Source organism: Cervus elaphus, chromosome 10 (assembly GCF_910594005.1).
Source record: "Cervus elaphus chromosome 10, mCerEla1.1, whole genome shotgun sequence".
NCBI classification, from domain to species: Eukaryota; Metazoa; Chordata; class Mammalia; order Artiodactyla; family Cervidae; genus Cervus; species Cervus elaphus.
In genome coordinates, this window is record NC_057824.1 from 23,884,207 (window position 1) to 24,027,795 (window position 143,589).

The 143,589-nt window shown below is 49.2% G+C and overlaps 2 protein-coding genes and 1 long non-coding RNA gene across 3 annotated transcripts in view; all 3 read right to left on the reverse strand.

Annotated features, from left to right (window-relative positions):
- Positions 1-1,137: 1,137 nt before the first annotated feature.
- EMP2 (epithelial membrane protein 2) lies at positions 1,138-45,179 on the reverse strand. Its single transcript, XM_043914302.1, has 5 exons — positions 44,912-45,179; positions 13,010-13,141; positions 9,153-9,243; positions 5,716-5,862; positions 1,138-4,656 (listed from the first exon to the last, which is right to left on the reverse strand). Exons 2-5 carry the CDS (start codon positions 13,085-13,087, stop codon positions 4,469-4,471), a joined length of 504 nt encoding a protein of 167 aa, XP_043770237.1. The 5' UTR covers positions 13,088-13,141; positions 44,912-45,179; the 3' UTR covers positions 1,138-4,468.
- Positions 45,180-55,358: 10,179 nt separating this feature from the next.
- On the reverse strand, positions 55,359-62,994 carry LOC122701384. The gene is made up of 3 exons (XR_006343058.1): positions 62,839-62,994; positions 59,247-59,373; positions 55,359-58,423 (listed from the first exon to the last, which is right to left on the reverse strand). It is a non-coding gene; the product is annotated as an uncharacterized LOC122701384 (long non-coding RNA).
- Positions 62,995-96,835: 33,841 nt separating this feature from the next.
- Positions 96,836-143,589, reverse strand: part of TEKT5 (tektin 5) — a 46,937-nt gene continuing 183 nt past the window's right edge. Inside the window, exons 1-7 of the mRNA XM_043914301.1 lie at positions 143,112-143,589; positions 137,426-137,509; positions 136,505-136,575; positions 132,349-132,492; positions 127,840-128,062; positions 100,545-100,699; positions 96,836-97,243 (exon numbers count right to left, since the gene is read on the reverse strand). The exon at positions 143,112-143,589 is cut by the window's right edge and continues 183 nt beyond it. Of these exons, the coding sequence (XP_043770236.1) occupies positions 97,027-97,243; positions 100,545-100,699; positions 127,840-128,062; positions 132,349-132,492; positions 136,505-136,575; positions 137,426-137,509; positions 143,112-143,589 (1,372 nt within the window). The 3' untranslated portion in view covers positions 96,836-97,026. The remainder of the gene's footprint in view (positions 97,244-100,544; positions 100,700-127,839; positions 128,063-132,348; positions 132,493-136,504; positions 136,576-137,425; positions 137,510-143,111) is intronic.

Genomic DNA, 143,589 nt, shown 5'->3' on the forward strand with positions numbered 1-143,589 from the left:
ATGAAGTCCATCTCATTCATTAAGACCATAAAGCAAAACCACCCTACTCTGCTGCTACTGGATCCCTGACTGTCAAAATGTGTGTGATAATAAATGTTTGTTGTTTAAAAAAGTCCACATGAGATCTCTGACTGGCTTAGCCTTCCGTGGTCAGAGGAACTGAGAGCCTTCAACCCCCAGGTACCACTGACACCCTTTGTACCCACAAGAAGGAGGAAAGGGCCTCCTCCCCACGCCCACCTTAGATACGGCCTTGGAGGACTGTGGACTAGAGAGATCGTCACGCTGAGCGGAACCAAACAAATCCTGCATTGACAAACCCCTGGTCTTACTCCCACCATGGAAGGGAGTTCTTGGAACTGGTAACCGGCAGGGAAACCATGCATGGACCACTGGGCACTGATGCTTATCCTGCTCATCCATTTTCCAAACCGGATCATTTATTGTAGACCTCCTGCTCCTTTCTCCCTATTCCACACTGGGTGCCTTTGGGAGCCTACGACGACTCTAAGTCACAGGTTGCTGGGCCGTAAGGAGCCACACTGGGCCTGATGGATATCAACACATCACCAAGTGACCCTGGAGTGGTTGTGACTTCAGGGTGTGTGTCTCCTGGCAAGGGGTATGATTCATTTCATGAATGTATAACTTTTGACTACTTTTGGCATTCCTTAGGGAAAAGTGAAAGCTCTGCTTTAATTTTTCTTTCTTTTTTTTTGGGGGGGGGGAGAGTGTGCTTTTATGATAATCTTCTTTTCATCATCACCCAACCCTTTAAAGCAGAAGTCTTTTAAATGCAAACTGAAGAACAGGACTGGCTACATAACTTGTGGAGACCATCGTAAAAGGAAAACGTGGGGCTGTTTGTCCAGATATCATTAAGAATTTTAAGATGGTGCTAGCCGATCATTAACCAAGCGTGGGCCCTTTGAGGTGTGGGCAGGTTCCTCTGTCACTCATCCAGAAAGCTGGCCCATGAAAGCAGCAGATAGGCTGAGAAACCCTCCTATGACCATCTTTCAGCCCCTCCCAGCTCTCTGCACAAGCCACACGTTAGGACCCTGCCACTCAACATGGCAGCTTCTTCCTCTAGATGTTGGCAGCGTTGGGAACACTGGAGTCTACTGCTCTGGGTAATCTGGTTTTAAACTTTATTTTTCAATGTACAGTTTCAGATTATACAAAACATAGAAAATGGACTACTTTAAAGGCACATTAAGTAGAAAGTATCTAACTACTCTTAAAGTCACATTTGTCCCCAAATCAAAATTCAAACTTAACCTCCACACCTTTCCCTAGCATCTCCCCATCACCACTGCACCCCCCCCCCCCCCAATATACAAAACTGTCCAACTTGCTGTATTGTAAGTAATCTTTCAAATTAGCGAGTTTAGTAATTCCCATCCAGACAGATTTTAAATGAGGCTACAGCATCTACTCAAGCTCCCGCATTTAGTGTGCTTACATACAGGCCTGGGGGGTTAGGTTTCTTCATCACCAGTGAATACAGAGCATCCTAGGGCTTCATCCTGTGGATTAGGGATGCGCAGAGGCACACAACCCATTGCAGAGAACGTGGGGCCGGGTGGGGGGAAAATGTCTCCAATTTTCCTGTATTCAGGTATGAGTATATACATTCACGCAGAGCAACAAATGAAGCATTCTCCAAACTTATTTGAACAGAGACCCAAAGTAATTTTAATGCGAGTAACAAAAATGAGTTAGTCTGTCTTCATTCATAGCCCCTCAATGAATTACAGTACTTTATAAAAATGTCCTAAAATATGCAAACTACAGTTCCCTCAAATGCAGCCATCATCAGTAATACATTTGGTCCTAATATTTGCCTCTTGGATGTCTTAGCTCATTGTCTCTGTTGTTGTCCTTGAGTAACTGATCATGAGCACCAAGGGCCGAACCTACCGGTGGGTAAGAAGGCTGGGTACTGTCTTGCTCATGCCCTCACTGCTTTTCCACCTCCCCAGGGCACATCACGTCGTGGGGGGAAAGGAAGCTCTGTTGCTTCACAAAACCTTGGCATCACAGATGGATGTGGGCGCTGAATGCTATACAGGAATAGTGGAGAGACCGGCCAGGGAAATCCATGGGTCATTTCAGATCCCACTCCTAGAGCCTTTTGGAAAAGGAAATCCATTCATTGCTTGGCGATGAAGCTTTCTGAATTCTGATTCTAAGGGGTTCTGCTTGTTTCCACTGTGGCTGTCAGGGAGTTACAGACAAGCCACCCGAGCAGAAAGCTTGGGGGCACTTACACCTACCTTCCTCCAGAAGATGTGTGTAGCATCCCGCCAAACCCAACGGTGTAGCCTGCACTCCTACCCCAAACACGACTAATGAGCGTTTTCCAGAGGCAGGAAGTGATCATCTGGCCCCATGCCCCACTGTGCCGGTGGCCTCTCTGCAGGGAGGGGAGCCCTGTCTCAGGCAGGATGTCTGGATAGGCCTATGTTTTCAGAGCCTTGCACAGTGCTTGGAACACAGCATTTAGTATTCTGCTGAAACTGAAGGCAGTGAACGGGTAGATGGAGAGAAAACCTGATCCTGCATGAAAGAGGTATCCATGGAGACCCTGGATGACTTAAACCAGACATTTCCCCAGCTCCACAGGAAGTGGGCTGACGCTTCATTTAGCAGGAGGTCATTTACACGGCACCAGTGCTGACATGCGCAGACGGGTCCCAGGCACACCTCCCAGCAGCAGGCTCTCAACACGGGAGGGAACAGGGAGTGAGGGGCAAAGGGCTTCTCCCATAGTCACGTCCTGGGGTCCCCGTGCTGCCCCCCACCTCACGGCGCTGAGGATCCTCCCAGAGCCCTACTCCTCCGTGCAGCCTCGGAGTCCCCGGCTGCACTTACCGGGACCCTGGCAGGCAGCGTCCCACGAGAGGCACGTGCACCCACTGAAGTGTGAGAACCACGGCAATCTGGGGCCCTCCCGGGGCTTCATTCTCTGTCAGGACCCTGGGCCCCTCCAGGGAAGGAAGCGTTCTCCGGGTGCCAGGCGGCCTGCGCGTCTCCATCCGCGCCACCTGCCTCGGCTGAGTGGAGCGATATTCAGGCTGACCTAAATCCTCCCGGAGTTTTTAAACCCAGGCAGGCACAGTGCGGGCCCCCGCCCATTCCATGGACCTCTCTTCTGAATCCTTGGTTGTGTTCTCGGCAACCTTCACCGCTGTTTGTAATTCGTTTCCCTAATCGGTTTTTAATCTGTCTCCTCCGTTAGACAATGAGCCCCACGAGGAGACAGGCTGTCTGAACATGGTTTCCCCTGTGCCTGGCACAAACACTCCATCACTTATGTGGACGGATGAATGAATGGCGAACAGTCCTCTGTGACTCCACAAGTGAGGCGTCGTAGGGGTCAGGCAGCCTTAGAAGGCAGAGCAGGAGGAGAAGGGAGAGGCCTTCTGAGTTAGGGTAGGGAGGAAGCTGTATCCTCCCCGCACCCCACTCCAGGGTGTTTGGCTGTCAGGATGCAAGCCCTGGGACTGGACTTTGGGTGGTCCAGATGTGAGCAGCTGTGGAAGGGGCAGTGAAGAATGAGCCACTGCTGGAGGCCAAGGTTTGGGCTTTCAGTGCAGTCTAGACCCACCTCCCCAACTCCACACGATGAGATCTTTAACATGTATGAGCCGGTTCTGCTCACCTGGCCCTGGGACAGCCACGGTCCTCAATTTTAAGGCACCTGAGCATCACCAAGAAGCTTGTTACAAATGCAGGTTCCCAGGCCCCATCCCCGAAGACTCTGATTCTGTAGGTCTAGGGAGGGACCCGGAGAGCCTGCATTTTACAAGGTGCCCAGGGGATCACGTGTGCGCCTAAATCAGACCCCCAGATTAAAGCTCACCTTCCTGAAGGCAAGCAGGTACACTGTCAGCAAACGTGGGTGGCACTTTCTGAAGCTAGTCCATGACAGGAGGGTTGGGGCTCTGGTCTGGATGTAGACAGAACACCGGGGGGTTTATACCCGTCTCTCATGTGGAACTTGGCTAGGCATCCAAGGAGGTTTTCTCCCGTACACGGACCCCGCTCCCCACCTTCCACCACTAAACACACGGATTCAGTACAGTGAAGCTGAGGTGACGGAGGGGGGCTCAGTGTAGCCCAAACCTAGGGGAAGATGCCCCCAAGACCTGGCTTTCTCGGCCTCTTGTCCATCCCATTACATCCCCGTGGTTAAGAAAGATCCTGCTGAACACTTTTGGATTTGAGCATTGCCAAGATTTTTGGCTTTGTCGTGTTGAGGCTTTCGGATGGGCGGGAGGTCTGAATTCCAGCCTTCATAGTCTAGTCTCTGATCTCAAGAATGTAAAAACTCCTCCTTTGGCTTTTAAAGGAAACAATGTGTTTGCTAGAAAAACCACACACACAAAAAAACTGATTATATACAAAACGGTTATCTGAACGTGGATTCTGAACCGGGCGAAAGCCACCCAGCTCCTGGGCTCTACTTGCGCTTCCTCAGTATCAGATACATGAGGCCGCTGATGAAGGTGAAGGCAAAGGCCACCCAGGCCAGGATGAAGGAGTAGCCGAAGCTGCCGCCCGACGTCTGGGCATACAGCTCTCTGTTGTTCTCGTGAATGTCTTTGCGCCGGTCTGTGTAAATGGAAGCTGCGATCATGACACACAGGCCTGTTGGAAGAAAGCCAGGGCCCAAATAAATCACAGACCACAGCGTGCACCGGGGACCCGAGGGGACTGTGGTCGGAGCTGAAGACAAATTTCAGGCTTTATTATTAGTAGGCATTTATTTTAGTCTCTTGGAAAGATTACAACTAGCATTTTGTGGCAGAATATTGCCCTGTAGCCATTCAGCTGCCCATTCTTGCTGGCTGAATCCAGTATTGTTTAGACAGCCAGCTACCCAACCCAGGGGGTCATAACTGCTCCAGGCCATGGGTCAGCCAGGCAGGAAGTAGTTTGCTTTGCAGGACACATATGGTCTCTATTGCAACTACTCATCCTGTCCTGTTTACTTGATATAGTTTATGGTTTTATATGTTCCAGTTCTGGCCACAGAAAATTCTACAGTAAAAGTTATTACACCCTGAAAAGAGGGAGATGAGAGAGAAGAAAGCATTTTTTGATGCTGTATTTTCCCTTGCTTACTGCTTTAGAAACTCTTAGGTCAGGATGAATGTCAAGAGCTGCAGCAGCCCTTTTGGGGCCATGAGGAAGCCATCACTGACACTCTGAAGGTGATGGCATGGAAGGATGGAAAGAATGGAGGGTTCCTGATGCTGCTGCTGAGCTGCCAAACCAACTCCGGCACCTTCCACCTTCAAGCTATTTGTTATATTAAAAAAGTAAAAGTTTTGTGTCTGAAGTCATTGCTAATTGGATTTCTCTCTTAATCACAGCTGAAAACATCCCTACTGAACCATCAGCGTTCACAGATATTAGTGGTACAATGAGGCTAAGTACCCAGATTTTCCTTGCGGGGAGAGCTATGCCTCTCTCCTCTCTACCAAGACAGCAACTCCTACTTACCCTACAGATCCTAGCTCAGGCTTCACATTTTTAGGACGCCTTTCCTGACCCTCTAACTAAATCCAAACTCTGAAGTGCACAAAAATCCCAGCTGCTGACCCCTCCTTTCCAATTCCTCACCTGCCACGCTCCTCCCACCAGAATACTCATGGTTGGCTGGGAAGGGAGTGTTTATTCTGGGAAGCCCGTCATTTCACTTACAAGCCATGAGCTGGATGATGGAGGTTAAAACAAACCTCTCGCCCTGCTTAAGGCGGAAGAGTTGGAGCACGAAGATCAGAAAGGCGATGCAGCAAAGGATGGTGGACAGGATCATGGTGGCCTGGACCGCCTGCACCGTGGAGAAGTCTGTGGGGGAAGGGGCAAGAGTACGCGACTGAGGACCACAGACCACCTGGGCCCCTGGGGAGCACAGCGACAGCTCCAGAGCAGGGATGGTGGGAGCCAGGAGGTCACGAGGCTTCCACTGGCACAGAATGAGCACACGTGCAGCCAGTGGTCATCCCGACACCCACTCTGTCCACTTCACCAGATGAGCCCCAATGTCCTTATCTGGAAAAGGGTGTGAGGACCACCCACTCTGCAGTCCTCCTGGTCTGGGTATTGCCCCCGGATGCCTGGCTCAATGTCGGTTTTTTTTAAGTACAAACTCTCAGATCCTGAAAGATTCTGGATCAAGAGGTTGGAATGGGATGGGTTGGGTGGGGATTGGGGGTCCTGCACCTTATAAAGACCTCCAAAGAGATTCTTAGACATATGGGGCTCATGGGGCTGAGGGACCTTCTGAAAGTGCCCTGTCGATACAAAATACCCTCTAAATATGAGTGTGAGCCTTGTGATTGTTATTCAGGAACAGGAAAAGTGAGGGTCTTTTCAGATTAGCCTTAGTGAGCAGGGCATGAAAGTTTGGGGCTTGGCACTGGGAAGTTTTAGGGGACAAAGGAGCTGGTCTCGGGTGGAGGGCACTGCATGTAGGAAAGACACAGCTGAGGCTGTGAAGAGGTCACGTGCATGCACTGGAGTCGCCTGTGTGGGTCTCAGTTTCCTCACCTGTAACATGGGGAGAGGAAGAGCTCCACTCCATCAGCAGGGGAAGGTGGAATGCTCGCAGCTATGTGAGGATTCCGGGCAGTGAGTGCATGCTTGTGTGTGTTCTGTCGTGTCTGACTCTTTGTAACCCCATGGACTGTAGCCCTCTGTCCCTGGGATTCTCCAAGCGAGAATACTGGAGTGGACTGCCATTGTTTTTTTCTCCAGGGGATCTTCCTGATCCAGGGATCAAACCCACATCTCCTGCACTGGCAGGTGGGTTCTTTACCACTGAGCCAGCAGGGATGCCAAGGATTCCAGGCAGTGCTGGCAGAAAGGGAGTCCTGTATAAGGGCTGGCTGTTACCACCAGGATGCAGCTGGTGAGGGGCACAGTGCCCAAAGCGGCAAAGGAAAACTTAAGGACAGATCTTTTTTTTTCTTCAGTTTTGCTGGAAACTGACTGAAGGGAAGCATGATTTTTAAGTACTTAATCCACTCTTTGGGCTTCCCAGTGGCTCAGTGGTAAAGAACCTGTCAAGGCAGGAGATGTGGGTTTGATTCCTGCATCGGGAAGATCCCCTGGAGAAAAAAAAATGGCAACCCACTCCAGTATTCTTGCTTGGAGAATCCCATAGACAGAGGAGCCTGGTGGGCTACAGTCCTTGGGGTTGCAAAGAGTCAGACACAACTAAGCATGCATGCACATGTAGAAAAAAATGAACTGTTTTAAAGCAGGTGTCAGGATGCTTTTTCTATAAAGGCTAGACAGTAAATATTTCAGGCTTTGTGGCTATACAGTCCCTTGTTCATTGCCTTGTTTTATTTGGCTTTTTTCTTGTTTTGGTTTTTAACAATGTATTAAAAATATAAAAAACCACTCTTAGCTTATTGAACTGAATCTGGCTGGTGGTTTGACAACCTGTTATTCTAAAGAAAAATAAGGGAATTCCCTGGTGGTCCAGCAGTTAGGACTCTGCATTTCCACTGCAGGTGGCCTGGGTTTGATCCCTGCTTGGGGAACTAAGATCCCACAAGCTATGCTGTGTGGTCAAAAAAAAAAAAATTTCTTAATTAAAAAAATAAAAGGTAATAACTTCACATGGGGAAGTGGTACGCAAATGACAGAAGCTTGGAAACGTTGCTTCAGAGCACCGCCAGTGTTGCCAGCTGACCACACACCCTGGCAACGATGAGGCTCCAACAGGGAAAAGTGGCTGTTTCCAGGGTCATGGCTTAGAATGGCAGAGAAACAGACCCAGAGGGGAGGCAGCGTGGATGGCGTCATGTGGCTTAGAAGGCAGGCTTCCAAGCTGGTCATGTCTAGACTGGAATCCTAACTCCATCACTCACTCCTGACGTTGTGACCTTGGGTTTCTGCTGTGTGCCTCAGTTTCCCCATCTTGAAACAGGGCCAGGAGACCACTTATGTGAAGGACTTAGCCCAGCACCTCCCAGTAAACCTTCAGTAAATGATGCCTCCTTTTGGTAGTTTTGCTTTTATTATGAATATTTCCATTGTTGTTGATGGAATGGTAAGATTTTACACCCCAGTGAGCAAGGTCCCTTTGTCCCTAAATGGGATTCTAGGAAAAAAATAAACATAAAAGCAGGATGCTCGTTAAGTCTGAATATCAGGACAATTTATTTTAGTGTGTGTCCCATGTAATATTTGGTACTAAATTATACTAAATTTTTCATTGTTTATCTGAGATATCAAATTTAACTGGCTGTCCAGTGTTTTATCAGCCAAAGTGACAAAGTGTCTCTTTTGTCAGTTCTGCAACAGAAAACTGAACCATTCACTCCACAGTGAAGGAGAGGGCTTGACATGTTTTTAGATGCGATTTTCTGTATTTACAAAACGCTTTATTTTTCTGAGGCTTCCCTGGTGGCTCAGTTGGTAAAGAATCCGCATGCAAGGCAGGAAACCCAGATTTGATCCCTGGGCTAGGAAGATCCGCTGGAGACGGGAATGGCTACCTGCTTCAGTATCCTTGCCTGGAGAATCCCATGGACAGAGGAGCCTGGTGGGCTGCAGTCCATGGGTTGCAAAGGGCCGGACACGACTGAGCAGCTTTCACTTCACTATCTTTCTACTGTGGCTCATGTTCCGAGGCAGCGCAGCAGAGCTGCTGCTGTCACCTGCATTGACAGCCGACGTTATTGAGAGTCCAGGCAGCACTCAGGTGACCTGCCCCAGGGAAGGTCACACAGCTCTTAAAGGAGCCAGCTCTTGAGTTTCTGCCCATCAGGCTGCAGAGATGTGGAGAAGTGACACAGATGTCTCTGAGCTATTTAGAGGAGTAGGGAGAAGATTCTAGATGAGGGCTGGAGCTGAGAAGGGGTGAGGGAGGGAAGCTCTGCTCGGTCAAGAGAGAAGAGAAGGGTGGGGCCCAGTGTACTGAAGTTGGTGCCCTCCAGCCTCTGGCTTCCCCCCTGCTTCCTGTCCTCAGCTTATGCTGAGCCTGCTCCCCCTGCCCTGGGCAGCAGCCAGGCCCCTCTGCACAGGCTGAGACCGAAGGAGGGGTGAGGGGTCAGACCACAGCGAAGCCCTTCTCCCGAGGGGTCTTTTTTCACTCAATGCTCTCCCATCAGCTTCACACTCACCTTCAACAGCGTCATTGAGTTCCGTACAGTTCGTATTGTTGACACACACTCTCCAGATGTCTGCAAAAAACTCCTCTCCTACCCACCAGGCCTGGAACACGACAGGAAAACACAGGGAAAGGGTGTTTGTTCATTATGAAAACAAAGGTCTCTAGGGCTTCCCTGGTGGCTCAGTGGTAAAGAATCCAGGTAAAGAATGCAGGAAACACAGGTTCGATCCCTGAGTCAGGAAGATCCCCTGAAGAAGGAAATGTCTACTCACTCTAGTATTCTTGCCTGGGACGTCCCATGGACAGAGAGACCTGGCAGGCTACAGTCTGTGGGGTTGCAAAGAGTCAGATACGACTGAAGTGACTGAACATGCATGCACGTGGCCAAAAAAGTAAATGTTAAAAAATTGTTAAAACTAAATTAAATTTAAAAATTAAGAGAAAAAGAGGTTTGGGGTGGGAATGTCTGTTTCTAACAGGCTCCCAGGTGATACCCATGCCGCTGGGGTGCTGACAGGGAAGGTCCAGGCTCTCCCAGGACTTGGGTGAGGAGGCGAGGCTCAGCTGGTGATGATAAGAGCAGATGGTGGTGAACTCCCCCGGAACGGCAGGGGCGAAGCTGGAGGGGAGGACAGAAAGGATAATATCTCGGGGGGAAGCCTGTTCTGATTCTCCTGCCTTCGGCCCGAGTGCTTCTGTGTCTCTCTGTGTTCCTGTTCCTCTTTGCGCCCAGATGACCTTTCTTCTGGGCTTCCCAGGTGGCACTAGTGGTAAAGAATCGACCTGCCAATGCAGGAGACATAAGGGATGTGGGTTTGATCCCTGGGTCAGGAAGATCCCCTGGAGGAGGGCATGGCAAACCACTCTGGTATTCTTGCCTAGAGAATCCCCATGGACAGAGGAGCCTGGCAGGCTACAATCCATGGGGTCGCAGAGTCAGACACGACCAAAGCAACTTAGCACACATGCATGACCTTCCTTCTGCTTTCCATCCACCCGAAGACTGGAATCTCCCCAACCCACCACCAATCACCCAAGCCATGGTCGGCCACTGAGCTCTCACTACGGGCCCCTCTAACACTGCCAAGTGTAATTTCTAACACATAATAAAGATCGAGTGATTCATCGACTGGTAAAAATGCCCACCTGTGTCTTCTCAGTAAGGCCCAAGGTAACAGAGACACCCATAGGAAAAGCTGGTGCTGTGGCTGATGGCTTTTCTGCCCCTAACGTTCATGTATCCCTTTCACTCTGTCTGGGACCTTTTCAGGATCCCAAGGGCTAGATACAAGAAACAGAAAAAGATTCTAAAAGCATGTTCAACTGTTGGTGGGAATGCAAACTAGTACAGCTGCTATGGAGAACAGTGTGGAGATTTCTTAAAAAAACTGGAATTAGAACTGCCATATGACCCAGCAATCCCACTTCTGGGCATACACACCGAGGAAACCAGATCTGAAAGAGACACGTGCACCCCAATGTTCATCACAGTACTGTTTATAATAGCCAGGACATGGAAGCAACCTAGATGCCCATCAGCAGACGAATGGATAAGGAAGCTGTGGTACATATACACCATGGAATATTACTCAGCCATTAAAAAGAATTCATTTGAATCAGTTCTAATGAGATGGATGAAACTGGAGCCCATTATACAGAGTGAAGTAAGCCAGAAAGATAAAGACCAATACAGTATACTAACGCATATATATGGAATTTAGAAAGATGGTAATGATAACCCTGTATGCAAAACAGAAAAGGAGACACAGATGTACAGAACAGACTTTTGGACTCTGTGGGAGAAGGCGAGGGTGGGATGTTTCGAGAGAACAGCATAGAGACACGTATAATATCTAGGGTGAAACAGAGCACCAGCCCAGGCTGGATGCATGAGACAAGTGCTCGGGCTGGTGCACTGGGATGACCCAGAGGAATCGGGTGGAGAGGGAGGTGGGAGGGGGGATCGGGATGGGGAATACATGTAAATCCATGGCTGATTCATGTCATGTATGACAAAAACCACTACAATACTGTAAAGTAATTAGCCTCCAACTAATAAAAATAAATGAAAAAAATAAATAAATAAAAGCATGTTCAAAACCATTTGGTTCACATAGAGTGGGCCTTTTGGATAATGGTAGGTTTCCAAGGCTTCAACAAGGTGGTCCCTGCCCTGGCCACTCATGACAGCTCTTCTAGAACCCCAGGAGCCCCAACCCAAACCCAATCATTCATCTCCCTCAGGGCATCTAGAACCAGAGGCCTCTGGAGTGCTTCAAATCCCAGCTCCGCCACTTCCTGACCTGTAAATTCCAGCAGGCACCTTAACTGCCCTAAGGCCCAGGTCCCTCATCATAAAATAGTGCCGGGAGAGGACAGATCTCGTAGACTTGAGGTGATGATCACATGAGATGATCAAAGGACCGAGCGTAGGAGCTCCAGAGTATGCAGCCTCTAAGTGACAGGTCTTATCCTGGTCCATGTTGCTATTATTATTTTGATGATTAACTGACAGGAGTCAATTATATGATTATATGCAGAATGACCTGGAGGCCACTTGTACAGTGCCCTTTCTGGCTTCCTGAGCAGAGTATCTGACTCTAAATTTGTCCACAGTCTGAAGCTGTCAGGACTGAAGCCAGGCCTTTGGATCAGGATGTGGGCCATAGGGAACATCTGGTTAAAAGCTTCATTTTTCTGCCGGGGGGATGTAAATCTATGCCATTTTTAATCTTTCATGGGTACGTGGTCAGGGTGGGGAGTGTTCCACTCTGCTGGGAAAGGCATGGTCAGGTGGGCTTGCAACAAGAATCCTGTTGGTTAAGGAGATGTCAGAGGCAACAGGAGCAAAGGTTACCTGGGATGGGTCACCTGAGGGATCTAGGGCAATGGTCCTCAAGCAAGGGTGATTTTGCCTCCCAGGGGACATTTGGCAATGTCTGAAGATATTTTGGGGTGTCACAACTAGGAGCAGGAGTGCTTCTGGAGACCAGGGATGCTGCTAAACACCCTATGATGTGCAAAGCACCCACAACAAAGAAAGTTGTTCAGTCACTAAGTCATGTCCAACTCTTTTCAACCCCTTGGACTGCAGCACACCAGGCTCTCCTGCCCTTCGCTGTCTCCCGGAGCATCCTCAAAATCATGTCCATTGGGTTGGTGATGTTGTCTAACCTCCCCCTTCTTCTTTTGCCTTCAATCTTTCCCAGCAACAGGGTCTTTTCCAGTGAGTCGGCTCTTTGCATCAGGTAGACAAAGTGTTGAGGTTTCAGCTTCAGCATCAGCCCTTCCAATGAATATTCAGGGTTGATTTCATTTAGGATTGACTGGTTTGATCTTTTTGGTGTCCCAAAATGACAACAGTACTAAAGTTGAGAAAATGACCTGAGGAGAGCTGAATTTAAGCCACATCTACAAAGGGCTTCCTATGGCTAAGGCATCTGAGGGGGACTCAGGGATGAGTGGACCATCCCATCCCTGCCCATCCAGACTTATATATGGGACGCTTCAAACTCCCACACTTCAGTCAAGAGTCCTAGGTCTGGGGCTGAGGAGATAGGTGTGCCTTGGTAGGGTGTGAAGTGAAAAGTCACTCAGTCGTGGCTGATTTTTATAGTCCATGGAATTCTCCAGGCCAGAATACTGGAGTGGGTAGCCTTTCCCTTCTCCGGGGGATCTTCCCAACCCAGGGACCGAACCCACGTGTCCCATATTGCAGGTGGATTCTTTACCAGCTGAGCCACCAGGGAAACCCTTGGTAGGCAGGATAACCCCAAATTATAATCACCTTGTGGGAGTTCTCAACCCTGCTTCTATTGACTCTAGGATCCAGGGGTTCTGGGAAGGTCAGAAGGAAAGGGAACTTACATTGTCAATGGTGGCGACGAAGAGCAAGGCTGCAGACGTGATGTGGAAGATGATGATGAAGGCCAGAAGCACCAACATTTTCAGGGGGCACCGTGGGGTGCAGAGCAGCGTTTAAAGCCCAGAGGAGATGTGCTAAACAGGGTGAAGGAAATTCAAATTTGTCAGTGATAAAGCACTAGGAAAGTGAAAAATTAAACTTTCATGGGATTTTAGAAAAGCTTAAACAGCGCTTCCCATCTTTCCTTTGCCTGGAGACATCACTGGACAAAGTCTGGCATGAGGAGCTGCTCTCTTTTGCATCCAGAGGCCAGATATTCCTCACGGAGGAGGCAGAGTGAGGATCAATTACAATCGCTAATTCAGAAGAGCACTGCAGTCTTCAAAGCAGCACATCGCGGGCACCAGGGCAGGAAGGAGCCTCTCTGAGTGTGCTCAAATACCGTTTCAGATCCCCTACCCACCAAGCAATGCCGTGGGGACTTCAGAGCACCAGAGTAAGCTCACTGTATGAGTAGCATTATCACAGTCCCTGCTGCCTTGCAGCATAACAAAGCAAAAGTGATCAACTAGGAAAATATTTCCTAAAGACCTATTTATAAAATTAATCCCAAAGGAAGTTGGTGCAGTCACTATGGGAAACAGTATGGAGGTTCCTTAAAAAGCTAGAGTTGCCATGTGATCCAGCAAGCCAGTTCCTGGACACACATCTTTGTATCGAAAAGATCCAAAGAAGAAAGCAAAGAAATTAAGTATTCAAAAGAATGCTTTGAACATCAAAGGACAAAAAGTAACACTTGGGAAAACTGATGAAGTCTTTGAATATTTGTAAAAAAACAGACCATCATGTTGGTCAAACAAAACGAAAATGTCAAGTAAAAATGTCACATCAACTAATCCAGGTGAACGAGTGAATGCTACCAACCCTCCAAATCAATACATGATTCATTCTTCTTTCACTCCAATCATTTGTGACCAGTTACCATTACTAAAATTTTGTAGAACATAAAATTAATTTTTAGTTTCACTTTGAAAAACACAGTCCAAATCAGACCTTGTTTTCACTATTTTATGATATTATAGCACCAGTTTTCAGTGGGTTGATTTTATTTTTTTAACCCTCTCTTTCTCTCCCTCCAAATACCCCATCCCCCCACACATTGTGTTCTGAACCATTTGAGAGTAGGTTGCCTATGCCATCTCTTTGAGAGAGATAAGTTTCATCTAAATTATTTCATCTGATTGATGACTGTCATTTATAAATTTATTGCTACTTCTGTCTTGTGTATTACTTTGGAAAAGATGTACGGCTTCATTACATACTCTGACGTATTGTCTATAGATTATAAGATAAAGTCAAGCATGTATCTGCTGATACTTTTTAAGTGGACCTGTCTTTACACTTAGAAACATCTCTTAATGGCAGGCTTCCCTGGTGGCTCAGATGGTAAAGACTCTGCCTGCAATGCAGGAGACCTGTGACCTGTGTTCAATCCCTACATTGGGAAGATCCCTTGGAGAAAGAAATGCAACCCACTCCAGTATTCTTGTCTGGGAATCCCATGGACAGAAAGGAGCCTGGCGGGCTGCAGTCCACGGGGTCGCAAAGTGTTGGACACGACTGACCGACTCCCACTCACTCACTCCGTCTATGCCATACTTCATGTCTAAATATTTCAGTGCGCCTCTCTGAAAAAACAAGGCCATCGCTGTACATAACACAGCATGATAATCCCCCCAACTTTACATTATATAGTACTTTTATCTCATCTACAGTCCATATTCAAATTTCTCCAATAATCTCAGTAATGGCCTTAGCTATTTTTTTGGTCCAGGGCAAATCCAAGATAATTCATTGCATTTTGTTGTCTTATCTCTTTATGGTTCCTCAGCCTTTCTTGGGAGAAGGCAATGGCAATCCACTCCAGTACTCTTGCCTGGAAAATCCCATGGATGGAGGCGCCTGGTAGGCTATAGTCCATGGGTTGTGAAGAGTTGGACATGACTGAGCAACTTCACTTTCACTTTTCACTTTCATGCACTGGAGAAGGAAATGGCAACCCACTCCAGTGTTCTTGCCTGGAGAATCCCAGGGATGGGGAGCCTGGTGGGCTGCAGTCTATGGGGTCGCACAGAGTCAGACACGACTGAAGTGACTTAGCAGCAGCAGCAGTAGCAGCCTTTCTTGGCCTTCCTAGCACTGATTAATTAGAGTACTGATCATTTATTTTGTAGAAAGTCTCCTTTTTTCTTTTTTTCTAGAGGCATAGAATACATTGAAACTTAAACAAGAATTTAAATATATTTCCTTTTAAAATTGAAATACAGTTGATTCACAATATTATTTGAGTTTCAAGTATGCAACACAGTGATATGATATTTTTAGAGATTATAGTCCATTTAAAGTTATTACAAAATACTGGCTGTATTCCCTGTGCTGTATAATATATCCTTGCAGCATATTTATTTACTATAATTAAATTTATTTATTTACTATAATTAAATTTATTTATTTTTAACTGAAGGATAATTGCTCTAAAATATTGTGCTGGTTTCTGCTAAACATCAACATGAATCAGTCATAGCATTTCATGGCAAATAGATGGGGAATCCATGGAAATAGTGACAGACTTGATTTTCTAGGGCTCCAAAATCACTGCAGATGGTGACTGTAGCCGTGAAATTAAAAGATGCTTGCTCCTTGAAAGAAAAGCTATGACCAAACTAGACAGCATATTAAAAAGCAGAGACATTACTCTGCTGACAAAGGTCCATCTAGTCAAAGCTATGGTTTTTCCAGTAGTCATGTATGGGTGTGAGAGTTGGACTATAAAGAAAGCTGAGCACCAAAGAACTGATGCTTTTGACCTGTGGTGTTGGAGAAGACTCTTGAAAGTCCCTTGGACTGCAAGGAGATCCAACCAATCCATCCTAAAGGAAACTAGTCCTGAATATTCATTGGAAGGACTGATGCTGAAACTGAAACTCCAATACTTCAGCCACCTGATGGGAAGAACTGACATTGGAAAAGACTCTGATACTGGGAAAGATTGAAGGCGGGAGGAGAAGGGGATGACAGAGGATGAGATGATTGGATGGCATCACCAACTCAATGGACGTGAGTTTGAGTAAGCTCCGGGAGTTGGTGATGGACAGGAAATCCTGGCGTGCTGCAGTCCACGGGGTCACAGAGTCAGATACGACTGAGCAACTGAACTGAATGAACTGATACCTATGTCCCCTCCCTCTAGGACCTCCCTCCCACCTCCCTCCCCACCCCACCCCTCTAGGTGGTTACAGAGCCCCGGTTTGAGTTTCCTGAGTCACACAGCCAATTCCTATTGGCTATCTACTTTACATAGGGTAACATACATGTTTCCGTGTTACTTTCTCCATACGCCACCCACTCCTTCCCCTGCACCCACCACCCATGTCCATAAGCCTGTTCTTTACGTCTGTGTCTCCATTACTTCCCTGCAAATAGGTTCATCAGTACATGAAAGTCTCCATTTTTAAATGCTTCCTAATGATTAGATTCAGGGTATGTTCTTTTGGCAAGAATATTACACACTCTTGTGACCTTGGTGTGTTCCACTAGGAGGCGTAGGATGTCAGACTGTCCATTATTGGTGATGCTAGCTTTGATTAAGGGGTTCAGGGTCACCAGATTTCTCCATTGTGCACTTTTCCTTTGTAATTAAAAAGTAACTTCTGGGGAGGTATTTTTTAAACTGTGATAAAATGCACATCATTTTAAAATGTACTACTAATGACATTTAGTACATCCACAAGGTTGTACATCCATCACCACTGTCTAGTTCCAGAACACTTCCTCTCCTTGAAAGGAAACCTTGTACCCATTAAGGAGACACTCCCCATTCCTCCCTCCACTCAGCCCCCAGCAACCATTAATCTGCTTTCTGTCTATGGATTTGCTGATTCTGGATATTTCATAAAAAATGAAATGACACAAGATTTGTCCTTTTGTGTCTGGCTTCTTTCATTTGGTAGTATTTTCTAGGTTCATCCCTGTTGTAGCACGTGTAGGGAGATATTTTGGGTCGACCTTAAGATCCAATCTCTCATTAAAATGTCACCCCAATAGTTTGAGCATCCACTGGTATTTCTGAAGTAGAATCACTTAAAATAGGCTTTTTTGGACAAATACCGAATGCTATCACTTACATGTGGAACCTAAAATACAATGCAAATGAACAGATCTATGAAAAAGAAACAGACTCACGGACATAGAGAACACCTTTGTGGTTGCCACGGGGTGGGGAGGGCAAGATTGGGAGTTCGGGATTGGCAGATGTAAACTATTGTACATAGAATGGATAGCATACATGTAAGTGATAGCATACATGTATCTATGTATGCTATCTATAGCATAGCATGTAAGTGATAGCATACATAGAGAACAGCCTTGTGGTTGCCATGGGGTGGGGACGGCAAGATTGGGAGTTTGGGATTGGCAGATGTAAACTATTGTATATAGAATGGATAAACAACAAGGTCCTACTGTGTAGCACAGTGAACTATATCCAGTATCCTGTAATATACCATGATGGAAAAGAAGATGAAAAAAAGTGTATATATATACACATACATATATATAACTGAATCATTTGCTGGATAGCAGAAATTAACACATTGTAAATCAATTATACTTCAATAACATTTTTTAAAAAGAATGAAACAGCCTTTTTCTGACACTAACTCTCCCACTTAGAGAGCTGCACTGCACAACACCCTCCACCCTTTCTCTGCTCACTCGCAATCATGGGACGCATTGTTCCCTCATGAGACTGACAAAGGCTCGTGAGCTCACACAGGCGCCGCTCTCTGAGACCCAGGACTCATGAGCAATGACCCAGGAGCCGAGTTTCCAGCCGCCATGCTGTGTATGCATCATCACTTGGAAGAACCCAGTGAACCAGCTCACAGATTCTTCCAATTCTTTCAAAAAGGACAAATTCCCCTTTGTTCAGCCCTGCGTCATTCTTAGCTGCCATCCTATGCTGCCTTCAAATAGATGTATTTCTGGCCCTCACAAAAAAATGGGGCATTACCACACTCAATGCCACGTTCCTTCAATATCAGCTGGAAGGCCAAAATGTCAGCATCACAAGCAGTGCCAGTAATTCCAGGGTGATAATAGCTTTACATGTTGTTCAGTTCAGATGGCATAAATACATAAAGACGCATAACTAAACCTTTCTGGAACAGGAAAGAAAGACTTTAACTCTTTCCTAAAGGGTGGAATTCAAATGTTATAGGGCATAACTTTGGATGGTGCACTGACATGGCGTTACATAACAGTGAACCACATAGTAAAAAAGTCCCCATTCTAATCCTTCCAAGTCCATCAAGGAAAAAGACGGTGCTGGCCTGTCCCTGTGGTAGTGGTTCAGTCACTAAGTCAGTCCGACTCTTCTAATCCCATGGACTGCAGCCCACCAGGCTCCTCTGTCCATGGAATTCTCCAGGCAAGAATACTGGAGTGGTTTGCCATTTCCTTCTCAGGGAATCTTCCCAACCCAGGGATCAAACCTGGGTCTCCTGCACTGCAGGCAGATTCTTTACCAACCAAGCTACCAGAGGGAAGCCTATCTCTAACACTTAGCAATTTTCCTTTAAACACAAAGAAAAAGCAGACCTTTGGACTGGCCACAGTGCATAGCTAGCATTTAACAATGTTTTTAGATTTTATTATGCTTATTTTTAACGTTCTTTCTTTTTATAAGAAGTAACAGCATTTATAGTTGTGATAGAAAGTCACCTTTTAAAACAACTTTATTGAAGTTTTAGTGAATCATTTAACAAAAATTATGGGGGAGAATGAATACATGTATATCTATGGCTGAGTCTCTTTGCTGTTCACCTAAAACTATCACAGCATTGTCAATCAGCTATATCCCAACACAAAATTAATAAAAAAATTTTAAAGGAAAATATTATTTAAATAAAAAGGCAGGCAGTCTTCAATGTTAGCAAAAATCCTGGAGATGGTTCTCAAATGCCTAGTGTCTGAGAAGCACTGCTTTAACACCTGGGAGTGATTTCAGTTGTAATCCCAGACATTAGAAATAAGCTCCTACAGAGAAGAGCAAGTTTTTATGAGAGGTTAAGTAAGGTCTTCAGACCAGTGTAAGAGAAAAGTCTAGGGGCATACAAAGGTGGCTACTGATTGGCTTGAACTGTTAAGAGTCCAGGAAAATTAGGGAGAAGAGAAGTAGATGTCACTTACTTAGTTCTCCCCCGTGATGGTGTCTGGAATTCAGATCCCCAGTGAAAAACAAAACGGGGTAAATCAATGACAAAACTTTCAGACCTAAGGCATGGCTTGGTAACCTCACCAGACCCTTTGGAGGCAATTATTCATACCTAGAGAAAACCCATGAACCTTGAAGAGGGACTAAAAAACGACCCTCTGCTCTTGCATCTCTATACCAAAATAAGTCCCCCTTCACCACTAGCCCTGACTCAGTCTTCAAATTCCTTTCCTTTAGGGACACACTTCTCCCAGTTTCCTGTGTATCCTTCCAGAGATATGTGTTAGGTGGGAACACTCATTCCCCACTCCTCTGGTTTCCAGTGTGGAGGGAGCTGCACCAGGCCAACACTCTTGGCCTCAGGTCCCGCCCCCACTCACTCTTTTGATTCTGATTGGAGGGTGCATCAGTGTCCACTTTCTGGATTGGTGGAGCTCAGCTACTGACGGGCTCCCTCACAAGGCTTTTTCTTTGTCCTTCCCCACACCTCCTCCCTAGATAATGAGTGGGTATGTCTGTCCCCCAGAGCCCCAGTTTCCCTTGGCTTGGGGGTCCAGGGCTCAGGGTGGGGGGCAGGGTTGTGGAACTGAGAACCCATCCTCCAACCTAGTTTTTCCTCACTTGATAATATCCCTAGAGATCATTTTTTTCCCCCGCATATGAGTCCACCTCATTCTTGCAATGGTTGCCTGGGGTTCTGTTGGGCGGCAGTGCCAACATCTACTCCACTAGTTCCCCAATGATGGCTATTTGGGGCATTTCCAGACTTTTTGCTACTCCAGACTACACTGCCATGACTATCCTTTAATTATTTCTTGGCATGCTTGCGTTAATGTTTCTGAGGGTCAGATTCTTAGAAGTAGGGGTGTTAAGTCAAAGGAAAATACATTTATTTTACTTTTAATTTTCAACTCAATTCAAATTTAATTTAATTGCAAGCAATACTGCACACGGTGCCAGCCTTGATCTTCAGAGGGTCTTCAAGGAGTATAAAGTACGGGACCAACTGTTCTGTGAGGACCGTGTGGGTGGACAAGCCTTGACATCATGTGTCTTGTTTTGTTTTGTTTTGAGTTAATAGCATCCCTCAATTCCCCTGGAAGTATAATTCTGGCCTATACAGACCAGCCTCTGCCATATCCACGGCTCTCCCCAGCGGTGGTCTCCCCCTCCCATGTTTCATTCCTGCCCTGTGTCTCATGGGCCCTCTCTGGAAATACTGAAGAACAGACAGCTCCATGGGCTAGATGTTGGATGAAGGCTGGCCCACCAAACCTAGGGTGTCACCAAATTTATCTTTGCCATTCACAGGAATTTATTTTCCTTTCCAAAAACATCATATTGAATGCTGATCCCTTATGCCTCCCCTTGTCCCCATGGGCTTCAGCACTCTGCCAGCCGGGCCTGGTCTCAGTTCCTTGGAGCAGGGCTCCCAGGAGCACTGTGTCCCCTCCACCCTCAGCTGGCTCTCTCTCGCAATGTCCAGGTCTCAAGCTAAGCACCCTCTCCCCAGGATCCTGGATCCTGAACACCCAGTAGCCACACCCCTCCAGTATCTATCCCCTGGGTATCCATCCCATCCCCCTGGCTTATTTTCTTTCCTTTTTTTTATTTTTTAAATTATGAAAATATGATAACACATTTACAGGAGACCTGGAAAATACAGAACAAAGTTACATATAGTTCCACTATATATTTGTTTGTTCTAAGTAGATACATTCAGATTTTTAGTTGGAGTTTCAATATCGAATTCTCAGAAATTAACTGAATGAATGTACAGAGAAGTCAAAGAATATCGTGGACCTGAAAAGCATTACGAACCAATTCGACATAATTAAGATTCATACAATTTTCTTCAGAGGATCTTCACTGTCCGAAAGTATCTTATTTGTTCACTCGAGTGTTATCCATTGCCCCTCTGTTCCCTGCTGTGCTCAGCACACAGAAAGCTATCTGCTGTCATTTCTAGAAGTGGTAGAACTATATAATAGCCCTGGGAAAACCCAAAGGCCTGGGTCAAAAGGCAGGAACTGAGGCCAGAAAGGGCTGTAACACACTGAGATCCCATGGCAAGGCAGAGGCAGGAGCAGAACCAGGGAGTGTCCTGGCCCCGACCGCAACTGCCCTTCTGACCTCAGTGGGAGACCCCTCAGAAGGTGCCCAGCAATCTCTCAAGGGATTTTCCCGACCCGGGGATCGAACCTGGGTCTCCCACATTGCAGGCAGACGCTTTACCCTCTGAGCCTGTCTGAACGTAAAGGTAAATGTACAGTTGGGAGATTGTACTAGTTGAGTTTCTCAAGTTCCTGTCTAGAAATCAAAGTCCCATTATTTGCTGAACTTCTCTTTTTAAAATATCACATATGTGATAATTAAGAGGGAGGAAAAAAGATAACAGAACCAAAGGCATATAATGAAAACCACAGTCTCTGCCCCTACCCCAGTCCTGATCCCCGGAACAATCACTTCCAACCTTTTCAGCTGGTTCTTTTCCCAGTAGTTCCATATGTCCAAACAATATTCATACACTTCTCTTTCCTGATTCATCTATTACAGACATTACAGACTTCCTGAGTTTTTTCATCATCATCACCCTCCACCTTCCTATTTCACCATCCCGATACAGTCTTGTGCGAGCGGGCTAAGTCGCTTAGTTGTGTCCAACTCTTTGCTACCCCATGGACTGTAGCCCTCCAGGCTCTTCTGTCCATAGGGATTTTCCAGGCAAGCATACTGGAGTGGGTTGCCATGCCCTCCCAACCTAGGGATCGAACCTGCATTTCTTATGTCTCCTGCATTGGCAGGTGGGTTCTTTACCACTAGCACCACTTGGGAAGCCAGTCTTTTCATACATCAGTAATTCTCGTTTATGCTATGACCATGTAAATGTCATACACTGCAGAGCCAACTAGTGTACCATGCACCTTTTTCTTAAAAACTCTTCTTTTCCCGAGCATTACTAATTGTCTTTTCCCTGCTTTCTCTGTGGCTCCATCTATGTCCCCCATTTCTTCACTTCTTTCTAAACTTCTCATCACTCCAAGACGTCTACTGCAGAACCCCAGATGCAGAGTAATGCAGGGTTTCAGTTATGCGCCTGTGATTCGACTCCTCCTTTGCAGGATACTATCTCCGGCAGTCCCTCTCTCCCAACTCTGTCCTCTGCTCTCTGCCAGATGCAGCCTCAGCAGCTTCCACTGTCACAGGACAGAGACCAGCAAATCTTCTCCTGTGTCGAGGGCACAGGATGCCAGCATCAAGGTGTGTAGGAGATAAAGCCCCCTGGGGAGGGGGTGGTGCCCAGAGGGGCATCCCACACGAAATGAGACTCCTCATGATTAAAGGTCAAGTCGCAGTTTACAATGTGTATCTTGCGTTGGATCTCTGGGTCAACCCTCTGAAGCTGGCAGAGCAAGGTGTCATTACCCCCATTTTACAGATGAAAGACTGAGGCTCACAAAGGCATCACATGATTCGCCAAAGTTCACAGACTCTAACCCCTCTTTTTCCAACTCTGAATCCAGGACATTTTCCCTGCTACCCACTTTGCTGCCTCCCATGCTTAGGGCTTCATGAAAACAAGGCATGGGGCACAGGCAGCACAAGCCATCCGTTTTAAAACATTAATTTATTTGGCTGGGTTGGGTCTTTGTTGTGGCGCATGGGCTTCTCTCTGGCTGTGGCGTGAGGGCTGAGTACTTGCAGTGCACAGGCTTAGTTGCCCCATGGCACGTGGGGTCTTAGTTCCTGGCCAAGAGTTGAACCCACATCCCCGGCGTTGGACAGCAGATCCTTAACCACTAGCACCGGGAAGTCCCCCAGGTCATCTTTGTATCCTTCCCTTCAGCTGGATTTCCCACAAACTCTGTACGAGGCAGGAGGGATTCTGGAAGGCAGGGTCTCTCTGCCCTGGCCATTAGCTAAAGTTGAGATGTGACTTTGCTAATCAAGAGAGGGCTTGATTAAAAACCATGCTTTAGTTGTCATTTGCACTAAAAATAGAGTTTCTTGCACTTTTAATCCTATTACTTCTTCAGCCCAGCTGAAGTGTGTATTGTCTTTATTGATCTACTCCAAGATTGGTTTGGACTTTAGATAGGAGTTTTTCCTTGAAGGGAATTTATTCAGACACAAGAGAATGGGGTCCGTTCTGTTTTCTAAATTTATCACAATGTGCCTCCTTTCCACCCAAAAACTCAGGAGGGATGTCTCACCTGGATCCCCCACCTTGATTTAGGCGCCTTGTATGGTGACGTACGTTCAGACTGAATGCCTAACTACTCCCCATTCTACAAAATAGCCATAAAAATAATCACATGAAATAATAGAGAACACAAGATACTAGAACGTCAGATTTTTTTTAAGGAAAAAGAATCAGTAGCTGGAATAGAAGGAGCAGCAAATGCGTTTCTTTGAGCAGGAGCAAGTGTCCTCTGGGCATCAGTCCTGGAACGAGGGGGGCGGAGGGGAGAGGCACCGGGAGGCGGAGGTGGGGCCCTGGGGGCTCTGCACCAGCATGGAGTGTGCATGGGTCAGTGAATTTCACGTTCTAGAGGCTGATGGTTTACAAAGCAGAAAGGCTGGTGGTTTGGGATAAGGGACGGTACTCCCAGAAACGTCCCTCCAGACCTCAGGTAACAACCAGGATACACCAGGAACTGGCATCTCCTCAACGCTTCCTGAGCAGAGGGGCCCTCCTGCTGCACCCTGGACCCGGCTTTGCTTGAAACGCGTTCGGGTCTGTGTGTCTTCTGTCTGTGTGTGTGTCTGTATCTGTGTCTGTGTGTGTCTGTATGTCTCTGTGTGTGTGTCTTCTGTCGGTGTGTGTGTCTGTATGTCTCTGTGTGTGTGTGTATCTGTGTCTGTGTGTGCGTCTGTGTGTGTCTATGTGTGTGTGTATTTGTGTGTGTGTCTGTGTGTGTCTATGTGTGTGTCTCTGTGTGTGTGTTTCTGTATATGTGTCTGTTTGTGTCTGTACGTGTCTGTGTATTCATGTCTGTGTGTGTCTGTCTGTCTCTCTGTATGTGTGTCTGTGTGTGTTTGTGTGCCTCTGTGTGTCTCCGTGTCTGCGTCTCTGTGTGTCTCTGTCTCTGTGTGTGTGCTGCACGTCCAGCCCTGGGTGTGGAGAAGTCCTGCTGCTGACTCCCTGCCCCCCCACTCCCCCCAGAAGCACCATCTTATTTGTCGTTGATGTGTGATATCACCAGCAGGGTCTTCGAGGTGAAGAGAGGCCAAGGGAGCTTCCCCAGGGCGATGTGAGTGTCCCCTCCCCTTCTCCTTCACAAAAACACAAGCCCCCACCACAAGGAGCACGCACGGCCCTGGCTGCTGCGGCTACAGGAAGCTGCCGAGACCTCGGTCATGACCTGCAGGGGAGCCAGAGGGTGGCGGCTTCCCGCGGGGCGAGAACACTCGTCCACCTGATTCCAACCCCGCCCTCAGAGGTTCTTCCTACCATTTACGCCTCGGCCCATTCTCAGCGGAGCTGCAGCCTCTTCCCAGAATTGCAAGCAAAAGGACAGTCCTGAGTTCCAGAACTTGGCAAAACAGACCGGCGAAGTTTGGTGTCTGAGGTCCCCCAGCCCAGCAGGACTCCGCCCACAGCTCCCGCCCAGCAGGTCGGGGAAGGCCACGTGGCCAGGGGCACCCCCGGGCCCACTCTGAAGCTGGCGGCTCCCCCCCAGACCGGCTGGAGCCCAGCACCCCCACCCCAGCTCCCCTGTCACTCAGAAGGGACGGTGGCTTTGGCCTGTTTTCAGGAAGGCAGAGGTCAGCTCGGCCTCCTGCCCTCGTATCTGGACACCAGCCAGCCTGGGATCGCCAGGCGTCCGAGATGACCTGGGGATGGCGGAAGCCCTTTGGTCCCGGGCGGCCCTGCTCTGTGCTCACTGTGGTCGGGGTTTCTGGGCACAAAGGCAAGCTTGGCTCTGTCCAAATATGGCAACAGGCCGAGGACACTGGGATTTGGCGGGGCTCCAGGGCAGAAGCCGCTGAGGATGGTTCAGTCTGTGCAGGCCTGAACCTTTCAATCCACTGGAATAATGATAACCACGGCGTTGACAATAACGATAGCCAATATTTATTGCCTGGAATGTGACAGGCACTGTTCTAAGCTCATTCTGTGTATCAACCGAGGCATTCTTCACAAAAACAGCTATGATACAGGTGCTATAGTTAGGTAAAGAAAATAAGGCTCAGACAGGTTAAGCACCTTCTAGAAGATTACAAAGCTAGCAGAGGCTGGAGCTGGGATCTGAAGACAGACAACCTGGCAACAGAGAAACTCTAAGTCTTGCCCATCCTAAATCTGAAGTTCTCTTCCCTTTGGGGATCCAGGTATCCTCCAGCCTGATCAAGAGATCCGTCCGAAGTCCTAGGTCCACATGTGGCTTTGGAGGCTGGTCATCATTATCTGCCCTCACTCTGGGACACGCTTTGTGACATATACTGGGGACACGGGAAGCAGGGCACAGAGTCACTCATGAGTCCTCCAGGCTGAAAGCATTCCCCGTCACTGCACATGGGATAAATATCTGTCACTGAAGTGACAGCCCCGTCATAAGGATGGGCAAGGACTAGGATCCACTTTGCAGACGAGAAGTCAAGTTGAGGGCTTCGTCCCCATCATCCAGTTAGCAGGTGGCAGAGTCAAACCCCAGCCTTCAGATCACTAGCCTGTCACCCAGTTTTTGGGGGGCTTGTCTTTTTTTCCGATCAGGGATTGAACCCCAGGTCCCTGGCAGTGAAGCATGGAGTCCTAACCCCTGGACTTGCCAGAGAATTCCCCCATTGTTTTTTTAAAATTTATTTATTTTTATTTGAGGGATAATTGCTTTACAATATTGTGTCGGTTTCTGCTATATATCAACATGAATCAGCCATAGGTGCTCTATTGTTTTTAAAAGGAGCAATTAATCAGGCAACCAGTATTCACAGAGTGTCCACCAATTCCTAGGTCCTGGTGACACAAGGGGAGAAAGGCAGGCTCCACAGCTCCTGGGAGCTGCCCAGAAAATAAAGAACAGGACGTATAAATAAATAAGCACGACGTGATGACATGCGTGCTATGAGAACGCAGAGGAAGGGGTGACTAGCCCCGTGTTAGGGTGGGGGCAGCATCTGAGGCTTCACGGAAGAAGTGACATCTGGGCTGGGTCTCAGAGGCCGGGCGGCTTGCCAGGCAGAGCCGTGGGGACAGGGTGTTGCAGTCAAAGGGAACAGGATGCTCTGAGGCACAGAAGTATCACCAGAGTGAGCCTGAGAAGAGCTGGGCAGGGCCCCGGGGGTGAGCCAGAACTCCACGCCGGGTGAGAAGCTCGGTGGGGCTTGGAAGTTTGTGTGTTACCCTGGAGGCAGTGGGGAGGTGGGGCGGGCTTTGAAGTAGGAAAGGAATAAGACCTGTCTCTAGAAGAAAAACATTTCACGATCAGAAGGAGGAGTGAGGAGGAGGAGAATTGGGGGAAGCTGCTGGAGAAGCCCCGGTGAGAAAAGGACAGGGTCCTTGTACACACTGCTGTATTTAAAATGGATTACCAAAAATAATAATAATAATAATAATAAAATGGATTACCAACAAGGACCTAATGTATGTTGTTGTTTAATCGCTAAGTCGTGTCTGACTCTTTGCGACCCCATCGACTTGTAACCCAACCAGGCTCCTCCATCTGTGGGATTTCCCAGGCAAAAATACTGGAGTGGGTTGCTATTTCCTTCTCCAGGAGATTTTCCCTGCCCAGGGATCGAACTCGGGCCTCCTGCATTGCAGGCAGACTCTTTACCATCTGAGGCACCAGGGAAGTCCTGAAGGGAACTCTGGTCAATGTTACGTGGCCGCCCGGATGGGAGGGGAGTTTGGGGGAGAATGGATTCATGTATATGTATGGCTGAGTTCCTTCGCTGTTCACCTAAATCTATCATAACACTGTACCCCAATACAAAATTAAACTTTTTAAAAAATTAATTTATAAAATTAAAAAGGAAAAGGAGAGGGTCCAGATAAAGATAAAAATGTGATGGGTGGTGGGTCAGCCAAAGGATTCTGGGGGCTCAGAGTAGATGCTGGCTCTGCTAACGTCCTTGGCTCGGAGCAGTTTGAAGGATGAGGGGAACAGGTCATCGGTGTTAGAAATGTCCAGTTACCAGCAGTGGAGATGCTCCCGGGACAGTTGGAAATATGGGTAGCACCATCACCCAGAGGAAAATAGGAGCTGGGAAAAGAAATCCCCATGCTGTGGGCTGAATGGGAGACACAGCCACCAGTAACTGAAATAGCACCAGGGAGGACCGGCAGGGGGAGGGGAGGGGACGGAACCGACAGCAGAGGGTGGGGCCCTGAAGCCAGGAGGGCAGGAAAAAGGCATCAGGGTGGAAAGTCAGCTCACTGGCAAACTTGTAACCATTTCAGTGAAGTGAACTAGAGCCCTGATTTATTTTCCTCCTCTTAGCACCTTCCCAGCCCAACATTACTTGTAGTTGTCATCTGGGGGTTAACTATCTCCCCGCCAGTGTCAGGGACCCAGCAGATTCTCCAGGTCAGCATTCTCAGCACTTAGAACAGTGCCTCGGTTATAGATGGTGCTCAATAAATGTGCTGAAGGAAGGAAGGAAGAAGGAAGGAAAGAAGGGAGGGGCGAAAGGAGGAGCCAGATTTCAAGGGGCTGTGCTAAGAAGTCAAAAAATGTTAACAAACATTGTAAATCAACTACATTTCAACAGAAATAAACATATTGAAAAATAAGTAAATAAAGAAGTTGAGCCAGACTTTTCCTTCCCGTTTGGCCACACAAGAAGAAAGAAGTATTTATCAAGGCTCTGGAGTCCCTTCCCAAAGAGAAAACTCCAGGCCCAGATGGCTTCACTGGTGAATTCTGTCAAACATTTAAGGAGGAATAATACCAACTCTGGACTTACCCGGTGGCTCAGTGGTAAAGAATCTGCCTGCCAATGCAGGAGACATGGGTTTGATCCCTGGGTCGGGAAGATCTCTTGAAGAAGGAAATGGCAACCCACTCCAGTATTCTTGCCTGAGAAATCCCATGGACAGAGGAGCCTGGCGGGCTATAGTCCATGGGACTGCAGAGAGTCAGACACTACTTAGAGACTAAGTGTCAACAACATCAATACCAACTCTAAACACACATTCCAAAAAATCTAAGAGGAGGGAATGGCTCCCAATTCATCCTACGAGGCCTGCAGAGATCACCCTGATCCTCAAACCAGGCAACACATTCCACAACAGGAGAAATACAGACCAAGATTTCTCATGTTCATACATGCAAAAGGTTTTAACAAAATGTTATTAGCAAATCGAATCCTCTTATTAAGAAGTGGAATCTATTTCCCCACCCACTGAACCTGGGTGATTTCTTTTATCAACAGAAAGCAGCTAAGAGGTCAGTTCTGAGCCCAGGACTCAAAAGGCCTCATGTACTGCCTGTCTTGGCTACCACGGGAGCGAGCCTAGCCTGGCCTGATGGATGGTAGGAGACTGCATGGAGCAGAGACGAGCTTTTCTCCAGCAAGGGGCGCCCAAGATCAGCCAGCTCCTAGCTGTCTCCCAGCTGGCCACAGAGATGTGAGAGAGCCCAGCAGAACCTAGCCCATACTGCCCACCTGCAGAATCATGAACTAAATAAATGTTTTCTCTTTTAAGACATTATGGCCTCTGAGATATTATAGGCTCAGTTCCAGACCACCTCAATAGAGCAAATATCACAATAAAGTGAGTCACGTGATTTTTTTTGTTTCCCAGTGCATATAAAAGTTATATGGGACTTCCCTGGTGGTCCACTGGTTAAGAATCTGCCTGCCAAGGCAGGGGACAGAGGTTTGATCCCTGGTCAGTGAACCAACATCCCACATGCTGCAGGGCAACTAAGCCCGTACACCACGACTACTGAGCGTGTACTCAGAAGCCCGTGTTCCACAATAAGAGAAGTCATTGCGATGAGAAGCCCACGCACCACAACTTGAGAGTAGTCCCTGCTTGCCACAGCTAAAGACAGCCTGTGAAGGCCTGTGGGCAGCAACAAAGACACAGCGCAGCCAAAATAAATAAATATTTAAAAAGGAAGTTTTTTTAAAAAGCTATGTTTACACTACACTGTAGTTTATTAAGTGTGCAATAGCATTATGCCTAAAAGAAAAACAATGTAGATGCCTTAATTTTAAAATACTCTACTACAAAAATTGCTGACCGTCATCTGAAGTGAAGTTGCTCAGTCGTGTGTGACTCCTTGCAATCCCATGGACTGTAGGCCACCAGGCTCTTCCGTCCATGGGATTTTCCAGGCAAGAGTACTAGAGTGGGTTGCCATTTCCTTCTCCAGGGGATCTTCCAGACCCAGGGATCGAACCCGGGTCTCCTGCACTACAGACAGACGCTCTACTGCCTGAACCACCAGGGAAGCCCCCATCATCTGAGACTTCAGCAAATCGTGGTCCTAACATCAAAGATCACAGATCACATAACAAATATAGTAACAATGAAAAAGTTTGAAATATGGAGAGAATTATCAAAATGTGACACACACAAAGTGCGCAAACCCTGCTGGGAAAATGGTGTTGATAGACTTGCTTAGCGTGGGGTGGCCACAAACCTTTAATTTGTAAAAAAAAAAACACAAACAAAACAAAACGCAGAATCTGCAAAGTGCAATCAAGTGAAGGGCAATGAATTGGGATGTGCCTGCGCATTTCAGGATGGTTTGTTACACAGCAAGAGCTAACTGATACAAGAGAAACACTATGATCTTAGATTCAGGGCTCCTCAAAGACAGAAACCATGCCTTACTTATCCCCAGTGCCCAGGGTTACTCAGCAAACACTTGGTGAGTGTCTGCTAATTTGCACAGCTTTGGCAGAAGAGCTAATAACCACCATTTTGCCAATGACTGCTGTCTGACCCCATCAATTAAAGGGCTCCCTGCTGGCTGCTGTCATCCAAGGAGCTCCCTATAATTATGCCACCCAAAACACCCTCACCTCAGCCCAGAGCAGGCTGGGGCCTGCAGGCTCACAATATGTCATTTGGATTAAGTGGCTGAGGTGAGGCAGGTGTCAGACTCGGGGTGCTTGTCATCCTCACAGTCCTCAGGTTAAGGATGTTCTTCCCTTCACAGAGCATCTTGTGTTAGTGACTTCCAAGGAACCCCCAGGAGATCAGTGCTGCTCACTTTAACAGCTTTTTCGTCTTTTCTAAACTGTCATTTAAAACTGGGTGAATTCTGCCAGCAAGTTAGGGACTGGGAATCAGTGCCTACAACTTGGCCAGACCCAGGGAGCCCTAGGACCAGGAAGCCAGGCCTCCACCTCCAGGTAAGTTAACACACGGAGGGGACAAAGGGGAGAAGATGAGCAGGAAGTAATACGTGCAAAACACAGAAAAGCACAGACAGAACCAGACTGGAATGAAGTCCAGCAGCCTAACAACCCGGTGCCTCAGTTTTCTCATCTGTACAATGGGCATGACCATGATATGCCCACCTCCTAGGACCACCGGGAGATAATAGAGTGAAAGTGCTTAGAACAGCATCTGGCACCCAACAAGTGCTATGTACATGCACCGATCACAGCCAGCACCATGGTCAAGGAGCTCTTAGAACTGCCACCCCCACACCTTTCCCATCCCCACAGAGTCCACTGCCATTCTCGGGGGGCAGTCACCCAGGGGAAATAAACCACCCAGCTGTCTCCAGCAGGGAAGAAGTACAGACAGACAACAGGCAGCTCAAGCGGTGTGGACAGGTAGGGGATCCTCAGGCACTGTCCTCACGTGCTCGTGTCCATGTCCCTCCAAACCAGTCATTCCTGCACCACATGCAGCATCTCCGGTGTATCTGTGTACCACCTTAGTTACTAGCAGCCTACTCACTTTTTAAACTTACCACTTTACAAAAGGAAACCTTATATCACAACCAAAATGGAAAGGTGGCAGTCCATGGGAAAGAAAGAAATACACAATGAAAACAGAACGTTACTCAGTTCCAGCTAGAAACTGTTGCTGCTCAAAATTCTGAGTCCAAGGCTCGCTTTCTCTTTCTTTGCTGAAGCAACACCACATCCCATGTGTTTGGGAAGTTCTATTAAAAACATAATAGCACAAAACTGAGGTTTTCTCCTTGGAGGCTTGGGAGGGAATTTAAAAAGAAATGATTTAAAAGGGCTTTGGGAGACCTGGGTTCGATCTCTGGGTCGAGAAGATCCCTGGAGTGGCATGGCAACCCACTCCAGTATTCTTGCCTGGAGAATCCCCATGGGCAGAGAAGCCTGGTGGGCTACAGTCCATGAGGTCAAAAAGAGTTGGACATGACTGAGCGCCTAAGCACAACACAGCAATATCTTATTTAATGCTGTGTGTCTAGTCCACCTGAAGCATCTGTGATGGTTAATTTGCTGTGTCAATCTGGCTGGGCCACAGGGTTGCTGTGAGGGTGTTTTTGGATGAGATGAAACATTTAAATCAGTGGGCTTTGAGTAAAGCAGATTGCCCTCCATAATGTGGGTGGGCCTCATCTGATCAGTTGAAGGTTCAAATAGAACAATACGCTTACATCCACCACCACCACCCCCAGCACCCTTTGGAGCGGAACTGCAGCATCAGCTTTCCCCTGGGTGCCCAGCCTGCCAGCCTACCCCACTGATTTTGGACTTGCTAGCCCTCATAACTGCATAAGCCAATTCCTTAAAAATAAACCTCTCTCCATATATAATATGTATATATAATTAATATAATATATATATGGAGAGAGGTGTATACACACACATATACAGTTGTTGTTCAGTCACTAAGTCATGTCCAGCTCTTTGCAACCCCATGGACACCAGGCTTCCCTGCCTTTCACTGTCTCCTGAAGTTTGCTCAAATTCATGTCCACTGAGTCAGTGATGCTATCTAACCATCACATCCTCTGCCACACAAACGTATACACATTCTCTTGGCCCTGTTTCTTGGAGAACCCTGACTAAAACAGCAGCTCTCCTTTGGGATACCCATGCAGCCCACACAGACTCACTAACCTGAGAGCTGGCAGGTCATGTCCTTTAATTAGGGGTTTGGGGGCACCTGGTCAGGGAACTAGATCCCACAAGCCATGTGGTGGCCACACACACACACAACCAGGGTGTGACACAGCCATTAAATGGAATACTACTCAGCAATGAAAAAGGAACAAAAGGAAGGGATGCCCTCTGTTAAACATCCAAGACCAGGACAGATGCTGAGCCAGCTGGGTAGTGATCCTCATTAACTTGGAATCACCCTGTAACATATCCCCACCAGCATGCCCCAGGGTGGGTGGGGGGGAGCTGTGAGATTGCCTGGCTGGAAAGAAAGGCAGCCCCCCAGACCTCTTGCCCATCCAGCTGGGCCACCTCTGATGATGAGCATCTGTGGCTATGACACCATCCAGCCATGGGATTGGGAAGTGGACCCCACACAATGAGAATCGCAGACTCATGCAGTCTCAGCTAAAGGGTGCTGTGTGATCACACAGACTCACCCCCGCCCCAGCCTCTGCCTGGATTATTTCTATAACAACCAGTCTCCATTTGTATGAGCCCCAGGACTGGAGACCTCACCACTTCCTGACACAGCACCTGAGAACTGAGTCCTAAACATTAGAAGAAGGTTTCTCCAAACTTCAGTCATCGGCTTACCTCCTTCCTGAGAACCACTGTCAGATTTTACTTCGTGTTTGTCATTAAATAAATCCACTCTCTAAGAGAAATACATGTATTTCAAGAAGAAATCTTCTGGCTCCCTGGGAATGGAAAATCAGCATGACCTGCCACATCGATCGATTGTGAAAATTAACAGCCACCCTGACTTAAAAAGCCATGGTTCACAAGTTCTGGTTCAATGTTGTTGTCCTCCAAAGGGCTGTGTGGAGACCTGCTCTGTCTGGTTAAAGAAGGAAAACTAGAATTGAAGAAGCATCTTCCCCCTGATGGAATCCCTGATGGAATCCACGCTTTCACTGCAGCAGACCCAGGTTCAGTCCCTGGTCAGGGAACTAGACCCTGCAAGCATGTGTCACGACCACACACACACACACACACAAAGCCAGAGTGTGACATGGCCATAAAATGGAACGCTACTCAGCAATGAAAAAGGAACAAGAGGAACACCTACTACATGCACATCATGGATGATTCACAAAACCTTACGCTGAGTCAAAGAAGCCAGACACAAAGAGTGTATACTGTCTGTGATATTGTGCCTAATAAAAAGAAATACAGCTTTAAAAAAAAAAAGAAGAAGGAAAATTACAGTCAGAGAGGCATCTTCCCCTTGATGGAATCAGAAGAACCGAACAACTGAAAAGAGACCCACTTTATCACCGAGTGACTTCCCTGGTGGCTCAGACGGTGAAGAATCTGTCTGTAATGCAGGAGACTCGGGTTCCATCCCCGGATTGGGAAAATCCCCTGGAGAAGGGAATGGCAACACACTCCAGTATTCAAGCCTGGAGAATTCCTGCCACACAAAGGAGGCTGGCAGGCTACAGTCCATGGGGTCACAAAGAGTCAGACACCACTGAGAGACCAACACACTACCTGATGTGGTACCGGCAGCACCAGGGTCCTGCAAGAAACAGCCCTATGGGGGGCTCTGCCTTCCACGGTGTCCAGTTCTTGCAGGTGGCCCCCATGTGCCCTTCATTCCTCCCCGCCATCCCCCCGCCTACTCAGCTGGGCCCAGCCCAGCCCAGAACCTTGGGTGGGCCCTTGCTTAAACCCGGGAGCCCGGCCTCCTGCAACCTGCTCTAGACCTATAGGAATCCCACCAGTGGAAGTTTCTTAGGAGCCAGAAACTAGGACAGGGCTGGGAACGGAACTAAAACTCACGGAAGCAGAGAAACTTCATCCAGTGCTGTTGGGAGTGTAAAATGCTGCAGCCACGGTGGGAAAGTCTAGCTGGTCCTCAAACAATTAAACACAGAGTTATGTGTGCATGTGCTCAGTCACGTCCGAGTCTTTATGACCCCACAGACTGCAGCCCGCCAGGCTCCTCTGTCCACGGGATTCTCCAGGCAAGGATACTGGAGTGGGTTGTCATTACCTCCTCCAGGGGATCTCCCAGGGGATCGAACCTCCGTCTTTTGCAGCTCCTGCATTAGCAGGTGGATTCTTTACCACTTCACCACATAGTTAGCATCAGTTCAGTTCAGTTCAGTTCAGTTGCTCAGTCGTGTCTGACTCTTTGCGACTCTATGAATCGCAGCATGCTGGGCCTCCCTGTCCATCACCAACTCCTGGAGTCCACTCAAACTCATGTCCATCGAGTTGGTGATGCCATCCAGCCATCTCATCTTCTGTCATCCCCTTCTCCTCCTGCCCCCAATCCCTCCCAGCATCAGGGTCTTTTCCAATGAGTCAACTCATCGCATGAGGTGGCCAAAGTACTGGAGTTTCAGCTTTAGCATCAGTCCTTCCAATGAACACCCAGGACTCATCTTCTCTAGGATGGACCGGTTGGATCTCCTTGCAGTCCAAGGGACTCTCAAGAGTCTTCTCCAACACCACAGTTCAAAAGCATCAATTTTTCGGCACTCATAGGACCCAGCGATTCCACTCCTGGGTAAATACCCCAGGGAAATGAAAACAGTAACACAGAGAATTATATTCACTATTTTGTGATAGTGATACTTGCTTAGTCGTGTCTGACTCTTTGAGACCCCATAGACTGTAGCCCACCAGGCTCCTCTGTCCAGGGAATTTTCCAGGCAAGATACTGGAGTGGGTTGCCATTTCCTCTTCCAGAGGATTTTCCTGACCCAGGGATCAAACCCAAGTCTCTCACATCTCCTGCATCGGCAGGCAGATTCTTTACCACTGAGCCACCAGGGAAGCCCCATCAATGTGTATTATACTGTAAACGGAAAGTCAATATCACTTGCCAAGTGACTGATATTTTAGTAATACATGAAAAAAAAAACAAAAAAAGAGCGTATTACAGTTTGTAACATTGCCTGTATGCTACAGAAATCATCTCCAAATGCCTGTGGGCGTGCAGACCGCACTCTGGGAGGGCCGATGATTAAGCCTCTTTCGGGCTCTGGCCTAGAAGAATGTGACCCCATGTCATGCTGACATGGGGATGCTGACTGTGCCACTTGGGCCTGAACCAACTGCGGCGGGTGGGGAGGGGAGCAGCTGCCCTCAGCCCTTCTCCACGCCACCCGTCTCCACCCCTGCAGCCTCCTGCCCGCTTCTCATCCAGGGCAGGGGTCCTCCCTTCTGCCACTCTTCCCGGGGGTGGGCTGAAGAGCAGGAAAACCCGGGACTCCTGGGGGGACGCCCTCCCTCGGCTATTCACACAACAGAGACTTACTGAGCACCTACTTCACCCCTCCCAGGTAGCTCAGTGGTAAAGAACCCGCCCGCCAGTGCAGGAGACACAAGAGACGTGGGTTCGATCCCTGAGTGGGGAAGATCCCCTGGGGGAGGAAATGGCAACCCACCCCAGTATTCTTGACTGGAGGATCCCACGGACAGAGGACGCTGGCAGGCTACAGCTCAGGGGTTCGCAAAGCATCAGATACAACTCAGCACGCACTGCACACTTAGCTCTGTGCTAAAGAGTGCTGGAGAAAGCCCAGGGAGCTCAAAAGATCTGGTCCCTCAAACGAAGACCGTCGGAAGTAATGGAAGTGATCACCGCTTAGAAAGAGGATTCCTTCTCCATTCCACACACACATCTGAAACACAAGAATCAAGATGGCTTTGCCCAGGGCAGGGGTGGAGGTGAGTTCTGTCCTCTGTGACCAGGCTGTTAAAGGCAGAGGACCCTCCTGTGGTCCAGGACCCTCAGGACTGAGAAAGCTGACTTGAGAGGAAGAACACAGGCCTCTAAGACATCCATCAACACATTAGCAGCAAAGACACTTTCTTGGCCCAAAGGACCAGGGTTTTTTCAAGAGGACTCAGATGTCTGTTAAAAAGAGGGATGTGATGGGACCCAACCAACCATCCAATGGAACAGTGTCTGCAGAGTCCGAGAGTTTGTTGGAGTTTAGTTGTTAAGTCAAGTCCGACTCTTCGTGACCCCTGTAGATTGTAGCCCACCAGGCTTCTCTGTCCATGGGATTTCCCAGGCAAGAATACTGGAGTGGGTTACCATTTCCTTCTCCAGGGGATCTTCTGGACCCAGAGATTGAACCCGCCTCTTCTGCATTGACAGGAGAATTCTTTACCCCTGAGCCACCTGAGAAGCCCCCAGGGCCTACAAGACTGGGATTCAAATCCTAACACAAAATTCTTAAGACTCTGTTTCTTCATCTATAGGGCAGAGATGATGATTCTCTTAACCCCAGAGGGTTGTTATTCATTAAAAATGAGACAGAGGCTGTAAAGCAAGTGGCCCAAACTGCTTTGCACCCTATAAATGCTATGGCAAATTATTGCTGTTAACACTGGCAAAGTGTAAGTCATTTTCTCCTATTCTCAAACACCAACCTACGGCACAGTTCCAGACCCTTTATGTGTCTCTTTGAATTCTCGTCAAAGCCCCAGACTCCCACTCCTAATGGTCTCCTGGACACCTTTCCAGGGATCTCATACGGCCCTGTTGTGTGTGCTCAGTCACGTCCCACTGTTTGCGAACCCATGGACTGTAGCCCACCAGGCTCCTCTGTCCATGGAATTCTCCAGGCAAGAATACTGGAGTGGGTTGCCATTTCCCACTCCAGAGGATCTTCCCAACCCAGGGGTCAAACCTGAGTCTCTTTCATCTCCTGCGTTGCAGGTGGATTCTTAACACACCCTAAATGGACCACATCACCCCCTCCCCAAACTACCACTTGCCTGTTGACTGCATCCAGATGGAAAACCATCACAGCCAGGGGAGGTCCACAAAGGGATGTTTCAAGGGGCCTGCTCCCTGGAGGCTGAACGGCACAGGTCCTGGTTACCCTGCCATTGGATTGCCACACGGCCCCTACTTAGGCTGTCTACCATTGCCCCCCACCTCCTAAAGCTCCCCACTCCAAAGCTGCAAAACTCACACTGCTTCCCGAATTCAGGGAGGACTATTTCATTATTCCTGAACTTCAAGTACACACGTTAGGGCTTCCTAGGTGGCTCAGACAGTAAAGAATCCACCTGCAATTCAGGAGGTGATTCCTGGGTCAAGAAGATCCCCTGGAGAAGGAAATGGCAACCCACTCCAGGACTCTTGCCTGGGAAATCCCATGGACAGAGAAGCCCGGCGGGCTACAGTCCACGGGGTCGAAAAAGAGTCAGACACGACTTAGCAACCGCACCGCCACCACCACTACCACACTTATGTAACTCTTGAATATATTTTCTCGGAAACAAACAAGACTGCAGGCCCAGTCCATTCCTTCCTCTCCCTGTCTGCACGGGCAGCCACACTGATTGATTCTGATATCTCCTTCCAGTCACTTTCCTTGCATACGTGTAACACACATGAGGCCATAGGAACACTGTTCCTTTATGTTTGCTTTTATGTATATATTTATATATATTTTATGTATATTATGTGTATTTCCCCATATATTGCTTTGTTACTTATCGACCTTTCTGTATCGGTACACAGAGATGGACATCCAAGTTTTTTCCTCTGAGATCTAAATTTTTAGATGATTTTGATTGAGAATATAATTGATGTACAATATGTGAGTTTCAGGTGTGCTACATCGTGATTTGACATTTGCACACATTATGAAATAGCCATCATGTTCAGTCTAATAGTTAAATACATTGTATCCCCGCGGCTTATTTACTTAATAACTGACGGTTTGTACCTCTTAATCCCCTCCACCTATTTTATCCCTCCCACCCACCCCCACCTCTTGAATCTTGTCTTTTTTTAATTTTAATTTTTATGCTTTTTGGCCACTCTGCGTGTGGGATCTTAGTTCCCTAACCAGGGACAAAATCCTATATTGGGAGTGCAAGTCTTAACCACTGCACTGCCAAGGGAATTTTGCTTTGACCCTGAATTTTGCTCTTTTTAACTTCTGTAAAGTGTTAGTCGCTCAGTCTTGTCCGACTCTCTGACCCCCATGGACTGTAGCCTGGCAAGCTCCTCTATCCCTGGAATTCTCCAGGCAAGAATACTGGAGTGAGTTGCCATGCCCTCCTCCAGGGGGTCTTTCAGACCCAGGCAGCGAACTCAGGTCTCCTGCATTGGAGGCAGATTCTTTACCCTCTGAGCCACCAGGGAAGCCCTAACTTCTGTAAGATACTCCCTAATGTGACTGACGGATATTTAGTTGCTTCTTTCCCTTTCTCTCTCTTTCTTCCGTCCCAGTGTTGCAGTGTGAACATCATCACTCCTGCTTCCCCAGCCAGGTTCATCGGGATGTGGAGGGAAGCCCCCTTCCCCTTCATCTCAGCTCACCACCCAGCTGAGCCCCCAGCCCTTCCCTCCCCTCCTGCACCACACACTGGAGGCTAACGAGACACGTGCATCTGCTCCAGCAAGACTTCTGCCCCACACCCTCTGCCTTTTCTCTCCCTCCTTTCTGCAAACCCGGAGCCATCACTGCCCAGGAGAATTCTAGGGACTCTTCGAAGCCCATCTGCAGTCCGACAGGCTTAAGGAAACTCTTGCACACCATGACATGGGCTCCCCTGAAACCCCATCTCGTGACTCCGCTCCTGGCACGTACATCCTTGTACCCACCATCTTCTTAGCGGGACAGAAATCTCCTTTGAAGAGAAGGAAATCCCCCTTTGCCTACACGGCTCACTGCCCAGAGTCACGTGATCACAGCCATTGGGATGAAAGTGGGCAAGCCAGACTCTCCCTCAGCTTTCCTTTGGTTCAAGCAAATCATAAACACCTTCAGCCACTTCCACAAACATCAATATTCCAACTCTCCCGATCCCCGGAACAACCGTCCAAGGCATGGCGGGGCATGATGACCCTCATCAAAGATGCAGAGACTCCTTTGGAAGTTGAGTGGGACATCAGGTCTGAAACTGAACGTTGGGGCCTCTTTGCAGAAGAGGAGCTTAGGCGGGGAGCTCACAGATATTTCAGGATTGTTGTCAAAAGGATGAACATCTCTGGAGAAGGAAATGGCAACCCACTCCAATATTCTTGCCTGGAAAATCTCATGGATGGAGGAGCCTGACAGGCTATAGCCCATGGGGCCACAAAGGGTCGGACAGGACCAAGCAACTAACACTTACACTTATGCCATCTCCCCAAAGGCAGTCCCTTTTGCACTAAGATTTTTACCAAACCCAAGGATCATCATTGCTTATTAATGACACCTTTCCATTATTTCAAAAAAATGCTTTAGAGTTTAAAACATCAACTTCAGTGTTTCACCCTATGCAGTAGTGAAACTATGGGTTTGTGTTCTATTTGTGTTTTATTTTCCCCCAAATATCAATGGAGAAAAAGACATGATTACTCTTTTTTTTTTTTTTTTTGGTTTCACACTCAGCTATGAACTTTTAAAAATGATCTTGGTTACCACCAGTGATAACACGCTTTGGGAAACATTCATTAGAATAAGATGAATGAGACTTTGGGTTACATGCATTCATTGCAAAATTGTTAACTAACTTCATTTTAAGGAAAGAAAGCTCTCCAGAGAAGTCTGTGATCAAAAGCATCAGAAAGGGAAACCTTCAAAGGGACTTCTCTATTGGACAAACTTAGTGATCTTAGGCTTACAAGCAGTTTGTACTGAGAGACTTAACCAGTCCCTCTCTGCATCCTGCAGGGTGAGAGATGTTTCACATCCAAATTTCTCAGCTCAATTTTGGCACCAAATATCCAAATATCTAGAGCTTATATCCCTCAGCTCTAGACCCAGGAGTGCTAGGAAGCTTCTAGAAGCTGATGTTATCTAACCTGTCCAAGGAGGGCAGGAAGTTGGAGAATCTCTTCGCCTTCAATCCCTTTCTAGATCAACTGAAGCCTGGCTTCCCAAAAAGGTGAGAGTCCTGGGAATTTAACTATTCAGGTCATCAACTCCTTGTTAAGCCCTGGAGACACCATGTGAACAAACCGTGTCCTCAGACGGGAAGACGGTTTTTCTGCAGCCCCCAGGTCTTCCTACGTCCTGCCCGAGGATGGATGATATTCCCAGAGCCCAGCAGCTGTGGCTGGGAGTGACCCAAGGCCAGTGGGAAGTGACCTACTGCCTGAGCATGGCTCTTGGCCCACCTTTCACTGATCAGTACATGAGCATGGAAACTCAACATCTTGGACGGATGACACATGTCATAAGGGTCCCTGGGACCTGGGGGACCATAAGGGGACCTGGCCTAGGAACCCACTGGCAACTCCCAGTCATCCAGCTCCTTGGCAGTAAGTCCGCAGACCCAGTTCTAGTCCAGGTCCTGCTGCCAACCTGCTGAGTGACCTCAGGTGAGTCACTCCACCTCTCTGAGCATCCCTAGCAGTTACACTGGGGCTTTTAAAGGCCCTTTGTTGTTGTTCAGTTACCAAGTCATGTTCGAGTCTCTGTGACCCCATGGACCGCAGCACACCAGGCTTCCCTGTCCTTCACTATCTCCCGGAGCTTGCTCAAACTCATGTCCATCGAGTCAGTGATGCCATCCAACCATCTCATCCTTTGTTGGCCCTTCTCCTCTTGCCTTCTATCTTTCCCAGCATAAATCGGCTCTTTGCATCAGGTGGCCAAAGAAATGGAGCTTCAACTTTAGCATCAGTCCTTCCAATGAATATCCAGGGTTGATTTCCTTTAGGATTGACTGGTTTGATGTCCTTGCAGTCTAAGGGACTCTCCAGCATGTTCTCCAGCACTACAGCTTGAAAGCATCAGTTCTTTGGCACTCAGCCTTCTTTACAGTCCAACTCTCATATCTGTACTAAGGCCATTATGCCCCTGAAAGACTCTGATCTTAGCCCACGGAGGTCCAGGGCGCTCTCACCCCTCCCAGCCTCTGCCCAGGGCTTACGCGCCTGGAAGAGCCCCAGTGACGAGCTGGGACAGCGAGTGCTTCTGTGGTTGTCCAGTCACAGGCCGGTGCTCTCACTGGGTGGCAGCTCTGCCTTGGGTATTTTTAGACTGCCCCCCTTGGCCTGTCCCTAACAAGAGCCAGACGCATCTGACAATCCCCAGCCACGGACCGGTCCTGCCAAAACTGCACTTTGGGGTCGCTCCTGCAGGGAGCTGGGCTCCATCACTCCTGGGGTGAGAAGGGGCGCCTCTCTTCCAAGCACCCCCACTCCACCCCCCCTCTTCCCTGGATGAGATGACGCCAACATCCAAGGGTCAAGTCCCAGTTCTATCTAAGGTGCCAGCTGCCCTGGTTCCCCATTCCAGCTGCTGCTGCCAATCGCCCAGTAAGAGGTCCCTGGAGCCCACCCCCCTGTCCTGGAGTCCTGCTGTCAGCCTTCAATGGCTTCTCCTGGAAGGACCCTGCTCTCCTCTTTGGGGGGATGGCTGTCACTACCCCGTGACTGAAGAACCCACCTCTGCGCCACTTTAGCCTCCGATGCCAGGGTCAGAGGCCTCATTTGCCCACAAAGCTGGGCAGCAGCCACATATTGCAACACACACACACACACACATACACACACACACCAATCTGCCTTCCCCAGGACAGTCAGCTGGACTCCTGCCTTCCAAACAAATCCCACCAAGCAGCCAGCAATCCACCACCACCCCATCTGGCCTGGAAAGGCATTCCTGTGTTTTTGTCTCGACAGACTTCCCTTCCTGGTCACGTCTGACAGAGTTCAGTGTGACAAAGAGCCAGCCTCCACCGTGCCCCTGTCAACCAGGGAGGCCCCGGACAGCAGGGGAGTAAGTGCAGGCCTGGGATGAGACATGGGCCAGTTGAGCCTTCCTGGGAATCACCCGTGGCTGGAAAATCGAGAGTCTGTGCACACACACACACACACACACACACACGCACGTGCTCTCAGCTCCCGCCCTGAAGATAATATGCACAAGGCAGACAGAGAAAATCTAGGTGAAACATTCACTTCCATTCTATAAACAAAGGGCCTCAGACAAGACTTGTGTGTGCAGGGGAGTGGCAGGGAGGACAGGATGGTTGTGCCCTGGATCCACGACTAGCTGCCACGGACCTCCGTCAGCCCCTTTTGTGTGCTGTGTGTGCTCAGCTGCGTCCAGCTCTGTGGCCCCATGGACTCTGGGAATCCCCCGGGCTCCTCTGGCCATGGGATTGTCCAAGCAAGAATACTGGAGTGGATTGCCATGTCCTCCTCCAGGGGATCCTCCCGACCCAGGGATCAAACCCGCATCTCCTATGTCTCCTGCATTAGTAGGTGAATTCTTAAGCACTGTACCACCTGGGAAGCCCCTCATAAACTGTGCCCTAATCTGGGGCCTGGTAGGCAGAGGAGGCTCGGCCCCGTCCCTCTGGGTGGGGAAGCGCAGTATCAGTGCCCACCGGCCTTGTCCTGCCCTCACCCGCCCTCTGGGCCCCCTCTGTGGCTTCCAACGCAGTCACCTTTGGAGCCAGATTTCAGGTCAATCTCAATTTCCCCACTAGAAGGACAGAGGCAGCTACAGGCTATATGGCCCACTCCCTGCCTCCCACTCCCCAATTCCCAGTGAGGGTGGAGGACGCTGATCCAAAAACCCTAGGTGGGAAAACAGGTTCTGCACCCTCCTGCCACCCCCACGCCCTCCCTCTGCCTCAGGCTTGACATCTGCCAAGGCCCCCGTGGGCATCGGGGCCCTGATTTCCCCAGAACGGTCTTCCCCCTGCCTCTCCAAGTCCCCCCAGGGCATCTCCAGGTGGCACTATGAACAGGGATTAGGGAAAACAGACAGAGATCCAAAGTGTGGCTCTTGGCACCTACTAGCTCAAGGACCTTGAGAAACTGACTTAAGGTCTCTGGCCTGGCTCTTCCCACCTGCAGCCTGGGAGCGCGGAGGGGCTGGTGCAGGGTGGTGGGGTGGTGGGGGGTGGCTTCCAGGAGCGCTGGAGGGTGCCATGCCCTGCAGAGACTCCATCAGCTTCGGTTCCCTTCCTCGTCCCTTCCAGACTCCTGGGGAAACCTGGCTCCGGTCCCTTCCTCACCCTCCTTCCACTTCGTTATACTGAGGCCACATTCTGGGGAGAGGTGGCCGGCAACCGTGACTGGCCTCCCAGGTTTCTAGCTGATTCAGACTGAAGCACAGAGGTGGCTGCAGACCCGGTTTAACTGTGGCAGGATATACAGAACATAACATTAATCATTTTCACTACTTTTAAGTGTAGAATTCAGTGCCATTAAATACATTTACCGTGTCATAGAACCGTCACCACTATCTATACCCCAAATTTCTGCATCCTCCCCAACTCTGTACCCATTAAACAATTCCCCATCCCTCTCCCCTGGCCCAGCTAACCACTACTCTGCTTTCATTCCCTATGAACTCGCCTATTCTAGGTGTCTCCGATCAGTGAAGGCATAAAATACTGGGGCCACTGGCTTCTCAAGACCCTCTCCAAGCCCCTTACCTTACTCCTCACTCTGCTGGCCACCTGTTACCTGGTCCCTGCATTTTAGATACAGCTAAGTTCAAAGATCACCCCCAGCACTTCACATGCACCACTTTGGAGCCTGGGAGGGGGCACTGACCATTTTCCCAAACCTGAAACTGGGCTGTCATTCTTGTTCCAAAGTCAGAGGTGGGTTCGGTGGCCTGGAGGGAGAGGCTTTGCAATGTGGGGTCTCCCGCAGATACAGGTGCCCCCACCTAACCCTCATTCTTGAGGTTCCCGTGTCAGCCCCCAAACAGGGCCTCCCTGGGGTGGATTTGGTGGTGGTGGTTTAGTCGCTAAGTCGTGTCCGACTCTTGCGACCCCCTGGACTGTAGCCCACCAGGCTCCTCTGTCCATGGGATTCTCCAGGCAAGAATACTGGAGGGGGTTGCCATTTCCTTCTTCAGAGAATCTTCCCAACCCAGCAATCACACCCAGGTCTCCTGCATTGCAGGCAGGTTCTTTACCGGTGGGTTTAGGACCCTGGGTTTGGGGAGAGTGTATAGGCTTTCTATTGAGGAACGCTAGCCTCCCCTCGCTCTGGACCGATGGGTGGGGCCCTCCATGCTCCTCCCCGGTCCAACCGCAGGGGAGAGGGGACGGAGGCGTCACCCAAGCCCCTCCACCGCCCCAGACCGAAGTCAGCAGCTTCTCGCCGCTGGGGGGCGCAACGGAGCCGCCGCCGCCGCCGGGGGCCGAGAGGGACCCACCGACCCAGCCTGCGCGCAGCAGGTCCCGCGCGCTCCCACGAGGCGGGGGACCCGCGCCAAGGCGCCGGGGACTCTCACACGACGAGAAAGGGACGGCCCGGGACTCCCAGAGCCCTGGGAGTAGCGTTGACGGGGGCGAAGGGAGTCGCCCTGACTCCTCCCCAAACTTTTCCCGCCCGCCTCGGCGCGAAAGGCGAAGGAAGCAGTCCGGGGGTGGGGAGGTGGAATCCGGGATCCAGGGCGGGCCGGGGGCAGGCGGGAAGTCGGCCCCGGTGCGATTTGGCGGAGGAACAGTGGGTTTTCCGCAGGGAGGGGGCCTCTCCCTGCCCCCCGCCCCCCAATCGCAGGGAATCTCCCTGCGTCGGGTACTTGCAGGGGCTCACGCCCCCCGCTGCCCCGGCTCTAGCTGCCCGGAGCCCCCCGCCCCGACCTGCGCGCAGCTCCCGGGCGCGCTCCCAACTCACCGGACGCGGGTGGCTGGACCGACCGACGGGCAGGGGCGCGAGGCGAGGCCGCCGGGCTGTTTTGAAGCTCTGGGCTGGGACTGCGCGCTCTCCCTCCTCCCTCGCTGGCGCCGAGCCTCCTCCCCCCGTCCCCCTCCTTTCCCGACACCGCCTCCCGGGGCGTGATGTCAGGAGCCCGGAGAGCCGAGGGGGAGGGACCGCGGGAGGCGGGTGGGGGACCCGGGAGGGGAAGGCCGGAGCCCGGGGAGCGCCCCCAGCCCCAGCCCGCCTCCCTGCGCTCCTTTGGGCAACTTTGGGGCAGAGCTGGTAGCCCGGTTGGGGGGAAGGAAGGAGGCAGTGGGCTCTCGAAGACTCTCTGCGCTGCGTTCGCCCGTCTCCCTCCACCCCTGCGCGTCTTCTCCCCGTTCTCTTCCCCTCCCGTGAGGCTTAAGGACCAGCGTTCTGGAATCGACTCCCTGCTTTAGCACCCCTTCCCTGGCCTTTTTCTCAATGCAGTGAGCTTTTCTTTAATCTTTCCTGCCTCAGTTTCCCCTTCTGGAAATGGAAATCACAGTAGAACCGCTTTCCTTAGGTTACTGTAAGCCTGGAAAGGGTCATACCTGAGGGTGCCTGGTACATAGTTAATCTAAGCTCAGTCAATCAAAGCTCAGTTAATCTAAGCTCGATCAGTCTAAGCTTAGTTAATCTAAGCTATAGGCTTCCCTGATGGCTCAGTTGGTAAAGAACCTGCCTGCAATGTAGGAGACCTGGGTTCGTTCCCTGGGTGGGGAAGATCCCCTGTAGAAGGAAATGGCAACCCACTCCAGTAATCTTGCCTGGGAAATCCCATGGACAGAGGAGCCCAGCGGGCTACAGTCCCCAGGGTCGCAAGAGTGGGACACAACTTAGCGACTAAACCACCACCAATCTAAGCTATGGTTGTTTTTATTTTCTGACAGAGTCTCTGACCTTGGTGGGATGTGGCTGGGCAACCAGAGACCCCATCTTAGGACTCCCCCAGAGTCTGCCTCACACAAACCACCACACATGTTTTGAACCCATAGTCCTGGAATTTATTGTCCCGGGAAATGACACCAAAAGACAAACTGTTCTTTCCAGCTTCAGTTTCCCCATTTGGGACTGAGAGGGTTAATCTGCCCTGGAGGCTCTTGTGGGATAAAGGAAAAGGTCAGAGGGGTCTGACTCCCATCTGTGGGGGGTGAGCTGTGGTGGGGAGGGAGGATTTACTGTTGAAAAAGTTGAAGAAATTCCAAAACAGGACCACAATAATATTACAGTACGTTTTTAAGCTTTTAATTGAACAGGTTAATGTTACTGTCACACACCCCAAAATATAAGGCAATGGACTTGTGCCAATAACAAAAGAATTAGAAACTCTTTTAAGAAATGCTAACTTATTGTGTGATAATTGGTCTGGCTGGGAAACCATGCTTAATTAAATCTTCTGAAGTTTTTTTGTTTTGTTTTTTGGCTGCGCTCGGTCTTCACTGCCTCATCCAGACTTTCTCTATGCTCTCTGCATTCTCGGGCTCTATGCTCAATAGTTGCAGAACACAGGCTTAGTTGCCCGGAGGCGTGTGAGATCTTAGTTTCCCCACCAGGGATCCAACTGGTGTACCCTGCATCTGAAGGCAGATTCTTAACCACTGGACCACCGGGGAAGTCCCCTGTTGAGTCTTTCTTCAATCCTGATGGGAAACTGTGCAAGGGGAAAGCCTCCTTGGGTCTAGATTAGAGATCCTTAGGCAATTTGAAGCAGCCTTCAAAGGGCCACTTCAAGCCCCATCTCGAGGTTCCCCAGCAGGACGAGTGTCTGACATCCCACATTTGGTTTCGTTTTGAAATTCTATGACTAATCAAGACTTTCATCTCCCAAGCAAGAGATTCTTTGTGGGGCTGGCAAGGGGCCAGGAAGGTGTCCATGTGAACTGAGGTCCCACATAAAAGGGGAGGAGAGGGTGTCTGGCTGCTGCAGAGGGGGTCTGTGCAGGGCCCACCACCAGCAGGAACAGTGATGCCTGCCTGCCCCGTGGCCATCTGCGAGACAGAAAAACCCAAAGGCTCTCCCAGAATCGACAGTCCAGGTAGAGGCTGGATAGGTGTGTTTCTGCTGTTTGCTGAGCCCTCACGATGTGCTACGAACTCATCATGAACATGACACAACCAGCCCATAAAGAAACTGAGGTTCAGAAGAGCTACCTAAGTAACTCACCCAAAGGCCCTATCCGAGAGATGGAGTGTGAATTTGAACCCACTCTGACTGTTGCAAACCTCACTCTCCTCCTCCCACTATATCGCTACTTACAAAACATGCACCATGATTTCCGCCATATCCACAGACCAGCTGAACCAGTATTCACTTAATATTTTCCTTTCAATCAATTCTGTTTATCTAACTATGTTTATTTTAAAAAAGGAAGCCCTATATCGTATGGTAAACAGGAAACCAATGCCCAGCTACCAAAAATAGAAGGCAAACTTGCAAATATAAACACTACCCAGAGAAAACAGTGTTAGTACCTTCTAACCAGATACTGTTGCCCGAAAGAGTCTATGAGCCTGAGGTTTAGGATCTGTTAAAAAGGGAGATCAGCAAGTGTAAGACAGGCGGCAGAGTCAAGCTAGCTCAGGAGACTTTGTCTTGTCATCAGAACTACCGCAAGATCATTGGCAAAGGGGATACATTCTCACTCCGTGACTCAAAGCTGGACAATGCCTCCTCCTCCTGTCACCAAAAAACACCTCCCGTTTGCCTGCCCGAGGGGCATGCCCATGCAGGGAAGAACCTGGCCAGACACCAAGATGCTTCTCTAGGACCAGAGAAAGGAATGATGGGCTGCATCTCTCACTTGTTTCCAAACCTTCTCCAGAGTCCCATCTGCCTGAGCAATTTACGTGCTGCTTGCACCTTTTAGTTTTTTCTCTTTTTAAATATACACCTGGGGACTTCCCTGGCGGTCCAGTGGTTAAGAATCCACCTTCCAACGCTGGGCATGCCGATTGGATCCCCGGTTGGGGAACTAAGATCCCACATGCCGTGAGGCAACTCAGCCTGCACGCCACAACTAGAGAATAGAGAAGCCTACACTCTGCAACAAAGAGCCCGCAGGCTGCAACGAAGACCCAGCACCCCCAAAATAATATGAAAAAGTAAATATTAAATAAACACACACCTGTCTCTCCAGGAAAAGCGGAGGCCAAAACCTACGTTATACCCACTGTATCCCCATTCCTGGTGTTTCATAGTAAGTTTGAAACTTCAGTATGGTGTGGGGGGGGCGGAGTAAGAGTGTGTTTGATTGGGTTCTGGGTCCCAATTCTTCACCCACTATGGAGCAGTGTATCCACACTGCAGCTGTAACCTCCTGGCTAGTAAAGCATACTAACCCCCTTGGCCTTGAGTTAAGCCACGTGACCGGCCCTGGCCACTGAGATATTAGCAGACCCAACACAGGCAAAGGCTGGGAACGTGTTTGAGCGGTAGGGCTTGCCCTCCTGTGCTTTTGCCATTTGCTTGAGCAGAATAAACCTACAGTAGTCCATTGGCCCCAGAAAAATGTACATGGGAGCAGAGGCTCCCCACGTGACCTGCAGAACTTCCATGTGGGATGCAGAAGTGCTCCAGCCAAGCTGTGGACGTGTGAATGAGAAATGATGTCTGTTCTTGCACGTCACTGGGGCATCACGGTTGTCAGTTTCCCAGCTGTAGCCGGTTGATAAAAAGATCATCTCATGTTGGGAGAGAGAAATGTAAGGAAGGTATCTGAAGGCATGAAAGAACATGGAGAAGGCTGGGGCGTTGGTTCAGGGGTGGAGATAGAAAGTAGTTGAAAACTTAGTGACCTCTTGTGTGTCTTTTCTGGCTCGAGTGTTTTCAGGTTCTGCTACCCATTTTTAAAATATTGATTTATTTATTTTTATTTATTTGGCGGTGCTGGGTCTTAGTTGCAGCATGCAGGATCTTTAGTTGCAGCATGTGGGATCTAGTTCCCTGACCAGGGATCGAACCTGCGTCCCCTGCATTGGGAGCATGGAGTGTTACCCACTGAACCACCAGTGATGTGCAAAGTATTGATATATCTTGGTCATAATATATGTCTGTTCTGGATTGATATTGACCTTGAATCCATATCATCTTTACTTCCAGAGGCAGGCAGATGGAACAGCCTCTGTATGGACCGTTGCTGGCCTCACGGAATTGGGAAGAAAAGATGATGAACCACTCACTGGCTATTAAAAGCTTCTACATGCTCACATTTCATTGGCAAAGCAAGTCATGAAGCCAAACAGCAAAAACATCTCCCACTAACTGTGTTGTCTTGGCAAGTCATTCACCCCTCAGGGTCCAACTCTATCTTTGCATTCGGCTTACAGTGCTAAATGCTTCTCAGTGTAGGAATATAACAAGCACATCCAAAGGCCTAGCAAGCAACATTTTCTCTTGGCTCCTCTTCCAGATATGGAGTAGGATCCTGCAAACCAAATCCTGCCATCAGCACTTCTAGACGGGGCTTGGTTGCCTGCCCTTCTTGCCACAGAGAGACATCTGGGAAAAGCCCTTTCGTGCCTGCTGTCTAGAGATTCAGGAAGTCTGAATTCCCAGAGTATGCAGCTGACAAATACACTCTCTGGAGACCATTTCCTCCCTGTCGCCCACCTCCACAGACAGGGTCGTGGGCAGGATGGAGACAATGGTTTCCAGCAGAGAAACAAACTCTCATGTCCTCCCACTTAAACCTTGGAGCTCTGGGTCCCACCCCTTCTCTTTATCATCAAATTTCCTGCCAGCGCAAGAAGAATTCACAAGACAAATACTGTCCGTTTGACTGATGGCTGATCACCAAAGACAAGAGCCATAGAATCTCCAAGCCCCTGGAAATGTTACCCATGCCATGATGTTGGGCTTCCCAGGTGGCTCAGTGGTAAAGAATCTGCCTGCCAATGCCGGAGGTGCAGGTTTGATCCCTGGGTGGGGAAGATCTCCTGGAGCAGGAAATAGCCTCACACTCCAGTATTCTTGCCTGGAAAATTCCATGGACGGAGGAGCCTGGCGGGCTACAGTCCATTTGGTCTCAAAGGGTCGGATACAACTTAGCGACTGAGCACACCCATGCCGTTTGGGACTTTCACGTCTTTCTTTTTTCCACCATGTAATGAACACAAATGTACTGTAAGCAGAACCTGAGGGTTGAGTCTGAGTTTACCCCATTATAGAAATGTTTGGCACCGAGACCCAAAAACGTCTGGCTGCTTGACCGCACTTCTAAGTTTGCAGAAGGAGTCTTGGCACCACAGGGAGAGCGCTTCAGACTGCTCCCAGGTTTGAATTTGCCTGAAATACAGTCAGAAAGAGTAACAGGAAGTGTGGGAGTTTGCTCCCACCACCCATACCATTACCACCCAAGAATCTGGAGTCCAGGATGGCCCAGGGGATGATGTTCTGGGCAAATTCGAAAGCAAGTCCCCATGTGTCTCCCAACACACAAGGCGCGTAGAGGCCAGTTCTCTTGGCCCATCTTCTGGAAAGGCAGAGTACAGTTGGGCACTGAGAAGGAAAAGGAGAAGAAAAAAGTTCCTGTTGTTAATCATGTCCCAGGGTGTGCTCTTGTTTTCCTGGGATCTTAAGTACAATCATAAATATTATTCCTGCAGTCTATGAGAGCATCCTTTGTACTTTTCTAAATATTTTTAATTTTTTTTTAAAGAAAAAAACATCCTTTCCTTCCTTTCTGCCAAGCAATTGCTCAGGAAAACAATATTTTTCCAATCATTTGCTTAAAGTGTACTGACTGTGACTCTTCGGTGTGGCAGGCACCGGGAAGACAGCAGGGAACGAGCTAGTCAAAAAACCTTTGCTCCCTGGAACTTAACGAACCAGCCCTAGTCAGCTGCACTCACTATCATGCTTGACACTGATAGGAGTTTTGTTTTGCTTTGCTTTCTAAGATTCCTGGGTATGTTTGTGTATGTGGGTTGTCTCTTAGGCTCTAAAACCATGGATGCATTCCCCTCAGCTGAGTGACTGTCAACCCAGCCAGGCAACTCCAGCCTCAGGACTGAAGCTGGGGTTACAAGTCCTTAGGAATCTTCGAGTGTAGAGAAATCGGGATGCCTTCTATTTCCAACGGAAGGTACACCCCCACACGTACATAGGCATACACTTGCACACCACACTCACGGTCCAGCAGTTCAAAATTCAAAGAGTGACAGGACAGGAGGAGACCCAGAAATTCCTGTCCATTCAATGCTTCCGGGCAGGAAGGTATTTAAACCATTCTGGGCACTTCTTGATCGTCAAGTTCTTATACCTGAATAGTCTGGAATTCCCTCCTTACCTGGGATAGGAATCCTTTTGGACACAGCCCATTTCTGTTTGCTCCCCTGCATGACCGCCCCCGAGAGGTTGTAGCCCTGGATAAGGCAGCCTGGTGTCCAGCCTCTGCCTCCTGTAACCAGCACAGAGGAGCTGCTCAGAGACGGGACTTTTCTCCCCTCACGCTGTTTATAATCTGTAATTGTATTTGTTAATTTTTTATTCATGTGCTTTCTCACTCATTGTCTTCACTCCCCGATAGAACACGAGGTCCCCAAGAGCAGAGGCCACCTCTTGTCTTGCCCATGGCTTTTTCATTCATGTCTGACACGCCGCAGATGATCAGTCAGGGTCTCTGCTAGTCTTTACAGCACGTTTATGAAAATCAGAAAAAGTTCCCCTTCCAACCTGATGATTTAGAAAAAAGGCATCCTTTCGGCACATACAGCTTGATATAAAGAGGGCCACAGTGTATATGTTAGTTGCTCAGTCGGTACTGACTTTGCAACCCCATGGATTGTAGCCCACCAGGCTCCTCTGTCCGTGGATTTAAGCAAGAATACTGGAGTGGGTAGCCATTTCCTTCTCTAGGGAATCTTCCTGATCTAGGGATCAAACCCAAATCTCCCGCTTTGCAGGTAGATTCTTTACTGTCTGAGCTACCACAGAAGCCCATAAAGAGGTCACCTTTATACAAAGGGGAAAAAAATGCTCCTGCCTCCAAGGAGACACAACTCCAAGCCAGGCATGTGGCTTAGCGAACAGTCTAGATTTCACCTCTTACCTTTCAGCTAGGAACTCTTGTGCCCGAACTACTGACAAGAGGCAGGAGCACCGGAATCAATAAATATTTGATAAATGAATTAGTGAATGAAATTCAAGTCTTTGGGGATATGTGGGGGTTTTAAGACTTGCCTGCAAATTTTTTTAAATACTCAGTCCATTGAGAGTTCGGCCTCATCTATTCAACCAACAGAACATGGTGGGAGTAATGCTATGTCACTATCAAGGGTAGGTCATCAATAGCCATGCAGGCTCGGCCTGGTTCTCTAGAGTGCAAGGATGAGCAGTGTCCTCATGGAGTTTACAGTCTGGTGGGGTGGGCTGTCATGGGGACAGCCATATAATTGATCATCTGAAGTAAGACACTTTCAAGAGTGAAAAAAAGAGTTAGTTGCTCAGTCATGTCCAACTCTTTGCGACCCCATGGACTGTGGCCAGACAGGCTCCTCTGTCCATGGGAATTCTCCAGGCAAGAATACTGGAGTGGGTTGCCATTTCCTTCTCCAGGGGATCTTCCCAACCCAGGGATTGAACCCAGGTCTCCTGCATTGCAGGCAGATTCTTTACCATTTGAGCCACCAGGGAAGACCCTTAAGAGTGAAAGGGACGCTATTTTTTAATTTTTAATTTTATGTTGGAGTATAGCCGATTAACAATGACTTGTGATAGTTTCAGATGAATAGCAAAGGGGCTCAACCATACATATACATGTATCCATTCTCCCTCGAACTCCCCTCCCATCCAGGTTGCCACATAACATTAAGCAGAGTTCCCTGTGTTATACAATAGGTCCTTGTTGGTGATCCTTCTTAAATATGGTAGTGGGTACATGTCCATCCCAAACTCCCTAACTAGAAAGGGATGCTATTGATAATTCCAGTGGGACAATAGTCATAAAAAAGAACTTTCCTAGGGAAACTGGGGTGCACAAGCACCCTTACTACAGTGAATTAATGAATTAACTAATCACTCAAACAAATGTGATGTGTGCTATGAAGGACAAGGAAGATGGTGCTCTTTGAGCCTGCAGTAATGGGATTTGACCCAGACAGAAATATTAGGGAGGGCTTCCCCAAGGAGGTGGTGTTAAAGGGTAGCTAGGAGTTGGCTGGGCAAAAGGCGAGGGAGTAAGCAGCACAATCAAAGCCCTTTGGGTGGGAATGTAGTAGGTAGGAGAGTCTGAAAGAAGCCAGTGTGGCTGGGAAGGGGGGATGTGAGGATGAGGTTGGAGAAGGCAGTTGGTCTAAGGTAGTTTGAGGACTTCATTCTAGGAGTGATGAGAACAGTTGGAGGTTTTAAGGCCGTAGTGACATGGTATGATTGTTTTTATTTTTTTAAGGTTTGTTTATTTAATTAATTATTTGGCCGTGGTGGGTCTTCATTGCTGCACGCAGGCTTTCTCTAGTTGCAGTGAACAGGGGCTACTCTTTGTTGCAGCACAGGGGCTTCTTATTGTGGTGGCTTCTCTTGCAGAGGCTGTTGGGTGCATAGGCTTCAATAGCTGCATCACATGGACTCAGTAGTTGTGGCTGGTGGGCTCTAAAGCACCGGCTCAGTCGTCACGGCAGACAGAACTTAGCTGCTCTGAAGCATGTGGGATCTTCCTGGGCCAGGGATCAAACTGGTGTCCCTTGCATTGGCAGGCAGATTCTTTACCACTGAACCAGGAAAGCCCTGGTTGACTGTTGTGGGGAGAAGGTTGGGGGTTGCTGAGAGTGGGCTCATGCAGAGAAATTACGAGGTGAGAAATGATAGTAACTTGTAACCCAAGATTCTACTCCTACTTTAGAATGATGCTGGGTCTGGGAGAAGAATAACCCAAACAAGACTCATATGTCCCTTCAGGAAGCTGTAAAAGGTAACCTTACATAGAAGTCTGAGGGGTCTGGGGCTCACTTGTAACGTGTACTTCTCTTGAGCCAGTGTGAAGGGCTTGGCTTGGTCCATTGGCATGTCCAAGAATGCAGATGTTTCCTGAAGAGCTGAAGATGATTCCTAAAGACACAGGGACCAGTTGGCTCAATTCAGGTATAAAGGAAGGCTCATTGGGCAGCTTCAGTGTGAGCTTCGCTTTGATGGTAGATTCACTGGCAAGAAGAGCATCAAAGGGGCAGGGCTGGTTCCCTGGGACACCTGGTCACATTTGAAGCCTTGTGTATTTACTCTACTATCTAACTTCTAAAGGGATTTAAGGCAGCTGACGATCAAAGACATACACACAATAGAACTGACACAAAAGGAAATAAAAACTACACAGACTGAGAAGGAAGCAGATATATGAGCCCATTGAGTTTGAAAGGAGACAGTACAAATGAATCACCTGGGAGAATCTATGAACCATGAAAATTCCACACCCCCAACTCCCCCTTCTAGAAGTGCAGGAACAGTAGGTCAGATGGTGAAACCCCAAAATCTGCATATTTAACAAGGTCTTTTGTCAATCCCCAACTACAAAATGTTTCTGATGCTGGTGATGTGTGGACCACAGTTTGAGAAACTCTGTATTAGTCCTTTAACCAAATGTGGTCATAGTCACTGAGCGTCAAATTGAACTTTGGGTTTCCCAACACCCTAGTCATGTGTGAGTTGACATCCTTTTGAGAAAGGTTTTCTTGGCCAATGGAAGGTCACCTTACCTTCCCACAGAGGTGGGTCCCAGGAGAGCTGCCCATCTCTCTACTGCTAGAGAGCACTGTGTGTGAGTGATTTGGTGGGTGGGGGACAGATTGTCACCAAGGCAATGTGGAACACCCACCACTGAAATATCCAGGTCAGACGTGTCATCCTACTGGGACGTACATGGTGAACTTAGCATTGAGAGTGGAGACAAGCTGGTAAGACAAGGATTAGGCTTTCCAGCCCTGAAACAGCCTAGCTCCTTGCTGGGAGCGATCCTGGGACCATCCTTGTCCATCTCTCCCAGGTCTAGACAATCCAGGTCATGTAAGCTGCCAGCCTGGTGTGCTACGCTCAGCTAAGCTTCTGCACCATCATTAATCCTGAGCTCCTTGGAATTTCTCCTACTTCATTATTAATCCTCCCTGGGTTTCAGTAGCCCCTTTCTTGCTTCTGAGACCTCTCCTCGGGAACTGAGCAATGAGGAAGGGGAAGTGGATGGTGGGCTGGATGGCTGATCAGGACAGACTTTCCCTGGGTCGTTGCTACTTAGGGCATGGTCTACAGACCGGCAGCCTGAGCAGCCTCTGGGAACCTGTGAGAAGTGCAGGCTCTCGGGACTTCCCTGGTGGTCCAGTGGTTAAGAATCTGCCTGCCAATGCAGGGGACAGGGCTCAATCCCTGGTCCGAGAAGATCCCACATGCCTTGGGGCATGTAAGCCCTTGGGCCACAACTACTGAGCCTGTGATCTAGAGCCAGTGCTCTGCAACAAGAGAAGCTGCTGCAATGAGAAGCCCACTCACTGCAACTACAGTAGCCTCCACTCACCACAACTAGCGAAAGCCCTCTTGCATCAACGAAGACGCAGAGCAGTCAAAAAAAAAAAATGCAGACTCTTAGGCCCCATCCAGACTGGTTGAATCAGAATCTGCATTTTAACAAAATCCCCAGATGAATCATATGTATGTTAAAGTTCAGAAGTGATGGTATCCTTATTTCTTCATCCAACAGCTATTTATCTAGGGCCTCTCAAGGGCCAGGCTCCATACAGTGCTGGGAGACGGACGATATGGATGGATGAAAATGACATGGTCCTCAACCCAGTAGAAGGTACAATTTGGTGGAGGAGCCATGAGATAAATAAATAAAGAAACAAACATGTAATTTCAAGGTGTGGCAATTGCTATGAAGGAAGTGAAAAAAAATTAGTGATCACAGTATAAAAAAATTGTAAGACAGTCTAACAACAGACCAGGGGAAGGAGTTGTATCAGACAGAATAGTCATGGGGGTCTAAGAAAGGAAGGCCTCTCTGAAGAGGTGTCTTTTGATCCTGGAAAGTGGGTGATCCTTGAGGAAGGAGTTGGAAGATTCTGGAATGAATGCTCAAATCTTGTCTGGGATCATGCGATGAATTGGAGTGTGGAGTGTCAGAACTCAGAGTGTAAGATTCTCAGAGAAGGAGAAGGCATTGAGCACTCATCAGTATTTGTTCATCCTCTCCCCACACAGCTATAGGGGCCTCCCCAGCTCACCTCAATTCTGCATCACTCGAAGAGCTTAAGCCAAGGCTCCCAGTCTTACTCTTGGCTTCAGGAGTATGAAAATCTACTAGACCCTGCTCCAATGGCTTAGAACCAGCCAACTCCAGGACCTCTTTCATGGCAGATCCCAGATTTGGGGGCCAGAAAACTTGCAAATGAGCCCTTTGGTAGATTAAGTAAGGAAATGTTTTGGTTTTTTCTGAAAATGATTTCTAAACTTTCCCACTCCCAGGAGGAGTAACCTTCTCTCCAACCACTGGCTTCTGGTGCGTGGAGGGGACCCACAGCATCTGTTGAAGTCTTCACATGAGCCCGGATCCTGAGTCACCCTCCCTCCCTGCCAACAGCATCAGCATCACCTGGGAGCTTGTCAGAGATGTGGCATCTCAGGACCCACCCAGACCGAACTGAAGCAGGATCTCCAGAAGATACACGTTAGATGGAGAAGCCTTGCCCCCTCCATGAGGGGCTGGTTCACGTGGTGGGATCCCAGAGAGAGACGGCTTTTGGTGGTCTAGTTCACACAGATCAGTAGAGCTAAGTGCTGGTCTGGAGAATCTGGAGATGCTCAGCTATCCTGCAAAAGCCTGAGAGAGCCGACCACTGGGGAACTGGGGCCTGGGGGTTGTCAGGGACCCAGGCTGGTCCTAACCGGTCCAGTTTATACTTCCCAAAGTGAGATCCATACACCCTGGCAGTCCTGGTGATGGTTTCTTTCATGAGATACATAGGAATGCAATTAGTAACACTAAATCATTCATTAAGAATGTTGTTCTCGGGGACTTTCCTGGTGGTCCAGTGGTTAAGAATCTGCCTCCCAAGGTAGGGTACACGGGTTCAGCTCCTGAACGGGTTCAGTCTCCTGAAGGGAGACTAAGATCCCACATGCTATGGGGCAACCAAGCCCACGTGCCATGGTTAGAGAGCTCCTGTGCCACAATTAGAGAAAGCCTGTACATTGAGATGAAGACCCAGTGCAGCCAAAATAAAATAAATAAAAATTTTTAAAAAGAAGAAGAATGTTCTCTTTCCAAGTCCCATTCAGTCTCTCTTATGACCACAAGGAGAGAGGCTTTGTTGGGAGCTAGGATGCCTCCAGCACCTATGGAGAGAGCTTGGTGGTTACGACAGACACTCCAAGCTGCCTGGATCCACATCCAGGTGCTGCATCTCTGTGTCAGACTGTTTGGACTGAGGAACAAAGGAACACAGATGGGCGGCTCACGCAACAGAAACTGTCTCACAATTCTGGAGGCTGGAAGTCCCAAGATCAAGGTGTCAGCGGGGTGAGTCTCTTCTGAGGCTTTTTCCTTGGATTCTTGAGGGACATCTCCTTGTGTCATGTCACACATACGCAACTGTATGTGTGTCCTAACCTCCTCTTCTTCTAGGAAAACCTAATGAGCTCATTTTTACTTTAATTACTCCTCTTAAGACCCAAAGTCCAACAGTCACATTCTGAGGGGTTAAGACTTCAGTGAAACCTAGATGAATTTGGGGAGAATACAACTTAGCTAGCGGTGGAACGTTCACAATTTTTTCAACCTCTAGTTGTGGAACTTTCCCAAATTTCTCAGCTTCTCTGTACCTCAGTATGCCCATAAAAGGAGACGACAGTATCCACCTCATAGGCTGTAAAGGGAGCCGAACAAATTAGTTCATATGAGATGCTTAAAACAATAGTTGGCACCAAGTAGGTCCCCCAAGGGCAACAGCCACTATCAGGCATGATACTGGGTTGGCCAAAAACGTTTGTTTGGGTTTTTCCATAAGATGTTATGGAACACATAGGAGATATTCAACAAGCATCTGTTGCATGTATGTGTCAGGGAGGAGGAAATTTTTCTCTATCCTTTTAGGTTCTTTTTGCTGGTCTAAGAATTAAACTGACATGAGACAGATTAACAGGAGAAAATCAAACAAAAGTAAAAAGTAAAAAAAAAAAAATGTGTATTTGGGAGAGACCCAGGAAAACTGAGTTATTCCCCCAAATGGCCAAACCCTCACCTTTAATACCATCTTCATGGGTGTGCATGCTTAGTTGCTCAGTCATGTCCAACTCTTTGCGACCCTATGGGCTATAGCCCGCCAGGCTCCTCTGTCCGTGGGATTCTCCAGGCAAGCATACTGGAGTGGGTTGCCATTGCCTCCTCCAAGGGGTCTTCCGTGGGACTGAACCTGCGTCGATGTCCTGGGATCTCCTGCGTCTCCCACATTGACAGAAGATTTCTTTAACACTGGGAAAGAAAGAGCCACCTGGGAAACCCAAGGTGACCAAAAGCCTCACCTAAATTCTTTGTTCAGCTAAAGACAAAAGCGGATGTTGAGGGTGGGAAAGTCATTTCTGGGAGGTAACCAGGAAATGCACAGTAAACAAAGGTAAGTTCGTTATGCAAATTCAAGCCCTTGCTTTCTCCCCAGCTAAGAGCTTCTAGAGGTTTGGTCAGCCTCCTGCTCCAGGTGCAGAGAGAGACACCCTTGCAAATGGAGATTCCCCTTCCTAACGTAAATGTTTCTGACAAAAGGGTAACCCCTACTCGGTTTTCAGAGTTTTCCAGAAAATAACCAGCTTAAAATAATTAATATGTCAAAGAGACATATTTTAGGGTGGCAAATTCTTATTGTTGTTGTTTAGTCGATAAGTTCTGTCTGACTCTTTTGTGATCCCATGGACTGTAGCCCACCAGGCTCCTCTGTCCATGGGATTCTCCAGGCAAGAATACTGGAGTGGGTTGCCATTCCCTTCGCCAGGGGATCTTCCCAACCCAGGGATCAAACTCAAGTCTCCTGCATTGGCAGGTGAGTTCTTTACCAGGGAAACCCAGAAAATTCTACCCCCCTACAAATGGCAGTATCGTCTGGGCCAGCAGCTCCCGGGATCCTGGGAAGATGCCAGGGAATCTCAGGGCTTCTTGAGTTAAGGGTCCTAAACCCAGAGTCAGCGCTGATGGGGCTGGAGACGAGCTGTCTTTCTACAGAGCCTGCCCATCTCTAGGGTGGGGGTGTCGCAGTTCACTGGCTGGCACCCTTGCCAGCCCACGCCCTATCCTCACCCAACCAGTCGGACCACACCACCCACATGCCAGCCGATGCGTTTGGACGGGCACGGGGCAGGACCCAGCCTGTCAGCCGCCTGTCTTCCCATCCTCCCGCTTCCCAGGTGCCTGCAGTCCAGGTGTTCAAAGTTCCTCGGGCCACACGTGTTTCTGGCAAAGAAGAGAAGCAAAGACTCAGTCCTGGAAGCTCAGGGAGAAGAGAAAGAGAGGCTTACAGATGGGGATTCCCTGCCCTTGGGGAGACTCTGCTCACAATTGTGGGAAGTGACCCCAAAGCCCAAGCAAGGCTGTAAAACTGCTCCCCCAGAGAAGGAAGAGCAGGTTGAATGAGTCCTGAGGTGGTCACCTCTTCTCCTGCTGGGCACCAGGTTTCCTGGTCAAAGATAGGACAAAGAATTCCCTCACCCTCTCACTCCTCGAAGTATTACTCCCTATGAGGATTCCCTGGGGTTAGACTTAATGCACTGTCCCATTCATTCAAATGCTATTTATTTGTAAGCTTCTAAAATTTTAATTGGATTTTTGAAATTTATTTTTGATTTTTACAGTAGTGTGTTGGCTTCTGCTATATAACGACGTGAATCAGCCATAGGTATATATACATATGCCCCCTTCGTCTTGAACCACCCCACTACCCCCGACCCTATCCCACCCTTCTAAGTTGTCACGAGACACCGCTTTGGGTTGCCTGTGTTATACGGCAACTTCCCATTAGCTGTTTTACATACGGTAATGTATATGTCTCAATGCTACTCTCTCATTTCATCCCACCCTCTCCTTCCCCTGCAGCATCCAAAGTCTGCTTTCTACGTCTGCATCTCTATTCCTGCCCTGTAAATAGGTTCATCATTTTTCCAGCTTCTGTATATATGCGGTAAAAGTGTTAGTCAGTCAGTTGTGTCCGACTCTGCAACCCCATGGACTGTAGCTCTCCAGGCTCCTCTGGCCATGAGATTCTCCAGGCAAGAACACTGGAATGGGTTGCCATTTCCTTCTCCAGGGGATCTTCCTGACCCAGGGATCGAACCCAGGTCTCCTGCATTGCAGGCAGATTGTTTGCCATCTGAGCCACCAGGAGAGCGTTAATATTTATTTATTGAGCACCAACCAAGTGCCCGGAGCTCTGTCAAGCCCGGGGAGGTGGTGGGAAGTGAGATACTCAGAGAAGGGCTCTCAGGGTGCTGACATCAAGTGAGGGGAATCAGAGAGAAATAAGCCAACAAGTAAATCAGTGAAACAACCTGAGCTGTAATGATGGAAGCATGAAGAAACACAATCAGAGGATGCAGTTGACACTGGCCAGCTGCGTGGGTCGGGGCTCAGCGGGAGATCTTGGCAGGCCTCTCTGAGGACACCTCTGACGGAGGCTGAAATGATGAGAAGAAGCCGGTCGTGCAAAGGAAGGTCTGGAACTGAAGGTTCCAAGTGGAGGGAACAGCAAGCCACAAATGTCCTGGGGCGGGAAGAAGTTTGCCTGGTGTGGGGAATAGAGAGGTGATGGTGTTGCAGGAAAGGGGCAAGTGATGGGGAAGTGGTAAGAAATGAGGTCAGGTGGGGAGGCAAAGATTCCTGAGGACGGTGAGTGTGGCAGGGGGCTCCCCAGCTAGGAGGATGCACATGCTTTGGGCAGAGCCTGGAAAGGGTATGCCTTCCCTCCTGCTCCCCCAAGCTGGGACTCCCCCAGTTTGGAGAGAGGACTCCATTGGCTTCAGTTGGGTCACACGCCCACCAGGCAGCCAGGGAGAGGCAGGGCACCTTGTTGGACAGCCCCTTCCCCCACCCCGCCAGGGTGTGCCTCCCAAAAGAGAATGGGTGCTCCCTGCAGAAGAAGGGGACCCGGACACCAGGCAAGCAGAAACCGCAGGTGTGCACGGCACTCCACCTCTGGGTTCTGACCTAGATCCTCAGGCCTAGCCCTGCTGCCTGCATCCCACTCACTGTCATCTCCACCCCTCTACCACCATCGTCTTTGCACTTTGGAAATGGGGAAGCTGAGTCTGGGGTGGCAGGAAACACAGGGGCTTCTGAGCCGCTGCACCCTAGGAGTCTGCTGCTTCTTTTAGGGGATCCATTATTCCCTTGCCTCCTGCTGTCTGCAGCTTGATTACACCCATGTGGGAGTTTGCTCAGTCGCTAAGTTGTGTCTGACTCTTTGTGACCCCATGGACTGCAGCACACGAGGTTTCCCTGCCCTTCAGTGAGAGTGGCCACATGCCACAAAATGGACTTTTTCTGTCTTGTGCAATCTGTCTAAGCAATTTGCATCACACCTCATGTTTCCCCATAGGTGAGACAGCAGAGAGAGCTGGCTATGCCTGGGTTTGACAGCCATGTGACCTCGGGCATGTCACTTAATCTGTGCCTTCATTGTCTCATCTATAAAATGTGAATAATACTACAACTGCCTACTTTATAGAGTTGTTGAAAGATTGGGTTCACACACCAAAGCATGCAGAACAACATACATCCTTGGCATGTATTCCATTTGGGATGGTGATGCATTCTTTCTAAACCCCTATGCACTGTGAAAATCTGCATTAATTTCTTTCATTCGTTCATTCAGCCAACACTTACTGAGTACTTGCTGGGCCCAGAAACTCAGATCAAACAGGCCAGACAAGGTTCCTGTCCTGGAGGAACTTAACTTTCTGGGGGTAGAGATAGACCATGAAGGAAAAAGCCAAATCAATAAAGAAGACTTATTTTAATAGTGATACATGTTGGAAAGAAATGAAACAGGGTGAGAGACACAGCGGTGCGAGGGCTGTTTTAAGCAGGCTGATCTGGGAAGGCCTCTCTGAAGGGTGACAGGTGGAAGAGAAGAACCACGAGCCACAGGAATAAAGAGCAAGTGAAGAGGCCCTGGGGAGGAAAAGCAGAGGTGTTGGGACCGGAATGAGCAAGGGTGGGGATGGCGGGTGGAGAGATCAGAGAGCTGGGGACCGCAGTGAGCAGCTCTCACGGGTCGTGGTAGGAGTTTACTTGTTAATGGTGGTGATTTAGTCGCTAAGTCATGTCCAACTCTTGGGACCCTATGGACTGTAGCCCGCCAGGCTCCTCTGTCCATGGGATTTCCCAGGCAAGAAAACTGGAGTGGATTTGCCATTTCCTTCTCCAGGGGATCTTCCCAACCCAGGAATCAAACCCAGGTCTCCTGCATTGCAGGCAGATTCTTTACCGACTGAGTTGGGGCAACATGAAACCCATGAAAAGTTTCAGCAGGGGAATGATAGATCCCACCCATGTTTTCTGAAGACCACTGTAGCCGCCTGCCAGGAAAACAAAATGAAGGGGGCTTGGTTGGAAGAGGAGGCTTCCCAGGTGGTGCTAGTGGCAAAGAATCTGCCTGTCAGTGCAGGAGAGGTAAGAGATGCAGGTTCGATCCCTGGGTTGGGAAGATCCTCTGGAGGAAGGCGTGGCAACCCTCTTCAGTATTCTTGCCTAGAGAACCCAGGGACAGAGGAGCCTGGCAGGCTACAGTCCATAGGGTCTCAAAGAGTCAGACAAAATTGAAGGGACTTAGTACGCACACAAGGGTTGGAAGAGGAGAGAGTAGTTGTGGATCTTTTGATGAGGACCCATCCCCAGGTCCCTGCAGAGTGGTTAGATGGTTACCTGGGCAACCGCCATCCCAGAGCACCACTCACCGGCCAGCAGTCTGGTCCTTGTTTGCAAGACTGCGGTATTCCAAGACTGAAAGAGAACTTCCTGCGTCCTGGGTGCCCTGGGCAGACAGCGAGCGCCGCGGCAGCCCTGCCTGCATCTCCAGTCCAGGATCAGCCCAGGTCCGTCAGTCCTGCCAGCACCACATCCTCCGGTCCTTCCCACCTCCGGGGAGTGCCCCGGGCAGAAATCCGGCCCTGCCCACCCTGGACATGCTCTGATAACCTCCCCAAAGGGGAAGCTGTTTGTTTGGAAGGAAATGGTGCAGAAAGAGGCAGTGGCCACCTTGAAAATAGGGCTGGGGCCTGCTTCAGGGCCAAGCTGGAGCATGAGGGCTGAGATTCCAGTGGCTGAGGAATCGGGGGGTCGGGGGGCCTTCCTGGGGCCAAGGAGGTCTGGTGCAGCCAGGCACCTGCTCCTCTTTGCCCCAGTGAGCCCCCGAGAGTTTTCGTTATTTCCATTTTTGGAATAACTGAGTCCAGCAACCAGAGACAAGATGGCTTTTTTAAAAAACTAACTTATTTTTTAATTGGAGGATAATTGCTTTACAATACTGTGTTGGTTTCCTGCCAAATGTCAACATGAATCAGCCACAGGCATACATATATCCCTTCCCTCCCACCTCCCACCGCACCCCACCCCACCCCTCTAGGTTGTCAGAACCCCAGTTTGAGCTCCATGAGTCATATAGCAAATTCCCACTGCCTATCTATTTTACAACTTTTTTGTTGTTATTCAGTAGCTGAAAAGTGTAAAGTGTTAGCTGCTCAGTCACGTCCGACTCTTGGTGATCCAGCGGACAAAGCCCACCAGGCTCCTCTTGCCAGGATTCTCCAGGCAAGAATACCTCGGAGGAGGTTGCCATGCCCTTCTCCAGGGGACCTTTCCCGACTCGGGGATGGAACCCCAGGCTCTTGGGTCTCCTGCACTGGCAGGCAGGTTCTTTACCACTAGCACCACCTGGGAAGGTATTCAGTAGCTAAGTTGTGTACAGGTCTTTGTGACCCCATGAGCTGCAGCACACCAGGCTTCCCTGTCCCACGCTACCTCCCGGAGTGTGCTCAGACTCATGTGTTTTGAGTCAGTCATGCCATCGAACCATCTCATCCTCTGTCATATACGATCGTGTATGTTTCCATGCTACTGTCTCCATTTGTCCCGCTCTCTCCTTCCCTCCCTGTGTCCCCAAGTCTGTTGTCTATGTCTGCGTCTCCATTGATGCCCTGCAAATAGATTCATCGGTACCATCTTTCTAGATTCCATATACATGGTCAATGTATGATATTTGTTTCTCTCTTTCTGACTTACTTCACTCTATAATACACCCTAGGTTCATCCACCTCGTTAGAACTGACTCAGGTCATGACGGCTTTTTAATCCTCGATCCTGTGAAGGGGGTTCAGGAGGAAGGTCACGACCCCAGGGAGGGGAGGGGTCTTCGGGGCTTACCCAGAACTCAGGTTTCCCCCTCCCTCTCCCTGATTCCTCCTTCAATCTGACATTTTCTCGTCTCCATCCCATCTGGTGGAAAGGGGGAAGAAGACAGGAAGTTGGAAATTAAAATCGCCTGCCTGCACTAGGCAACCCCTGGGGTGATTTTAAAAGATGCCACTGCCAGGATCCTGCCTCCAACCAATTCAGCTAAGAGCCCCGCTTAAGGGGTCTTTTAGGGGAAAAAAATCTCCCCAGGGGATTCTAATGTGCTGCCATGGTTGAGAACCTCCATTTTAGTAAGTTTCCGATTCTGTGTTTCTCAGCACTGGCTAATCCTCTCAATCTCCTGGGCAAGTTTTCTAATACACCTGTGTCTGGGTCCCAACCCAGACTCATTAAGTGAAGTTCAAGCAGGACAGGGAGCAGGCACTATATTTTTTTAAAAGCTTCTCCAGGGGACTTGAAAGGGCAGTGAGGGTGGAGAGCCTCTGATAGCCCAGTCTCCCTGGTGTACAGACAGGGGGACCAAGGACCAGAAAAGATGACCGGTCCAAGGTCACACAGTCATGCTCAGTTGCTCAGTCGTGTCAGACTCTTTGTGACCCCATGGACTGTAACCCACCAGACTCCTCTGTCTATGGAATTTTCCAAGCAAGAATACTGGAATGGTCTGCCATGTCCTACTCCAGGGGGTCTTCCCAACCAAAGGATCGAACCCACATCTCTTGCATCTCCTGCACTGGCGGGAGGATTCTTTACCACTAGCACCATCAGGCAAAGGCAGAGCTCAAAATCAAGTCTGTGGTCCCCAGGCTAGCCTGGCATAACCGGGCACGGAAGTCTCAGATGAGTTCTACGTGGTACACCCGCAACTAGATGCTGGTGGAGGTAAGCAGAACTGAAAGAATAGCCCCCAGGGACCCTCGCCCTGGTATAATCCCCCCACTTTAGGTGTGTGGGAACCTGTGAATATCACGGTTCTGTTACCTTGTTTAGTTGCTAAGACATGTCTGACCCTTTTGCAACCCCATGGACTGTATGTAGCCTGCCAGGCTCCTCTGTCCATGGGATTTCCCAGGCAAGAATACTTGAGTGGGTTGCCATTTCCTTCTCCAGGAGATCTTCCCAACCCAGGAACTGAACCCAACTCTCCTGCATCGGCAGGCAGATTCTTTATTGCTGAGTCACCAGAGAAGCCCTCTTGTTGCTAAGTCGCTTCAGTCGTGTCCAACTCTGTGTGACCCCATAGACAGCAGCCTGCCAGGCTCCGCCGTCCCTGGGATTCTCCAGGCAAGAACACTGGAGTGGGTTGTCATTTCCTTCTCCAATGCATGAAAGTGAAAAGTGAAAGTGAAGTCGCTCAGTCATGTCTGACTCTTTGAGACCCCATGGACTGCAGCCTACCAGGCCCCTCCATCCATGGGATTTTCCAGGCAAGAGTACTGGAGTGGGTTGCCATTGCCTTCTCCAAGAAGCCCTCTATTACCTTACAAAAGGAATTTATCAGTGGACCTTGAGTTTCTCAAAAGGTTGATTACCCAGGTGGGATTAATCTCATCACACCAGCCCTTTAAAAGCTGGGAGTTCGGCCAGTGGCAGAAGAGGGAATCAAGATTCCAAAAGGACCCAGTATGCTCTTGCTGGTTTTGAAAATGGGGCCACGTGAGCAGGAATGTGGGGGATGGGGGGGTCTCTAGGAGCAGCATATGAGCCGTCCTGCTGACTGTCGAGCTTTCAGGCAACCATCACGAGGAACTGAATCTTGCCAACAACCAAAACAAGCTGGAGAGCAGTCTGCCCCGGGGCCTCCACTCAAAAGCTGACACCCCGGATTTCGGCCTCGCCAGCACCAGAGCAGGGAACCCAGCCCCGCCACGCCTGGATTTCTGACCCGCAGAACTGGGAGCTAAGACGTGCGTGGTTACTGCTTCAAAGTGTGTGGGAACGTGTCATGCCAAGGGAGAAGCCAATTCACTCGCTCCAGCTGAAGAAGGAGCTGTGGAGTCCTGATGCTCACAACCAGGCTCCCCCAAAGGCCCTGGAAACTCTGAGAAGAGCGTGAGGAGGAGGTGGGAAGTCTGTGTCCCAAAACGCCAGGCAGACAGAGGGGCCAGGGCGACGGCGCCACAGGTGCGCAGGGAGCATGCGCAGTCCTGCCGCTGCCCCGCCCAGGCTCAGCGCATCCCAGAACTCACGGTGGCACGTGCTGGGAGACGACGCTCACGAACGCCTGATCTGCAGGTAGGAGGGGCTGGCATGGGGGTTGGGACAGATCAGTGTTGTTGCATAGATCCCACCCCAGGCCTGCGCAAGACCTGGGGGCCCTGGGAATGTAACCCATTCAGGTAGGACCTCGCCTCCTCTTGCACTTTGAAGGTGGGAGACGGTAGGAGGGGGATGCTCCTTAGCCCTGCCTGTAGTCCTCCGGAGAGTGGAGGCTCGCCCCCCACCCCGGCTGTGCGCAAGCAGAGGCCAGGCTGACCTTGAACGGGGCAGGGCCAAGCCTCCAGCACTCAGCCCCTCCTTCCTCTCCTCCGCTCTGTCCTTCTCTTTTTCCTTGAGGGTTTCTAGGATGACTCCTTGTGCCTGTTTTAAGCTGTCTACAATCCTACTACCTGTGAGTGGCGTATTGGCTCTCATTTAATATACTGCACCCCCAAACTCGCCTCATTCGCTCCCTATCACCTCGTCCTGTTTTATTTCCACCTGAAATGGCCTGGTTCATCTACTGGTTGGTTCATTGTCAGTGGCGCCCACATCTCCTGCAGCTGTGAGGGCTGGAGGCATGTCCGTCTGGTCCCTAACGCAGCACCTGGGGCAGACCTGTGGGACTGGATGATGGTGTTATAGTGAGAGCCCCCGTGAAGCTCCAGAGGGAGGGGAAAGGGGCACTGGTAAAGTGGAGACCCCACAGCTCACTGTCCTCCTGGCTGTCCCCTCTGCATCCCGCCCCTGGCCCCCAGAGCTCAGCCTGAGCCCTGCCTACTCCCCACCCTGCGGGGAAGCTCTGATGGTCCTGATGTTCTCAGGGGGCTGAGCTCAGACACAAAGGGAAGGAGCGCGAGGCTTGTGGTCCTGGGGCTCCCAGGGGAAGGTTTTCCTGCTCTGTTGTTCTGGCAGCCGGGTGTTTATCAAATTTGTGGCGAGGGACCAGTTTGATGGCTTGTTTTTGACTAGGGATTCATCATGGACCAATACTTTTATCTTGTTCAGTTGCTAAGTTGTGTCCAACTCTTTGCGACCCCATGACTGCAGCATGCCAGTCTTCTCTGTCCTCCACTGTCTCCCGGAGTTTGCTCAAATTCATGTGCATTGAGCCGCTGATGCTCTCTAACCATCTTTCTGCCACCCCCTTCTCCTTTTGCCTTCATTCTTTCTTTATCAGCATCAGGGGTTTTTCCAATGAGTCGGCTCTTTGCATCAGGTAGCCAAAGCTTCAGCATTAGTCCTTCCAATGGATGTTCAGGGTTGGTTTCCTTTAGGATGGACTGCTTTGATCTCCTTGCTGTCCAAGGGATTCTCAAGAGTTTTCTCCAGCACCACAGTTCAAATGCATCAATTCTTAGGTGCTTGGCATTCTTTATGGTCCAACTCTCACATCCGTACCTGACTGCTAGAAAAACCACAGCTTTGACTATACTTTCGTAACATGTGACAATAAGCTTCAGATGCCTGCAGGTCACAGCAGTGGCTGTAAAGATGTCTAAACCTTCACTCCCCAAGTTGGGCTCAGCTTTTCAAGGGCAGTGGGACACTTTTTGGACCCCACTCTGAGCTGCGTAGCTCTGGACACACCAAGGATGAGTGGGTAGCTGTTGGTTATTCTAAGGCCCCAGAGACCCACCCAGGGGCCGGGGCTTTGGATGATTAGGGTGCCAGTCAGGTATATACATATGCAATCTGTGTCCCTGGTATATACAGTCTGCGTCCCCGATAGAAGAGATCCTGGTTGGGAACCAGGAGGAAACCTTAGGAACAAGGAAGGGTGGGGGTGAGGAGGACTTCCCCAGGCCAGAATCTAACTCCTGGGCCCTGCCATAATTCAAGGGAAACCTCTTCAGGGTGGGGGAGGGGGATGGGGGAGAAAGCAGTTCTGCCCAGCTCTGCACTTGTCAGCACCTCATCACCTTGGCCTGGAGTCCTTCCACTTCTCTCAAGATGTTTGTTTTATATCTTCTGGCTCGGATTCCAGCCTGGGAGGAATGCACAGGGCTGAGGGACCACTGGCCCCGCTGCCTGGCCTGCAGGGGTGGGGTGGAGGGAGATGTGGTCCAGACCTAGCCTCCTCCGGGATGGCAACTCTGAGGGCCCCGCCCTGCCCCTTCCTGATCTCTCTAGAAGCAGGAGAGGTAGATCGAAACTCCCCACTCCTCCAAGAGGAGGCTGACCCGCACCCAAGGGGCTGGCTGCCACAGTTTCTGGGCGGGGAACTCAGGAATGCGCCCCCCGCCCCCCCCACGTCTCACACACAGTAGGCACTTGGAGTATTTGCGGAGGTCACTGCAGCTGAGCTGGGGTGGAACCCTGCCCGACATCCCCTCCCTGCCCTCAGCCCCGGGTGACACATTGTTACGATTCCGCCAGGTCTGGAATGTCCCTGTTTACCATCAGTGTCAACCTGGCTCCAAGATCAGCCAGCTCCGAGAGGCCTGCCCTCCGGGTGGGGGAGGGATGGGAGACTGTGGGGCTGAGTGATGGGAGCCGGCCACAAGGGGAGCCCCAGGCCCCCTATATGGTCCTCTGTGTTGGAGACCCCAACCCAGGCATGTGGTCACTCTGGACCCTGGAATCAAGTTACCTGAGAGACGTCAGGCAGTGGGAGTTCTGCGGGTCCTCGTTGCTGACATCCTAGGCTGCCAGCCCCTGTCTCGTTGCCCTTTTCATCAGGATGTGAGGAATGATGGGTCTTTTTCCAAGAACCTGCCCCCTCCTCCTGTGCCTTTGATCACCCAAGTCTCTGCATCGGACGTGACCTCTCCCACCTCCCACCTCCTCGTGTCCAAACCCTTTCTGTAGGTATGGGAGCTCAGCTCTGTAGCTGGATGGCTTGGATTTGAATCAGACCTCTACCATTTGTTAGCTGTGCTGCCTTGGGCGAGTCACTCGACCTCTCTGTGCCTCTGTTTTCTCATCTGTAAAGTGGAATATTATGGGTATTTCTCATATTCCTGGCTGCCCATGATCTTCCAGTCGTATTCTGTCTCTGGAGAAGTATCCCTGGTAATGAGCTGCACTCACTGATACACAAACAGAACTCAGTTTTGCAAACCAGACAGACAGAACCTGCCTCAGTCTCATGGCTCTGTGTATCTAGGACCCAAGCCCTGGATCACAAGCCCGACGCAGCCACGTAAGATCTCTGTGCAAATAAGGGATGGTCAACTCAGGCACGGTTTTATTTAGGTTTTCATAGTGGCAAGGACAGCTGGACCCCTGGGGATTCAATGGCAGGGCTCGTGTGTCTGCAGGAATTCTGGCATCAGGGCAGTTGCCTGTTTGTTAAAGTACCTGCCCCCATAGTATGTGTTATCTGTAACCATCTACCGCACAAATCCAGTTTTATTTCCCACCTCGAATACAGAGAGCAACCTAATGTTTCTTTCTTTTGTCAACACTTGGTTGACTTAACCATACAGATTCTGTACATTTTATTGAAGTAAAGTTGATTTACAATGTGTTACTTTTAGGTGTGGGCTTCCCTGCTGGCTCAGTGGTAAAGAATTCGCTTGCAATGCAGGAGATGTGGGTTCAATCCCTGGGTTGGAAAGAGCCCCTGGAGAAGGAAATGGCTACCCACTCCAGTGTTCTTGCCTAGAAAATCCCATGGACAGAGGAGCCTGGTGGGCAGGCTGCAGTCAGCGGGGCCACAGAGAGTCAGACACGACTGAGCACGCACATGTGCACTTGATTGCACATATGCACCTGTACTGTGATGAACAGTGACCTCCCCCCGCCCCGCCCCGCTGCCCCCTTCAGATCTACTTGAAACCTCAGAGTGTAACCTTATTAGGAGATAGGGTCCTTGCAACTGTTACTAGTTAGTATTTAAGATGAGGTCACACCAAAGTAAGATGGGTCCCAGTCCAATGGCTGGTGTCCTTATAGGAAAAGGGAAAGTTTGGACACATGCACGGGGGTAGGAGGGGAGGCCATGTGGTGACGAAAGCAGATTGGAGCTATGCAGCTGCAACTTGAGGAACGGCAAGGATGCTGGCCACCCCCAGGGGCTAGGAACAGAGCCTTGAAGAAACCACCCCTGCCGACACCTCCACTTCTGACTTCCAGAACTCCAGGAGTGTGGGAGAGTAAGTTCCTGTCACTGTAAGTCATCCAGATGGTGGTGACTTGTTACAGCAGCCCAAGAAGGCTAACAGGGTTCCTTTTCCATCTGTATGGTTATAAGCAGGAAGAGGGGACAAGAGAGAGAGTGCTAGGGGCGTTTTTCTGACTTGGGCTCTGTAGGCAGATGAAGAAGAGTCACCCATTTCTTCCTCCCATGGTGATTTGTAATTGAAAGGTGACTAGGATATAGTTAGGGAATTTTGATAAAAGATACAGGGGCCTTCTGAAAGGGAAATGATTGAGACACTGTCCAGTGAAAATAAAATGGGAGTCATATATATATAATTTTATTTTCTAGTAGCTGTATTTTTAAAGGAATGGAGAAACAAATGAATGTAATCTTACCTCATTATTGACTAGGGGATTTTGCAGAAACTAACACCTGTGGCTGGCGATTTCTTAGCTGATATTGATATATCTCTGGTCAATAACATTTGGGTAACAGAAGACATATTAATACATCTCAGGTCAATAATGTGTTAATAAGATTTTCTTTAGCCTAGTATCTCAAATATTACCATTGCAGCACACGCTTGAGATAAAATAGATATCTTACATCCCACCCACCCCCCTTTTACTGTATTTTATCTTCAAACCCTAGCATGTATTTTACACTTAGAGCATCTCAGTTTGCACTGGCCACACTTCAGGTGTTCGGTGGCCACCTCTGGCCTGTGGCCCTGTTATTAGACAGGGCAGCTGCCATCCTATCTTGTTAAATTCAAAGCTGTTCAAACCTGCTGGGACATACTAGCTAGTTTGACCCATGCTGGGTGTCTAGGAAGCAACAGTTAGAACTAGACATGGAACAACAGACCAGTTCCAAATAGGAAAAGGAGTACGTCAAGGCTGTATATTGTCACCGTGCTTGTTTAACATATGCAGAGTACATCATGAGAAACGCTGGGCTGGATGAAGCACAAGCTGGAATCAAGATTGCTGGGTGAAATATCAATAAGCTCAGATATGCAGATGACACCACCCTTATGGCAGAAAGTGAAGAACTAAAGAGCTTCTTGATGAAAGTGAAAGAGGAGAGTGAAAAAGTTGGCTTAAAGCTCAACATTCAGAAAACTAAGATCATGGCATCCGGTCCCATCACTTCATGGCAAATAGATGGAGAAACAGTGGAGACAGTGGCAGACTTTATTTTGGGGGGCTCCAAAATCACTGCAGATGGTGACTGCAGCCATGAAATTAAAAGACTCTTACTCCTTGGAAGAAAAGTTATGACCAACCTAGACAGCATATTAAAAAGCAGAGACATTACTTTGCCAAGAAAGGTCCATCTCATCAAGGCTATGGTATTTCCAGTAGTCATGTATGGATGTGAGAGTTGGACTATAAAGAAAGTTGAGCACCAAAGAATTGATGCTTTTGAACTGTGGTGTTGGAGAAGACTCTTGAGAGTCCCTTGGACAGCAAGGAGATCCAACAGTCCATCCTAAAGAGATCAGTCCTGAATATTCATTGGAAGGACTGATGCTGAAGCTGAAACTCAAATACTTTGGCCACCTGATGCAAAGAGTTAACTCATTTGAAAAGACCCTGATGCTAGGAAAGATTGAAGGCAGGAGGAGAAGGGGACGACAGAGGATGAGATGGTTGGATGGCATCACCAACTCAATGGGCATGAGTTTGAGTAAGCTCTGGGAGTTGGTGATGGACAGGGAGGCCTGGCGTGCTGCAGTGCATGGGGTCACAAAGAGTCGGACAGGACTGAGTGACTGAACTGAACTGGGTGTCCAGGGGGAGAATGAGTCCGAGTCCTTCTGAGACATAAAAGAGTCCTCATTCCTTTTATTAAAAACCCAGCACCACTGCCTGTGGGGCCTCTGATGAGCTCTGAGCCTCTGTTTCCTCATCATTAAATGGGGTAATTGCAGCATCTCAGGATGTTTACACAGGGGTGAGAATTAGGTGAAATGTGGGTCCTGAATGCTAAAGAACAGAACAAATATAGTCTCTTTGTGGTGGGATTTATGCCTGATCACGCAGAGCAGCCAGAACAAGAGAAGTGTTATGGAGAGGTGGTCCTGTGAGGTCTTCATTCTCCCTCGCCACTGGTGGCCAAACCACATGCCGGGGACCGCAGCCCCTCATCCACAGAGGTTTCTCTTGGAGACAAACGATGATCACATGCTGGCACCTTGATGCCGAGGGCTGATGTGGACCTTTGGGGAGCACATTGTGTGTGAGAGCCCTGCCCCACCTCTTGGGGGGCTGGCAACATGGGATCCGTTGGCTCACACGCCCGCTTTGATTCCTTGTTAACGCAGCGTGTTCTGTCCGGGCGGTGGGGTGGGGTGCGGTGAATGGGACCATTCCCTGCCCATTGATTTTCTAGGCAATAACAAATGCCCCAGCTGCCAGGGGAGCGGGCTGCTAAGTGTGACTCCTTATCTGGAAGCCTTTGTCTGTGATCACATACCAGTCCTTTGTGCCATGAGAGTTGCAGAGGGCTGTAGCCAGGCCCTCTCCTCTAAAAACCCATCCCAACTCAAAGCGTGTTTCAACCAAACCTGCACAACAAGCCGGGCAACCGTTTTCCACGCAGACCTGGCACCTTCGGCTGTAGGTGGGAGGTGGGGCAGGTAGAGAGAGTGAAGACGGGGAGCGGCTGAAGAGTTCTTACCGCCCGAAAATGCAGGTGTGTGAGCCTGGACGAGGCGGCCCGGGAGGAGAAGCCCCAGGCACCGCCTTGGTGTGCAGAAGACGTTTTCATTGAGTAAGCTGAAGGCAGATTTGTCCTGGTCGCTCAGGATAAAACCTGAGCCTTTGGACTCCCATTTGGTAGCATGTCATCTGGTATTGCTGAGTGCCCAGGGACTAAAGCAGCATTTCTCTAAATATGGTCCCGGGACCACCAGTGAGGAAATCCCCACTGTGTGTGGTGGTGGTTGTGGTGGGGATGCTTGTGAGAACGTCGATTCCTGGACCTCATCCCTGAGACTTACTGAATTCAGACTTACTGAATCAGAACCTGTGGGGAAGGGGCTGAGGAATCTGCACTGTGACTACTTCCCCAAGTGATATTGACAGATGATGACATCTTACATACGAAAATGTATAGATTCTGTTTTTGTTCGGTCTCTGTTTGTAGATTCTAAGTAATCTTTTTTTAAATTTACTTACATTTGTTTTTAATTGAAGGATAATTGCTTTACAGTGTAGTGCTGGCTTCTACTTCGCAACACCACGAGTCAGCTCTCTGTGTGTGTGTGTGTGTGTGTGTGTGTGTGTGTGTGTGTGTGTGTGTGTGTGTGTGTGTGTGTGTGTGTGTGTGTGTGTGTGTGTGTGTGTGTGTGTGTGTGTGTGTGTGTGTGTGTGTGTGTGTGTGTGTGTGTTCCATCTTGAGCCTCCCTCCCACTCCCCTACCCCTCTATCCCATCCTCTAGGTCATCACAGAGTACCTTTTATGTAACTTTTAAATGGAAGTATAGTTGATTTGCAATATTAATATTAGTTTCAGATGTACAATATAGTAATCCAATGTTTTTATAGAGTATACTGCATACAATGTTATTATAAAACACTGACTTTATTTCCTGTGCTGTACATTACATTGTCACTTACTTTATGCCCAGGAGTTTCTGCCTCTTTTAATTCCCTTCTCCTCCGCCACACCTCTCCCCTCTGGTAACCACTAATGTGTTCTCTTTAGCCCTGAGTCCACAGGGTCGAAAAAGAGTTGCACGCAACGTGCAACTAAACAAGAACAAAAGCCTGAGTCTATTTCTGTTTTGTTACTTTCATTTGTTTTACCTTTTAGATTCCACATCCCTGGTGGCTCAGAGGGTAAAGCGTCTGACTGCAATGCAGGAGACCCGAGTTCAACCCCTGGGTTGGGAGGATCCCCTGGAGAAGGAAATGGCAACCCACTCCAGCACTCTTGCCTGGAAAATCCCATGGACTGAGGAGCCTGGTAGGCTACAGCCCATGGAGTCGCAAAGAGTCGGACACAACTGAGAGACTTCACTTTCACTTTCTTTAGATTCTACATATTAGTAAAAACATAAACAGTATTTTTCTTTCTCTGTCTGAAATCTTTCACTAAGCATATACCCTATGTGGGAATGTGGGCCCAGGGTGCCGGCACTTCCGATTTTCCCAGAGGGAGCCAGGAGCCAGATTTTTCAAGAAACTCCTCCACTGAAATAACTGCATCTCAATTTTAGAGCTTCGGGTAGAAAAAAAACCAGACACTAGTTTGCATCCTCTAATTTTTATGAAGCATTTGGCCCCAAATTGATGGTAGAACTGTTTCCAAGCTGTGGGGAGATTCCTTCATTGACACTCAGCAGGAGGCTCCCTTTCTCTTTTATTTGAGCCATTCACTTTGATTTTGGTCAAGTGATTTAGCCACTTTATGCCTCAGTCTCCTCATTTGTAAAACAGAGATAATAGTTCCTACCTCAAGGGTTGCTGTGAACATTAAATGAATTAATATTGTAAAGTGTGCATGAAGTAAGTGCTTGGGAAATTCTCTATTATTACTACTGTCATTGTTGTCATTAGCAGCTTTGAAGGGGGGGAACTTCTGTGTCACAGGATATAGCCAGTTTCGCCCACCCCAAGTCCCTGGGTTTTCCATCCCCCCTACCCCCGCCCCAGAGGTTCAGCCAGAGGAGACCCTTCTTCTTGACCCACCACCACCAGTTGCATGTGGAGGGAACTCAGAAAGGCACACACATTCCTTGTAAAGACAGAGATGACCACCAGCTTTCAGTGTGGTTGGGAGACAGACTCTGTGCCAAAAACCATGTTTGGAAAGCGATTGCTCAATACTAATGATTGGGAAGCTGAACCATTCAGGGTGGTTCTAGCTGAACAACAGATGAGAAGGGACCCTGGGTTCCCGGAGGAAGGGAAGAGAGGACTGTGAGTGAGTGGGAGGCATGGCAGGGACCAGGGAGCGGGCAGAGATGAGGTGTGGCATGTGGCGGGCTGAGTGACAACTTGGTCTGGAGCCCACTCACCATTGTGATTGTTGTCATTGTTCAGTTGCTAAGTTGTGTGTGACTCTTTGTGACCCCCATGAACTGTAGCATGCCAGGCTTTCCTGTCCTTCACTATCTCCTAGAGTTTGCTCAATTCATGTCCATTGAGGAGAAGGCAATGGCAACCCACTCCAGCACTCTTGCCTGGAAAATCCCATGGACGGAGGAGCCTGGTAGGCTACAGTCCATGGGGTCACGAAGAGTCGGACACAACTGAGCAACTTTACTTTGACTTTTCACTTTCATGGACTGGAGAAGAAAATGGCAGCCCACTCCAGTATTCTTGCCTGGAGAATCCCAGGGACAGGAGCCTGGTGGGCTGCCATCTATGGGGTCGCACAGAGTCAGACACGACTGACGTAACTTAGCAGTAGCCAGCAGCATGTCCTTTGAGTCGATGATGCAATTCAACCATCTCATCCTCTGTCACCTCCTTCTCCTCTTGCCCTCAATATTACCCAGCATCAAGGTCTTTTTCAATGAGTCGGCTCTTCACATCAGGTGGCCAAAGCAGTCGAGCTTCAGCTTCAGCATCAGTCCTTTGAAAGAATGTTCAGGGTTGATTTCCTTTAGGATTGACTGGTTTGATCTCCTTGCTGTCCAAGGGACTCTCAAGAATCTTCTCCAGCATCACAATTCAAAAGAATCAATTATTTGGTGCACAGCCTCCTTTATGATCCAACTCTCATATCCGTACTGGAATGTGGATGGAAACCCCATGAACAGTATGAAAAGGCAAAAAGATATGACACCATTGTGATGAATATAGTAAAATCACCCTCCACTCCCTTGCTTGACATCATTCAATGACTCCTGGAGCGTGAGGTTAAGTCCACATTCCTTAGTGTTCAGGACCTTCCTGGAATTCCCTCTCCTTTTTCCTGCCGCTTCTGTCCCCTGAGTTTGAACTTGATGCTTAGAGCCCCCATCACAAGACACCCCATCTGAGGCACACCAGCTTGCACCTGCCATTTTCTCTGCTTGGAAAGCTCTTCTCCAGCCTCTTTATCTCCTTACTTTGCCTCCTCCAGGAAGTCTTTCTGACCCTCCCAGTGAGGTCAGCACCCTTCTATGATCAGGAGGCAATTTCTGTCCCTTGGCCATTTGAGCCACGAGGCCATCAGCACTCCATGGGGTGCTGTCAGGGTAGACCTTGGGGGCATCCTCTGCTCCCCAATCATCCCCTCTCCCCACCCCCCACCCAACCCTCTACCAAAGGTTATCTGAGGTTCTCTGTTGTGAGCCAGGCCCATGAGGATTACAAGAGAAAGGCTTGTGTCTCGTTGGGGAAGGGTCCACCCAGTACCCCAGAGTGGGCTTGCCTGATGCAAGCCAGGCAACCCAGAACCAGTGTGAATTTTGCTTAATTTATGCCAGTTCTTCTTGCCTTTTTGAGGAATGTTACAAGCTGAATTGTGCCCCCCCTCCAATTCATATGTTGAAATCCTAAGCCCCAGTACCTCAAGGCATGACTGTATTTGGAGGCAGGGGTCTTGGAAGGGGTGATTAAGTTAAAATGAGGTCATATGGGTGGACCCTAATTCCAGTATGACTAGTGTCCTTATGAGAAGAAGAAGTGAGGATACAGACACTACAGAGGGAAGGCCATGTGAAGACATACAGAGAAGGTGGCCACCTGCAAGCCAAGGAGAGAGGCCTCAGAAGAAATCAGCCCTGCCGACACCTCAATCTTGGACTTCCAGTCTCCAGAACTGTAGATAAATTTCTCTGTTTAAGCCAGTCAGTCTGTGATGTTGAATACTTTGTTATGGCAGACTAACACAGGGGGCTCATAGTTCTGTTTCTGCCTTCATAATGGAGATAACAATGGTCCCTAACTCATAATGTTGTTGGGAGGACTGAGTGATTTAAATACATGTAAAGCAGAAATTGACAAATGCTGTGAAAGTGTTAGTTGCTCACTTGTGTCCTTGTGAGCCCATGGACTGTAGCCCACCAAACTCTTCTGTCCATAGGATTCTCCAGGCAAGAATACTGGAGTAGGTAGCCATGCCCTTCTCCAGGAGATCTTCCCAACCTAGGGATCGATCCAGGTCCCCCACATTGCAGGCAGATTCTTTATGTTTTGAATTAGTTGCTATTTACTGTTGCTTATTATCATTGTCATCCAGCTGGGACAGACAGGACTTAGCAGTGAGAAATAAGAGGATGCCACAGCCAGGAGGAATCAAAGGATCCCTGAATTAAAAAAAACTGGAAAGGCCACTTGGTGTCCCCATCCTTGTTTGATGAATAAGGAAATCCAAAGATGGCAAGGGACTTTGGTCTCATGGTAATGGGAGAGCCTCAGGGCTGAAACAGAACCTCCAGGCTATGCCATCCTGCTGGTTGTGGGTTTTAATTATTAAGCAAAATTCATGCAAGTTCTTGGTTGCCTGGCTTGCATCAGGCAACCCCACACTGGGGTACTGGATTGACCCTTCCTTGATGAGATGCAGGCCCTTGAGGAGGAAGCTGTCTGGCCACTGGGGTGAAGGAAGCAGCTGCTCCCAGCTTCACATACACTAAGATACTTACTCCAAGGCCTCTCCAGGCATCCAGGCAGCCAAGCGCTCCCCTCCCATGGGAGCTTTGCCCAGGATCTGGGGCTGAGCTGAGAGCATGAGGGCCCCTCCCCCTAGACAGTGTCTGGGAGCTGGGAGAAAAGGGGACATCATGGGGTGACTTTGAGCTGGTCCAAGCCACAGGGATGCAGAAGGCAGGCGGGGCCCAGTTCTTCCTCCATCCTGTCGCTGCCCTCCTGAGCCAACCCTGTGCCATGCTGGCTTCCTGTTTGGATGAGCGGAGTCCTGAAGTGCAGGAGTGAGGGCTGCTTTCTAAGCCACCTCCAGACAGACATCTACGGCCTGCCAGCCAGGCGCTGAGTGGCAGCCCCAGAAACCCCTCCGTGACTAGGAGACTCAGGCCGAAGGAACCCTCAAGTCCTCAGCTCTGAAGTCATCGTGTACCACCCCTACTTCCCCATGACCCATCCTCAGCTTGAGACACTCTCAGGACGGGGAACTCACTACTCGACCAAGCATTGTATCCCACTGTTGCAGAGTTCTCAACCAGTGCTGTTCCACAGAAATATAACGAGAGAACATTCATGTCATTTTAAAAAGCAATAATAATAATAGTAATGATACATTTCCTTTAACCCAATACATCCAAATGTGATATCAGCATGTAATCAACAGTAAACAATTTAGCGAGATGTTTTATATTCTATTTTTTTGCACTAAGTCCTGGAGATCCAGTGTGTATTTTACATTTCAGCATTTCTTGGTTGGACTAGCTGCCTCCGTGCTCCAAGGCCACCTGAGGCTGGCAGGTGTAGGACTGAACAGTGTTAGCTCTGACCCTGGAGTTTTTTCTTAGGCTGAATTCAAATCCAACACCCTACAGTTTTACATGTTGGTTTTTTGTTTTGTCCACTGTGTTTACAGTCTTATCAGCTATTGGGTAATAAGTAGTGACTTCAAATCAACAACTTTGTTATGCTCTCAACTCTGGGCAGGTGGCACCAGTAAAGAACCCGCCTGCCAATCAATGCAGGAGACATAAGAGATGCATTCGATTCCTGGGTTGGGAAGATCCCTGTGAGCAGGGCATGGCAACCCACTCCAGTCTTCCTGCCTGGAGAATCCCGTGGACAGAGGAGCCTGGTGGGCTTCAGTCCGTGGGGTTGCAAAGAGTTGAACACAACTGAAGCAACTTAGTCTGCGTGCATGCAACCCTGTGCCAGCCAGTGAGCTGAATACCTTACATGGATTCTATTTAAAACCTACACAGCGGGGTCGGATGGAGTGGGAGACTGTATGGCACTGGGAACTCGACTCAGCGCTCTGTGGTGAACTCATGGGAAGGAAATCCAAAAAAAGAAGGGGTTTATGTTTGTAAGTGTGGCTGGATTCGTTTTGCTCTGCAGCAGAAACTAAACACAACATTGTAAAGCATTTATATTCCAATAAAAAATAAGAAAATAAGTATTTTAAAAAAGAAAATAAAGGTGATAGGATTTCATGTTAAATAAAACCCTCACAGGGGAACTGCCTGGTGGTCCAGTGGTTAGGACTCCGAACTCTCACTACTGAGGGCACAGGTTCAATCCCTGCTCAGGAAACTAAGATCCCACAGGCCACAAGGGTGAGGCCAGAAAAAATGAACAAATAAATGACGCCCCACACAGCTCTATAGTGTTATTTTTCAAATGAAGACAGGAAATCAAAAAGGTCACACAGCAAGTGAGAAAACCTGGGGCTTATTCTCTCAGCCTCTAACCCTGTGATTGATGCCAACCATTTGTGACGATTGAGCACATGAAATGTGGCTGTCCTGAATGGAGGTGCACTGTACAAGCAACCCTCAGAGATGTTAGATGGTGCAGGTTCAGTTTCAGACCATCGCAATAAAGCAAATATTGCAGTAAAGCAAATATCCCAGTAAAGCAAGTCACGTGAATTTTTTATTTCCCAGTGCACATAAAAGTCATGCTTACAGTAAACTGTAGTCTGTAGAGTGTGCAATGCCATATGCCTAAATGTACATACCTTAATTTAAAAATACTTTATTGTTTAAAAAATGTCAAGCATCATCTGGAGCCTTCAGTGACCTGTAGGAGTAACATCCCAGGTTACCCATCACAGATCACCATAATAAATATCATTGAAAGGAAAAAGCAATGTGAGACATACCAAAATGTGACCCAGACGCATGAAATAAGCGAACTGTTGGAAAAAATGTCACCAAATTTGCTTACCAGAAGGTTGCCACAAACCGTCACTCTGAAAAGAAACAAAACCAACAACCAAAAAAGCAATAACTGCAAAGCACAATAAAAGGAAGCCCAATAAAACAAGGTATGCCTGTAAGTGTGAAATACACACCAGATTTCCAAGATAAAAGTCGAAACAAAAACCAATAAATAATTTTTATCTTGATCATGTGTTGAAATGATACCTTTGGTTAAGTTACAATACGTGACTGAAGTAATTTCACCTGTTTTTGCTTTTTTAAACTCGGCTGTTGAAAGTTTTAAATGTCATGTGCGGCTGGCATTATGTTTTATTGGACCATGCTGCTCTCGCCCATTTCCTTCTAGGCTAAATAGTCTCCCTGCCTTCAACCATTCACACATGACGTCATTTCTAATCCCTTCCCGGAGGTGCTGCTAGAAGCGAACTTCAGGGCTTCTAGAAGCAAACAATGTCCGGCTGACTGTTCCTCTGTGATTTGCTTGTTCACATCCTTTGGCCAGTTTGAGTTTGAGTGGTTTTTTCCTTTTGTTCCATTGAGGGACCTCTTTGTAACTAGAGGTCATTTGTTACAAATGACCTACTTGTTGCAGAGTTGCAAATATTTTTTCCTGGTCATTATCAGTCTTTCCACCTTTTCTGTGGTATCCTTGACTATACAGGTTGTTTTTATGCAGCCAATCTGCAAATTTCCTTTAGGGGTTTCTGGGTTTTGTGTCACATGAAGGAGGAGCTTGCCCACTGCCAAGTATCTGAAAAAGTATTATCTTGCATTTTCTTCCTCTACATTAATTTCTTTCTCTTTTTTGGCCACAGCATGGCAGGTGGGATCCTAGTGCTCCAATCAGGGACCGAATCCACATTCCCTACATCAGAAGCATGGAATCCCAACCATGGGACCACTAAAGAAGGCCCTACATTCACTTTTTAATCCTTTTTTCTTTCATCTAACTGGAATCTACTTCTGTAAGGGATATGATTTAATTTTCCCCGAATGTGTAGCCAACTGTCCCATTTAGTGAATAATTCATCCTTTCCCCACCACTTTGAAATACCATTAAAAAAAAAAAATCATCTTTAGACTCTGTTTTCGCTCTGTTGGCTGGCAAGTCAGCCACCAGCATGTACAAATTTATATCTTACCAGCTCCAGAAGCTTAGTACACAGAGGTCTCCCCTCTTCCAGCTATCCCAGCGAAACCCCAAGGTGGACTCAGCGGACTGCTTGAACCAGCACGGTGGCAGGAAGTATGCTCACTGGCCAAGGCTGACCCATCTGGCTCCTTCTGGAGCAGAGGGGCGTGGTCACTTGAGAAAGTGGGGAGGTTGGTTCCTCAAAGGGAAATTGGAATGCTGGTCAGAGAAATCGATGTCTCCCATGGTGTGTACCCTCCAAGCCTGTCCCTAGGTCCCCCAAAGCCACAGTCCCTTCAAAAGGCCAGCTAGGTTTATGTCCGCCCCAGGAATTCAGATCTGACTCTAGGTGCCCTTGCAAGGGGATTCCCACTGGCCTGGAAAATTAGCCCAGGGAGGTTAGGGAGGACCGTCCTGCCTACTGCTGCCCCAGGACCCTTGGCCAGATTTCGTCCCCTGCCAAAAGAGGCAGAGCTTTGGGGCTGGGGGGAGAGGAGGAAGGAAGGATGCCCGCAGGGCGTAGCTGCTGTTTACAAACAGAAACTGCTCCTTCCTGCCCGCCCTTGAGGATGGGGCTGTCTGGGCTGGCTGGAGCAATAGAGCTCCTACAGGGAGGGCCCCCAGAATGCCTCTTCTGGCCTCCTTCCAAAGGCCATCAGGGGACAGCCTGGGAATCCAGAGGTCAGGCTCTTCCGTGAAGAGGTTTTGCAACACAATCCAGCACACTGACCTCGGGGAGCTGATGCCCGTATTTCTACAAGAGGTGCCCCAGCCCTCACGCCGCAAGGCGGCACTGCAAGCCCCACCCTCTCACTCTAAGCCTGAGGGGGAGGGAGTGTGATTGGGGTGGAGTCAACAAGTGAAGCAAGGCAGGAGACCCTGGTTCCACTCCCGGGTCTGGAAGATCCGCTGGAGAAGGGACAGGCTACCCACTCCAGTATTCTTGGGCTTCCCTGCTGGTTCAGCAGGTAAAGAATCTGCCTGCAATGCGGGAGACCTGGGTTCAGTCCCTGGGTTGGGAAGATCCCCTGGAGAAGGGAAAAGCTACCCATTCCAGTATTCTGGCCTGGAGAATTCCCCGACTGTATAGTCCATGGGGTTGCAAAGAATCGGACATGACTGACTGTATAGCCCATGGGGTTGCAAAGGCCCGGACACAACTGAGCAACTTTCACTTTCAACAAGTGAGGCTGGAACCCCAGTTCCCTTTCGGTGGCTCCCCATCTCAATCAGCCCTTCCAGTGCGCCCCCCCACCCCACAGCCTCCATAATAATAATATACTAGAACAAGAGTAAATGCAAACACCACAGCAAATAAGAACAAATGTCTCTTTAAAAAACTTGGCTCCATTGACACCGAACAGAACAACTAAGGGAAAGCAGGCTGCTTGCCACACAGAACAAGAAATGGCTGGGTTCAAAGCTCAGTTCTGCCACTCGCTGTGATTTGGGGAACCGTACACATTTTGTGCCTTTGTCAACACCTCTGTAAAATGTGGCTGAGGACAGTCCCCACCACACTTCATAAAATTGTTATGAGGATTCAAGAAACAACGGCAATAAATGCCCAGTAACAGTAGCAACATGTTAGGTGATGGTAGCAAGTGGACCTGGGAAATGAGTGGCAGTCACATTGCAAGTGAGGGGAGGGAGAAATTGGGAAAACTCTCCAAAGTAGCATAGTGCTATTTGAAAGAAGACAGATTAGTTGTGATGGATATTGTAAAAGCTCGGGGGTGACCACTAAAAAATTTTTTTAGTATATTTGATAGGCTAAGAGAGGAGAAAAAAACGCAATCATAAAATATTTAAAAACAGATGGCATAAAAAGAGGGGAAGAGTAAAAAAAAGAATTAAGTGCACTGAATACATTTACAAACATGGTAGATATCAATCCAACTCTGTTATTATATTAAATGTGAATGGTGTAAATATACCAATTAAAAAACAGAGGCTGTCAGAAAGACAAGACTCAACCACATGTATACAAGAAACCGACTTTAAATCTGAAGGAATGTGACTTCTAGCAGAAGGTAAAGGGCTTTGGAGTCTAACTGCCCAGGTTTGATTGATTGCTGCTTCTTTAACTTTGCTGAGACTCAGTTTTCTCTTCTGTAAAATGGGATCATAATAGTTATGATTGTGTAGAGATGTTCTGAGCATTCAATGAGCTAATTCATATAAAGCATTTAGAGCAGTGACTAATGGGGCTTCCCTGGCAGTCCAGTAGTTGAAACTCTGTGCTTCCACTTGGGGAGCATGGGTTTGATCCCTGGTCAGGGAACTAGAATCCCACATGTCACTTGGTATGGTCAAATGTTGAAAAAATAAAAAGGATAGCGACTGGCACACAGTTCTGTTAAGAGCATGGTGGTTTTGCTGCTGCTGCTATTGTATTATTATTATCAAGTGTAGCTTCAGGACAAGTTGCTCAGTTCTTACTTCCAGCCAGCTTTTCACTTCCAAGCTTCCCCTAAATAGAAACTCTACAACCATCATTTTTTCCTTGAGTTTCAGGTCAAGATCACCTGCATAACTTTCAGGGTCTAGTGCAAAATAAAAGTGCAGGACCCCCTACTCAAAATATTTAAGAATCCCACGTTGGTCCTGGCAGGGCATTAAATCCAGTGCAGGGTCCTTTTGAGTGATGGCCCGGGTCTCATGCCTATGAAGCTGGCTCTGCTGAGGATCCACAGACCGAGAGGGCAAGGTCAGAATCCAGGAGGCCAGCCACGCCGCCCCTCCCCGTCCCTGCCCCAACCTGCTCCACCTGACGGGTAAGAAACTCTGGGGACCTCCTGCCTGTGGGCACACCTCACTCCTCCGACCCGATCCGTGGAACCTTGGCCCAGATGTGTGCCTTGCCAAAGAAATGCCTTGCTGCCTGCTTCCTTTTGAAATCCTGAACCCAGGATTCCAAGGGGGACTACTTTCTGTGAACCCACTGGAGCAGAACTGGGGGCCAGATTTGGGAAGGAGAATATACTGGGGGTAGTTAACGTTGATTCAGCTTTGCTCCGGGGTGGGCTGAGCATTCCCGGTTTCAGGGGGACGCCTGCTCCTAGGAGCCCCGGGCAGAAACAAGTCCCAGCCTGTCCATGCGCTCCCCAACTTCCAGTCACCCAGTTGGCCATGTACATGCACCCCCCCATCCCCCGGGGGAGGAGGGAGGCTGGCAGAGACTTCAGGGCTTTTTGCCTCTCAAGGGCTCTGTTTACCAGGCCTGGCAAAGTCCAGGGGCTCCAGCTCTCTCTGGGCCCTCTCTCCCCTGTCCTAAAGGTCACCACTCACAGGCCCGTGCCCTCTGGGGCCCTCGGAGCTGCTCCCAGAGAGGCAGGGGTGCAGGCAGGGCAGGGGAGCAGGGGGCCTGGCCGGCTGGCACAGGCAGTGGCGTAAGTGACAGCTCCAGGGTGCCCAGCCGCCCGGGCGATTCCTGGTAAGCGTGGGCAGCCAGCAAACAAGCCTTCAGTGTCCATGCAGCCCACCCGGCTCTGAAACACGTCCTCTCTGTTTTCTGGGGGGTGGGGCCTGATCGTAACCCCTCAGGGCCCAGTGACTGTGGGATACCAGCCATCTCCACCCCTATTTTATATCCCCATCCATCCTCTCCTTCATCAAGAGGGAGGGACTCCCTGCAGACCTGGGTGCAAGCCAGCTGTTTTTTTTTTTTTTTTTAATCTCAAAGATCTTGTCCATCCCAGCCTGGGCAGGGCCCGGGAAAAGCCTCTGGCTCCATCCGCCCTCTCTTTCCATTCCCTGCCCCCTCAGAAATGAACGTCGCAGGCGTTCTGCCAAGCTCAAAATCCTGAAATGCAAGCCACCGCCTCGTGGGTGCCTGAGAAGAGTCAGGGTGGGGCTGGCTCCCTCGGTAGCACCCAATCCCTCCTCCCCTTACACTCTCCACTCTGGCATCAGACATAGGGCCCCCCCGAGACACACACCTCCACTCTAGGGCGTGCATGTGTGCTAGGTCACTTCAGTTGTGTCCGACTCTTTGCGACCTCATGGACTGTAGCCCACCAGGCTCCTCTGTCCATGGGATTCTCCAGGCAAGAATACTGGAGTGAGTTGCCATGCCTTCCTCCAACGGAGGTGGGGGGGGGGGGGGGGTCTTCCTGATCCAGGGATCAAACCTGTGTCTCTTGCATCTCCTGCCTTGCAAGCAGGTTCTTTACCATTAGCGCCATCTGGGAAGCCAACTCTAGGACAGTGGGGAAGTTTTCAGAACCCCAAATTCAGAGAGTGGTATGAGAGGCAGGTGTGCTTGCATGTAGGGATGGGGTGGGGTGGGGGGACAGACTGTTTGAAATACAGGCCCCCCAGGCGGGGTGGAGGTAAGGATGAAGGATCTCTTTCAATTCAGAGCTTAACACTTGGTGGGAGTTGAGGGGGAGGAAAGGGAGGGGAAGAGGGTGCAGGGCAGGAAATCAAGGTGCTATCTCTGCCCAAACAGCTACCAGATTGCATGAGCTAACTTGTGGAATCTCAGAACAGGGATGCCAAAACTGCGTATCTTAATTGTGTTTATTATTATTGCTCCTGTTCCTGTTGTTACCCTGTCTTCTTTCTGGGGCCTCAGTTCCCCACAGGGGTGCATAGTGTCTCTGTCTCCAGCTGTGTTGGGGAGGGGAAGTTGTCTTCCCAGAGAAAAGAGTGAGTTTAGCTGCCCCAGGATGGTCCCCAGGACACTTCTGTCCTCTGCTCTGAGCTCACAGCCCAGGCAGGGTCCCCAGCTTGGGTTTGTTCCTATCTTGTTCACTCTCTCAGCTCAGGGACACATCAGTCCATTTTGTGATTCTCCTAGTGTTCCGCTCTTGTGTAGGCAGGGTAATAAATACACTTGGAATTGAATTAAAGTTAGTCACTGGAACTAATTCTATTCATTCCATCATCATCCATCCATTTAACAAATATTTCTTGAGGCCTGTCATGTGCCAGAGGCTGTGCTGGAGGTAGGGTTGCAAAAATAAAGAGGATGGTGCCCACCTTTGGGGACTCAGAACTGAGTGGGGGTAGGTACACACCTATCAGCCTCCCACCCACAGTAATGGAAAGGATCCCCCAAGGGGCTCCTTACATAGCACCCAGAACCCTTTGCTGGGCTTTCTGACTCTAAGGCTGAGAAGGGCCCAGGAATCTGCATTTTACAAGGGTGATCCAGTGGCTTAGACTTCACATTCCCAATGCAGGGGGCCCAGGTTCAATCCCTGGTCAGGGAACTAGATCCTACATGCCACAACTAAGAGTTCATATGCCACAACTAAGACCTGGTGTAGCCAAGTAAATAAATAAGAACTTCAGAAGGGAGTTTGGAAAGGCTGGCCTAAGGAATAGTATTTATACTCAGAGCTGAGAAGGAAAGGAAGCTACAAGGACCCATCAGAGAGATCCAGCTAGCCCTTCCTGGGGAACTGACAGAGAGCTGTGAACAAGGCCATTCACTGCGTGGAGAAGGGACTCATGTTCCTGGAGCCAGAACAGCATGTGCAAAGGTCCTGTGGTGGGAAAGTGAAAGACCAGGGTGGATGGAGCACAGGAGGAAGGGGGCCTGGAGAGGCTGCTCAGAGTTAAAGTTGGGGTGGGGGATACCCTAGGAGCCTGGGGAGCCCTGGAAGGGTTTTGTGCAAGAGGGGCTGACATGACTGATGCTTTGAAAAAATTTTCATTTTTCAGATGAACTTATGGTTGCCAGAGGAAGGGATAGTTAGGGAGTTTGGGATGGACAGGTACGCACTGCTACCTTGAAACTGGATAACCAACAAGGACCTACGCTGTAGCACAGGGAACTCTGCTCAATGTTCTGTGCCAGCCTGGATGGGAGGAGAGTCTGGGGGAGAATGGATACATGCATATGTATGGCTGAGTCCCTTCACTGTCCACTTGAAACTATCACAACATTGCTAACTAGCTATACCCCAATCCAAGGTCTTCCCAGGTGGAGCTAGTCATAAAGAACCCGCCTGCCACTGCAGAAGACATAAGAGACATGGGTTCGATCCCCTGGGTCGGGAAGATCCCTTGGAGGAGAACATGGGAACCCACTCCAGTATTCTTTGCTGGAAAATTCCATGGACAGAGAAGCCTGGTGGGTTACAGTCCAGAGGGTTGCAAAGAGCCCCACAGGACTGAAGGGACTTAGCACGCACCCCAATACAATATAAGAAGTTCAAAAAACCCCAAGCTTTTTCGTTCCCCAGATACACACACGGAGCCTTGCAGGTCCATCCAGCTACTGGCAGGATCAGGCTTCTCTCCCAGCTGCCACCTCCGTAGGGCCCTGCAGACGGAGGAGCATGCAGCACACGTGGTCTGCAGGCCCACCTTGCCAGAGTGGAGGCTCCGGACTCGGTGTCTGCTCTCATGGGCTGTGCCCACCTCTGTGTCCCCCGGGGGTGGCTCAGCAGCTCCAGAGGGAGAGGGAAGATGTTTTCCAGTCCCGCTGCCAAGATCCGCCTCTGGTTCCCCTGCCGCGCCCTCAGACAGCAGTGCCAGCACCTATTCTCCCCTCGCTGCCATTCCACCCACCTCCTCTGCCTCTGGAGTCACCTGCCAAAGTGCTAACAGATAGGGGGGCAAGCCAGTGCCGCAGAGCAGACATGCACGCCCTCAGGAGACTCTCCTCCGAACCCTAGACCTGAGCGAGCCCCTTCTCCCACCACCCACACGCCCTGAAGTCTGGCTGGCCGACGGGGAAAGGGGGCGTCCTCAGCCCCTCCTCAGACCCTCAGCGCTTGCTGGGTAGGAGGCTGGAAGGAAGGTGGCCAGTGCCCACAGGGGTTGGGCCGCCAAGCACGATTGGCACGGAGTTGGCGGGATGCCCGGACATCCACTCAGGGGCGTGGGGGGCAGGGCACGGCTCAGGGGGCGGGGCTACACACGGGGCCTTATTTGCATACAACCCTGAGGGGCGGGGCCAGGCCACTGGCGTAATTCTTGACGCCATCCCTCCCACCTCCACTGCGCCCAGGCCCACTGACCCCGTTACCCCCGGAGGAGGCTCTTACCCACTCACATAGTGTCTTTATCTCCTCTTTTGCGTAGATTTAAAGCTCCGGGACCAATTCCTGGAATCCAGGGAGGGTGGACGGGAGGGGAGAAAAGACGTCCATCCTCCAAGCTGATGAAAAAGGCTCCTGAGAAGATTTCCGGGAAAAGTTGAAGCCACTGGGGTTTATGAGGAACCAGGATGGGGAGGGGGGTTCCCAAGTGGCGCTAGTGATAAAGAACTCACCTGCCAATGCAGGAGACGTAAGAGAGGAGAGTTCCATCCCTGGGTTGGGAAGATGCCCTAGAGAAGGGAATGGCAACCCACTCCAGTATTCTTGCCTGGAGCATCCCATGGACAGAGGAGTCTGGCGGGCTATGGTCCATAGGATCACAAACAGTCAGACACGACTGAAACAACTGAACACGCACGCAGGGTGGGGCTGGGGGGTGGGACTGTACAGGCTTTTTCTGCACCGTCCTTTCCACGGGTGATGCACACATCCCAGGGCCTCAAAACCTCTCCTCCTTTTGTTCTGGGTCAGCTTCAGGACCCCAGTCGCCAAGCTCACAACATGATTTGCTAAGTCAGTGTGTGGATCAGCGAGTCCTGGCCTGGCCAGGCCTCTGAAGAGTCCCCCCTGGCCTGCAATTCTCTGTCTGGTGGGCGTCCTTAACAGGTACTGAGAAAGCAGGAGCCCCCCTAACTAACCCCACCAGCAAGGCACCCCTGCTATGCGCCAGTCTCTGTGGCCTGCGTTTCATAGACATTACTCCGGACAACTGACTAAGCCCCAATGAATAGAAATTATTATTGTTACTCCCATTTTACAGATGAGGAAACCGAGGCTCAGGGCAGTTACATGAGTTGTCCATAATTATGCAGAGAGCGAACTGCAGCGCCTGAATATATTTAAAGCTCCTGGACAGCTCTTGGCCTGCTGTGGTTCCCTGTCAGGATGGTCCTGTTTTGGAACAGGAGACTGCACACCCATTGGAAAGGTCAGTTCTCTGACTCACATCCTCCCCTGATGGGTCTCACTCATCTGAGACCACCAACAGCTGGCGTTGAGCTGTGAGTCCTGCAGAGACACCTTCCAACACACACACACACACACACACTCACACTCTGCCAGGCTCAAACCCACTGGGCTTGTTGCAGGGGAGGGGCTGCTCCAGGAGCCCCTTGGCCACCCCCACCAGGCTGTCCTGGGCTCTGCCCACCATGGGTGCCCACACCCTGGCCTGCCCACAGAGGAGCGCCAGGAATCCCAAGCAGCATAGTTGGGTGGGGAGGAGGGAAGGACCAGCCATCCCTGGGACACAGAAAATTCCTCCTGGGAGCCCGTCTGTAGTTACAAGGGACCCAAGAAGGTGCAGCCAGAGGCTCAAAGCCCAGCCCAATATAGAGACCAAGAATTTTCTGTGTGTTTTCAAGAGAGGAATTGAAGGACTCCACACAGTTCCTTAGGAATTTTAATCATGTGCCTTGAAACTGCTTCCTTTCCTGCCCCGCCCTGCTCAGCCTATGTGAGGTGACACTTGCAAAGGGTGCCCCAGGAACCACAGGAGCAAACAGCCAGGACTTTCTGTGATGGTGACGCACTGGCATTTCTGGTCAAGGCAAAAAATGCAGCCGCCTCCCTCCCAGCGCCTAGCAGCCTGACGCTGGCTGGGGAAGGGTGAAGGGTGAAGGGTGGGGAGCCTCCTGGGGGCCAGTGCCAGCTCATCATAACTGTACTGCTGTGGGCACCCCATAACGTGTGTTTGGAAGCCTGGACTCGGCCAGATTGCTGGGTGTGGATCCTGGCTCCACCATCTCTGTAAATTTGGATGACTTCCTAAACTGCCCTGTGCCTCGGTTTCGTTATCTGTAAAATGGGGACAGGCACGACAGTGACTTCAAAGGATGAATGTGGGATTACCTGAGATAAGAGGGTAGCACTTGGCATCTCACAAGCGTTCAAGATGTTATCTCCAATTATTATTATTGCTATTTGTTAGCCGAGAATGGATAAATGCTGTCCCCACCCCCCCAGGTCAGCTGCTTGGTGACTAGGGTTCTGGGGTCCTCTGTCCATTAGAGTACCCTGTGGTGGTCACCAATGGCCTTGCCAGACCCCTCTTGGACTCCAGGTCCACTTTAAACAGTAACTTTTATTTGGGGTCATTGGTTCAGACCCTAAAGTCACATACCTGAACTTATGTCCTGTCTCAGCCATTTATTCACTGTGTGACTCTGGGTGAGATTCTTAACCTCTCTGGGCCTTGATTTCCACTTCCATAAAATGACATGGTAAATAGAACCCACGTTCCAGGGCTTAGTTCCCTGACCAGAGGTTGAACCCACACCCCCTACAGTGGAAGTGCAGAATCTTAACCACTGAACCACCGGGGAGGTTCCTGAAGCTCACTTTTAAAAACCTCATTTGACTCTTCAATGAAACAGAATTGTTTTCCCTGGGTTGTTTGACTGAGGACTGTGGCTTCAAGTTCTGTGAAGGCAGGAGGAGTCCCTGCTAGAGCCACAATGCCCGGCACAGGTGTGGACACATGCCAAGTGTTCAGTGAATATTTCAAATGAAGACGTGAATGAATGAATGAAAGTTTACATGGAGTAACACAGCGTCCAAGGGTAGCCATTCTATGTGTATTACTAATCCATAGCCACCTTTAGTCCCAGACCAGATGGCACAACTCTCGGCCCTTCAAAGTCATCGAGCAAAGACAGGCTCAGCATGCCCTCTCAGCTCTCCTTAACCTGGGGGGAAAAGTGGGTTCTGCAACAGGCCTGGGAGTTCTGAAGAGAACAGAGTACCGGCTCCACCTCTAACTGGCTGTGTGATTATGAGCAAGTCACTGTGCCTCTCTGGGCTTTCTCTTCCGAAAAATGAGGGCTTGAAAGTATCACCTCCTAAGGCCCTCGAGAGCCCCATCTATCCCATCATCCATTCACTCAAGAGACATCTGGTGATTCTAAAGGTTAAAACCAAAACAGAGGGCCTCTGAATCACTCTTGTTAACCAGAAAATGAAAAAACCCCAGGACCTTTGCATTCCTAGAGCATTGCTTTTGAGATTTTACTGTACTTTTCCCGGCCTCGGTTTTGCTGAATTTGTGAAATGAAATTGGGAAAGAGAATACAACAGCATTCAAGTTAGTGAGTATCCTGGCCCCCAACAGCTCTAGCCTTGATATCTCAGACCCTATGTCCCTTCTTTTATTTTTTTTTTATTTAACTTTTGTATTTTGTTTTTTACCCCTTCTCTTGAAGCACCCGCATTGGGAAGTAGATAGATAGCAAGGTCAGAGAGTGACTTCTGGTGTCAAACATGATTATAAATTCTGAACAATTCACCCAGGGAGAAACCTGGGGGCATAGGAAATCAACCAGACAGAAGTCAAGCAACCTGGTCCCCACTGCATATCTGCCTTGTCTGTATCATGCGACCCCACTTGAAGTGTGACCCCCTTCTTCTCTCCAGCCCCTGGGCCTCAATTTTCTGGATCAGAGGATCTTTCAGGAGCCTCAGCAAAGCAAAACACCAAAATCAGCTGCCTAAAGGGTCAGCAAGCGACCTATGTGAGTGAAGCAGGGCTGGTGTGTTACAATAGGGAATGGTGGGGACTGTGGTAAAATGAATGCTGGAAGCTCAGTATATCAGCTTCAGGGAGAGTGTGCAAACAGGGTAACCAGATAATACCATCTTTAATAGAAGCCAAATGTGTGTTTTCATGTGTGTGTGTGTGTGGAAAGTATTATTTAGTCATTGGCAGTTAATTCAACAATTCAATACATTTTTGAAAGCTTCCTGCTAATTGAGACTCAGGTCCATGCCCATCAGCCTTCCATCTTCAACTCTGTCTCTCTTCTTTGGCTTTTCACTTTGTCCCCGAAGCCTGCTGGATCTCTACCTCAGGTCTGGTCTCAGAAATGCTAAAGTGCTGGGTAAGACTGTGGAGACAGGGAGACTACAAGTGTGAGCACACACACGTGCACACACACGTACACACACACATGCACTGCTTAGGGAGTGGTCTGTTCCCTGGAGCCAGCTGGACAGCATCCTCCTGAACCCACTGGAAAGCAAGTCAACTGGAAGATCCTCCAGCTTCTCCCAGTTTGCTCCCGGCCTGGCAGGGAGCCAGCTCTTGGTCGTGTCTCTAGGATTTCCTGCCTGGGCTACGGCAGGGAAGACATCAGTGAGGCTGTGGTCACCACGCCAGCCTCTGAGAGCCACAGTGGGAATAACCTCACGGGTCCCTAAGCTGTAAAAGCAGATAGGAGACTTACCTTCCCACAGGAAAATGCAACTACACCCTTTTTCTTCTAAAACTCAGAAGTCAATCCCTTCTGTCCAAGATAAATGTACATGCATTTGTATGTACTTGTTTGGTTATTTACAATTCACCCAATCAAGTATTGCATGCATGTGTGTGCTCAGTCATGGCCAACTCTGTGCGACCCAGGGATCGCTTGTGTCTCCTGCATTGGTAGCCAGATTTTTCACCACTGTGTAAAAGAATCTGCCTGCCCAGGTGGCGCAGTGGTAAAGAATCTGCCTGCCAATGCAGGAGATGCAAAAGGCATGAGTTCAAACCCTGGATCAGAAAGATCTGCTGGAATAGGAAATGGCTATCCACTCCAGTATTCTTGCCTGGGAAATTCTGTGAACGGAGGAGCCTGGTGGGCTACAGTCCATGTGGTCACAGAGAATCAGACATGACTGAGTATGCAAGTACAATAAAGTATTTATGGAATACCCACTTTTACAGGGACTGGGGTGTGGAGTTGACCGAAAGCTCAGGGCGTCCCCAGTTCTCTCCACTTTGCTTTCTGACCCCATCACTGCCAAAACACCTCTTCTCACAATTCATCCAAAGACTCCTGGGCACTAAACCCAATAATCTTTTTATTTTCTTATTAAGAAAAATTCCTAATGATGACCACATCCAGTATCCTTAGGAAAATGCAAATCAAACAAATCTCACAGATACCACCTCACACCCATTAGGATGGCTAATATAAAAAAAAAAAAACAGAAAATAAGTTTTAACAAGGATAGTCCCACCAGCCCTTGTTAGTGGGACTAGTATGGTGGCTCCTCAAAAAATTAAAAATAGAACTGTGTTATCTAACAATTCCTATTCTGAGTATATACTCAAAATAATTGAAAGTAGGATCTCAAAAGAGATATTTGTATATCTGTGTTCATTGAAGCATTATTCATAATAGCTAAAACTGGAAGCAAACCAAGTGTCCATTGACAAGTAAATGGATAAGCAAAATTAAGTACAAGGGCATATTGTTTAGATTTAAAAATGGAAGAAGTTTTGCAATATACTACAACCTGGGTGAACCTTGAGGACATTATGCTAAGTGAAATAAGCCAGTCACAAAAAGACAAATACTGTATGGTTCCACTTATATATGATGTACTTAGAGTAGTCAAAATCATAGAGACAGAAAGTAGAATGGGTTGGCAAGGGGGAATGGGGGGAATTACTATTCAATGGATATAGACTTTTAGTTTTATAAGATGAAAAGAATTATGGAGATGGCTGGTGGTGATGGCTCAGTTCAGTTCAGTTCAGTCGCTCAGTCGTGTCCGACTCTTTGTGACCCCATGGACTGCAGCACGCCAGGCCTCCCTGTCCATCACCAACTCCTGGACTTTACTCAAACTCATGTCCATTGAGTCAGTGATGCCATCCAATCATCTCATCCTCTGTCATCCCCTTCTCCTCCTGCCTTCAACCTTTCCCAGCATCAGGGTCTTTTCCAATGAGTCAACTCTTCGCATCAGGTGGCCAAAGTATTGGAGTTTCAGCTTCAGCATCAGTCCTTCTAATGAGTATTCAGGACTGGTTTCCTTTAGGATGGACTGGCTGGATCTCCTTGCAGTCTAAGGGACTCTCAAAGAGTCTTCTCCAACACCACAGTTCAAAAGCATCAATTCTTCAGCACTCAGCTTTCTTTATAGTCCAACTCTCACATCCGTACATGACTACTGGAAAAACCATAGTTTTGACTAGATGGACCTTTGTTGGCAAAGTAATGACTCTGCTTTTTAATATGCTGTCTAGGTTGGTCATAACTTTCCTTCCAAGGAGCAAGAGTCTTTTAATTTCATGACTGCAGTCGCCATCTGCGGTGATTTTGAAGCCCAAAAAAATAGTCTGTCACTGTTTCCATTGTTTCCCCATCTATTTGCCATGAAGTGATGGAACCAGATGTCATGATTTTAGTTTTCTAAATGTTGAGTTTTAAGTCAACTTTTTCACTCTCCTCTTTCATCAAGAGGCTCTTTAGTTCTTCTTCACTTTCTGCCATAAGGATGGTGTCATCTGCATATCTGAGGTTACTGATATTTCTCCTGGCAATCTTGATTCCAGCTTGTGCTTCATCCAGTCCAGCATTTCTTATGATGTACTCTGCATGAAAGTTAACTAAGCAGGGTGACAATATACAGCCTTGACGTACTCCTTTCCCTATTTGGAACCAGTCTGTTGTTCCATGTGTAGATCTAACTGTTGCTTCTTGACCTATATACAGATTTCTCAGGAGGCAGGTCAGGTGGTCTGGTATTCCCATCTCTTTAAGAATTTTCCACACAGTATTATGAATGTTATTTGTTACCAATGAATTGTACACCTAAAAATGGCTAAGATAAATTTTACATCACATGGATCTTATCACAGTAAGAAAAATTGAAAAAAAAAATCCTAATAGTAAGCACACTGAGCACCCAGACTTTGGGTCTCTAAATACCATTCTCCCTTAACCACGTGACCAGTTTAAGCTCTATCGGGATGTCACGCAGATGTCATGAATGCCTTCACAGGAAGGAATGAGAAAGACACTGCATCCCTGGTCTTCCCTGTGAAACCTGTAACCCCAGACTAGTCCCGAGACAAGCATCAGACAAAGCCAAGTTCAGGGACATTTAGCAAATACCTTCAAATACCAGCAAATAGAAGAACTCTTCAAAACTGTCAAGATCATAAGATGGAGGAATGGCCATCCACAGAGGGGAGCTGGTAGGGAGGTGCAGTGTGACATACCCGGGATTGGATCTTAGAACAGATAAAGGTAAACAGGAAAAACAAATTCTGGAGTTTAGTTCGTAGTAATGCACTAATGTTACTTCTTAGTTTTAACAAATGAACCATAACAAACAGTTCCAACAGTTATTAGGGGGCGATGGGTGAAGGGTACGTGGAAATTCTCCATGTTGTCTTTGCGACTTTTCTAAGAACCTAAACATATTGCACAATTTAAAAGTCTATTTAAAAAAGCATTTCCTCCTGATTAAAGAGGAACACATGTTCACTGTAGATGATTAATAATATAAACAAATAAGAAACCAGCAGTTACTTACTGCTGACTTTGTTAACATTCAAGTGTATTTCAATGCCATCTTTTTTCCTGTGCAGTTTTGTATTCTGCACTTTTTTTTTTTTTGACTTGAAGTATAGTTAGTAGGCTTAGTGGTAAAGAATCTGCCTGTCAAGCAGGAGACCCAGGTTCGATCCCTGGAGAAGGAAATGACAACCCATTCCAGTAATCTTACCTGGGTAGTCCCATGGACAGGGAAGCCTGGTGGGCTACAGTCCATGGGGTCTCAAAGAGTCAGACACAACTTAGTGACTTTGTGACTCCATGGACTGTAGCCCATCTTCTTCTGTCCAGAGAATTCTCCAGGCAAGAATACTGGAGTGGGTTGCCATTCCCTTCTCCAGGGGATCTTCCTGACCCAGGGCTTGAACCTGGGTCTCCTGCACTGTAGGCAGATTCTTTACCATCTGCGCCACCAGGGAAGCCCCAAACAACAATACTATATTACAATAATGTAATAGATTGTAGATAGTTGTATTGTAACAATACTCTATTACAAAATTAAATAAATAAGTAAAATTGTCTATTAAGGGCAGGATTCAAACCCAGGACTTCTGGCTCCAGTTCCTAATTCTTTCGCACCGCCCCACATGGCTGACAGTCACCTCCACCTTGGACCAACCTTGTCTGATAGAAACAAGCTCAGTCTGGGAACTTGTACAAGGCCCCTCGGCCCCTAAGTCACAGCTGGTCTCGGGACTCCTGGCTCTGATGTCCAGTCTTTGGACATCATGGTCTATGCTATGCTCCTTAACAAACAGGTTTTTAAAAACGCGGCCTCTTCCGTTCCTGGGGAGGCTGACAACCTTGCAACATTCGGTCCCCAAGGGGTCACAGCCTGTCTCCACCCTGGGCTCCATCGTAAGGCCGGTTCCGCAGCAAGGAATGAGCTCCCAGTTCTCTGGTTTGGGCACATTTATTTTGGCTCTTTATATATATGTATATACACATATTATTTTTTTCCATGATAGGAGGAAAGGGAAAAAAATGACACTTTCTTTTATTTTTGTTTTTCTGCCTTTGCGCATTCTGTGCTATGTAAGGCGTGTGCGTGGAGCAGGGGGGGGTGGGGGTGCGGGGAGGGGGCAGGCTCAAGGGCAGATGCCCATGCATGGGGTGCTGGGGAAGGTCTTCCTCATCGCCATGCACTTCTCCTTGTCGATGCATAGGGTGTTGGCCTTGATGGCCAGCTCATGCTCCAGCCGGCACTTGGTCATGACCAGCAGCTGCAGTGTATCCCGGGTCTCCCGCAGCCTCAGCTTGAGGGTCTGCAGGGTGTCGTCGATGGTGAACACCTCGTTCACTAGCCTGGGGACAGAGCAGAGGGGAAGGCAGGTTCGGCCAGCTGGAGGGCACAGGTGCCTCTCCCATGTGCCAGGCGCTGGGAGACTCAGAAAGCCAGGTGGGCAGGGCTCAGCCAGCAGGGAAGACAGGGGCGGGGCAGGCAGGCGGGTGAACACGCCGCAGAGCTGCTGAGGATGGTGAGCACAAAGGGAGACACAGATGGGATGTTCAGAAAACAAGCCGGCAGTTCCTCAGTTAGGCACAGACTCAAGACAGGACCCACAAGAACTAAAAGTGAAGTGAAGTGAAAGCTGCTCAGTCGTGTCTGACTCTGCGACCCCATGGACTATCCAGTCCATGGAGTTCTCCAGGCCAGAATACTGGAGTGGGTAGCCTTTCCCTTCTCCAGGGGGTCTTCCCAACCCAGGGATCGAACCCAGGTCTCCCGCATTGCAGGCGGATTCTTCACCAGCTGAACCACCACGGAAGCCCATGAATACTAGAGTGGGTAGCCTATCCCTTCTCCAGCGGATCTCCCCGACCCAGGAATCGAACCAGGGTCTCCTGAATTGCAGGCAGGTTCTTTACCAGCTAAGCTACCAGGGAAGTATAAACAGACACTCAAATCCTTGCACAAATACTCGTGTGGCACTAATGAAAAGTGAGTGAAAGTGTTAGTTGCTCAGTTGTGTCTGACTCTTGCAACTGCAAGAGACTTCCCTGGTGGCTCAGATGGTAAAGCGTCTGTCTACAATGCGGGAGACCTGGGTTCGATCCCTGGGTCGGGAAGATTCCCTGGAGAAGGAAATGGCAACCCACTCCAGTACTCTTGCCTAGAAAATCCCATGGACAGAGGAGCTTGGTGCAGGCTACTGTCCATGGGGTCGCAAAGAGTCAGGCACAACTGAGCGACTTCACTTGCAACTGCATGGACTATAGCTGGCCAGGTTCCTCTGTCCATGGAATTCTCCAGGCAAGAATACTGGTGTGGGTAGCTATTCGCTTCTTCAGGGGATCTTCCCTACCCAGGGATTGAATCCAGGTCTCCTGCATTGCAGGCAAATCCTTTAATGTCTGAGCCATCAGGGAAGCCCACGGCACTAACAACAAGAGTCAAAAGGTGGAAACAACCCAAAATGTCCATCGACAGATGAATGGATGCACAAAATATGCTTTGTCCCCACATGGGGATATTATTCAGATGTAATGAAAAGAATGCAAAGAACTGACTTATTGGAAAAGACTCTGATGCTGGGAAGATTGAGGGCAGGAGGAGAAGGGGACAACAGAGGACGAGATGGTTGGATGGCATCACTGACTCAACGGACATGAGTCTGAGCAAGCTCCGGGAGTTGGTGATGGACAGGGAAGCCTGATGTGGTGCAGTTCATGGGGTCGCAAAGAGCTGGGCATGATTGAGCGACTGAACCGAACCGAACTGAACTGAATGAAAAGGAATGAAGTGCTGATATGTACTACAACATGGATGGACCTTGAAGACATGATGCTGAGTGAAAGATACCAGACACCACGTCTGAACCCCAGTACCTATGAATGTGATGCTTTTTGGAAGTAGGATATTTGTGGGTGGAATTCAGTTAAGGATCCTGAGATGAAATTATCCTCCATTAAGTGTGCTGTGTTCAGTCGCTCAGTCCTGTCTGCCTCTGTGCGACCCCATGGACTGCACCACACCAGGCTCCTCTGTCCATGGGATGCTCCAGGCCAGAATACTGGAATGGGTTGCCTCGCCCTCCTCCAGGGGATCTTCCTGACCCAGGGATCAAACCCGGATCTCCTGCATTGCAGGCGCATTATTTACTGTCTGAGCCACCAGGGATATGGACCCTAAATCCAATGACTGATCTCCTTATAAGAGAAAGGAGGGGAAGATCTGAGTCACAGAGACACACAGGGAAGAAGACCATGTGAAGATGGAGGCAGATGCAATGATGCAGCTGCAAGCCAAGGGCTGCCAGCCACCACCAGGAGCCAGGAGAGGAGCTGGGAGAAGATGCTCTCTCAGAACCCCCAGAGAGAATCAACCCTGCTGATACTCTGATTTCAGAGGTTTGGCCTTTGCAAGTTTCAGAGGAGAAATTCTGTTGTTTTAAGCTAGCCAGCCTGTTGGTCATTTGTCACAGCAGCCCTGGGTCATGAATACACCTGGTGAGCTGTGATGGTGGGTTGGTTGTGGGGCTGGGACCCACCTGGAGGTGGGGGGAGAGACAGTGCTCAGAACTAGAGGACATGCTGCTAGGAGACCCTGGGCTGATATCAGGGTGAGCTTCCCCGTGACAAGCCTGAGCTAGAGAGAGGTGACATCGGCAGCCTGGAGGCCCTTCTTTCCTTGAGGCTCTCTCAGCCAGCGCTGTCCAGCAGAATTTTCGGCAGCGATGGAGATATTCCGTTCTATGCCTCCAGCCACACATAGCTCCTGACCACTTGATATGCAGTTTGTGCAAATAAGAACCTGAATTTTATTCCCAGGCAGTGACTGAGGCTGTAGAAACCTCAGCTCATGGCACCACTCAGCATTTTCTCTCTGAATATTTTTCTTCCTCCTCTTTACTCCTCCAGCTCTCTTTGCCCCATCATCTCAGCTCAGAAAGAAGACAAGCCACTGAGTTGTGGGGGGAGCCTGTCACGCGGCCACAGAGAGTGAAGACAGTGTCCTGAGCTTGGAGGGAACAGAGCAGTCAAGCGACCAGCCCCAAGTCACACAGCAGGGTCACAGGAAAATACTCCCCAAGTCCAATGGCCATTTCCTTCCTTGCCTGATCATTGTGCCGTCCCAAACCCCCACCCCTAGACTCACAAACCCTGTTTCTGGGCCTGCAGCGAGCCTTGTGCCCCTTTCCCCTCAACAGAAGCAGCTCCTCCTTAGCTAAGTGGGACGGGCAGGATTGGGCTGTTCGGAGGGCTCGCAGGTGAGAATTTCACAGAAAGGGCGCTGGGGGATGGGTGAGGTGTGGGCTGGGCGCCTCTTTCACCGGAGCCTAGAAGGAGGTGGGGGGGCGGGGGTGGAGCGATCAAAGGGCAAGGACCACGCCTCCGGGCTGGGCGGCGCCGTCTCAATGGCTTGGAGAGTTCCCGGAGCAGCACAGACCTACAAAAACATCCTCACTTGGCTGAGAAGGGCAGCGCAGAGGACTGTCCTCCGTGGGTGGGGAGGCTACCAAGGGCGTCCTCAGAGCCCCAGGCCCCCACCCAGTGCCCTGTGGAGTCGTAGACCCGGGTCTCCTGATGGGTGGAGGGCCCATTTCCAGACCCAGCTCTCCCCTGCCCCTCCCCTGCCGGCCCCCGACCCCACCCCGCGGCTCACTTGAACTGGGCGGTGTCCCTGCACAGCTCCACGTTGGGGCGCCGGGTGCGGCACTCCAGCCTCGTCTGCGCCACCTTCAGCGGGCACTCCTTGGCCATGATGGATCTTTCCAGCAGCATGATGGTGTTCTCCGTCTGGAAGATCTCCTGCAGCGTCTGCGGGGAACGTTTGCGGTATCGGAAGGAACCTGAAGTCGCACTCGTGTGCTTAGCCGCTCGGCCGTGTCTGACTCTTTGCCACCCCGCAGACCGCAACCCGCCAGGCTCCTCTGTCCACGCGGATTCTCCAGGCAAGAACACTGGAGGGGGTTGCCATGCCCTCCTCCAGGGGAATCTTCCCAACCCAGGGATCGAACCCAGGTCTCCCGCATTGCAGGCAGATTCTTCACCCTCTGAGCCACCAGGTTGCACTTAACCAACCATAAGCACCCCCAGAACTGAGTGTACTAAAGTTATGACACGTCATTGTGTATAAACTGTCCGATCTCTTCCCTGTCATCTCCGGCAGCTCTAGATCTGTGAGCAGTTCTAGTTTTCATGGTGCCCTTCACCTGCGAGGAGGTTCTTTAGAGGTGGACTGCGCTGACACCCCTCCCAGACTTGGCAGGGCCCAGTGGGGAGGTAGTGACAGCCCACTCCAGTATTCTTGCCTGGGAACTCCCCTGGACAGAGGAGCCTCGCAGGCTACCGTCCCTGGTGTCGCAAAGGAGTTGGACACGACTCAGCGACTCAACAACAACAACAAATAGCGAGGTGACGTGTGCTCTGTTCTGGACAAGCCTGGAATGGTACCCTGCCACGGTGTCCCTCAACATCCTTCCTTCAGTTAATCTAAGGGCTTTTCTGTCTCCCTCACCAGCATGTGAGCTCCAAGAGGTCAGGGGCTTTGCTTTATCCATTGCTACATCCTCCCCACCCGTCGCCAGGAACAGCTCAGTGCAGAGTGAGGGCTGTCAGATAAAATACAGCACGCCCAGTTAAATGTGAATTTCAGATTGATAACAAAGCATTTTTAGTACAGTAAATCCAATTTGTTCCTAAGTCCAACAAGGTTAGCCTAGATACCAATTAACACAATTGGCGATATAGTACTGTACTCTAATAGGTTTTATAATACTTTTCACACAAATAATAGATAAACAAACAAAAAATAAAACATTTTTACTCTTATAGTACAGTACCTTGAAACTACAATACTACAGAACAACACCTGGCATACAGGGGCTGGCATCAAGTGAACAGGCAACAAGAATTACTGACTGGAGGAAGTTGGGGGGTGGGAGACGGCAGAGCTGAAGGATGGTCAGCAATGGGAGATGGAGTGTGTGTGCATAGTCACTTAGTCGTGTCTGATTCTTTTCGACCCTTTGGACTGTAGCCCACCAGGCTTCTCTGTCCGTGGGATTTTTCAGGCAAGAATACTGGAGTGGGTTGCCATTTCCTCCTCCAGGGGATCTTCCCGACCCAGGAGAGCAAGCTGCAATTTCACTCACTCCTGATGTTAATGGAACGCACGTTGACATCTTTGAAAGTTCACAACTTGAAGGTTCATATATAGGTTCATATATATCTCAACTATTGCATAAGACATACTTACACTAGAAAGTTGTTTGCTGTTGCTCTGAAATTCAAGTTTAAGTGGACATCCTGCATTTTTATTTGCTAAATATGGCAACTCTACTCATAGTAGGAGCTCAATAAACATCCATTGAATGAACAAATGAATCACAGTGGGACCTTAAAGTCTAGATTTTTAGTTAGTTTCCCAAGGGTCCTTATGCACACTGAAGTTTTGGACCAGTGTACCCTGAAATTTATGTGGTCCTTTCACAGATTTTAATATGCAGAGAACTGTTACACGTGAGTATACCAGTGCTCCTGAATGGGGTGGGGACTGCATGTCTAAGACCCTGTCTCACTTTTAGGGACTTTATAGTCATACTGTTTTTCTCTTTGACATGAGCACTAAAGAATTAATGCTTTTAAACTGTGGTGTTGGAAAACACTCTTGAGAGTCCCTTGGACTGCAAGGAGATCAAACCAGTCAATCCTAAAGGAAATCAGTCCTGAATATTCATTGGAAGGACTGATGCTGAAGCTGAAACTCCAATCCTTTGGCCACCTGATACAGAGAACTGATTCACTGGAAAAGACCCTGATGCTGGGAAAGACTGAAGGCAGGAGGAGAAGGGGACGACAGGATGAGATGGTTGGATGGCATCACCAACTCTTTGGACATGAATTTGAGCAAGGTCCCGGAGTTGGTGATGGACAGGGAAGCCTGGCATGCTGCAGTTCATGGGCTTGCAAAGAGCTGTACATGACTGAGTGACTGAACTGAACTGATGAAATACTCACAAATCATAACATGACTATTTTAGCTGGATTGATCCCATGTTCTATGGGCAACAAGAAATTGCTTAAAAGAGATTTTTTTCCCCAAAGAAGTAAAGTCTTCGCTTCCCTATTACCTTAACACGTTATTGACTAGAGACATATTAATATATCTTTTGTCACCCAAACATTATTAACTGGAGATGTATCAATATGTTTTTAGACAGTGATACAATTAACACCACTGTGTAAAGTTGTTAGAACTTAAAGTTGATCAAAGATTCATTATCCAACTTCTGACTGTCATTATCATTCATATTTTGCTCCCTTAGGGGTTTTTATTCCAACCTTATGTATATTATAAATGCAAATTTATTACCGAAAATTTTCAAAAGTGATGCATTGCAAAATTTTAAGTAAAGAAGTATTTTTCATTGAATTTTATGCAGATACTTTTTCTGATTATCTGAACAACACATATACCAGTATCTTAGAAGATGACAGTCCTTCAGAGCATAATTCTGATTCAGATGATGTGAATATTAGAATATTAGACAAAAAAAAAGACAAAAAAATCTTAGTGATGGATTCTGAAATGGAAAGTGAAAATGAAACTCTTGGTGCTGGAGAAGACTTTACAGGTGTGGCTTCTCAGGTGGCACAGTGATAAAGAATCCACCTGCCAATGCAGGAGACAGAAAAGACGCAGATTCAACCCTTGGGTCGATAAGATCCCCTTGGGGCTCAGGGCAGCCCACTCCAGTATTCTTGCCTGGGAAATCCCATGGACGGAGGAGCCTGGTGGGCTACATTCCATAGGGTCGTAAAGAGTCGGACACGACTGAAGCGACTTAGCGTACACACACACAGGTGAAACTACTGAATAACCCACAAAGTGTTAGTGAAATAACAGGAATTAATTTTGGCCAGCCAAAATAAAAATCGCTGGCCAGAGGCATTAGTCTCTGGAAAAATCACCCCGCATGCCCTGGTCAATGATGAATTTGCATGTGTGCTTAGTCACTCAGTTGCGTCCAACTCTCTGTCACCCTGTGGGCAGTAGCCCGCCAGGCTGCTCTGTCCATGGGATTCTCCAGGCAAGGATACTCGAGTGGGTTGCCATGCTCTCCTCCAGGGGATTTTTCCCGACCCAGGGATCAAACCCGAGTTTCCTGTCTCCTGTAATGGCAGGTGGGTTCTTTACCATCGAGACAGCTGGGAAGCCCTACCCTAAGGGGAAAAAAAAAAAAACCTACAAAGAGAACACGTCTCTGTTTCAAGAGAACAAAAGGATGCTCTTTTCCTCCTGGGGCTGAGACAGAGGCAGAGTTATCTGAGGGTGGGGTGGGAGGGGGTGCTGAGCTGCCTCTTTCAAATTCCACCAAAGAGGGAGACTGGCCCCTCACCTGGTCCTCACCCAGACCAGAGCAATGCCAACCAGAGGCTGATAAATGCTATCCCATAAGAATGTTCTGTGCCCAGCACATGGGAAGGTAAACGCTCCACTGAGTGGGGAAAACTAGCTCCTTAGCAGCCCAGGGGATTTTTCTCAGAAACTTGCCCTTTGGATAGGAAGGTATGCAAAGCTCAGAGAGTGTGCCCAACACACTGTAGAAGAAAACTGGGCCTTCCAACCCAGGTGGCTCATTGGTAAAGCATCCACCTGCCAAGCAGGAGGATTGGGGGCAGGCAGGTTCTTTACCACTGAGCCACCTGGGAAGCCCCATTATGCTTCATTACAAGACATTGAGCACAGTTCCCTGTGCCATGCAGGAGATCCTTGTTTATTTTATGTATAGAAGTGTGTGGACCCTCAACTCACACCACGCAAGTGAGACTGTTAGTCGCTCCGTGGTGTCCGACTCTTTGCGACCCCATGGACTGTTAGCCCACCAGGCTCCTCTGTCCATGGGATTCTCCAGGCAAGAATACTGGAGTGGGAAGTCATCCCCTCCTCCAGGGGAATCTTCCTGACCCAGAGATCAAACCTGACCTCCTGCATTGCAGGCAGATTTTTTGCCGTCTGAGCCACCAGGGAAGCGTGTGTCTGCTCATCCCAAACTCCTCATGTATCCCCCCACCCCTTTCCCCCTTTGGTAACCATAAATTTGTTTTCTGTGTCTGTGAGTCAGTTTTGCAAATACGTTGATTTGTATCATAGTTTGGATTCCATGTATAAGGGGCATCATATGGCATTTGTCTTTGTCTGTCTGATTTACTTCACTTAGTCTGATAATCTCTAGGCCCACCCATGCTGCTGCAAATGGCATTGTTTCATTGTGTTTTATGAATGAGTAGCATTCCATTACATACCACATGTTCTTTATCCATTCATCTATCCATGGACCTTTAGGTCATTGCCATGTCTTGGCTATTGTGAATAGTGCCACTATGGACACTGGAGTGCATGTATCTTTTTGAATTAGAGTTTTCTCCAGGAATGGGATTGTTGGATCATATGGTAACTCTAGTTTTTGGAAAAACCTCCATACTGTTTTACCACTGTGGCTGCACCAATTTAAGTTCCCACCAACAGTGTAGGAGGGCTCCTTTTTATCCACACCCTCTCCAGCATTTATTTTCTGTAGATTTTCTTTGATGATGAAAAGGCCTATCTCTTGACTCTAGCGAAAGGGCTGACATTCATTCACATGCTCAATCATTTCTTCATTCACTCGCTAATTTATGGATTTTTTGATTCGCTCATTGACTTAACTGTGGATGAGGCACCTATTGGGTGCTAAGCACTGTTGTAGGTAGTGGACACAGCAGTGCCCAGAACAGGTAGAAAACACCATCTGCAAGGAGTTACATTCTAGTATAGAGGTCCCCAACCTTTTTGGCGCCAGAGTTTGACGGGCCACAGTCCATGGGGTTACGAAGAGTTGGACACAATTGAAGTGACTAAGTATATCCGCACATTAAGCACCCATCGGCCCTTACCACAACTATGACCATCTTTGTGCTGTACCATGCTAAATTGCTTCAGTCCTCTCTGACTCTTTGCAACCCTATGGACCGTAGCCCGCCAGGCTCCTCTGTCCATGGGATTCTCCAGGCAAGAATACCAGAGTGGGTTGCCATGCCTTCCTGCAGGGGATCTTCCTGATCCAGAGATCGAACCCATGTCTCTTACGTTTTCTTCATTGGCAGCTGGGTTCTTTACCACTAGTAGCACCACCTGGGAAGTGACCATCTTTACCATCACAGAAGTTCAAGTTCCTTTTTCCCTGTTAACAACACATATTTGAATGCCTTTAGTGGGCAGGATATTGGTGGGAAAATGCCATCACTAGGAGGCATCCAATACATTTCAGTTTTCTGGGAACTCTCATGTGAGCACAGCAGTAGGGCAGGAAGACAGCAGCTCCCAGGGAACTAAAGCTCACTAATTATTTTCCAAACCTGAGGACCACTTCCAGGAGCATAGGGCCAGCCTGTCCTGGCACAGCCTCCCAACACTTGCTCATCTCCCTTGATTGGCACAGAGCAGCTGGGGGATCCAGAGACTTCTGCAGGCACCAGGCTCCAGTTACATGCTAATAGGCCTGCTCTGCTTTCGTTATATGTATCTTTCCACCATGTGCGCGTGTGTTAAGTCGCTTCAGTAATGTAGGGCTCTTTGTGATCGTATGGGCTGTAGCCTGCGAGGCTCTGTCTATGGCATTCTCCAGGCAAGAATACTGGAGTGGGGTGCCATTCCCTCTTCCAGGGGAATCTTCCCGACCAAGGGATCAAAACCCATGTCTCTTATGTCTCCTGCATTGGAAGGCAGGTTCTTCAACACTTGCGCCACCTGGGAAACCCAGCTACTCTACTCCTGGCAAATGCTGTTGATTTTCCATCCATAGAATAATATAATTACATTTTACGACTTGAATGAAACATGTAAAGTGAGTAACAGCCCAGGTGGCGGGGCAGTGGGGTGGGGGGGCAGGTAAAATCAGGAAGGGTGATGGTGAAGGAGGGTGCTGAGGGGCACCTATGAAGCCCCTTGCCCCTCGTCTCCTCCTCGGGGCTGGCTTTTGGTGGCATGGTGGGGCAGCTGGAACCGACTCTTGCTTTTTCTCCATGCCACCGCCCCTTCCCACCCCACCCCACCACCCCCTGGCATTTCTTGAACAGGCCTGCCTGTGAATTTTCCAGAACAGAAGGGGTTTTCCAGAATTGGCTGTTCTAGAACCCGCTGATGACTCACACCCAAGGCAAATCTGCCCAGGCGGGTCTAAACTCTGCCGAGAAATGATCCTCCAAACCTCCTGTCCAGCCTCCGTCACTCACAGCCAGGGTCCTCTTCACTGGAAGCGAGGAAAAATAAACACACACACACACATACACACACTCTGTCTTGGGGGCAGCCCCGGATGCCTGCGCACCTCCAAGAGCCCCCGGGGGCAGTGACTCGGCTTCCAGAAGTTTGAGGAATGTGACCCCCAAGGGGCAGGAGACAGAGACCATGTGGGCTGACCAGAGGCAGGGGCTGGAGACAGAATGGCCTCGGCCTTCAGGCTCAGCAGGAAGCTAGGGTGCCAAGACTGAGCTCTGAGCTCCGGGACAGCCTGGTCCCTAGACCCCAAATTCCATGACGTCCCCCAAGGAGACGAGCTCAGAGTCTGAGAGGGTAATCCACATATCCCAGCATATCCACTCCTGGTCTATACTATATACACTGAAGGAGCCCAAGACCACTCTGGAACATACGTGTCAAGGAGGTTCAGTGAGCAGGCAGCACCCAGCTGCCTGTGACCACAGAGACGGACATGTAAAAAATGGTAAATGAGCAGGTGGAGGATTTGGGCAGCCCAGAGAAGGGGGGGATTAACCTCACATCCATAGGAACGATGCAAGGTGAGGAAACTGGGAAACAGAATGAGCTATTTGATACAATCCCTTTGGAGAAAAGTAAAGATCCATACACATGCAACAGCGATCCACGTTTTGTAAGAACACATTTAAATGGGTGGCAGAGGAGGAGTGGTTAGATTGCATCACTGACTCAATGGACATGAATTTGAGCAAACTTCGGGAGATAGTGAAGGACAGAGGAACCTGGTGTGCTGCAGTCCATGGGGCTGCAAAGTCAAACACGGCTGAGTGACTGAACAACATTTAAATCAATAGGTCAACATTCTTTAAAGAGGTCATATTCATTCATTCATTCAAATAGTCCACGAGGGCAAGGTCATCTATGGGAGAATAGGGATATTCTCCCTAAAGATATTCTCCTGAAGTTTAGGGATAAAGGGGGTAAACAAGGAAATGAGGGGTTTTGTACAAACATATGTGCCAGGAGCCAAGACGTATGATAAACTTACCTCTCTTCCCCGGATCAAAAGAGGAGAAAAAATCCCCACAATCCTATCAGATCTAAGGTTTCCTTTTAAAATAACTTTTTTAAGGGAGAAATTCTATTAAAGACAAAATGCTTTCTAATTGTAATGGGTGTTAATTCTTGCATTTGTTTGCCCATTAGCATTATCTGGACAGTTTTTAAAACTGCAGCTGTCTGCCCCCCTCCACCAGAGATTCAGATTTCATTGGCTCAGGGTACAGTGGGTGTCAGAAGGTTTTAGGAACTCCCTAAAGGTGCAGCCAGAGTCAGGAAACACTGATGCAGGTGATAGAGATGTGCAAACGCTAAAGAGTCCCAAGGGGAAGGAGATGGATTGAGGACTCTGGTTAGGGACTTGGAGGGGCAACTCAAGACTGTTCATCTTGGCAGGAAAACCCCAAGTGGAGTCACGGGAGTAATTTCATCCCTTGAAGGTATTTTTGGAGACGTGCATGTGTGTGATCTGTGCGCCGTGGGCTTGGGTTTCCAGCAAGGGACCTGGGGGAAAAGTGGCTGCCTCATCACAGGGTTTTCAAGTTTCTGGGGGAAATCTGATGTCAGCAATTGGAAATCATGGTGCTCCGACCCCCAGCCCAGAGCTGTGCCCTTGTCCCGCACTGTGGTCACCTAGACAATCCAGACTTCGGCCCAGGCAGGCAGGAAGCTCAGAGCACAGGCAGCCTTGCCGGGTGAGAAGAGCTGGGCAAGTCTGTACATGCTCTGCAGTTCAGAATCGCTCAGACCCAGGGCGCCTGTTATGTGCATGTGTGCATGCACACACACACACACACACACACATGCGGAATGAGTGTCTCAAACACCTTCACCACCCTCTGCAGGGGGAAGAAGATAGAGGTGTTTGAGACATTCATTTACCCACTCACCCACCTACCTGCCCATGGAGCTGGTGTATCTCACAATCCACATCTAACCCAGCATGCTCCCACCACAGGGCCTTTGCACAGACTGTTCCCTCTGCCAGGGATGCTCCTTCCCCAGATCTCCACATGGCTCATTCCCTCATGCCCTTCTGGTTATGGCTAAAATGCCCAGAATATCTTTCTCTGATCATTTCCTTTAAACTTACAACCCGCAAACCAGCTAGCACTCACAATTGTTCAAATTCTGCTTTCTTTTCTCTATCGTCCTTATACCTTCTGACATACTGTGTTTATTCATTAAAGAGCCTCTTGATGAAGGTAAAAGAGGAGAGTGAAAGAGCTGGCTTAAAAGTCAACATTCAAAAAACAAAGATCATGACATCCTGTCCCATCACTTCATGGCAAATAGATGGGGAAACAATGGAAACAGTCTTTATTTTATTAGCCCAAGACTTTATTTTCTTGGGCTCCAAAATCACTGTGGATGGTGACTGCAGCCATGAAATTAAAATATGCTTGCTGCTTGGAAGAAAAGCTATGACCAACCTAGACAGCATATTAAAAAGCAGAGAACACGTTGCTGACAAAGGTCCATATAGTCAAAGCTATGGTTTTCCCAGTAGTCACGTACAGATTTAGACCATGAGTCATGTGAGAGTTGGACCATAAAGAAGGCTGAGAGCTGAAGAATTGATGCTTTTGGACTGTGGTGTTGGAGAAGACTCTTGAGAATCCCTTGGACAGCGAGGAGATCAAACCAGTCAATCCTAAAGGAAATCAACCCTGAATGTTTATTGGAAGGACTGATAATGAAGCTGAAGCTCCAGTTCTTTGGCCACCTGATGCAAAGAGCCAACTCACTGGAAAAGACCCTAATGCTGGGAAAGACTGAAGGTGGGAGGAAAGAGGGCGACAGAGGATGAGATGGTTGGATGGCATCACCGATTCAATGGACATGAGTTTGAGCAAACTCTGGGAGATAGTGAAGGACAGGGAAGCCTGGCATGCTGCAGTCCACGGGGTCGCAAAGAGTTGGACACGATTGAGCTACTGAACAACAAAAACTCATTAATGTTGTCCCTCATCCTCTACCAGGGAGTAAGCTCCATGTGGGGAGGGATTTTTGTTTTGCTCTCTGCTGAATCCCCACTGCCCAAACCAATCAGTGCCCGGGACATAGTAATAATATCATCTAACACTTAAAATAGTGCCGACAGTGTGCCAGGCATTTTGCTAAAAGCTGTACATAGCTACCAATTGCTCAGTCATTCAGTGGTATCCAATTATTTGCGACCCTGTGGGCTGCAGCCTGCCAGGCTCATCTGCCCATGGAATTTTCCAGGTAAGAATACTGGAGTGGGTTGCCATTTCCTACTCCAGGGGATCTCAGGGATAGAACCCAAGTATCCTGCCTCAGGGATAGAACCCGAGTCTCCTGCATTGGTAGGCAGATTCTTTACCATTGCACCACCTGGGAAGCCCACTAATTAGTAGATGCTTAATGAACACTTCCTCCCTAGATGGAGCGAGGCACACCATGAGGTATCTGCTTAAGAAGAAAGCAAAGACATTGGCACCAGACGACCTGACTCTCTCCAAATCCCAGCCCCGGCACATCCAAGCTGGGTGACCTCAGGCAAGTGTCCTAGGCTCTCTGAGACTTTCTAGTAAAATGGGGATCACGGATACTCCATAAAGTGGAGGTGAGGCCACTGTGCCAGGCCTTGGAGAAGGAGCTCTTGGAAAGTGTATAAAGCGTATAGCAAGTGTATAAAGCCCTTCACTGCTGGCACACGAAGCTAGCGACACTCCTTTGTGGTAACTTAAAAAGCATTGGTACCAGGTCTTACTCTTCCCAAAGCAAGCCCGTGCCTGCGTGTGCATGTTCCTCCCACAAACACGCCCTGGAAAAAGCCATCGTGCCCCTCCTTCCATCTTCCCTTGGCCAGCTAGAGAGCTCTCGCCCTCCTTCCCCGTCTACCTTTCTCCCCAGCCCCTGAGCTGGGGAGGCATCCTGGGCAGGGCGAAGGGCTGCCTGCTGTGGGATTGGCCCAGGGGCTCACCCCAAGGGAGGAGTCTCCGCAGCCTTGGCCCAAAGCTGGAACTCAGTTGGGAAGGATAGTCCCCAGGCCCTAGACTGAGAAAGGGGTAGTTCTAAGCCTCCCGTGTGCCAGGCATAGGGGGCAAGGGAGGCAGGTCCCTTCAGCTCACTGAGTCTCTCTGCAGTCACACAGATCTAGGTTCAAATACCAGCTCCGGCTCTTTCCCACTGTGTGCCCTTCAACAAGTCGCTTACCCTCTCTGTGCCGTATATATTCGTCTATTCAATATCCACTGAGCCTCTTCACTAAGTAGCCCCGTCTATGGGGCCAGACATTGTCCGGGGAACTTTTTCTATTTTTGTTGTTGCTTAGTTGCTAAGTCGTGTCCGACCCTTTGCGACCCCATGGACTATAGTGTACTGTAGCCCGCCGGGCTCCTCTGTCCATAGGATTTCCCAGGCAAGAATACGGTGAACGTGAAGCGAAAGTGAAAGTCACTCAGTCGTGTCTGACTCTTTGTGACCCCATGGACTGTACAGTCCATGGAATTCTCCAGGCCAGAAAGCTGGAGTGGGTAGCCAGTCCCCTTCTCCAGGGGATCTTCCCAACCCAGGGATTGAACCCAGGTCTCCCACATTGCAGGTGGATTCTTTACCAATTGAGCCACCAGGGAAGGCCAGAATACTGTATTGGGTTGTCATTTCCTTCTCCAGGGGATCTTCCCAACCCAGGGATAGAACCCCACATCTTCTGCTTGGCAGACAGATTCTTTACCATGGAGTCACCTGGGAAACCCATGCTTTTATTATCATGCTATAAAGTTAGCATAAAAATAATAACAAATAACCCACCAGGTTACCGTGCAGATTAAATGAGATACTGTATATAAAATGCTTAGTCCAGTGCAGGCACGTGCCATGAGGCTGTCCTTCCTGCCCACCCTACGCCCAGCTCCCATCCTGCAGCGTTCAGTCCCTTAAAAGATTTTTCCTTTGGGATAATTGTTGTGTTGTTTAATGTCAGACAATAGGAAACTCAGAGTTTGTCTCTGCAGGCAACTTCAGTTCCCTCAGACCTCCAGTCCAGGGCTCAAATTCCATCAACTCACTTATTAGGGTGTAAGGGACCAAGGCAGGGGTTGCCTGCGCAGTGGAGGAGGAGTGTCCTCTTTCTCAGCTTCTGTAAAGCAGCTCAGGGCGGGTCGGCTCAGAGTAGAAGGTGGGTCAATCCCCCAACCCCCAAACCCCCAGCCCCACCTGAGGAACCAAAGAGCTTTTTGTTAACAACACCCCTCTACCTTCCCAACGCCCCGCTCTCCTCCCCGCCCCCCGCCCCGGCTCCAGACAGATTCCCAGCCACAGGGGCCTCCTTGCAGGGTGTCTTGGAGGTAAGAGTCCTGGGCAGGAAGTCAGGAGACTGGGGTTCCATCCAAGCCCTAACACAAACCAGCTGTGGAACTCACACCTCACTCAGAGCCCTGGGCTGTGGGGGCCCCCATTTCCTTATCCAGCAAATGGGGACTCAAGACCTGTCTCCCTCACTGCTTAGGGCATTCCAAGTGCTCCTGGACCACGTTCAAGCTCTAATCCATCACCCATCACCTCCACGCGCCTGAAGCCACGTCCTCTGAGAGCCAGTCTGAGAGCTGTTGCTAATAGCTGCAGGTGTGGCTGTGTGTGTGCACATGAGTGTATGTGCGGGTGTGAGTCTGTGATTTTGTTTTTAAGTTTTCAGGTCAACCACCCTCAGGTGGCTGGGAGTCCCAGTACATAGCCTTCTGGAGCACCTTGAAGATGCTGTAGACAGGGGACACATTTTTCTCTAAAGCTCTGGGTGGTAGATATTTTAGATTTTAGGAGACACATAGTTTCTGTCACCACAGCTCAACTCAGCCAAAGCAGTGCACAACTAACCCTGGACAATATAGAAATGTATGGGATCTGTGTTCCAATAAAACTTTATTTACAAAAACAGTCATGGGAGGGGCAGATTTGGCCCCAGGGCTGCTAGTTTGATGGGCTTCCCAGGTGGCTCAGTGGGTAAAGAATCCACCTGTCAATGCAGGAGATGCAGGATTGATCCTTGGGTCAGGAAGATCCCCTGGAGAAGCAACCCGCTCCAGTATTCTTGCCTGGAGAAGCAACCCGCTCCAGTATTCTTGCCTGGAGAAGCCCATGAACAAGGAGCCTGGTGGGCTACAGTCCATGGGGTCTCAAAGAGTCAGACATGACTGAGTATGCACGTAGGCTGTAGCTCATCACAGAGGAAGCCCTGATCTCTCTGTGTGTGTCACACACAAGGCTGCTGCTCTTTCAAGGTTTCCCACGTTCAGAGAGTAATTTCTCTAACAGCTTTGCTACTCAAGGGGTGGTCTGTGGACCAGCATGGCTGAACTTGGAGCACTTGTCATAAATGCAGAGTCTCAGACCCCACCCCAGACCTCCCAAGGTGCCACACATTTTAACAAAATGCTGAGGTGATCCCAAGTCATAAGCAGAAGAACATGGTCGGGTTTGTTTGAGGCAAATCTCTCCGGGTGCCGTTAGGAGGGTGGGCAGAGAGGACAAAGCTGGGAAGATGATGGCCAGTGAGGAACTGATGGCCAGTGAGAAGCAGGAGGGTCCACACCGAGTCCAGGTGGAGAGACGCAGAGGGAACAAGGTCACGAGAGGATACGAAGGGCAAGATGTGGCGCGCCGTAATGGTCAGGGTGTGCCGAGGGAGGAAGCACCAGCCCTAAAATCAGAAGGCTGCTGTTCAAAGGCCAGCACCACAGCACCGAGCACATGGCCTTGGCAAATGGCCAAACCTCTCTGGGCCTCAGTTTCCCCATCTGTATAATGGAGACAATAACAATATCTACCTCAGAGGGTGACTGCGAGGATTAATTTAGGTACCCTTTGCCAAGGACAATGGCTGCCACCTAACAAGCACTCTGTAGACCTCAGCACTTTCTATCCATCCACTCATCCATTCATATATCCACCTATGTACCCATCCATCCATCCATATATCCACCTACGTACCCATCTATCCAGCCATCCATGTGTCCATCCATGTCTACCTATCTTCTACCTTTTACCCTTTCTTTTAAAAAATATTTATTTATTTGGCCGTGCCAGGTCTTATTTGTGGCATGCGGCATGTGGGATCTAGTTCCCTCACCAGGGATCAAACCCGGCCCCCTGCACTGGGAGCGCAGAGTCTCAGCCACTGACCACGAGGGAATTTCCTTCCTTTCTTTTTTTTTAAAAGTCAAACCTTAATGCCAGGAGACCAAGGCTTCTCAGTCTTGGCGCTGTTGACCTTTGGGGCAGGGTTATTCTGTTATTCTGTGCTGCTTCCCTCTTCACTGTAGGGTGTTTAACTGCATCCCTGGTCTCCTCCCACTGGGTGCCAATAGCAGCCCCTCCCAAGTCATAACGACCAAAAATGTCTCCAAACATTGTCAGATGTTCCCTGGTATAAAACTGTCCCACTGGAGGGCACTGATCTAGATATTATTACTGTTGTTGTTGTTAGGCTGTGTTGGTGGGAGCAGGGAAGATGCTCACACTGACTTAAAGAATAAACTCTGGAGCAGAACACCTAGATTCAAATCCTGACTCTGCCATTTACTAGCTGCAGTGGGTAAGGGCTGTAGGAAAACATTTGTCCTCAGTTTCCTCATCTGTAAAATGGGGCTAAAAGTAATCCCTTCTTCACAGGGTCGTTGGCAACCCACTCCAGTATTCTTGTCTGGGAAATTTCATGGACAAGGGAGCCGGGTGGGCTCTAGTCCATGGGGTTGCAAAGAGCCAGATATGACTGAGCTTACGCGTGCGCGTGTGCACACACACACACACACGGGGTTGTAAGAGGGAAAATGAGTTAACGTTAGAAAAGCACGTTAGCTGCACGGAGTGAGGTTAATATGCATCTTGTGATGGCGAGTTTTTTCTTTCACCTTCTACTTGCAACAGGATGACAAACTAGATGATGATCATCCACATTCAGACCTTGTGAGGGACCAGCTGATGGCTAGCCCCAGTCCCAGGCTTGGGGAAACGATGAAGTCCTGGCTGGAAATGGTCTCTGGCCCCAAATGGCAAGGTACGTCCTTGCTAGGCGTGCCTAGGATGAAACCAACCTCAGCTCAGTGGAAAAGTGCTCTGATGTTCCTGGCTGGAACAGAAATCCACCCAAGGGCTTTGAAAGGGGGGACGCTTTTGGCAGTGGTGTTGGTCATTTCAAAATATCTGCCTGCATCTTGTGTCAGCAGACAAAGCCTCCAGGGCCGGGAAATTATTTTTGATGTGAAGGGGAAAAAAGGCAGATTGAGCAGTTCCAGCCGGCTTTGGGCTTCTGCATGCTTTGTGCAAACTTGCAAATTTATTGTTTTCCAAATTGCGTGCAGCCAAGGGGTTTCCAAGGAGATGCCTGACTCAGTGCAGTTTCCCCAGCTTCGGAAGGCAGAAAGCAGCTTGGAATCCCGTTTCTGGTCAAATGGTGGAAGATTTTCAACTGCAGCTGAGCCCAGGGGCAAGAGCTAGTGGAGGAGGGCTCCAGAGGGACTTGGCCAGAAATGCAAGTCGTGAAAGAGCCAGAGCGGCAAGTCTCAAATTCGGCCCACTTGATGTTTGGGGCCACAACTTCTTTGTTGGGAGGGTGGACTGTCTTATGCATCAACACGTTTATCAGCATCCCTGGATTCTACCCACTATTTGTGTCTGTTAGTAGCATCCTGCCCCCTTCCCCCTCCACATGGCAAGCTGTAACAACCAAAATGTCTCCAGACGTTGGCAAAGGCCACTGGGGAGTAAATTCAGCCAGGGTGAGAATTACTACTCTGAGGAGAGATGTTGAGTCAACCCTACTCATAGTTGTTTCTGTCCAGAGGCGGCCAGCTGCCTTCAGACAATGCCAGGCCAGTACATGTACCAGCTGCTCAGAGGTCATTTGGGGTCAGGTGTCCTGAAAGTCCTGGAGGGGTGGGGGCTCCTTGCTAGAGAGGACACTTGTACGATTCTGTGAAAATTCGTGGGCATCCAGTATCTCAGGCCCTCGAGCATCTTCTTAATGCTTATCACAATTTTCATTAATGATGTTTTTACTATTTTTAAAAATATTTATTTATTTGGCTTCACTGGGTCTTAGTTGCAGTACTCAAATTCTTAGTTTTGGCTTGTGGGATCTAGTTCCCAGACTGAACCCAGGCCCCCTGCATTGGGAACCCGGAGTCTTAGCCACTGGACCACCATGAAAGTTCCTACTTATTTTTTTAAAAATTGGTCTCTCCCACTGGAACATAAGGCTTCGCTGGTGGTAGAGTGGTAAAGAATCCACTTGCCAATGCAGGAAATGCAGGAGACATGGGTTCGATCCCTAGGTCTGGAAGATCCCCTGGAGAAGGAAATGACAACTTATACCAGTATTCTTGCCTGGGAAATTCCATGGATGGAGGAGCCTGGCAGGCTACAATTTCTGGGGTAGCGAAAGAGTCGGACGCGACTTAGTGATTAAACAACAACAAACTAGAACATAAGTTCCGCCGAAGGCAGGGCCCATTGGACCCCATGCTCCTAACTCAGAGTCTAACACACCAGATGTGCTTTTAGTAAATACTGGGTTAGCCGAAGAGTTTGTTTGGGGTTTTATGCAAGATGCTAATGAACTTTTTGGCTAAACCAGTTCCTCTCAGGGAGAGAGGATTGGATTAGCAAACACTTATTGCACATTTGCACCTGGCAGGCACACTTCGGAGGACTGGTGAAAACTTGGATGTCTGGACCCCAGACAGTCTGAGTCAGAATGTCCAGGATGGGACCCAAGGATGTGCACTTTCTTCTAACAAGTTCCCAGATGATACTGATGCAGTTGGTTCAGGACCACACCTTGAGAACCACTGGTCTGAATGCTGATTCTTTCATTCTCAACCTTGGCTGGGGAGACTAAAAGGTTGGATGCCCAGGCCTCATCCCAACCAATCATGTCACAATCCCTAGAGATGCAGGTGATTCCAATGTGCGAGTGTTGAGAATTGCTCAGCTGTATCTTTTCTTGGGCAAACTCGGGGAGACAGTTAGGGACCGGGAGGCCTGGCGTGCTGCAGTCCATGGGGTCACAAAGAGCTGGACATGACTTAGCAACTGAACAACAACAATCTTTTTTCATCCTCGCAGGATTATTCCTCTCTCAGAGATTAGGCAACTGAGACTCAGAAGAGTTAGTTACTTTACCAGATGCAACCCCGGTCTTTTGATCCCAGAGGCCATATCCTTTCAGTGTGCTTGTCCCTCCCTGATCAGCACAGGTTATAAATCAGTCTACAGGTTTGTTTGCTTTGCCGTTTTTACAGTTAATAGTCATTGAGCACTTATGAAGTGACCAGTGTGGATGCTACTCAGAGCAAACATTTGCCAACCATTATTGCTCCCATTTGACTGAGACACAGAGAGGTAGGGCAACCTGACCTTGGCCACATAGTCAGGAAGTGCTGGAGCCAGAAGTGAACCCAACCATCTTCACAGCACTGTGGGGGCTCACGTGTGGGAGAAGCATGTGGAAATGGAAGGGGAGTCGGGACCAGGAGGAGGCAAGCCCATGTGAAAGCCAGGAGTGGAGGTGAGGCTGGGCAGCGGGTCCCAAGAAGGCAAGGAGCTGAGGACCCAAAGAGGGAGAAGTCACAACTTGGAAGAAACTCAGAGACTGCTGGGACACACCCATACCCAGGAGGTGCCCAGGCAGCCCTCTGCCTCCTCTGGGCTGCATCTTACTGTCTCCTTGTCTCATCAGTAACCAATCCCAGGGATTGCCCTGCCCATGGCTTCCAGTCAAAGCATATGATTGGCTAATACCAACTGCAAAGTGCAGTGGTAGCTTCCCTGAGCATCATTGGTTCACAAAGTGAGCTCAAAGCACCCTCATTAGTACCATCCCCAGCTCCAGCCCTGGCCGTGCTGACCTTGCTCATTTCCCCCCACTCTCCTGTCTGGTCCCTCCAGCTTTCTGCATTGTTGGCTACCTTCCCAGCTCTGGACCTTGGCTCTGTTTTCCTGATTCCAGCAGCATCTCTCTCTTAGTGGCACAGTGTCACCGTGAACAGATAACCAGTGGACATGGCACCCCCTCCATCACCTCACCATTTGGCACAGCCTTCAGAACCACCTATATCTGAGCTCTCATTGACCCCTTCCTGCTGGGTGTCCCCAGGCATACCCCCCACCCCACAAAAAAAACAGTGATGAGACCTGAGCCCACATGACACCAGGGAACCATTGATTCCTGCTGGTACTAAGGCCAGCATCATGCAGAGACCTGCTGCACATGGGGCTTTTCTTGACAGCTGCCTCACCATATCTACATACGCACAAGGGCTCAAAGGCTCGCTAGTATCCAACTCTGTGCCACCCCATGGACTGGAGCCCACCAGGCTCCTCTCTCCAGGGGATTCTCCAGGCAAGAATAATGGAGTGGGTTGCCATTCCCTCCTCCAGGGGATCTTCCCCACCCAGGGATCCAACCTGCATCTCTTGTGTCTCTTGCATTGGCAGGTGAATTTTTTACCACTGCACCACCTGGAAAGCCCCTAATTATTTAATCTATTTCTTCAAATCAATGCCCTTTTCAGCCTTGAACACATGTATTTGAAATGGCATCTTTATAGTATTGCCATATGTAGAAAGGGATTCCTTGGTAACTCAGCTGGTAAAGAATGCTCCTACAATGCAGGAGACCCTAGTTCGATTCCTGGGTCAGGAAGATTCACTGGAGAAGGGATAGGCTACCCACTCCAGTATTCTTGGGCTTCCCTGGTGGCTCAGCTGGTAAAGAATCTGCCTGCAATAAGGGAGACCTAGATTCTATCCCTGGGTTGGGAAGACCCCCTGGAGAAGGGAAAGGCTACCCACTCCAGTATTCTGGCCTGGAGAATTCCATGGACTCTATAGTCCACGGGGTCACAAAGAGTCAGACAGGACTGAGCGATTTTCACATATGTAGAAAATGAGTATCTCCTACCATAGATAGTGGGTCCCATCGTGGTAGAGAAGATGGGAAAAGACCTTAATTTCAAAGGGTCAGTGCAACCTGAGACTTGAGGTTTGCCTGGAAAGGGAGATTCCCAAAAAAAAGAGAGATGGCAAAGACAGATGAGGGTCACATCAAGCCCCATTGCCCGACACTGTTGGAAGGACCGATGGAGGGAACTTGAAACAAGAACGTTCTCAGTAGACGCGATGGTCTTTAAGGCCTGGCCCGTTCACTCCTCACCAGCCTGTCCACCGAGGCACGGGGGCAAGCGGGCCAGCTCCCCAGGACTTGTGCTCGGTCAGTTTTGGAAACGAGCTGTCAGGAGCTTGGCTGCCGGCTCTGGTGCTGGAAGGGATCCGACTGCTTGAGAAGCACAAAAGCGTTTCCCACTCCACCACGGGGTACAAGCCCCGCTTTTTTTTTTTTTTTTTTTTCGGTCCACAAACAGAGGGGCTGGCGGCTGGCACTGGGGCCCTCAGATGGTGACTGCAGGCCCTCACCCCTGTAGACAGCGCACACCCTACTGCCCCCCACCCTCCCGGGGGAGGAGAGGGTCTGCTGGTGTTAATGACCTCTTGGAAGTCAAAACCCCAGAGAAACTTCAGAGTGAAAGCAGAAACCTTTCAAGGTGAAAACTCAGAGCCCCTGTGTTCTCTACAGTCCTTTCCAGGCCTGGCTGCTTTCTTGCATTTCCTCCGATGTACAGAGCAGATGTGGAAAAAGATGGGAAAAATGGAAAGAGTTTCAGATTTTATTTTCTTGGGCTCCAAAATCACTTCAGACAGTGACTGCAGCCATGAAATTAAAAGACACTTGCTACTTGGAAGAAAAGTTATGACAAACCTAGACGGCATATTAAAAAGCAGAGACATCACTTTGCCAACAAAGGTCTGTATAGTCAAAGCTACGGTTTTTCCAGTAGTCATGTGTGGTTGTGAGAATTGGACCATAAGAAAGGCTGAGCACCAAAGAATTAATGCTTTGGAAGTGTGATATTGGAGAAGATTCTTGACAGTCCCTTGGACAGCAAGGAGATCAAACCAATCCATCCTAAAGGAAATCAACCCTGAATATTCATTTGAAAGACTGACGCTGAAGCTGCAGCTCCAGTACTTTGGCCACAAGATGCTAACAGCCTACTCAGTGGAAAAGACCCTGATGCTGGGGAAGACTGAGGGTAAGAGGAGAAGAGAGCTGTTGATGAATATTAGGGTTGTTGTGGTGTATTGATATGATACATACCAGGGGTAATACCTATCAATACAATACAGTATCCATTCAAGACATATAAGATTCAGGAATAAGAAGGAACAAACTAGGGATCTCAACTATGCTGAATGGAAAAACCTAATAAAAAAGAGTGGATAGGATATGGTGCCCTTTATGTAATTATTCTGGAAAAAGCAAACTAGTTTGTAGTGACAGAAAGCAGGTCAGTGGTTGTGTTGGGAATGGGGGGTGAGGGGTCAGGAGGGAGAGATGACAAGGGGCACAAGGAAATCTTTTTGTACGTTCACTACCTTGCTTGAGGTGGCAGCTTAATGACATATATGTATCAAAGCGTTTTAGATGCTACACTTGAAATATATTCAGTTAACTACATGTCAAGTAAAAATAGGCTGTTAAAAGAAAAATGTGAGGGTCCAAATAATATGTGGGTCAAGTTTAACCCCTAGACTACAAGTATTTATCCTCTGATTTCAAATCCCCTCCAGGGACTTCCCTGGTGGTCCAGTGGTTAAGATTTCACTTTCTCGTGCAGGGAGCATGAAGGTTCGATCCTTGGTCAGGGAGCTAAGATTCCACATGCCTCATGGTCAAAAAATCAAAACGTAAAACAGAAGCAATATTGTGACACATTCAGTGAAGACTTTAAAAATGGTCTACATTAAAAAAAAAAAATCTTAAAAAAAAAAAGAAAAACCACTCCATCCGCATTTACTTAGACTTCATCAGGCACCATGTGTTTTGGGAGGCACGGCGGTTGCAAAGATGTGGTGAGAAATTCCCATGATGGTAGTGGTGCAGAGGGGCCTGGCCAAGGTGCAGATGGTGACCCAGGGACACTGGCAGAGACAGCGGGTCACCTGTATTCTTGAGTTAAACTGTCAAGGTTTCCTGAAGAATCTAAAGCAGTTGAACTTTTTCTCTCTGTAAATCTAGTCAGCCTATTGAAGGATCGAATGCCGTCTCAACAAGCTGCCAGCCCATCAGTTGGCAACATCAAAAGCAAGCAGAGCACTTAGGAGGCCACAGCGATGGTCCAGGCAAGAGATGATGGAAGCTCGGGTCAGAGCAGAAGCAGAGGAAGAGGGGGGAGTGATGAGCTTCTGAAATTTGAACCAACAGGATTTACTGATGGAGAGGATGGGGGTGTGGGAGAGAAAGAGAGGCATCCAGGTGGACTCCGAGATTCGGGATTGAGCCCTGGAAGCTTCTAGAAGCATCTGGAAGTGATAGCTACCAACTGAGATGGGGGAAGGGGCTCCAGGTGGAGGAGAGAACAGGAAAGTTCCCAGCTGGAAAGTTCCCAGCTGGAAAGCTGGCCCCTCCTGTTTGCTACAGGAAAGCCTCCATCCAAGGGAGTGGGGGGAGGTGGGTACAGTGAGGGTAGGGGGAAGGGAGGTAGAGGGGGGAGGCTCTTGAGCAGAAGCAGAGAAATCTGATTTATCTCTCTGATAGCCACTCAAGGCTAAGCTTCTGCCTTATCCTGACTCCCCAGCTCCTAATACCATTTGCTCCCACCACATTAATAATCAAGATGGAAAATGATATTTTGATTCAAGGGCATGCATCTCGGAGGGGCGGCAGAAGCCCCAGAGGGACATATACATCTGCAAAAACCCAGGAAGATCTGTGTGGGGCTGAGCCGGCCTGAGCCGGCGGATCCCTCCAGGGAGGAACGGCTGGGCTTGGCTCGGAAGCTTGGAAGTAAAATGCAATTAGAGAAAATCTGATTAGAACAGGATGACTGCGCCTTGCCTCTTGGAAGGATTTGGTTCCCCAATACTTTTGAGTCTGGAAGAGAGAGGGAGGAGGGAGGAGTGAGACAAGAGAAGCAGACAGCTCAGAGTTGTCAAGGTCAACTTGCTCTACAACCTACACTCTTGCCTGCTTCTCACCAGCAGCACTGAGGACCCCGGAGGTTGCTCACAATGCAGATTCTCAGGCTCGACTCCAGGCCTTCTTGGTCAGGATCTGCACTTCGATACAATCCCTAAGTAACATGGGTGATTACAGCACAGAAAATAATAGTTGAGACACAAGTCTATTTTGCTCTCCTCCAAGAGTCAGGGGCTTCACCGGTAGCACTAGTGGTAAAGAACCCGCTTATCAATACAGGAGACATAAGAGACACGGGTTCAATCCTTGGGTTGGGAAGATCCCCTGGAGGAGGGCAACGCAACCCACTCCAGTATTCTTGCCTGGAAAACCCCATGGACAGAGGAGCCTGGTGGGCTACGGTCTACGAGGTTGCAAAGAGTTGGGCATGAACAAAGGGACTTATCACACACACAAGAGTCAGGCTTTCACCCACCATCTTTACCACTATAGGCATATCCCCTCACATCATTTGTAACATGGTTAACAATCTTTTAAAATAAATTGTCTTTGTAAAACAATTTTTTAAATGTATTTGTTTAAAAATAAAACATTACATCACTATTATCGGTGGAAAATCGGCATCATTTGCCGTAACAGAAATGACCATAAAAATGCAAGAACAAGATGAGAGCAAAAGCGTGTAATTTAAACTCTGGGTACAGCTTCCCGCCCAAAGGACTCAGCCTGAGGTCCACTCCCTCTGCTTCAAAGGGAGATCAGTTGGAGTTAAAGAGCTGAGGAAGGCATTCTAGCATCCAATCAAGACTTTCCTCTTGAGAGCGTCACAAGGATTGAAGGGGACTTCCCTGATGGTCCAGTGGTTAGGAATCTGCCTTCCAATGGAGGGGACAGGGGTTCCATCCCTGATCTGGGAACTAAGATCCCACATGCCGAGACAGCAATGAAGCCCGTGCCGCAACTAGAGAAGCCTGTGCACCTCAGTGAAGAGCCCACACGCTGCAGGGGAGACCCAGCACAGACAAAATGTTAAGGAGGAAACCCTTTCTCACTATGTGACTGAGCGATACTAATGCTGTGCCCTTGCAAACACACCCACTGTCATTTCCCCTGCTGGACCATCACACCCACAACTGCAGAACAAGACATCACGCCCACAACTGCGGAACAAGACATCACGCCCACAACTGCAGAACAAGAACTGCAGAACAAGAAGCAGCACTTCTGCGCCCGTGCCTCCCTCTCCCCAGGTCCTTGTATCTTTCCCCCCATGTTGAGTCTCCCTCTAAAGGGCACCTTGGATTGGGTAATCTGGAGACAAGCCCCTCCTATGACCACGCCCCTTCCCTGGCCACGCCCCCCCGAGCCTGGTTCTCAGGAGCCCTCAGTTAGTCCTCAAAAGCAGCAGCAACTCACTCTGTGACCATCAACTGCTTCAGCTCAAAGAGGTCACCCACCGTTCTTTAAGCAGTGGTCAGTATGCCTGGATAACACCCCAAGGCCCCAAAGTGTGAGGACCCAGGACAAGGCCTGGGGTGTGGCCTTGGGGATAGACCCCCATGATCATGGTAGACAGCTAAGGCTGTCTACACAGCCCTGAACCACTGGGACATTCAAAATCTGCTTAGGGAACTGTGTAGGCCTGGTCTTTCAAAGTGAATTCCTATGACCACCTGGTCAATAATCGCTTTGCAGCACAGAAAAAGATAGTGTGTGCTTAGTCGGTCAGTCGTGTCTGAGACTCTTTGCAGCCCCGTGGACTGTAGCCCACCAGGCTCCTCTGTCCATGGGATTCTCCAGGCAAGAATACTGGAGTGGGTTGCCATTCCCTTCTCCAGGGGATCTTCCCGACCCAGGGATTGAACCCTCCTGCAATTGCAAGCGGGTTCTTTACCATCTGAGCCACCAGGGAAGCTCCATAAGGATGGGGGGTAGAATTTTCTGGAAATGCCTCTTGCTAAGGGGATTCAAGCCAAGCTCAACAACTAACAGCTAAAATTTTACAGAGAACATTTCAAATCCTCCATCTAAAGCAAACTGTTGAAATAATAAATATATTTATGTTTATTATTAAATATATATTTATGCAATATATTTATCTTTATTACATCAACTTTTTCCTTTATTATCTTAGAAACACACCATGTGAGATGGTCACTAACCAGAAGACAAGTCAAATGTTGTGTCACTGTTAGGGTCTGGTGTATTTCAAATTAAAATTAAAAAAGTGAAAGTGTTAGTCACCCAGTCGTGTCTGACTCTGTATGACCCCATGGACTGTAGCTGGCCAGGCTCCTCTGTCCATGGGATTTTACAGGCAAGAATGAGTACTGACTTGTTTGCAAAGCAACTGGTGATTAAATAATGATGATTAATAAAAATCCACTTGGTGGCAAAAACTAATCAGCAGTGATGAGGCTGTTAGTAATCATTGAAAACTTCCCTGGAGATATGTGGAAAGGGAAAATGTTTGCTCCCTACCCTCACCCAAAAGATCCCTTTTTCTTTATCAATAATAGTATTGATTTTATTAATTAAATAGATTAATAAACACTTCTATTGAGTGTTTACTGTGTAACAAGCATGTTCTAAGGGCGCCATAAAGATCAACTCACTAATCCTCACACTGTCGGCATCAGACAGGAATCCTTACCCCCAGTTTCACAGATGAGAAACCAGCCGCCATGACCCAACACAATCCCAAGTCAACTCCAGGCCTCAGACTCATGTGGTAAAACGTATTTGATCCACACAGGAAATGCCAAATTAAAGAAATCACTTGCACAATGGCCCAAAAGTAGAAGCCATCGAGCATCCATCAAGGGATGAATGGATACACAGTATATACATCCATGCAATATCATTCAACTTCACGAAGGATATTCTGATGCAATCTACAACACGGGTGAACCTTAAAGACATCGTGCTAAGTGAAATAAGCCAGACACAAAAGGACAAATACTGTATGATTCTACTTATCTGAAGTACATAGTCAATTCATAGAGACAGAAAGTGGAATTGGTGGTCGCCAGGGGAAAGGGAAGGGGATGGGGGGGTCATTGTTTAATGGGCACAGAGTTTAAACACAGGGTTCTTTATACTTTGGGAAGATGACAAATGTTCTAGAGATGGATAGTGGTGATGTTTGCATCATGTGAAGATACGTAACATGACAGAAAGCGTTAGCTGCTCAGTCGTGTCTGGCTGCAACCCTATGGACTGTAGCCCACCAGGCTTCTCTGTCCATGGGGATTCTCCAGGCAAGAATACTGGAGTGGGTTGTCATGCCCTCCTCCAGGGAATCTTCCTGACCCAGGGATTGAACCCGGGTCTCCTGCATGGCAGGCATCTGCCTTTACCATCTGAGCCACCAGGGAAGCCCAACATGACAGAACTATACGCTTAATAGTGGTTGCTCTGAACCGAATGTCTGTGTCCCCCCAGATTCAGATGTTGACACCTAACCCCCATTGTGACAGTATAAGTGGAGTAGTCTGTGGGAAGTGATTAGGGCAGCAGTAGCCTCGTGAATGGGAGTAGGGCCCTTCTGAAAGAGGTCAGGCAGCTCCACACCTCTCTGCCATGTGAGGACACAGGGAGAGGACAGTATCCAAGAACCAAGAAGCGAGTTCCCACCAGACACCACACCTTCCAGGGCCTCGATCCCAGACTTCTCAGTCCTCAGAAGGCTGAGAAATAAATTTCTGTTGTTTATAAGTCACCCAGGCTATGGTATTTTTGTTATAGCAGTGCAAAGGGACTAAGACAATGGCAAATGCTTTGCTGTATATATTTTATCACAATAATAGACTGACTTTTCAAGGAAGGAAGGAAGAAGGAAGAAAGGAAAGGGAAGGAAGAAAGGAAGGAAAGAATGAATCCGCATGACCTCCTGTGTCTTCCCCTCCCTCTAACCTCATCCCACCTGCATCATCTTGGGAACACTTGCCCCCACCCCAGTCCTTCAGTTGCCTAACTCCCTATCTATCTGCTCTTGATGTAACTGCGACAACTGCCTGTCTGATCTACCTGAAGTAAGGACCCCAGGAGATCTCTGGCGAATCCCCTTGCTTCTTCTCTCGTTAACACTTATTACAACCTTGCAATTATTTTAGAGAATCTTCTGTTTTATGGGCTTCCCTGTTGGCTCAAATGGTAAAGAATCTGCCTCCAATGCCAGAGACCTGGGTTCGATCCCTGGGTCGGGAAGATCCCCTCGAGAAGGGAATGGCTACCCACTCCAGTATTCTTGTCTGGAGAATCCCATGGATAGAGGAGCCTGGCAGGCTGCAGTCCATGGGGTCACAAAGAGTCAGACACGACTGAGCGACTAACACTGGGCTTTCCTGGTAGTTCAGCTGGTAAAGACTCTGCCTGTAAGGCAGGAGAGCCTGGTTCGATTCCTGGGTCGGGAAGATCCCCTGGAGAAGGGATAGACTATCCAGTCCAGAATGCTTGGGCTTTCCCTGGTGGCTCAGACAGTAAAGAATCCACTTGCAATTCAGGAGACCTGGATTTGATCCCCTGGAGGAGAGCATGACAACCCACCCCGGTATTCTTGCCTCGAGAGTTCCATGGACGGAGGAGCTTGGCAGGCTACAGTCCAAGGGGTTATAGGGAGTCAGACATGACTTAGTGACTAAGCATAGCACTCCATACCCCACCCAAAGGGTGGCCTATTTGGGTGGGCTTAGAGTGCGCCCATAATATCCATTAAACCCCGCCTGCAGCTCACTAAACCTCACCAAGCATATATACAATAAAAAGGGGTACGGTTTACAAGTTCAGGTTCACGGCTAGTCCCCTGCCTCCCTGCCCCCCCCAACCAGACTGTCATCGCTAAGCCCTTACTGTGTATAAATTTGGCAGCCAGCACTGCTCCCCATTGCAGCTACATAAGCCCCTGAAGATGGGCGCCAGGGGACTGTTTGTGTGGCTCCTCTTCTCATTCCAGTCCCTAGCACAGCATCCGGTACCCAGTAGGTGCTCTAAATTGAGCAGAGAGGATAGAGTCCATGCAGCAGAGCTTCCCCCAGGGCTGGGAAACAGCATGGTGGTTCAGATGCAGGAGAGGGAAGGGGGTATGTCCGTGAGGGAACAGCAGAGGATTGTGGCAGGAATAGGCTATCCTTGTGGCTCCTCCAATTCAAAAAGCACCCCACCCCTCCACAGGGGTGCCCTTGAAGCCTTTGAAGGTCAAGAGGTTACATTTCTTAAGATGTTGATGTGGTTACATTTCTTAAGATGTTGATGTGACATTTCTTAAGATCTTAAGATCGGCTCAGACCCGTTTCCTGGGGGTCCGGCATTGACAACCATTCTCACTGGTCACGCTCAGCCACGTGGCCTCAGATAGACTGAAGGACCCTGGGGGCCATCAACAACCTCTTTGGGTGCTGCTATGACAGCCAGGCCAAGCTCCATCATCTAGGGAGCAAGGAAGATTTACCCACAGGATGCTGGCGTCTCCCCAGGAAGCTCACAGCCTCCGCCCCCTTTTGGGTGAACAGGCTCATAAACCGTGGACCATTGCAGCAGCAACCAGAAGCCGCTGAGACCCAGGAGCGGGGGAGGGGAGGCACGTGGTGAGGTCCTGGCAGCGTGGACGACGATCCTCCCGGGCATCTCGCTTACCTTAGCCAACTGCGTCTGCAGCTTGTTTTTCACCTCTGTCTCCTCGGCGATGCGAGCGTTGAAGGCCAGGTTGGTGTTGATGAACTGCCTCCACAGCTGGTCTGCCAACACATCAAAGAGGTTCTGCGCCTCCTCCCGCAGCCGGATGGAGTTGGCCCGCATGTTCTGTGAGTGCCGGATGTTGTCGTTACTGAATTTGGCCCACGTCTCAGGTACAGAAATCCTAGGAGAGGCAGGAGAGAGAATTTACCAGGTGAGGAGGATGGTGGGGCGGGGGGAGGTCTGCGGCAGGCTTGGAGATCTCTGCATCCGGGGTTTCTCAGCCTTGGCGCTCTGACATTTGGGTCAGGATAATTCTCTGTTGAGGCTTCCCTGGTGGCACTAGTGGTAAAGAACCCACCTGCCCGTGCAGGTAGACGTAAGAGACTCGGGTTCAATCCCTGGGTTGGGAAGATCTCCTGGAGGAGGGCATGGCAACCCACTCCAGTATTCTTGCCTGGAAAACCCCATGGACAGAGGAGCCTGGCGGGCTACAGTCCATAGGGTCATACAGAGTTGGACACAGCGACTTAGCACACACTCACGCAAATCTTTGTTGGGGTGGGGAGGATGGGCTGTCTTCTGCTCTGTAGGGTGTTTAATAGCATCCCTGGCCTCTAACCACTAGGTAGGTGCAGGGAGTAATGCTTCTCTCCTCGTGACAGTCAAAAATGTCTGTAGACGTTACCAAATGTTCCTTGGAGGAGGGGGAACAGTGAGCCCTAGCTGAGCCCCTGAGCTGATCCAAACCCCTCATTTACAGATAAGGTGACTACAGGCTGGCTGGTTTCCCGAAAAGGCACTTGGTGAATTGGAGTGGAGAGATCCCCTGGACGGGCTCTTTTCTTTAACCTTCCCTCTTTCTCCACCAAAAACACAGATTCAGGCCAAGAAGGGGACATCAGGCATGTTGCTGGCTGAAGGGCCCCTCCATTCACGGATGAGCCTGTGGCCACGCTACTTGTACTGACTTACTCACTCAGCAAATGTTCTCTGAACACCTACCACATGCCAAGACTTTTCCTAGTCACTTGGGATAGAGCGGGTGACATCCTCATCCTCATGGTGATGAATTTCCAGGGGAGAGAGATAGACAATAAATTAAGAAGATGTTTACACCTGGTGTTACATTCTGGGAAGGAATTTAGAAGCAGAATGAGGAAGAGAGACAAGTGGAGTGGGTCATTATGTGTCAGTCAAGGTCATAAAAGGAAATAGATGGAATTTATACTCAGAGAACACTGAGAGACTCATAGATTAGTGAGTGCACAAAGTTGTCACCACCCCAGCTGTGAAAGGAGAAGGGAGGGAGCCATGGAGAATAAATCCCCAACATCCTTCTTCTTCATCTCCTGCTGGTGACCCTCTTATTGGCTGAACCCTGCTGGGAACCAGATGGCAAAGACCCAGGAAGGGCAGTTTGTAGAGGGCAAACTCCTCTATCGGACTCACACCAGGGCAGCTAGAGAATGGATCTGGAAGGACGAATAGAGCTCAGGCGACATTAGAAAGGGCAGGCTGGGAAGGCTTCTTGGAGGCGGTGACGTATAAGGGATTCAGTTTAGGGAGGAGAAAGTTCTTCCTGGTTGAGTATGTAAATCCATGCAGTAAGTTTTCTCCTCTGGGAAGCCTTTGAGAAATAGACACACATACACATGTTCCTTTGAGCTGACTTCAGTCCCCGGGTAAACCAGATTAGATACATTTTTGAGGTCTTTTCTAGCCGGGAAGTCTCCAGTTCTTAAAATAAAGCAGATTTTTATTCTCAGACAGCAGGAAAAAAGAGATTCAATCATCTGAAATAGAAGGATCTTTCAGGACATTTTAAAGCACACTTAGACTAGATGGTGACTAGAAATATTTCTAAAAGCATACAACATGTGCTTGTTTTGTCTGGCTTTTGCAGGAGTTAAAATCAAACTTCTGGAGAGGTCTCAGCTTCTAGAGATGCAAGAGGGCACTGAGTCTGATCCAGAGCTTTCATCCAACAAAGACTGGAGGCTCAGAGAGGTGAAGTGTCTTCCCCAAGGTCACAGAGCTACTCACCATCAATCAAGGAAGCACCTGCCGCTGCCCAGTGGGACGCTATCAAAGTCAAGGGCAGCAGCCGCCAAGCCCCGCTCCCCCGGAGCAGACAGCTGAGCTCCGAAGGGAAAATAGCCCACTTACTCACACTCTCCTGGGGGAGTTTGCTGAGGCAGCCTGTCTCCTCACAGGTGGCATGCTTCAGGAGTCGGGGGGGGCATGCTTTCTGGAGCGTGTGTCCTCTGAAAACAGGAGGACACAGCAGGCTTTGCTGGGAAGGCAGGAAGGCGCGGTGGTAAAACAGGGTCCCAGTGTCCCACGTGGACTCAGACTGAGGCTCTGCCACTTGCTGTGTGAGCTTGGACCAGTCACTACCCCTCTCTGAGTCTCAGGCTCCTCATTGTGAAATGGGGATGAAAATGGTGCCTTCCCTGGAGGTTGCTGACTGACTAAACGTGAGCCCCTATCATGGCACCTGACAACAGAAAGCGCTTGATAAATGTTTATTATTCACGAGATGATCTGGAGGGGCTCAGCACAGTGCCCAGCCTATAGCAAACACTGGGGGAAAGGCAACGGCTAGCATCTTCATCACGTCATCCCAGGTGATGAGAAATTCCATGAACAGAGTTACTGCAGTGCAAACTCCAAACGTGCCGCGACCTACCCAGACATGGCCTCGCCTTAAGAAACCCCACAGGGACTTCCCTGGTGGTCCAGTGGTTAAGACTCCGTGCTACCAATGCAAGGGGCCTGGGTTTGATCCCTGGTCGGGGAACTAGGATCCCACATGCAGCCAGATGTGCCCCCCCCAAAAAAAAACCCAGATACAAAGCCTCAGGCTAGCACATCTAGGGAGCAGTTAGTCACCCCAAATGGCAACTCTGGCTTTCCAGGTGGAGTCACTGGAATAGCAGACTCCTTGAAATAGCAGACCCCTTGTGTGCAAGGAAATCGGTCTCCACCAACCAGCCTGGCCGCCCAGCTTCCAGGAAGGCATCTGTTTGGGAAGGGAACCTTCCAGATTCCCTGTCCAGATGGCAGCTGTGGCTTAGGGAACTGCCCCCCCCCCCCCCCCCGCCCCGCCAAGGCCTTGTTCACCTCGCCACCGCCGTGGGGAAGTCAAATTTGTCCAGACAAGGAGAAGGGCCCATGGGAGTTGTCATTGCAGGAAACCCCAAAGCGTTCTTTCAATAGCCGCGTGCTTAATACAGTCCAGAAAATAACCCCAGCATGAGCCAAGGAGACCGTCCCTTCCTTCTCTCCTCTCCCTCCCGCCTCCCTTTCATTTATTTTCTCAGTCCACAGACATTTATTGCACACCTACTATGTGAAAAGCACAATTCTATGTGCTAGAGGGTTTTTTTCTGAAGGGGACCCAAGAGAGACCCCACCCTCTGCATGTACCCAGAGCATCGCTCTCCAGCAGTCATTTCTCCAGACCTTGAACTACCAATGGGGAAAGCTCGCTTTCATTTTCAAGCAATTCCATGATGCTGGGACATGCCCACAGCAATGCCAGGCAGACAGGAGAGGCACCTATTTTATGGTTGTTGTGACGAGAAAATGGGGTCACACAGCAAGCACTCAATAAAGGTTAGCCATCATCATTCCCGACGCGAGGATCTGTGCTCAGCGCCTCAGACGCCCACCTTTCCACCCTCACAGCAACTCTGGGAGGTGGATGTTATTTTTATTCCAGTGGTAGAGGCGGGGAAATGGAGCCCAGAAAGATTAAGTCCTTTGTTCTGAGGGTTCATTGAAGCCTGGATCTGAAACCAGGCAACATGGCTCCCAAATCCACTCCTTTTTTTTAAGCTTTTTATATTATTTTTGGCTACACAGTGAGGCATGTGGGATCTTAGTTCCCCATCCAGGGATTGAACTCACACTCGCTGCATTGAAAGCATGGAGTTTTAGCCCCTGGAAGTCCCAGAACCCACACTTAACCAGAGTGGGCAGGGATCAGTTGACTCTCCCAACCAAGCTTTTGTTCCTCCCCCTCCTGGTTAAAGTCATCTTGTCTTGTAATTTGTTTGGTGTGCCTGCCAATCCAGGTGCCCCAAGAGCAGCGGCTGTGGGACCCTCACAAACCAATCACCTGTGCTCTCTTCCTGGAACTTGGATCTTGGTGAAGTGGGCAAGACAGTGGTACTCCAACATCAAAGCTGATTAGCTCGTTCAGGCTGCCGGAACCTCCCCCTCCAGCCTTCCCCTGGAGCCTCAGTCTCCCCGACAGCCTTCCAGTAAATTCCATCATAGCTTAGCCAGAATCGGATTCTGTGGCATGCAACTGAATTCAACCCACAACCCATCCAATCCACGGCTCCACGCTTTTCTGGGGCCTGATGCCCCTTTCCCGTTCCTTGGCAGGAGTGGACCCCGAACCCCTCTCGAGGCTCCCCTCGGGCACAGCCAGGTGGGGACCGAGAGCCCGGTACTCACGTGCCATCAATTTTCTCCACCCCGTGGAAGAAGCTGATGCAGTCTGACGTGTTCCGTAGGTTAAGGCACTTCTCATCAATGAACTCGGCCGAGTTTTTGTCCTCGAGGTCCCTCTCCAGGGCGTGCTGAGCATCTCGGTTATCACTAGGAGGCAAGGATGTGTCCCAGGATTGTGCTCTCATCCAGGGTCCCTCACCCAGGGTCACAGGGGAGGTCACTGCTGGAAACCGAGTCTCTGGACCCCAGGAGGATGTTCTGTCCACCCCCAGTAGCTTCCAGCCCTCTTCCCACCGTGAGGCCCCCACCACACACCCAGGGTCTCCCCCTACTCCCCCTCCCATCCCCCCGGTCCAAACAGACCTATTGTCACTTAGAACAGGAGAGAGCGAATATTTATTGTAAAGGGTCAAATGCTATATATTTTAGGTTTTGCGGGTCATGTGGTCTCTGTTGCAACTAACTGCTCAACTATGTAGGAAAACAGTCATAAATAATCTGTAAATGAATGGTCATGGCCATGTTCCAATAAAACTTTATTTACAAAAACAGACGGTGGGCCAGTTCCGGCCCTCCGATTGTAGTTTGCTGACCTAATATAAAAGATACAAATTCGCACTTTGGACAAAGCCAGATTTCAATTGATTCACAAATCATTGTGTCTGACCCTATGCCAGGCATAGCGGGGAAAGACATGAGTAAGACCCAGGCATTACCTTCAAGTTGCTCACAGATGTGTGTAAATAAGTACAGAAAAAATAAATAAAGAATAAGGGCAACAGTGCAGGTTTGAAAAGGATACACAGGAACAGAGGAGGAAGCCATTAACCCAGGGTGAGGGCTGGTCAGGGTAAAGGGATCTCACATCTCACCTGGATCCATCTCTTCCCCCTCCTGCATCTTCTCATTTTCTCCCTTTCTCTCCCTTCCTCCCTCTATCTCTGTCTTTCTCATCTTTATATCTTTCTGCCCCATCTTGCTTGGGTGTGTCTCTCTCCACCTCTCCCTGCCTGTCTCTATCTTTCTGCCACGTTCTTTTTCTGCTATAAATACTGAAAGCTGGTGAAAGGCTTCAAAAACAGGTCAGGAGCAAAGAAATTAAATCCTTATGCTGGGACTGCACCCATCAGGAGGCACAGAGGGTCATGTTGGGGCAGGAAGAGCCCTACTGGGGCCCTTGGGGCCATTGGAATTGGCAAAGCCTTGGAGAAATGGGGCCCCACCCTACACTATGAACCAGAAGACAGACCAGAATGAGATACTTCTTTGGTGGTCCAGTGGTTAAAACCCACACTTGCACTGCAGAGGGCATGGGTTTGATCCCCAGTCTGGGAAATAAGATCCTTGTGCACCTTTGTGACCCCATGGACTATAGCACACCAGGCTCCTCTGTCCATGGGATTCTCCAGGCAAGAATACTGGAGTTGGTAGCCATTCCCTTCTCCAGGGGATCTTCCCGACCCAGGGATCGAACCTGGGTCTCCTGCATTGTGGGCAGATTCTTTACCATCTGAGTCTCGAGAGAAGCCTCTTTCACTTTCATGCCACATGGCAAGGCCAAAAAATTAAAAAAACAAAAACAAGAACAGAATGTAGGAGACACACATACCAGAGCATCAGAGGAGGACCTAGGGCCTCAGAATCACGGGTTAGTCGGTCCAGCTCCTGGCCCTGGCTAATGAGGCCCAGGGAAGGAGGGGGCAGCCTGTCCCCCAAGATGGGGATTCTGGCCAGTGCCAAAGCTCACCCTGCTGTTGGCCCACCAGGAAAAGCCTGAACTTGGCTCCTGCCCAGTCAGAAAAGCCTTTTCTGCTTTGCTGGGGCATCTGGCGAGGTGAGGACTCGACCCCACCCAGATGCAGGCCCCAGGCCTCACTTAGAAAACCACGAGTCCACAGCCCAGCACCTGCTCGGGGCCAGGGTGGCCCCCAGGTGGGTCAGCGATCGAGCCTCCCCAAGGGGTCAGGGCGCACTCTGATGAGGCTGTGGCCAATCCTCGGGTAACTGGGCTGCCCTGGCAGCTCAAGCCACCTCCCCAAGAGATGACAGGCATCCTCTGACACGCGGGCCACTGCCCAAGGTCAAAGGGCCTCTCTCTAGGGTGAGTGGACCTCTGATCCTGGCAAAGTCCACCTGCTCTCATCTCCCCCCGACTTGCGCTGCCTTGACGGACGGCTTCCCTCCCAGCCTCTCCTGTTCTCCTTTCCTCTTTCTCCGTGTCTATCTTTTCCACCTCTCTCACTCTGGATTTCTGTATTTGTCTGGCACGTCTATGTCCCTCTCTGGCCCTATGTCTCTATGCTCCTCATCTCTGTCTGTTTACAGCTTCGTGTCTTTCTCTTTCTGTCTCTCTCTCCCTCTGACACCAGCGCTCGCTCTGAGCTTCTCATTCTGTGTCTCCCAGTCGAGGAGACCACCCTGGTCTTTCTAGTTTTCCTGCACAAGCAGCCCTCCGCTCACTCCAGTTTCAAGATTTCTCTTCCAGGGTCCAGTTCCCCAATTTCAAGTCTGGGATTTTGTTCACTCTTTCGACTCAAACTGTCCCATTTCCCAAACTAGAGGCCTCCTGTCACTCCGACACAGAATTTTGTCACAGCCGCAAGACAACCACAAATGGAAAACCATGCTCTTTTGCTTAAAAAAAAAAAAAAAAAGTGATCATAAACATAAGGGCGGGGCTTCCCTGCCTGCCAATGCAAGAGAGTAAGAGACTCCAGTTTGATCACTGGGTCAGGAAGATCCCCTGGAGAAGAAAATGGCAACCCACTCCAGTATTCTTACCTGGGAAATCCCATGGACAGAGGAGCTTGGTGGGCAACAGTCCATGGGTTGGCAAAAGAGTCAGATACAATGTAGTGACTCAACAGCAACAACCATAAAGGTAAGAAAAATGCAATAAAGACATATGCCTGCCCAAAGCATCCTCTCTGTTAAAACTTTCCTGTTCTAAGTACAAGTATTGAAGGCTTTATAAAAAGTTAATTTATAGACAAATATTAGGCAAGTTTAGTCCAAGCAGTAGGTGAACTGCCACAAATCAGGACAGAATATGGAATTCAACTCTCCTTTCCTCCATTCAGCTGCTGCCTCGGTCACTGCTGTATTTGCATCTCATTTTGATGTTTCTCCACCTCTGAGGTCTCCCCGAGTCTTCCCAACTCCTCTGCCCCTGACTGCACCCTTAGATCTGCAGGTAGCTTTTCAACATTGCCCTGGATGACGTTTTATCCTGGATAATTCTCTCCAACCCTGTCCCCCTTTTTTTACAGCCTCAGTGGGGTCAGAGAGCTGCTGTGTGTATCATGTGGGCGTGACTGCTGTTTCTGGGGATACAGCAGACCAGGGCACCGAGCCCCCAGAGCCTAAGTGCAGGCTCCCAGACCCCTTAGCATCCCACGCAGGCTGCCCACTTGCCCTACACAGCAGGAAGGGGCAGCCCTGGCAAGGTTGCCAGCCCATCCAAATGAGGAATGGAGAAGCCAGTAAAACAGCCTGTCCTGCAAGGGCCCAGCTCAAGAGCCAGGCTGCTACCTCCGGGCCATCTGAGTGCCAAGGGCTCAGCTATGAGTCTCCAGTCCTGTAAGACTCAAGCCTCCCCTTCAATTATGGGGGGTGGTGGTGGCGGTGGTTCCTGGCTTGCCATGATACCAGGTACATAATCTCCCAAGAACAAAAAGTTGATTCCTTTGAAGACTCAAAGGAATGATGGCTCAAGGCATCCACCAGCTCCCTTCTGAAGATTCCCAGGCCCCTCACCTTGATGCCCAATGCCACCCACTCTTGGATGTATCCCAGAGTTCGCGACTCACACGGGGAAGCCACAGGGTAAGAGGACCCTCAGGGAGCCTAATTTCTTTTGCCAAGGCACTCACTGCCAACAAGAACCACCAATGATGTGCTGACTCATGAAAATCAATCAGTAGCATCCTATAGGTAGACTGAGATCAGCGGTGGTGGTAGTATTTACATCCCTGAAATTGACAAGCATGACAAATCAGGATTTCTTTCTTTCCCTGGGGAAAGCTAGTTGTTACACTCTTACCAGCACACCACTGATCAAAAGAACCACCTGGAGGTGGGGGCCCCATCCATCTTGCCCCCTAGAAACCTGGGACACCCAAAACAAACTCCAAGAGGAGGAAGAGAAAACAGCTCTTACCGCATCTGGATATCAATCCTTTGAGCTAGTTTTCTCATCTGTTCTTGGCAACATTTTATCATATCTACCTCCTGCAATGAAAGAAGTCAGAAAGAGCTCAGAAACTCAGCATCCTGTCTCCCAGGCCAGCGCCCCACCCCTCACCTCTCACTGCCCACCCTCCATCCCATGAGGTGAAATGTCAGGGTGGGGGTCCATTTCCAGCCTCAACCCGCATGATCCCCTGGTCAGGCAACGGACAGTTGATTGTGGAAGCTGTACATTCTGTATCCCTCCTGTCCTTTCTTTTATATCCTCCAGAGTAAAAGAAAATGCAGCACCTACTATGTGTCACGGGCTCATGCATAGAACTTCTTATCATTGAATTAAATAACGCATAGGAAGTGATATGTGACCGTGTGTGACATGTAATAGGTGCTCCATAAACACTGGCTGTTACTGCCGCTGTTTATTGGTATTACTCTCACGATAGGTGGCACTAGTGGCAAAGAACCCACCTGCCAGTGTAGGAGATGCAAGAGACTCAGGTTTGATCCCTGGGTCGGGAAGATCCCCTGGAGGAGGGCATGGCAACCCTCTCCAGTATTCTTGCCTGGAGAATTCCATGGACAGAGGAGCCTGGCGGGCTACCGGGTCCCAAAGAGTTGGACACGACTGAAGTGACACCACGGCACACACTATTATAATGCCCATTGTGGAGATGAAAAGACTGGGGGTCAAATGACCTCATCTCTCACTATTTCTAAATTGCAACTTAACCCCCGCCACACTTTCTGAGTCCTAACTTTGCATGGCGTGCAGGGTGGGGGGGGCGGGGAGACACATGTGGCTTCTACTCTTGACAGGCAGCTCAGAAACCTCTCTGACCAGTTGATCTTCCACTTCCCTTAGGGGGCTGGCCAGACCCAGGGGGCACCTTACCTGGATAAGATTTTTCTCCACGTTGTCATGGACCAAATCAATCCCGATCCTTTTCTCTCGCTGGTACAGACACTCCAGGGCCACCTGAAGGGAGTGATGAGAAATCGTGTGTTCTCACTGCAGCTGTTTGTAGACCCTGAGCCGAAGTGACTCGCTTATTCCTTTGCCATGATCTGTTTCATTCCTGGGAAGCCTGGGTGTTTTGTGGATCCCCATTACTGTGTGTTTGGCTGGGCTTCTGCCTCCCCTTCTCCATCAGTGGGGGCTGCCAGATGCTGAAGGAGAAGGGGGATGGGGGATACAGAAGGAGGCGGGCTGTGGGATGCTGAGATGGTACACGGATGCAAAATTAGTGCACACCTCAAGTAGGTCATGATCGTTAAGTCAGCTCAACAAGTATAAAGCACTTAAAATACTGTCCATAAGTATCACCTATGAGTATGTATATCTGAAAACCCCTCTTTGGAGATCTCTGAATGGGGGGAGAGCTTTGGAAAGTGGCTGAGGCCAAGTGAGACCCAGGCAGCCCTGCCACATGGCCCTTACGACCGTCATGGGGACATGAGCAGAATGGAATAGAAGTCAGGGAGCAGATGCTCAGCAGATGCTGCTGCAGCAGACTGAGAAAGAATGGTCACGGGCCATGGGCTTGTAACGTCACAAAGAGCACGGGAGGGAGAAGGGGGCAGGGAGCACGGCAGGACATCTGGCACCAGGATGCAAAAGCATCCTTGATTCCAGGATAAGTGACTGCCCCCTCCTCTCTGCGTCACAATCCACCAAGGTACTGGGGACACTGCAGTGAACTAAACAGACAGCCTTTGCTCATGTGGAGTTTGAACAGAAGAGCAAGGACACAAACACACATGAACACAGAAAGGAACTCAGTCGTTTCTGTGATGTGGGCTGGGATGAAAATAAGGGACTGTGAGTGGCTGGGAAAGGACCTGCCGGGTGGTCAGGGAAGACTTCTCTAAGGAGGTGGCAGACCATGACCTGAACCATGAGAAGCAGCAGAAATGAATGGGGATACTGTGCCCGGAAGCAGGAACGGCTAGTGCAAAGGCCCTGGGGTAGGAGGCGCAGCAGACAGGAAGCACTGGGTCTGTGACAAGAAACTCAGATGTTAACCCCTAGGGTGCATTAGGAAACCATCTGAGGGGATTTTAGCAGGCAGGTACAGAAATCTAGTTTAATGTTTAAAACCATCCCTCTGGCTACTGTCTGGAAAATGGGTTGAAGGGAGCAGAAGTCAGGAGGCCAAGAAGGAGGCTGTCATCACTGTCCACTGAGAGGCACCTGGACCAAGGTGGTCAGCTTGGAGTGCAAACAAGTGCATAAAAGTGAGATGTCTCTGGTCCCTGTGCCCCCGTATGGCTATCACAGGGGGCCGTACATGATAAGGCAGGGCTGGGCTTTCCAAACAGGCTCGGCGAGTGAGGTGGGTTGGAGGCAGTGGGCGGAGCACTGGATTTTGGATGCTGCCCTGTATCTCTGAGCAGTGGTCCTTGCTCACTGTCCTTCCAGGTGGGCAACCTGGGGGTATAGGGAAACAGCTGGGACCCCCAACACCCCATAGTGGTCAGAACCTGTTCCATCTCCAAGGGATCTGGAGGCAGGGCCCCCCCTACAGGTGTCCCCATGCCTGACACGGAGCAGACGCAGATGCAGGAGGTCAGCAGGCAGGATGTCTGCGCCCCCACGTGCTCCAGGAGGCAGCAGGACACTGTCTTATGTGGTCACGATAATCTTCCACAGCCCAAGGCAGATAATGCCAGTCCCTCCACCCAATGTCCAGGCCGGGACCCAGTGACAAATTCTCAGTTACCTAGACTCCTCTGCAGCCAGGGAGCCTATAGAGTTCTGGCAAATGGGCTAAACTCCAGGAGATGGTGAAGGACAGGGAAGCCTGGCGTGCTGCAGTCCATGGGGTTGCAAAGAGTGGGACATAACACTTTCATTTCACTTTTCATAGACATACTGTTCCCTCACAGCTGAACAGCAGTCCTTGCTGAAAAAGCAGACGGAAATCCCTGCCCTCGAGGAGCCTGGATTCTAGTGCACGAAGCAAAACAGTAAATAAGTAAAAACACAAGCTGTCTAGTAGGTTAGCAGGGTCTTAAGGGGTATGGAGAAAAATAAAACAGTTAATCGAAACACATCTTCTAAAAACCATCACGTACATATACACACATGTGTGCTTGTGATGTCTTTATGAAGCACCTGTGATTCTGATGCAACCTCAGGAGAAAGGAAATTCCATTCAGTCTGAGGAACCCTGATTGCACTGGGATTATTGTCAACTGACTAAGTTATATATAACTTATATGTATATAATATGCATATATGTACATAATATATGTATGCATACATAATATATATACACAACTATATATTGTGTATATATGTATATGTATAAACGGACTTCCCCCATAGCTTAGTGGTAAAGAATCCGCCTGCAATGCAGAAGACCCCGGTTCAATTCCTGGGTCAGAAAGATTCCCTGGAGAAGGGATTGCCTTCCCGCTCCAGTATTCATGGCTTCCCTCATGGCTCAGACAGTAAAGAATCCACCTGCAGTGTGGGAGACCTGGGTTCGATCCCTGGGTTGGGAAGATCCCCTGGAGATGGGAATGGCTACCAACTCCAGTATTCTTGCCTAGAGAATCCCATGGGCAGAGGAGCCATGGCGTCCTCTGGGCTATAGTCCATGGCGTCACAAAGAGTTGGACACGACTGAGCGACTAAGTGGGAGCACACACACACACACACACATATATAAACATATATATAAATATTTACCTTAAAGCTGACTGTAGACAATGATAGGAATCAGAGGACTAAAACCAGCGAACTAAAATGGACTGGAATGGGTGAATTTAACTCAGATGACCATTAATCCCTTAGAAGGAATGGAGTAGCTATCATAGTCAACAAAAGAGTCTGAAATGCAGTACTTGGGTGCCATCTCAAAAATGACAGAATGATCTCTGTTTGTTTCCAAGGCAAACCATTCAATATCAGAGTAATCCAAGTCTATGCCCCAACCAGTAATGCTGAAGAAGCTGAAGTTGAATGGATCTAGGAAGACCTACAAGACCTTCTAGAACTAACACCCCCAAAAAATGTCCTTTTCATTATAGGGGACTGGAATGCAAAAATAGGAAGTCAAAAAATACCTGAAATAATAGGCAAATTTGGCCTTGGAGTACAGAATTAAGCAGGGCAAAGGCAATAGAGTTTTGCCAAGAGAATGCACTGGTCATAGCAAACACCCTCTTCTAACAGCACAAGAGAAGACTCTACACAGGGACATCACCAGATGATCAGTACCAAAATCATATTTATTAAATTCTTTGCAGCCAAAGATGGAGAAGCTCTATACAGTCAGCAAAAACAAGACCAGGAGCTGACTATTGCTCCAATCATGAACTCCTTCTTGCCAAATTCAGACTTAAATTGAAGAAAGTAGGGAAAACCACTAGACCATTCAAGTGTGACCTAAATCAAATCACTTAAGATTATACAGTGGAAGTGAGAAATAGATTCAAGGGATTAGATCTGATAGAGTGCCTGATGAACTATGGGCGGAGGTTCGTGACATTGTACAGGAGGCAGGGATCAAGACCATCCCCAAGAAAAAGAAATGCAAAAAGGCAAAATGGCTGTCTGAGGAGGCCTTACAAATAGCTGTGAAAAGAAGAGAAGCAAAAAGCAAAGGAGAAAACGGAAGATACTCATTTGAATGCAGAGTTCCAAAGAATAGCAAGGAAAGATAAGAAAGCCTTCCTCAGCGATCAATGCAAAGAAATAGAGGAAAACAATAGAATGGGAAAGACTAGAGATCTCTTCAAGAAAATTAGAGATACCAGGGGAACATTTCATGCAAAGATGGGCACAATAAAGGACAGAAATTGTATGGACCTAACAGAAGCAGAAGATATTAAGAAGAGGTGGCAAGAATACACAGAAGAACGATACAAAAAAGATCTTCATGACCCAGATAATCACGGTGGTATGATCACTCACCTAGAGCCAGACATCCTGGAATGCAAAGTCAAGTGGGCCTTAGGAAACATCACTACGAACAAAGCTAGTAGAGGTGATGGAATTCCAGTTGAGCTATTTCAAATCCTAAAAGATGATGCTGTGAAAGTGCAGTACTCAATATGTCAGCAAATTTGGAAAATTCAGCAGTGGCCACAGGACTGGAAAAGGTCAGTTTTCATTCTAATCCCAAAGAAAGGCAATGCCAAAGAATGCTCAAACTACCGCACAATTGCACTCATCTCACACGCTAGTAAAGTAATGTTCAAAATTCTCCAAGCCAGGCTTCAACAGTATGTGAACTGTGAACTTCCAGATGTTCAAACTGGATTTAGAAAAGGCTGTATTTAGAAGAGGAACCAGAGATCAAATTGCCAACATCCACTGGATCATCAAAAAAGCAAGAGAGTTCCAGAAAAACATCTATTTCTGCTTTATTGACTATGCCAAAGCCTTTGACTGTGTGGATCACAACAAACTGTGGAAAATTCTTAAAGATAAGGAAATACCAGACCACCTGACCTGCCTCCTGAGAAATCTGTATGCAGGTCAGGAAGTGACAGTTAGAACTAAACATGGAACAACAGACTGGTTCCAAATCGGGAAAGGAGTACGTCAAAGCTGTATATTGTCACCCTGCTTATTTAACTTATATGCAGAGCGCATCATGAGAAATGCTGGACTGGACAAAGCACAAAGTGGAATCAAGATTGCCTGGAGAAATATCAATAACCTCAGATATGCAGATGACACCACACTTATGACAGAAAGCGAAGAACTGAAGAGCCTCTTGATGAAAGTGAAAGAGGAGAATGAAAAAGTTGGCTTACAACTCAACATTTGGAAAACTAAGATCATGGCATCTGGTCCCATCACTTCATGGCAAATAGATGGGGAAACAGTTAGAGACTTTATTTTCTTGGGCTCCAAAATCACTGCAGATGGTGACTGCAGCCATGAAATTAAACACTTGTATCCTTGGAAGAAAAGCTATGACCAACTTAGACAGCTTATTAAAAAGCAGAGACATTACTTTGCCAACAAAGGTCCGTCTAGTCAAAGCTATGGTTTTTCCAGTGGTCATGATGGATGTGAGAGTGGACTATAAAGAAAGCTGAGCACTGAAGAATTGACGCATTTGAACTGTGGTATTGGAGAAGACTCTTGAGAGTCCCTTGGACAGTGAGGAGATCCAACCAGTGCATCCTAAGGGAAATCAGTCCTGAATGTTCATTGAAAGGACTGATACTGAAGCTGAAACTCCCATATTTTGGCCACCTGATGCGAAGGGCTGACTTATCTGAAAAGACCCTGATGCTGGGAAAAATTGAGGGCAGGAGGAGAAGGGGATGACAGAGGATGAGATGGCTGGATGGCATCACCGACTCAATGGACATGAGTTTGAGTAAACTCCGGGAGTTGGTGATGGACAGGGAGGCCTGGCGTGCTGCAGTCCATGGGGTCACAAAGAGTTGGACATGACTGAGAGACTGAACTGAACTGATGGCTGATGATGCAGCTCAAACTGAGCTGCAAGATGCCTGTCACCTTGACCTTCACTCAAGGCGGGGGTGTGGGACTGTACTGCCGGGCTGACATCCCAGGCACCCCCAGGACCCCCTCCCTGCCCCATGCTCACCTGCAATGGACATCTCAGCTCCTCGGCTGCGCATTCCAGCCGCCTCTTAATGGCATCCAAGCTGTGGTTCTCATTCAGAAGCCTCTCCAACTCGTAGCTCAGCTCCGACTTCCAGAAGCCGATGTCCGACAGCCTCTGGCCCAGGTTCCGGCAGGTCCCCTCCTGCATCTGGCGCGTCAGCTGATCCTTGTCCTGCATAAGCCGCATGGAGTCGCCCGTCATCCGGCCGGCCCAGAGCCGTGAGGCCTCGGCCCCACGTAACTGCAGCCGGTTAGACTGGTCCCAGTCCTGGGGGCTGTAGCGACAGAAGAGGGCGGAGCGGACGGCTGGCAGGATGGTGGGCGGTCGCACGGCGCTGCGGCAGGTGGCCCCCTCATCCAGGCAGGTCTGGGCGTTGGCCACCTTGTAGAAGAGGCTGGGTCTCCAAGAGTTGAGGTAGCGATACCCTGGCAAGTAATAGGGCTGGTAGCACTCCTGG

Excerpts from the sequence above, each read along its gene's own strand:
- EMP2 (XM_043914302.1), bottom strand. The coding sequence starts at position 13,087 with ATGTTGGTGCTTCTGGCCTTCATCATCATCTTCCACATCACGTCTGCA. Across the intron at positions 9,244-13,009 it reads TCGTCGCCACCATTGACAAT|GCCTGGTGGGTAGGAGAGGA; the intron begins GTAAGTTCCCTT and ends GTCGTGTTCCAG. Across the intron at positions 4,657-5,715 it reads CATCATCCAGCTCATGGCTT|GCCTGTGTGTCATGATCGCA; the intron begins GTAAGTGAAATG and ends TTCTTCCAACAG.